This window comes from Bos grunniens, chromosome 2 (assembly GCF_055505025.1).
Source record: "Bos grunniens cultivar Pamir isolate PY7600 chromosome 2, Bosgru_T2T1.0, whole genome shotgun sequence".
Taxonomy (NCBI): Eukaryota; Metazoa; Chordata; class Mammalia; order Artiodactyla; family Bovidae; genus Bos; species Bos grunniens.
In genome coordinates, this window is record NC_141166.1 from 49,599,537 (window position 1) to 49,743,715 (window position 144,179).

A 144,179-nucleotide genomic window follows, 5' to 3' on the forward strand; every position below is an offset into this window, starting at 1 on the left:
GGCAAAACTCTATTAGCCTTTGCCCTGCTTCATTTCATACTCCAAAGCCAAATTTGCCTGTTACTCCAGGTGTTTCTTGACTTCATACTTTTACATTCCAGTCCCCTATGGTGAAAAGGACATCTTTTTTGGGTGTTAGTTCTAAAAGGTCTTGTAGGTCTTCATAGAACTATTCAACTTCAGCTTCTTCAGCATTACTGGTTGGGGCATAGACTTGGATTACCGTGATATTGAATGGTTTGCCTTGAAAACAAACAGATCATTCTGTCGTTTTTGAGATGCATCCAAAAACTGCATTTCGGGCTCTTTTGTTGACCATGGTGGCTACTCCATTTCTTCTGAGGGATTCCTGCCCACAGTAGTAGATATAATGGTCATCTGAGTTAAATTCACCCATTCCAGTCCATTTCAGTTCGCTGATTCCTAGAATGTCAACATTCACTCTTGCCATCTCTTGTTTGACCACTTCCAATTTGCCTTGATTCATGGACCTGACATTCCAGGGTCCTATGCTATATTGCTCTTTAGAGCATCGGACCTTGCTTCTATCACCAGTCACATCCACAACTGGGTATTGTTTTTGCTTTGGCTCCATCCCTTCATTCTCTCTGGAGTTATTTCTCCACTGATCTCCTCTGGCATATCGGGCACCTATTGACCTGGGGAGTTTCTCTTTCAGGATCCTATCATTTTGTCTTTTCATCCTGTTCATGGGGTTCTCAAGGCAAGAATACTGAAGTGGTTTGCCATTCCCTTCTCCAGTGGACCACATTCTGTCAGACCTCTCCACCATGACCCATCCATCTTGGGTGGCCCCACACAGCATGGCTTAGTTTCACTGAGTTAGACAGGCTGTGATCCATGTGATCATATTGGCTAGTTTTCTGTGATTATGGTTTCAGTGTGTCTGTCCTCTGATGCCCTCTCGCAACACCTACCATCTTACTTGGGTTTCTCTTACCTTGGATGTGGGGTATCTCTTCACAGCTGCTCCAGGGTATTTATGCCACCATAAGTACTCTATATATCCTCTATTACAATTTATTATAATTACTGTCCAATATTTTTCCTTGATCGATTACAAACTCTGTAGACATAGTAAGTGTGTGTCTGTCTTTTTTATTACTTTATCTTTAATGTTTGTCATGTGAACCTGGTTTGCAAAATAGATGTTAAATATTTGTTGGTAAATAGGTGATTGAATGAGAGAATGGATGAACAGCCTTTCTGAGATGCTAAGTTTCAGCTAGCATGTTTATTTTATTTTCAAAATATAGTTCAATTATTTCATGTCACCGTAATTTCATTTTAATCCTGGGCACATAAACCTGAATCTGAAAAATACTTCATTGCTGCAATAAAGGTCCTGTTTCTCAGATTTAAGTTGTCTCACTCCATCAGCTCTATTTATTAAACTGGGTGTGTGATCTATGGCAAATATATAGATAACCTCTGTCAACACAGCCCCACCTATCACGGAAGGGAGTTGATTATGATTCCACATGAAGTGAGATCTATAAAAGCTGCAAACACCCAAGACTCACCTCCACTTGTTGTAGAGAACATCCCTGAGATGATCTTGTCCTTGTTTTATCTCCATTAGCATTACACAGAGTGGCTGAGGTTACTTATAGGACAATCCTGTGTTCTGCATTTCATACGTTAGCCCATTATTGGAGTTGATGCCAGTTTGATAGTGATCAAAATTTACTCTCATCAAATGCCAACTCTTTGGACCTTCTGGAATTAGTTAGTGACCATAACTCATTTCTAGTGGAAAACACTATATGCAACAGCCAGCTGTCTTAGCAGGAAGGAAAATGATTTGCTTTTTTAAATTGGCTTTAAAAAGTGTATAGGCTGCCAGACGGCCTCTGGGCATGTGTATGAAACATCGAAAACAGACACAACAATACACACGAAAAAGAAACGAATTCCCAAAGCAGGCTCCCCATGAAGTAGCCAAGCGGGCTCTACTGATGGAACTGAATGAGACTTAGAAACATCACTCCTCTATAAATGGCTTTTCTCCATGAAAGATGAAATATATGGAGGAGGGGAGTGAGTATACACTGGAATCGTTCTGTGAATTAAGATTTAAAAAAAATCAATGCCACACCTACTCTGTTTTACTATTACTACCTAAACTGTCTTACTATTTTTAAGTGTTTTCTGTTTTAGAAAAACATTACATCTCAGAAATACTATCATTTATTTTTAAGGATCCACAAAGAGTAAAAATCTGCAAGCTCTCTAAAAATTTAGAGATGCTTATTTAACATTTAACTGTGGTAACTCTTTTGAAAAAGTCTTCAACTTGCTGGTTTCCTTATCCAAATAGTTTCTTATTTACTCTCTTGTTCATAAGGAAATCTAGAATTCACATTGAATGTTATGATTAATGATCATAAACAATGCTTTTAAGATTTCTTTTTTTAACCTGTGTATAATCAAGCCATCTAGTTACCAGTAACTGCAAATGTCACAGATTTCTATGGTCTCTTTGGGACTTTTAATCTGTTTGCTTTTATAAAGAAGGTGATTTTATTTTTACATTAAGGAAGCATTAACATCATTAAATGGGTTCCCACTTTATGATAACGGCAAATGTCACATTGATCCAGAAAGATAAGAAAATGTGCTCATCTTTGAAACAAATATCAAAGGCATGAGCAGGCAACCCACACTATTTGCATTAAAAAACAAATTGTATAAATGCAGAAGATTGATGTACCATCTGTTCATGTCCTTCACTTTTCTGGCTCTTCTGTGTTGAGATATTTTTATGGAATAGTTACGTTTATTATTTTGAAAATGAGCCACAGGTTAAAGAAGTTTACGATGGGTAATATAACTCAGAGCTACTGGTTTACTGTATTCCAGGTATTAAAGCTTGCATTATGTTACATTTCACGCTATTAAATGCATGACTCTATATTTATATTCTCTGATGTTCCGACCAAGATAAAATGTATACAAAACTATAAAGGGTGTTTAGGATCAAATCCAAAATATCTCACTAAGATGCCTCTTGGCAAGGAGAAGAAAAAAGTCCTTTAAAAATTAATGGCTTCAAAAGTCCCTAGCAATAAATATCAACTTGCTCCATCAATCCTAAGGAAAACAAAGGAGTAAAACAAAGTAAATACCTATCTCTTTGGGGGGAGGGTAGTACATTGGAGTTTTAATCATCTAATAAGGCACTATCTTCTTTTTTCAATTTGTCACATAAACATTACTAGCAAATCTACCAATAAGAAATTTCATTTTCCATCTTTATTCACTATCAACAATATTGACTTCCCTTTTGAAACTGAAAATGAACTTGCCATCAGAGTTATCCTGCATGAAGTCTAAAGTTCCTTATGAGTATGCTACATTTTTTGTTAACTGGACAACTAGGACCAAAAAAAAAAAATAAAAAGCAATAGTGTAGGATGAAGCTTTGGTACAATAATCGCCCTCTGGTGGCAACTGCCTTAGACACTCAAGACCAGATTTTCTCTATGGCAGTTTTCCAAATTGCCCGAGCCTCCTCTTTCTGCTGTGAAAACGCTACATTGTGTGCTGTATATGGTTAAATACCCTTGTGTGAGCAAATATCATGTTTGTGCACACCAATGGTTTGCAGAGGTTGATGCCCCCACAGAGCCTGACTTCAAACTCTTGTCATCCTTGATTCCTAATTAGAAAAGAATGACTAAAATTTTTTAAAAATAGAAGAAAATTTTAGGATTCCTGACAAATTTCTGGCACTAAAATCAAAAGCCTCAAAGAATTTTGCAGCATGTACTTTCCCCATGTGTTCCAAAAAAAATACCTGATTCCCTAATCCTACCCGCAAAGAGATTGCCGTGTTTGAAAAGGATTCATTCTTGTCTAATTGAACCTATAAAATATCTACACTGTAATGACTCACCACACTAGCAGTAATAAACTCTTCATATGAAATTAAATTTTTAGCATGTGTAACTTTATTATCCTTTTCCAAAAGAAATCCCTATTTTTTTTTTTTTAACATGTGATACAGTGACGTATATGAAAAAACAAAGTATTACCTGCTAAGAAACTCAGCCATATTACTTAGCCTGTCTAGGCTTAGGTGGACCAATCATCCATAGAAGCCCTTTTTGATTCATCTAGAGTCTGAAGAATTGAAGAAAGCTTCTAAATGAGAGAAGAGAGATCAAAAACAACAATTAGAAAGAATGAAGAAAATATACTGAATGTAGAGAAAAAGTCCTGGTAGGGATGTATTAGAAGAAAGGAAAAGAGTGTGAACATAGAAAAAGGCATTACACAATATTTTAGAATACCTAAAATAGCAAAAGCCTCAGCTTTCTTGATAATCAGATTGGAAAACAATTATTAAAATTTCACATACTCAAATATACATTAAAGAAAAAGAAAGAAATTCAAACACCTGATTTTTTTAATGTTAAAATTAAATCATTCTTTTAATCCTCATTTTCTTTAACTGCACTTTTTCTTAGAATTGTTTTCATTTAACCCTAGACAATGAATCAGTCCACCCAACGACTTCCAGACTACAAGGATAAAGCTAGAGATCAGTTTGGAAATGAGATATGGAAAACATTAGTAAAATAGAGCCCTCACTCATTACAGAACATAAGTGACCTTCATATTGTATATAGAAGAATAAAACACTGTAATATAATCTGCCATAGCATTTTATAAAGGTCAGAGAAAATTCTTGCAAATCCATATTTACTCATGAAAGGAATAGAACCCATTCCTAGAAGAAGCAATGTTTAAAACAATTTTGTAATTGCTAATATTGGAAACAGGCAGGAATATATATATATGTATGTATACATATGTATATATATACTGTTATATACATATTTTTCTCATTTAAAAATCTAAAGGAGTATTTTTATTTGAAACCATAAATTGATCAGTGAAAAAAGGCTGAAAGTGACTATTTTGGCTCATTCTTCCTTATCTACTTGCAAGATTTCAAAACAAAAATTCAGATTGCTTCTTTTTCTTACTGAAATTTTGTTTATAAAATAATCTCCAATTCATTCTCTCGGTGCATCCACAGTGTCTAGTCCAGAATTCTTCATGTTCACGTTAGAAGACACACACAGGACTTCAGGGACCTATAAGATAAAATGGATCTGGACACAGTTTTCTGAATATCCAGGAGCACATAATAATCTTGCCTAACCATTCTCTAAATCACAGTTGTGCATTTTTATTTTATGTCAAGCACACTAAAATCAAGCACACTAAAAATGTATGTATTGAACATACATTTTGTTCTCTATTTCTTTCAGAAAGTTCTATTTGGCTCTTTTCCCTCATATTTTATTTAAAAGTAATACTATACAGCTGCAAAATATAGCTGGTATCCAGTACACAACTGAATGTTATATCTTCTTTAGTTCACTGCTAAGACTTAGAAGAGGGTCTCACTGGTTACTGTATTTTCTTAATAGTACATTTAACTGTATACTATGTTTTCCCCACTATTTTCAAAGATCGATTTGCTGAGGATTTTGAGGAATTTCTATTTTGCTTAATGGAAAGGAACTAATCAAGAGTGTAGTCTAGTCAGTTTGTGTTGTGAGTTCTAAGGTTGCTTTGATCCACATAACTGTTGAAAGCTTAAATAAAATACAGTTAAGCTATGGTAGAACTGTTTGTTGTCTTGATTCCCTTCTTAGTGTAAAAGAGAATGGCCTTGAATCTATTAGAGAACTCTTTCTTTAAAACACTGTTGTACAATTCCTCTTTCGAACAACTGTCCAGTAATGTAGCTGGGTTTTACCAGCATACAAGTTCCAAAGGGGATGCTACAATATGTCTTCAGAAAAAAGAATCAGCAACTCTTCGTGTTTTCTGTGCTTTTTCCCAGTTGTTAGCTTAAGATCAGCTGAGATAATGCCAGGATCTCGTTTTCCTTTTCTAAAAATTCTTTTAAGAGAAACTATTTGTTTTAACCAAGATCTAAATCATGATATCTACTTTAAATATTAAAATCAGAAAAAAAATTTAAGCTTTTCTAAAAAGGGAAATCTTAGATGTTAAAATTACTCCTAAGCTTTTTCTCTGTTATTAGTGCCATGGACAGCATGTATATATTTGATATTTGATTTTTCAAAAGAAGGAAGTAGGGGAAAGAGAATGAATTGATATAACTTTAAGAAAGCACTAAAAATAAGTAGTAACAAGCTTGGTAAATCTTTTTAAATTGCTGCATCAGACTGTGAGAAGTTTGTCATTTTTCTTACCAGAAACTTTTAATACATGTGAACTACAGGCAGTAGGTAAGTGAAAAGACTGTAAGCTACGTCTAGCCACACTCCATCTTGGAGTTACTCTCTAAGACAGATCATTCTGATGTAGAATGCCTTTTAAAAAACATACACCTATGAACTCTCAAGACAGAACAGAGTGCTGTGATTTGGGAAAGGAATGGTATCACACCACTGAAAGCTAAGCAACTGGCTTCTCAATAAGAGCAGAAAACCCTCCCATATCAAGGTTCTAGGTACCAAGCCCTCTTCATAATGTCAAATAACCTCCTCCAACAACAAAGGGGCATAATTCATTTTAATTGACGACTAAAACAGAGACTTTAGAAATTTACACAGTGGCTACAAAATTAAGTGTGTGGGGAGATGGCAGGGCAAAAATCAGCCAACTGCCTGTTTCAGTTAAAAGGCCATAAGTAAGTCCTTTGGGTAAACATTTTTTAGCTGAATTGACTGATTTAACATCACACACTATAGAAGAAGTAACAACAGGGCCAAGGCATATTTTTTTCTTTCTTGGAGCAATAAGCTATGATACAAGAATTGTGTTTTAATATTTTTCCATTTTAGTCTTTTCACATGATTTTTAACTATACTGGACAAACTTATACAAAATTAAATAAAATTAAAGTCAAGATGTGAGTTTTTGCATACATGAGTGGTTAAGGAAAGAAAATAAATAGGTGAAAAATATGGATAGTAAAATAGAAATTTCTCTATTATACATACATAAATAGGCCTAATTTGTTTTTTTTCCACACACGTTATAAATGAGGCCATATTATTTTAAATACTAGAAATATAAAAACAAAAATGTTACAATATCTATGATTAATAGTATTTGCAGAATTCATGAAATAACATAAATTTTTTGAAAGAACAAGACAAATTCTTGGGGGAAAATAATGTTCAAACCAGCATGAAATTGCTTCCAAAATGAATTCCAATGAAAGTTAAAAATCGTTTTCAGTCTATTACTGAACTTTTGTACTGTTTTAGAATAAAAACGTAATAACTGTTTTTGAGTTTGGGAAAAAATATAAATTTTGACTTTTAATGATCAAAAAAACTTTCAGAATACAATCTTCTCATGTTGCACATAAAATATAGCTCTCTTATTTTGCATTTGGCTTTGCTCTTTTTTTTGCACCATTCTTCCACACTGTTCCTGCCTACAGAACCTCAGGTTATGTCCCCATATTCTTTTCATGCATTTCTCCTTTTGTAAGCACAAGGGGGTACCTCCTGCTCTTACTGATTAAGCACCAAAGTTATGCTCAGAATTATATAGAATATAAAATTAGATATTGTCCCTTCCCAGTGGGCTCACAGTATCTCCAAATTTGCTGTAAAATATGTCTACATATTGTATAACAGATGCACTTCAAGTGCTAAATGTCTGGAGATAAATCTATTATTGACTTCATCCTCTCAACCTTTCCAATTTCCTTTATCATTTGTCAGCTCTCTTTATGTACATGCCCAGGCAGATTGGTAATTGCAGTGCAAGTCCTTTATTTTTAAAGGAGTGTCACAGTTCAAATGGACCATGGCAGATTTGGGTCCTACGCACTGGGACAATGAGAACATTCTTGACCCCAACCCATGCGCATGTGTCTTCCTACACTTACAGCAATAATAAACATTCAAATATATTTCAAAATACCTTTGACATGCCATCAACATTTCTTCTACCATGTTGGAAAACTCAGGACTCCATTCATTTTCAAATAGCTTCTAACTTCTCTTGAAAAATGTCTCCTTTTCTTCTGGGCTAGAGGGAGAGCTATTGAATGAACAGTAAAAATACTAGAAAAGACACATGTGACTTTTAAACTATGTATTTCAGCACATATCTATAACATATATATTACATATTATATATATATATATATATTTGTATGAATGTATCTTTGCACTGGTATATTTATATTCTATATTTCAATACAGGCACATATTTGGTGAATGTGACTTACACATTTAAGCATATAAAAGCATTACTTTCTTAATACTTCAGTGCTATCATACTTCTACACGCTTTAGTCACAGAGCTATTACTTTTGCAGACACCTTGATAGAAATCTGTATGAAAGAAGTTTTATAATATTATAAATGTTAAAATCTCATCATCAAATCTCCTGCTAACTTCCTATCTATAGGTCAATAGCAACAACTAAAAATCCCTTCAGACTTTAGAATTAAAACATAAGTGTTCAGCCTACCTCAATATGACTTTGCCATTTTTTAATAAAAGAACAGCTTTATTTCTCCTTTTAAAAATAAAGAAAGAAAAAAATGTAAAATTAAAATGCCCCCTTCCTCCCTCCTTTTTTTGTTTATTTCTGAGTCTTTTCTTCATTTCAAATGAGTTTTTAAACACATTTGGCAGTCAGTACCCCTAATCATTCAGAGTTGTGTGACAAGGAGGGAGCTGGCTAGATCCCATCAGTTCTTTTAAAATGTATTAGTCTTTAGCCACCTGTCTTCCCCTTTAAAATTTAAAAAGAAAAAGATATATATTTTGGTGAAGAAATCAGTTTAATGATTCTATAATGGAGCTTTGGGATGCATATTTCAGCATATCGCATGACTTAAGACTTGTCAACATGATGGAAATGAGCTCATTTGTTCAAAGTTTGATGTCTTTTGGTAAAAATCATTCTTTTTACCACAATGGACCTACATTGGGTAAATGAAATCGATCATCAAGAATGAATCTTTTCTATTGCTGTCTTTATGGCCTACGGTAAAAGCTATATTTTGGTTTTCATGTTAGTGTTCTTTTTCTGTCCCAGGGGAAAGAACTGAATCTCATTGAGGTTACACTGCTGCCAATAATTTCTTCTGTGTTCATTGACTTTCCACCTCATCAAATGTGCTTTGTCCATCAAAATACTAGTACCTGGTTATCCATTTTACACATCCCTAGTCTGGTTATGCCCTGTCGATGTAAACACACACTGCAACTACTGACAATGGTTGTAACTGGAAGGATATCAGTAGAAGTCTGGGACCAATTCATTTAAGCCCAAAGACCATCTATATTCTGAAAGTCATTTGTTGCTTGCATAGACCTTAGTAACTTGATCAAGGTGATCTGCAGCTAGTTCATTTATGAAAGTACAGAGTTTTTCAAGAAACAAAAAACATTTTAATATAATGTTCGTCTGTCATTTTATTAGGATTGTAAAACCTCAAAACTGTTTTAGGGTGAAAGAGTTTTGTTTTCTCTTCCACAAACTTTGAACCTTCACTAGAGTTAGGAGAGAGGATTCTGATAGTGGAGTCCAGGTGAAAAATATGCCATAACAAGGCAGAAGGCCTAACACCTCAGCATTCCCTTGTCCATGGTCACATTCACAGGCTGGGGAAGGAATATGGAAAGCAGAGAGAAAACCACTAGCCTGAGGCACAGGGTACAATTTGCTGGTCTGAAACATTTAAGGCAGATAACACTTGGGAAATACAGAAGAGAAAAACCTAAAGGTAATAGCTGCTAAGTCACTTCAGTCGTATCCGACTCTGTGCGACCCCATAGATGGCAGCCCAGCAGGCTCCCCTGTCCCTGGGATTCTCCAGGCAAGAACACTGGAGTGGGTTGCCATTTCCTTCTCCAATGCATGAAAGTGAAAAGTCAAAGTGAAGTCGCTCAGTTGTGTCTGACCTTCAGCGACCCCATGGACTGCAGCCTTCCAGGCTCCTCCGTCCATGGGATTTTCCAGGCAAGAGTACTGGAGTGGGGTGCCATTGCCTTCTCTGAAAGGTAATAGAGTCATTACTAAATCATTGGTCATATTTTTTAAAAATCATAGAAGTAGTGTTGTGGCAATCAGATTTCATTCATTTAATAAATGTTTGCTAAGTGTCTACTATGCCTTGGACATAATATTAGGTGCTAGGGATGAAACACTGACTAAAAACCACATGTGATCTCTTGTGTAGCTTACAAGCTTATTCATCAAATAGTAACATAAGGGCAAGGGCAGGTAAAAATTCAAGACCTACAAAGGAAAGATATATGGTGCTATGAAGGGCTGATAACCAGCATCCGGCCTTGTTTTGGGAGCCCAGAAAGTTTTCAGTTGAAATGTGAAGAATAAATAGAAGTTACACTATCATTGCATCAATATTAAAGGGTAGAAATAATAAACACAATAATACAAATCTAAGCTTTGGGTTTATGTTTATAAGTTTAATGTAAGGAAATCAATATATCTGAAATTATTGGTAACTCATAACCTCATATGCTACTCAGATCTCACAATGTAACACTCACAGGCAGTAGTTTTACTATATATCTATAAACTTCGGTTTTCAGTTTAAAATCTCAGATGTTTCCATTTGCATTTAGCTAAAAATTGGCAAGAAGATCATCATCTCTGATCCAATTTTTTTAATGGAAAACTAATTTTGATTTATGGAGTGGCAAAAATATAAACATTTTAGATAAATCTTTTGCCAATTTCTAGATAAAAAGTGGTTTTAACTGTTAACTTTGGCCTTTTGAAGGATTATTTTTAACTGAACATGTCAATGTTTTTACCCTATAGTGTTTTTCTATATAAAATCACATAGTATTACCTTGTTCTGTTTCACAATATGTAACCCTTTAATGAGACATTGGCGCTTGTCTCCTCCTCAGTAATAGTCTCCATCTAATGAAGCCAGTTTTCATATCCTTACCATTTCTCAGGCAAGTGTGTGATAGTCATTAGCACATTATGTTAAATATGGAAACTCTTTTAAAATAATTTAATATTTTGCATGATTGCCTTTATAAAAAGAAACAAAGATACTAGTGAAAAGTATGCATGATTATCAGTATTATGGTCCATTTCTTGCTGGTCTAGAGATAATCAGTTAAAGAGATGTAGTAAAAAGGAAACATATCAAAAGAAAAAAAAATTATGTGCCGTGTCTTTATGAGAAGTCAGCTATAAGCAAGTTTAGACATCTAAGCTTTCTGAACTTTCCACAGGAAAACTAGTTTATTTCTAAACCCATACTTTATAACTTGTATAAAGTTATACAATTTTTTTCAACACTTATTTTTATTTTCAGTAAACATTAATATTGAAAATAATTTGCTATTTTTAAAAAATAAATAATTTAATTTTTCCAGACTCTTCCTAGTACTCTGATACTTCTCTTTCAAAACATTTATCAAATTTTATAATTTTGATCTCATTTGTTTTTTCCTTCTGTGTAAATACTTTAATAAGTACTATGAAAGCTACACTCTTGTCTGTTTTAGAAGTCAGTCTATAAAACCCATTCTAAAAGATTTTGCTACTCAATGAGGAAACCTATAAGGAACTCTTGATTATTCTCAAGAATAATATATTTTGAATTTATTGCTTACATTAAATTTAAAGGAGGACATTCTTCAAGACCTCCTAAACTCTAGTTTTAAATATCACTTTTTCAAAATGTGATATACATATGTACATATACATACATATGTATGTACATATGTATATACACTTATATATAATTTTAAGCAAATTAGAAATGTCTTAAATATGTACATGCATGTATATGTACACACTCATAGTTTTGTTTGTCATGTATGTTTTTTAAAACTGTATACTTGTATACTTGTATGTATATAGATAGATATATATGTATATATAAATTTAAAAAAATTAAAAATCCCAAATATTTTTTATTGAAAATAATATTAAAATTACAAAGTTTGTTGCAATTTTTGCCAGCCTTATTGAAATATAATTTCTTTACAATAAAATTCAATGATTTTAAATGTACATCTTTATACGTTTTGATAAATATATTGAATCTCAAGACCATCATGACCATTGGCATACAGAACATTTCCATCATCCAGACGATTTCTTTGTGCCCAATTGTAGTCAGTTCCTATCCTCTTCTTTCTATCACTGTAGTTTTGCCTTTCACAGGATTTTTATTTTGTTGACTGTTTTAACCATCTATCTTCCCTAAAATGGAGCCTCCTGGGTGGTTCACTAGTAAAGAATCTGCCTGACAAAGCAGGAGACACAGGAAGACTTGGGTTAAATCCCTGAGTCAGGAAGAATCCCTGGAGTAGGAAATGGAAACTTACTTCATGATTCTTGCCTGGGAGATCCCATGGACATAGGAGCCTGGTGGGCTATAGTCCATGAGGTTGCAAAGAGTCAGACACGACTGAGCAAGCGTGCAGTAACACAGAATCTTTCCTAAAAAAAATGTAAGGTCTCTGAGAGTGGGGAAATTCCCATACTATTAGTAAAGAATTTCATGGCTGACATAATCCCACTAATCTCACCCTCTCTGGCCCTTAAACTAATACAAAATAGTGAGATGACTTCATAGATCATTGAGCACATGACCAATTAGCATATCAGTGGGTCCTCTTTCTAATAAATCTGTTTGTGCTCACCTTGGATATATAAATAAGCGTAATTAAATTATTAAAACTCACTTTTAAAATGTAAAAAAAAAAAAAAAGACTGTAAGCTTTCTGAGATCAGGGACTAGGTGGGTTCAACAGGAACATGGATTTGAGAATTGAGAACACTCAGACACGTAGATTTGATGCAAATTCCACTTCACTGCATCAAGCTTTGGGAAAATAAACAAGGGCAGGAGGTAACAGCATATTGGATGAGTGTGATTTTTGGATCTTTCTCAGTTCCTTCCTGAGACACTCTGTGGGGTGTAATAATTAAGCTAATGAGGTGACAGTGTCATCACATTGCACAAAGAATATCATGGCTGTGTTAATCAACATTCCTATATTCCCTGCCATGCCATCCTGAAACAATTGTGTTTGCATCTAACCTCATATTCTTGAATCTAACCGTCCAGATTGGGTATAAATATAGTTTGTGTTACAGTATTTGTGAGTCAGCAAACAACCACTTGGTCATGTATGGATATGAGAGTTGGACTGTGAAGAAAGCTGAGAACCAAAGAATTGATGCTTTTGAACTATGGTTTTGGAGAAGACTCTTGAGAGTCCCTTGGACTGCAAGGAGATCCAACCAGTCCATTCTGAAGGAGATCAGCCCTGGGGTTTCTTTGAAAGGACTGATGCTAAAGCTGAAACTCCAATACTTTGGCCACCTCATGAGAAGAGTTGACTCATTGAAAAAGACTCTGATGCTGGGAGGGATTGGGAGCAGGAGGAGAAGGGGACGACAGAGGATGAGATGGCTGGATGGCATCACTGACTCAATGGACATGAGTTTGGGTAAACTCCAGGAGTTGGTGATGGACAGGGAGGCCTGGCGTGCTGTAATTCAAAGAATTGAACATGACTGAGCAACTGAACTGAACTGAAACAACCACTAAGCTTCATGCATCACAGGTGTACTTCAATGAGCCAACACTGACTTGTTCAGAGCCCTGTGCACTGCTTTATTTGCTTCATGACTTGGCCCTGGAGGAACCAAACAAGACAGGCCTGACCAAGCACTCTTTCAACCTGTTTGATTCGTCACCTGGATTCGGCACTCGGCACATGTCTTGTAAGATTGTAGTCATTCAATAAAAATATGTTGAATGAGTGTGAAGCCTCTGTTCATTTGTCTATAAAATGGCCCTAAATCACAGTGTCTACCTCTTAGGTGCAAATGTGTATAGAAAACTTACTATGATACCTGGCACGTATTTGGTAAATGCAGATACAATGCCTATTGCTGTGATTACTAGCATAGTTCTATAATTTGAAAGTCTAGATTAATTATCCAGATGATCCAAGATGTTGCCTGGATCTCAGTTTTTCTCAGATTCAGAGAACTCAGCTAATTGGCCGCATACATAACCCTCCATAAACACAGTTCCTGCTTCTCAGTTACTGAGTGACTAATTAGTGATATATTAGACTAAACAACTTTCTGAGTTTAACCTATTTTAATGAAATCTCCAAGCCAGTTTGTACTTCTGCCTATGGCACACATCCAGTAGATTTTCACTGTTGGTAAAGGCCTTGATGAATCACCATAAATGGTATTTGTGTGTATGTGTGCATACCTGCCCATGGACTGCCAATGCAACTATGCCTGAGAGTTTGGCATGGTGGGATGTTGTCTAATCTGTTTACAGGGGCATTCTTAATCTTGCTGTCCATTATTTACAGTGTAGTTGAGATTCGTTCTCTCTTGTTACCTTGCCCCTGGTTTACTCTTTTTATGCAGATTTAATAACTGCCCCTGTGTTAGGCACAGGAGAGGCAGAGTGCCCCTAACTTTGGAACGCTGATTTTCTTATGGAATTTAGGAATAGGAAGAACATGAAATATCATCCAGTCCAATCCCTTAATCATTCAGGTGGCAAGATTAGCAGATTCCCAAGTTAAGTCCCCTCCCTTTCTTTTCTTACTCTGCTGCTATTTCATGTTTTCTGGTCAACTGGTTAGGCATAGAACTCTCCCACATTTGAAAATTTATTTGTCTTCTATTTTTTTTTTTTTAACTAGAGGACTTTATTTAGGTCAATTAAAAATAGTCAACTTAGGGTACATACTTTATGCAACTCTTGTCACATGTATCAGCATCCTCTTATTACCTCGATCTATATCTTTGTATCTGGTAACATCGTCTGACTCAGGAAAATGAAAAAAGAAACTGAATTGGTGTGCACACTTTTCTCACAAATATTCAAATACAAATCCAATAAAAATGGAAACATGAGGGAGAAAAGAGATCCAGTATTAAATATTGAATTTCCTCACATTTATTCTCTGATTTCTTGCAGATAATTTTTATATGTGATCATTTTAAATATTAAAAAATTTAAAGCATCAAGTTTTCTGTAAAACAGTTCAGGTTCCCACTGAAATTTCATCTTTGAGTAAGCTATTGATTACTTTTTTTAGTGACATGGTAGCCTAGGTAATGCAGATTCATAACCAACTGACCTAAGCTCCAGCTAAGTAAGTTCTAGAAGGCATTTGGTCAGGAGTGCTTCCTAGAACATTTTCCTGGACAATTCAGATAACCCCAAACTGCATTAATAACACACAGGTAAAACCCTATACATACATCAGAAAGAAGTGTCCTGAAGTTGAAATAAACCATGGGGATGGAAGGTGGGAACTAAAAACACAGTGTCCACATGGAAATGCCAAACAAAACTGTTGAGAAATGAGATTGTCAAGTTAAAGCTCAGGAAAGAACACAGTGTAATTCACTGGAACTTGTGTTCATGGAGTTCAGTGCTATTATAAAAACATGAGTAACAGGCTGAGGTGATTTTAACAATGACAATATTAGAAATATTTATTATTTTCTCTTAATTTATATTTTTAATTGTCATAATGAGACACAAACTAGGTTAAAAGAAAAATGGTGCAAACAGATAAACTGCATAATGAAAAGTATGCCTCTACCCACCTCTACTCCTAATTCCACTCCCCAGAGACAGCCACTCGTATTTCCTCAGCCTACTTTTATCTGCCTCCTGAATGTTCTCCAGTGTCTACTGAGGGCATGTCATTAACGCTTGAGAAAATATTACAGTTCCAAAATGATGCCCAGGGAAGCAGACTGATGCCTGCAAGCCCTTTAAGGAAACCTATGCGTTTTTCACATTTCTAGGACATCGTTTCACAAACGTACATGAAAAAAATCATCCAAAATTGAACATATTGGAGGCAATCAGCCAAAAATCAAGACTACACCATGTTAAGCATTAAGAGCCAAGAAGAGTGACTGGATGTCATGTGAAGAGCTGTGAAAACCCAGCCCATCTTGACAAAAAATAGATTTACTGTATACCGTGTACTGTAAATGGCAGCATGTGGAGCGAGCAATCACATAAGCTAAAAGCAACTCTGTGACAAGCCACATGGCCAGCTCGCAGGGCTGAGAGGCAGATGAACTTTCTGGGACTGTGTCTCACAAACAGCCTTTGGGTACACTGAACTAGATCAGTTCATCAAGGTGCTCATTTTTCAACCCATGTCAGCTGTGCTATGACTCGGAGCAAACAGGTTTGGGTGAAGTGAAATTGTTTAGCTCATTCGAATCGCACTCTTCCTTGAGCAGGTGGCATGGTGCGTCTGGGTATGGGTCACACACAAAAGCACTTCACATTCCCAGGAATCAGCAACGTCAAAATGGAGTAAGCTGTTTTACTACTATTAGGTGGTAAATACTTAGAATATCAGTACTTCTGACACATTGATGCTCTCTTATTTCTGAAAGTGAAAAGAATTATTTATAAAGAGAAGACCTGGCTTTGGATCTCATACATTTCTAACCCATAGAAAAAGTTTGTAAGGAATTGATTCTGGGGAAGTTCAATACTTTTAGGCCATTCATTCTTTGTACAAAACCGAAAGGGATAAATATTAGTTGAAGCTATTTACCTTTCAGCCAGCCTAGATGTTTACTATAAAACCAAGAGCTCCTAGCACTCTGAAATGTTAGGGCACCTAAAATCCATCAGTGTACATTTCTTTCTTCTTTAATGAATGTACAATTTAAATAATATTTTCCACTTGATAATTAAGAAACACAGGATGACTCTACAAATAATTACTACTCTGGTAGGCTCTTGTCATAACAGTGTTATTAATATACTCTCAAAATATTCCCAGACTCTTATTATATAATATTAAATTGATGGTAATTTATAATTAATTATATGAGTTACCAAACATTTTACACCATATTATGTTATGTACTTTGCTATACATTATATATTATGCCATACGCATTATACAAATATTTTTATATTATGTTGTGTATACATATATTTTATATGCATATAATCCTGAAATCATAACAGTATATCCACCTCTTAAACCTATTGCTTTCATGTTCACAGATTCTTCCTTAAAATCAAAACACTTAAGCAGTATCAGAGGACTGCATCAATTAACAGTGACATTTCAATTTAAATATTTAACTTAATTATATGACAGCCTTCAATAAAAACTGTATTTATTGTAAAAGATGATGGCAATTTCAGTAGCTGTTTCCTTTTATTACTCAAAAAATATATTTTGCTAGATACATCTTAAATTTAGCTCACTTAAAAATGCTTTAACTCATTTTTTTATTGATGATCTTTATATTTAAAATAAATCCCCAATAAGCTATAATTCACTGGACATGCTAAACAGTGACTAATACATATCCTGTTTTAAAAGAAATATAACTACAAAGGTATGATGAATTATTTTTTAAAATGTAAAGTACTGAGATGGTATATGAAAAAAACATATTGCTCTTCATTTTATATGAAGACCAAAATAATGCTGGGATCCAGGTGTAGTTGGGAAGAAGAAACTTAACAGAAGTTCCTTTCCTGATTATTTATTATTATTATTATTTCCTGTATTATAATAAATTCAAAGAAAATGTCTGACACAGCATCTCCTAATAACAAGGCACTGACATTTCAGATCATTCCATAGTTAAAACCACAAATGTAAAATGGATAGACTTCATTTTATCAAGAGATTAAAATCCAAGTGTTCCTGTTCCTAGCTCCTGCAACAAAAAGCTCTTGGAGGTAAAAAGCCAAAGGCTACCTCTCTACCTCCCACTGAACAAGGGATTTGTCAAGGTTCGTCAGAGCTGTACCTTGAAGGTCCGTGGATATGGCATGTGCTTTGCAGAACTTGGACAAGTTATCATCATCTCTTTCCTATCTTAATCCATTTGGATGGGAACAAGAAATCTTTCTCTCCCACTGCCTCAAACGCCTTTAAAATAATTTGTTGTTCTGCTGTCATTTTATCATTTGCTAGGTAATGTGTTTGGGCCCCAATTAGCTATTTAGAGTTCAAATCTGTTATTATGCTAACACATTCTTTCATCCACTTACTCCTTTCCTAAATTAGGACACAGAGCCGTTTCTTTGGGGCAGAAGAACGCATCCTTCCATTTTTTGTTTTTGTTTATAAAGGCAGTCCTCTTTGTAAGAAATGCATCTGTCTCCCAAACTGTCACTCAGAAAACAAAGAAGCAACAGCCTAAACCGAGTACAAAGCAGTTGTAAGAAGTTCAATAGTAAGTAAGCGGCTATTTGATGGTTCATGGTGTGGACTAGAGGCGGGGGTGGGCGGGTCACTCTGAGATGCCAAGTAGTTCCAGTTTGCTCAGACAAAAGGCGAATCAGGCAGAGGACCTTCTCTGCTTTTGATTTCTTTCCTCCTTTTGGGATTTCTAGCATCCAAGCTTACAAGCATTTTTCACAGTTAGTTTGGGCTTAGCTCATGTTCCATCAGCATTTGTTTGTTTGCAATGTTCCACCTAAACACAAACAAAATTGCACAATTGTGGGGTTGAAAATTGGCACATGACACAGAGGCACTGTTTTCAATAGGTCCAAGTGCCCCCTCTGGTCAGCTTGGGACTATTAGGTTTCTTGACATGTCTTATTGTTAAAAATCTCATTTCTTCACAAGTGTGGCTCAGCAGTTTGGTTCCTTCTCCTGGTCCTTGATATTTCCTATGCATTATTCCCTAAATGTGTTTTTTCAGCTGGTCTGACCTGATACATCCAAGATTTGCCATTGCTGCAGTCTGAACAGAGGTTTGACTACATGAAGGAAGTTCAGTAACCTCGCCCAATACATTGAGCAGGTGACTAACAGGTCACTCTCTTTCACATTCTCCATACGTTATGGCATATCAATAATATTATCTTTATGACATAGATGTGGAGACTGAGGGGCAGAGAGGTGAAGTCATTTGCCTACTAAGTAGTTGCTCATGTCCTGGTTTTCCATAAACAGATCAAGCTCTTCTTTCATTTCCACCATCTTGGTTAGGAAACTGTGGTGTTAATTGAAAGAAAGAAAAACAGTTGATATTTATTTTAAAAAAATAAATATCACTGTGATATTGTGATTTATAATAAGAATGCATCCCCATCTTTGGCACAGAGCTCTTAAAATCCTTGAAATTTCCTAAGTAAATAGAGTAATAGTGGCATATTTGGTTATATTAATGAGGAAACTCTTGTACTGAGTCTAAGGATGGAGGAGGTAGGAGAAGCAACCAAGTGATTAGAGAGTTGGAACTTTTAGTCCTTCTCAGGAACTTTCTGGGATGGGAGAGGGGCTGGAGGTTGAATCAACTGCCAGTAGCCAATGATTTAACCAATCATGTCTGTATAATGAAGCCTCCATAAAAACTCACAGGGTTCAGAGAGTTTCTGGGTTGGTGAACAGGTGGAAATTTAGAGAGAATGACTGAGAAAGAGCATGAGTCTCCTGGTCCTTTCCCCACTCCCTGACCCATGCATCTCTTCCATCTGGCTGCTTTGAGTTATATCCTTTGATACTAAGCTGGTGATCTAGTACATGAAAAGTTTCTCTGAGTTCTGTGAGCCACTCCAGTAGATTAATCTAATCCAACAAGAAGGTCACTAAAACTTTTGAGCTATAGCAGGTTGGGCAGAATTACAGTAACAACCTGGAATTGCCAATGTCATCTGAAGTGGAATGGTGAGGAAGCAGTCCTATGAAACAGAGCTTTAACCTGTGGGATCTGTTGTTGTCTCCAGAGTTAGAACTGAGTGGACTTGTAGGTGTTGGAGGAGGCTTACTTGGTGTGTGTGGGGAAGGAATTGGGTGCAGAGCTTAATGATTCTTTACAAAGATTTTCAAGTTGCTTAGTTTGCTAAATTCTGTTAAATGGTAGCTATCCACCCTTTCTTAAACATCATTCGATTGTAAGTCATAGATGAGGCTACTGAGAAAAATGATGGAAAAAAATAATCTTTTGCAGTCAAAATTACATAAACATTGCAAGGAAAATACTTTCCTATCTCTCCCCTGATAGTCTCTAATGAGGGAGATTTTAAGCTTACTTCCTACTATATTGCCATATTCTAACCTCTCTTGCAATCAAGTTAAATTCCCTAGAGTTGAACCTCAATCCTTTAAAAATGCATCCTGGTTAGTGTTGACTAATTAAATGTGTGAACAATTCTCTACTGTGTTCTAAGGAGAATGAGTTGCCCCTGAAAATGATTTCAGATCCTGTGCCTTAGAATCAAGCCAAAGTTTTCTAAAATACAGATGACTCTGGAGTGATCTTTAAAATAGTATTTTTAAAATCTGTTACTATAATTTGAAGTTTAGCTACCATAAATTTTTATCATAATATTTAATCATGTTTTATATTCTTTTTGAGGAAATTAGAAAATACAGGGGAAAAAGCTTACCAATGCTTTTTTGGGGGAAAAAATGAATGCTTTAAGAAAAATGTGAACACTCACATTTTTCTTAAATGATTATATGCCTAGCATGGTTGTTGGTACATAATCAACACTTTAGCAAATGTTTATTGAATAAAAAAAATGAAGGAACAAAGAAAGGAAGAAAAGAAGAAAGGAAAGAGATGGGATTTGAAATTAAAACTAAATGGGATTAATAACACTAAATAATTACACTAAATTATAACACTAATTAATAACACTAAATGGGATTAATAACTTTCATAACATTGAAAGAATAAAACTCTTTCAAAACGTATTCCAAATGGTTCAAGTGATGTTTCTGATTATAAAATGACTTTTCTGCTGATAGACATTTCCTACTGTGTTTGTCAAATGGTAGGTTCATGGCTTAGTCAGGGACAAAGTTATTAAGGACATAAAACACCATCTGGATGGAGCTAATAAACATAAAACATAACCTTCAGATACACTGCTGCAGTGGCCAGACTGTGCCAGGCCAGATTACCCTTTGTTTGTGTTTAAATTTGAACCATGTTCTAAGCCTTCGCCTGTGCTAACTTCAGATGTTTCCCCTTGATTCAAATGCAAAAATTCCATGAAGTGAACACATTCCCTTTGTGCATTACAGCAAGTGTAAAGTCAATGTCTCCATGACCAATGTGTCATTTCAAAACTGTTCTGTTGCTTCCTTCAGAAATGTCCTATAAGAGTAACTATATCAACTTACAAAGTAAAAACTATAATATGATAGAGGTAAATACATCTCCATAGTATACAAACTTCCTTTTAGTGTAGTCCCCTTGCCCCCAAAAAAAGCATTACCAGGAAAACCTGACCATTAGTAAGTCTCTTGAAAACATCATCTCCAATCCAAAAAGATCATGCAAATACTAAGCTTTAGTGCCTAGGTTGACTGAGATAGAAAAATCAGTATATTTCTATATAAACTTGCAGTAATATAATCATCTTATTTCTCTCAGGTATGAGACAAATGACTGGAATTTCCAAAGATCCCTTTAAATTGCTTATAATTATGGAGTTAATTTTGATGATTAACAATACATTGAATTACCAGGCAATGAGGAAGAGATTCTTGAATATTCCATTGAAAGACCTTCTTATGAAAGTCAGCAGGTCATACTTGGTTAGGTGGTTAGGAACTTGGTTCCTTTGTCAGTAGTAGATACATGATGATTATGGCAGACACTGTGATGTTCCACCCAGGAATAAAGGATTTATTTTCCCAGCTGGTGAGAGGGTCTTTGGCAGACAATCCATAGCCATCAGCCATCTTCAAGGATTTCTTCCGCTGACTGCATTCCCTCTAGGGCATGCCACTTTCTGAATCATCCCCTACCCAGGATCAACCAATGCTGGGGGAAGGGAAGATATAAAAGCCCATCCTTCTTGCCATAACTTGGGTCAACTCTTAGGCACCGTCTCCTCTTCTGAATTCCCCTGAGAGTTAGTCTAGGTTTTCATGCAGACTGCATCGTAGTCCAGCTTCTCCCTCTGCCTAATCCTCCTTACTTCTCTTGCACATGTGTTAATCCTGCGAGCACTTACACAACAAACCTCCCAAATACTCTTTTCTGCCTCAGGACCTACTTCCTAGGGAGACCAGCCTACAGTAATAATCTTCCTAGAGGATGGACAGATGGAACTGCACCAGCTGGGATACCCTTTCCAAACTCCCTTGGCTCTTTCAGAGTGAGAGATATGTGTACTTGCTGTGCAGACGTGCCCCAGATGCTATTCAGCACTGGAAGAGTTAAATAGATTTAGTGACTAACAAGTAGAATTATTTTTAAAAGAAAAATCATAAAACACTATGAGCCATGCTATGCAAATTGCCCTGAAAGCGATGGCAGTAAAGGCTGACTACTCAGCAACATCAATCCATACCCACAGGCCTCTGCAATTAGTCTACCATGGTGAAATTGCAGCAACAGACACATGTTTCAATCTTCATGTCTGTGTAGCCTCAACATTGGAAAATTTCATCTCTTCCTAAGTAAGAAGCATTTCATTAGATCAGAATGACAGCTATATAGTAAGAATTTTAAAAGCAAAAATGCAGATTACAAGTGGGAATGCTATGCAAAATGGTGATTAAATTAATTATGAGGTCTTTAAAAATTTTCAAAGCCACATTATGTTAATATTCCTCAACAGATTAGAAATCTGAATGCTTTTCCTTCAAACACTAACAGCGTTAGGTAAGATCATGCTGGCATCTAATGCTATTTGGTCATTAATAGTTTTCTTACACTCATTTATTTTAGTAATCCTGCCTTTTGTTCATTGACTGAAGTTGATTTTATCCTCATGAAGACATACATTTATGCTAATGAGAGGCAAAGATTTCTAGAAGTGTACTTTGCCAGCCTACTGTGACCCTACCCTCTTATGAAAACATTTACCTTTAGGCACAGATCACAGGGAACCTGATGCCCCTCAGCACTTCTATTGTCCTCTATTGTTGCTTTTGGTATTTCTACACAGTGGTTCCATTTTGATTATCAGATTCTCTCTTTCAGGCCTTTTCAGGGCTGGGAGGCCTCATAGCACTTACCAAAATGGCTTAAATATGGGCAATGTTTAATAGATATCTATCATTAAAATGTCTTCCTATTTTAATGACAGACTACGTTATTTGTGACTAGCGTGGTTGAATGCAAAATGCAAAGCTATTGTCCCTGCCTTCCTTTAATAAAGAACCACTCTCATTACTAACAAATCTCATTTCTGTGAATTTTCAGGATGTTGAACTATCCTAGCTCATGTTCTGCCAAGTACCTCATATTTCCAGCTTCCCTTCCAATTCTTCACTTCCTCTCCTCTCTCACAACACAAGCCAAGCATTCTGCTAGGAATCTAGGATTCAACAATAGCCTTTAATCTTTATTATTAACAAGAGGAGAGTCTTACTCTACGAAAAAAGACTCTTCCATTTCCAACCTCTTATATTTGCATTGTACTCACTTAACAAGACATTTATTGAGCACTTCCAATGGAAGATCCCCAGGAGAAGGAAATGGCTACTCACTCCAGTATTCCTGCCCGGGAAATCCTATGAGCAGGAAAACCTGGCGGGTGACAGTCCACGGGATCGCAAAAAGTAGGACATGACTGAGCAACTTTCACTCCAACGTGTCACACCTTATTCTAAGACCAAAAGTGAAATGGAAAAAAATAAAAGTCTGCCCTCATAGAGCTTACATTTTGGGGGAAAGAATATGGAGAAAGATGGTACACTTAATAGATAAGTTAAATACAAGATACTTTAGACACTGGCAGAATAGCAAAACAGTAAATATCTGACTCTGAAGCTGGATTTTCTGTATTCAGACACAACTCCACTGCTTACCATCATTCCAGCTGCTCTGTGTTTAGTTCCCCCAACTGCAAAATGGGGAGGATGCTATTAATAGTGTTTCTTTCTTAGAGTTATCAGAGGATTAATTGAATCAGTATTTTTAAAGCCTCTGGAATAGTACTGGTATAATGAAGTGCATGTGGCACTTATTAAGGAAAAATAAAGAAAAAACTAAATAAGGAAAAAAGATAATTGTAATGAAGAAAATTAAAGTCAGATGGGGCACAGGGAGGCTGGAATATAAGATCACCAGGGAAGGCCTCAAAGAGAAGGTGACCCTGGAATAGAGCCTTAAAAGAAAGGGCACAAGGCTTGCAGATCCCTTCAGGGGGAGAGTTCCAGAATGAAGGAGCAGGTGGTGCAAAGGCTGAGAAGCAGGAGCATGTAGTAGGAGTGTGAAGCCGGAGTCCAGTGTGGCTTGGAAAAGTAAGAAAAGCACAGACTAGTAGAAGGTGGGTCACCTCTCTGGTGCCTCTACTTACTACTTGACTTTTTTTTTTTTTTTTGGACTTCTAGATTTTTAAACCAAATCACTTTTTTCTCTTTATCTCCAATATACATTTGAGTCAGTGTTGTTGTTATTGTTGTTTTAATTTCCTAGGGAACTTTTTCAGATTTATTGTCAGCATTTTCTAAAGATTTTCAACTCATTCATTCTTTGAAAACTATAATATTGTTGTCCATGTCCAGTCTTCAGGATCCTCTCTAATTCCCTACTGTTCCTCAAGGGTTATCAGCAGCAGGTAAGTGATCAACATTTTTGAGAATCTGGGGATGTAATTTTTCTCGATTTTGTGGCTTGATCTTGTTCAAAGTGGAATTTAAGTGAAGAAGCACTTAAGTGAAAGACCAGATGCATGTCTTTCTTGGGCCCTGTCTTTTGACTGTGTCGGTAGTGGCTTTTCCAGACCCTTCTCTCAGCATCAACAGATCCCTCAAGCAGTTAGGATATCCTTTCTATCTTCCTCTTATGCACAAAAGTCTCAATTTAGGGGATCCAGGAATCCTCTTAGCATCATTATCACAGTTGTATTTATTTGACTTTTCTATATTATTTCTGCCCTTACTTTTTTTCTTTTTAATCTTTGTCAAAGTATGAGTTGCTCAGTCATGTTTGACTCTGGGATCCCATGAACTGCAGCCCACCAGGCTCCTTTGTCCATGGGATTTCCCAGGCAAGAATACTGGAGTGGAAGGCCATTCCCTTCTTCAGGGTATCTTCCCAACCCAGGGATTGAACCCAGGTCTCCTGCATTGCAGGCAGTTTCTTTATCGCCTGAGCCACCAGGGAAGCTTTTTTTTTTTTTTTTTTTAATCTTTAAGATGAAGATAACCTTTTTTATTTTTAAAGAATTCTTTAAAATTGGGGTTATCAGACACTACTGGGTAACCTTTTAAATTTTCTTTTTTTTTTAATTTTTATTTATTTTTTTTAATTTTATTTTATTTTTAAACTTTACAATATTGTATTAATTTTGCCAAATATCGAAATGAATCCGCCACAGGTATACCTGTGTTCCCCATCCTGAACCCTCCTCCCTCCTTCCTCCCCACACCCTCCCTCTGGGTCGTCCCAGTGCACCAGCCCCAAGCATCCAGTATCGTGCATCAAACCTGGACTGGCGACTCGTTTCTTTATTTTTCTTTTCTTTATGCTCAGAGACTTCATTCGTTTTAAAGATCACAAGAGAATGCTTTGGCACCTTATATTCATTTAGGTTCTTCCCAAATTTCCTGACCATCTTCTTTCAAGGTGGTGTCGGGCATCAAGAAGAAATTTTGAATTATTAAAACAGCCTGTCTGGGCCTTTGGTGAACTGCAGAACTTTTCTGTTCTAGCTGATTTACTGAGGGTTGTCAAGCCTGGCTATTTTCAGAGAATCTGAAAACAGAAATTCTATATGAAATTTGCATTCATTTCCTAAGGCTGCTGATTTAGGTCAGTAGCATTAACAACAAATATTTATTGTCTCCCAGTTCTGGAGGCTGCTAGTCTGAGATTAAGGTGTCTGTAGGGATGGTTTCCGGAGAAGGCAATGGCACCCCACTCCAGTACTCTTGCCTGGAAAATCCCATGGACAGAGGAGCCTGGTGAGCTCCAGTCCATGGGATCGCTAAGAGTCGGACACGACTGAGCGACTTCACTTTCACTTTTCACTTTCATGCATTGGAGAAGGAAATGGCAACCCACTCCAGTGTTCTTGCCTGGAGAATCCCAGGGACTGGGGAGCCTGGTGGGCTGCCATCTATGGGGTCGCACAGAGTCGGACACGACTGAAGCAACTTAGCAGCAGCAGCAGGGAGAGTTTCCTCGGAGGTTGATGGGAAAGAATGTGTTCCATGCCTCTCCCCTAGCTTCTGGTGGTTTCCTGGCAAACATTATTCTTTGTTTTGTCAAAGTGTCACCCAACTCTGCCTTCATCTTCACATGATGATATCCCAGTGTGCACTTCTATGTCCGAATTTACCCTTTTTATAGTGGCACTCAGTTCAGTTCAGTTCAGTCGCTCAGCTGTGTCCGACTCTGCGACCCCATGAATCGCAGCATGCCAGGCCTCCCTGTCCATCACCAACTCCCGGAGTTCACTCAGATTCACGTCCATCGAGTCAGTGATGCCATCCAGCCATCTCATCCTCTGTCGTCCCCTTCTCCTCCTCCCCTCAATCCCTCCCAGCATCAGAGTCTTTTCCAATGAGTCAGCTCTTCACATCAGGTGGCCTAATGTACTGGAGTTTCAGCTTTAGCATCATTCCTTCCAAAGAAATCCCAGGGCTGATCTCCTTCAGAATGGACTGGTTGGATCTCCTTGCAGTCCAAGGGACTCTCAAGAGTCTTCTCCAAAACCACAGTTCAAAACCATCAATTCTTCGGTGCTCAGCTTTCTTCACAGTCCAACTCTCACATCCATAGTGGCACTAGTCATACTGTATTGGGGGCCCAGAATACTCCAGTATGCATACCTGCACTTCAGTCCTGTCTAACTCTTTGAAAATCCATGAGCTGTAGTCCATCATGCTCCTCTGTCCTTGGGATTCTCCAGGCAAGAATGCTGGCGTGTGTTGCCATGTCCTCCTCCAGGGGATCTTCCCAACCCAGCGATCTGTCTCCTGTGTCTCCTGAACCTCAGGTAGATTCTTTACTGCTGAGCCACCAGGGAAACTCACTCCAGTATGACATCATCTTAACTATTTATATTTGCAATGACATCTGTATCTATTTCCAGATAAGATCTTATTCTAAGGTGCTAGAGGTTGGGACTTCAACATCTGCATTTGGGAAGACAATTCAACTCCTAATACAAGGAGCTGTGGAAGATTTAAGTAAGCAGTGCTTTTCATTAAAAAAAAAAAAATTAAATACGTTTTAAAGGCAGTTTTAGGCTCACTGAAAAATTAATAAGGGACAGAGATTTTCCATATACCCTCTGCCCCCACACACGCATAGCCTCCCCCATTATTAACACCCCTCACCAGACTAGTGCATTTGTAATAGCCAATGATGATGAACCCACATGGACACGTTATAATCACTCAAAGTCCATAGTTTACATCAGGGTTTACTCTTGGTGGTGTACATTCTGAGTTTGAAAGAATGTATAATGACATGTATCCATCCATTATGGTACCATACATAGTATTTTCTTTGTCCAACTTATTTTTAATCCATGGGAAGTCCAGGTAAAACATATTTACAAGTTACATTAAGTTCATGAGTCACAAGTTTGTAACTCTATTTCAATCTCTATCCCTGAGATCTTAGCTGCTTCTGTTCTCAGGTGGTGTACTGTGCATTCAGGAAGGTTCAGTTCAGTTCAGTCGCTCAGTCATGTCTGATTCTTTGTGGCCCCATGGACTGCAGCATGCCAGGCTTCCCTGTCCATCAAGAACTCCTGAGGTTGCTAAAACTCATGCCCACTGAGTCGGTGGTACCATCCAACCATTTCATCCTCTGCAGTCCCCTTCTCCTCCTGCCTACAATCTTTCCCAGCATCAGAGTCTTTTTCAATGAGTCAGTTCTTTGCATCAAGTGGCCAAAGTATTGGAGTTTCAGTCTCAGCATCAGTCCCTCCAATGAATATTCAGGACTGATTTCCTTTAGGTTTGACTGGTTTGATGTCCCTGCAGTCCAAAAGACTCTCAAGAGTCTTCTCCAACACCATAGTGCAAAAGCATCAATTCTTTGGCACTCAGCTTTCTTTACAATCCAACTCTCACCTCCATACATGCCTACTAGAAAAACAATAGCTTTCTAGATGGATCTTTGTTGGCAAAGTAATGTCTCTGCTTTTTAATATGCTGTCTAGGTTGATCATACCTTTTCTTCCAAAAAGCAAGTGTCTTTTTAATTTCATGGCTGCAGTCACCATCTGCAGTGACTTTGAAGCCCCCCAAAATAAAGTCTCTCACTGTTTCCATTGTTTCTCAGACTATTTGCCATGAAGTGATGTTGCCAGATGTCATGATCTTAGTTTTCTGAATGTTGAGTTTTAAGCCAACTTTTTTCACTCTCCTCTTTCACTTTCATCAAGACATTCTTAGTTTCTCTTCACTTTCTGCCATAAGGGTGGTGTCATCTATGTAACTAAGGTTATTGATATTTCTCCCAGCAATCTTAATTCCAGCTTGTGCTTCATCCAGCCTGGCATTCTCATGATGTACTCTGCATATAAGATAAATAAGCAGGGTGACAATATACAACCTTAACATACTATCCCAATTTGGAACCAGTCTGTTGTTCCATGTCTGGTTCTAAATGTTGCTTCTTGACCTACATACAGATTTCTCAGGAGGCAGGTCAGGTGGTCTGGTATTCCCACCTCTTCAGAATTTTCCTCAGTTTGTTGTGATCCACACAGTCAAAGGCTTTGGCGTAGTCAATGAAGCAGAGTAGATGTTTTTCTAGAACTCTCTTGATTTTTTGATGATCCAAAGGATGTTGGAAATTAGATCTCTGGTTCCTCTGCCTTTTCTAAATTCAGCTTGAACATCTGCAAGTTCACAGTTCACATACTGTTGAAGCCTGGCTTTGGAATTTTGAACATTACTTTGCTAGTGTGTGAGGTGAATGAAATTATGTGGTAGTTTGAACATTCTTTGGAATTGCCTTCCTTTGAAATTGGAACGAAAACTGACCTTTTCCAGTCCTGTGGCCACTGCTGAGGGTTCCAAATTTGCTGGTGCAACACTTTCACAGCATCATTTTTTAGGATTTGAAATAGCTTAACTGGAGTTCTATCACATCCACTAGCTTTGTTAATAGGGATGCTTCCTAAGGCCCACTTGGCTTCTTATTCCAAAATATCTGGCTCTAGGTGAGTGATCACACCATCATGGTTATCTGGGTCATGAAGATCTTTTTTGTATAGTTCTTCTATGTGTTCTAGCCACCTCTTCTCAATATCTTCTGCTTCTGTCAAGTCCATACCATTTCTGTCCTCTATTGTGCCCATTTTTGCATGAAATGTTCCCTTCATATCTCTAATTTTTTTGAAGAGATCTCTAGTCTTTCTCATTCTGTTTTTGTCTCTATTTCTTTGCATTGATCAGTGAAGAAGTCTTATCTCTTCTTGCTATTCACGGAACTCTGCATACGAATGGGTATATCTTTCCTTTTTGCCTTTGTCTTTAGCTTCTCTTCTTTTCACTGCTATTTGTAAGGCCTCCTCAGACAACCATTTTGCCTTTTTTGCATTTCTTTTTCTTGGGGATGGTCTTGATCACTGCCTCCTGTACAATGTCACAAACCTCCATCCACAGTTTTTCAGGCACTCTGTCTATCAGATCTAATCCCTTGAATCTATTTCTCACTTCCACTGTATAATTGTAATGTATTTGATTTAGGTCATACCTGAATGGTCTAGTGGTTTTCCACACTTTTTTCAATTTTAGTCTGAATTTTGCAATAAGGAGTTCATGATCTAGTCAAGGCTATGGTTTTTCCAGTGGTCATGTGTGGATGTGAGAGTTGGACTGTAAAGAAAGCTGAGCACCGAAGAATTGATGCTTTCGAACTGTGGTGTTGGAGAAGACTCTTGAGAGTCCCTTGGACTACCAGGAGATGCAACCAGCCCATTCTGAAGGAGATCAGCCCTGGGATTTCTTTGGAAGGAATGATGTTAAAGCTGAAACTCCAGTACTTTGGCTACCTCATGCAAAGAGTTGACTGATTGGAAAAGACTGATGGTGGGAGGGATTGGGGGCAGGAGGAGAAGGGAACGACAGAGGATGAGATGGCTGGATGGCATCACCGACTCCATGACATGAATTTGAGTCAACTGCGGGGGATGGTGGTTGACAGGGAGGCCTGGCATGCTGCGATTCATGGGGTCGCAAAGAGTCGGACACGACTGATCAACTGAACTGAACTGAACTGATCCAAGCCACAGTCAGCTCCTGGTCTTGTTTTTGCTGACTGTATAGAGCTTCTCCGTCTTTGGCTGCAAAGAATATAATCAATTTGATTTCTGTATTGACCATCTGATGATGTCCATGAGTATAGTCTTCTCTTGTGTTGTTGGAAGAGTGTGTTTGCTATGACCAGTGAGTTCTCTTGGCAAAACTCTGTTAGCCTTTGACCTGCTTCATTCTGTTTTCCAAGTCAAATTTGCCTGTTACAACATATATCTCTTGAGTTCCTACTTTTGCATTCCAGTCCCCTATAATGAAAAGGACATCTTTTTTTGGGGGTGTTAGTTCTAGAAGGTCTCGTAGGCCTTCATGGAACCTTTCAACTTCAGCTTCTTCAGCATTACTGGTTGGTGCATAGACTTGGATTACTGTGATATTGAATGGTTTGCCTTGGAAATGAACAGAGATCATTCTGTCATTTTTGAAATTACACCCAAGCACTGCATTTCAGACTTTTTTGTTGGCTCTGAAGGCTACTCCATTTCTTCTAAGGGATTCTTGCCCACAGTAGTAGATATAATGGCCATCTTAGTTAAATTCTCCCATTCCAGTCCATTTTAGTTCACTAAAATCACTAAAATTTCGTTTATTTTGGTTCACTAAAATGCTGATTCCTAAAATGTCAGTGTTCACTCTTTCCAAGTGTTTGACCAATTCCAATTTACCTTGATTCATGGACCTGACATTCCAGATTCCTATGCAATATTGTTCTTTATAGCATTGGACTTTACTTCCATTACCAGTCACATCCACAGCTGGACATTGTTTTTGCTTTGGCTCTTCTCTTCATTCTTTCTGGTGTTATTTCTCCACTCTTCTCCAGTAGCATATTGGGCACCTACTGACCTGGGGAGTTCATCTTTCAGTGTCCTATCTTTTTGCCTTTTCATACTGTTCATGGGGTTCTCAAGGCAAGAATACTGACGTGGTTTGCCATTGCCTTCTCTAGTGGACCACATTTTGTCAGAACTCTCCACCATGACCTGTCCATTTTGGGTGCATGGCTCATAGTTTCATTGAGTTAGACAAGGCTGTGGTCCATGTGATCAGTTTAATTAGTTTTCTGTGTTTGTAGTTTTCATTCTGTCTGCCTCTGAGGGATAAGGATAAAAGCCTAATGGAAGCTTCCTGATAGGAGAGGGTTAAGCCACTTGTTTGACGACTTCCAGGATTACTCACTGTTATAAATGATAGAAAAAATCATTTGTAAAAATGGATAACATACCATCAAGCTCCTATTGTGCCTGTTTCCTCACCTGGTGTGCACAGACACTTAAAATATATTAATACTGTGGATAAAGAAGCCCTCAAGGTTACTTATCACAATGCAGGCTTTTGTGGGGGCCTCTGAGTACTGAAATCATTTAACTGTAATGAATATTTTTCTGTGCTTAATTTTTTTGAAAAGTGTTAGCAAATGAACCCAGATATTCCCAAACTGTGAATATTTAGTCAAACTTCATTCATACCCATCTTATTCTGCATGCTGCATTATAAATTATTAAGATAGAGATAAAATTATAAAATATTCAGGATGATTTTTGCTTACAAAATATCAATCTTTTAGCCTTCCACTGAATATATAAATATGATGATGAGGTGTACATTTGTAAAAAAGGTAATAAAATAAAATTTCACTAGAAATTAGAAAAAAATGTTCAATTGAGTATTATAGGGTAAGAGATTAAAGACATATTTTTTTATTAGTTTGAAAATCTGTCCCTTTCATGAATTGAGAGATGAAAGAAAGTTTTCAGAGTGGCTAATTATAACAATTAAAATTGCATGAAGAGTTTTTGTATTATCTATAAAAATTCAGCTTGCAGATTTTCACAACTATCTCTAGAGTGAATAAAACTATGAATAGGAAATTGTCCCTCAGTTCCTCTCTTTTGGAAGTTTGTTGACTATTTTCACAACAGGTTATGCTTTGCTCTAGGTGAAAATTCCAATTATCTACAAAACATTACCCCCCTGCTTTGTTTAGGGTCTTATATTTATGAAAGATGATGTTTGGTTGTATAGTTATTTGCCAGTTTTTGCTTTTACAGAATCAATAAATCAAACCTGTTCTTTTGGAAAGTCATGGTTATAACTAACTCATAAATTCTATTATCAAAGTGTGTCTTCTTATGCAATTCAGGTTTATATGTAGGACTTCTTCACAAAGGTAAAACTCATGTTCATTTTTACAAAGAAGAGCTAAGGAAAGCAAGGCTTTGGAAAGAACTCATGATGAGAAAACTGAAACATTCCTTTTTCAATAATATAAATGATTGGGGAAGCCCCGATGTCACAGGCATTGTCACATCAGGCACTCTGGCTACAAACCGAGAACCTACATTCATGGTCATTTGCTCTTGTTGGCTAAATTGGTCAAACATTTACCCTTTTCTACTGTTCTTTAGGCCCTGGACTTAGTGCTAGTAACAGCATTCTCAGCTGCAAACAGCAGATATTAACTTTGGTTTGTGGCTACACTAAGTCACTTCAGTTGTGTCAGACTCTTGTGACTCCGTGGACCATAGCCTGCCAGGCCCCTCTGTCCATGGGGTTCTCCAGTCAAGAATACTGGAGTAGGTTGCCATTTCCTACTCCATAACTCTTGGAGTTATGCATAAGTAGTTTTTACTTATGCAGAAAAAATAATTCCTAGAAGAACATCAGGGAGCTTCCTGAGTCAGTAAGATTATTGGGGAACAGGGTGAAGAAACACGGAGAGCCAGGGAAACTAGGCAGCAAGAACATAGTTCATCTAACCATTGAGACTGTATAGTTGGGATGATGTAATAGGAATTGGAACCACTGAAGCACTCACTGGTGACGTCACTGACACTACAGGTAGACTCCTCTGTCATGCTACTGATCCCTTAAATTCTGTGAATGTAGACCCCAGATTGGATAAGTTTAGGTCAAATCCATGCCCTGACTCAGAAAAAGTAGAAACAACTGACTTTAGTTTCCAAAAAGAAATGTGGAGCTTTCCCTCCCGCTGATTTTGGAATTTCCTCAAAAGGAAAATGTATTTCATTTCTGGGTAGCCAAAGCTGAACAAACTCCACTAAGCTCCAGCCCTTTAGTTCTCCAATATTTATCACTTTCTTAAACTTGTAGCTCCAAAACATATAATGCAACTACTCCTTCATAGAATCCATATACTCCTCCCCCTCATAAACACACACACACTTCCTCTTCAAATTTTATCAGATGGTTCCTCAAGCACAGGACTTTGGAATGATATCCATTCTCTAGTTTTGTCAAAATCCTGAATGGATAGTCTGGTATCTATGCATTAACTTTTAGTTTTCTGTCACCACAACCTTGACATTCAATAACGGGAGTTAGGAAGACGAATGGAAAGGAAAAATAGTTAAAATATATACATGACACAGCAAGGGGCTTCCCTGATAGCTCAGTTGGTAAAGAATCTGTCTTCAATTCAGGAGACCTGGGTTCAATCCCTGGGTTGGGGAGATCCCCTGGAGAAGGGAAAGGCTACCCATTCCAGTATTCTAACTTAGAGAAATCCACGGACTACAGTCCATGGAGTCATAGAGTCGAACACGACTGAGCGACTTTCACTTTCACTTTCATGACACAGCAAGAAGGGAAGAGCAAAAAAAATGCTACAGCAGTTGTTTTGATAGCTAGTCACAACAATATAACTTTTCTCCTTTTCATTTTACCTTCAACCTGTGCTTCAGCAAGTTGAAGTTCTTTATTCAATGACATAATATAAACCTTTATTTTTGAGAAATCTGTATCTTGACATTGTTAATAACATGGCATTCCGCTGAATTTAAACACTGGACCTAGCTGTACAAAGAAGTATCACAGGGATTACTTGGTTTGTTATTGTTGAGAGTATTTGTTTGTTTGTTTTTAGCATCTCTACCCTTCCAATTTTTCCTGACATGGAGATTCCAAAAAGGCTAGGTAGAAGTATCCACTCAATAAAAACCATTTCTCTTGATGGAAGCGTTAGTTCTTTAGATGGTAAAATCTCTAAAAAGCAGAGTGAAGAATTATAGAACAGAGGTGCAAACATTTTATCAGTGGGTAATTTTATTTATGAAAGGTGCCACCTCAGTGCCATTCCTTTGGAATTTGAGAAGAAACAACAACGTATATTGGTTTAAAATATACATTAGTTCAAAAGATTCATAGATCCTTGTAGGAGAGCATTTCTATTTGACAGAGTGATTGTCCATCTGACACATTACCAGAGTCTTAAATGGCCATTTTACTATTCTATAAGTGAAACTGAGCAAGGTTCTGTGGGGCTTTCCCAGGGACAGACACCCCCTATCCTCCCTACCATGACCCTTGTTTCTTGTTTATAGAAAAGTTTTAGCCTTCTAGGCCTTCTCCAAATTTCAAAGACCAAACTTAATCAGAGAAGTAAGGAAATGCAGAAACAAAGGAAAACAAGCAAGCCAAAACAATACTAGTTTAGCTATAAAACAAAGTCAGGGAACTTTAGTTCCTCCTCAAGGGATATCTTGAGCCCTGTCCATGAGTTGTTTTGCAGATACTAAAACCTCCACCAGGTAGAAGTTAACTGCATGCTGACCACCCATAGGTAGACTCTAGACAGGTTGGAACCAATTTTGATGATTCAAATTCACAGAACATCACCCTGTTACTTCACCATCAACCAATCAGAGAATTGTTCATGAGCTGATCATACACATTGTGACCCTCCACTGTCTTTAAAACCTTTCCCTGAAAGCCACTGGGGACTTCGAGTCTTTTGAGCATGAGCTGCCTGTTCTGGCTTGGTCCAGTGAGCAGGCCCAAGTTTGGTTTGCTAATAATGTTAGGCCACCTGTTTTGGAAGATGGGGTACATAAATGAAATAAAACCCAATGGAAATTAATCAGATACCTTAATTTTTTATTGGAAAGCAAGTAGAAGTATTTATGTGTGAAATATCTTCATTGTGTTTAAACATTCAGTCAGTCTATGGAAGATGGGGATGAGACAAACATGATAAGCAAGAAAATCAAAACTGCCAATTCAGAAGACACAGGAGACATGGGTTTGATCCCTGGGTTGGGAAAATCTCCTAGAATAGGAAATATTTCAGGGTTCTCCTGAAATAGGAACCCATTCCAGCATTCTTGAGTGGGAATTTCCAAGGACATAGGATCCTGGCAGGCTACAGTCCATAGAGTTCCAAAGAGTCAGACGCAACTGAGCCACTGAGCATGCACACGTAAGAAAATAGTATCTCTGGAAAGCCCTGTTGGTCCAGTGGATAGGAATCCACCTGCCAATGCAGGAGACATGGGCTTGATCCTTGGTCTGGAATGATGCCACATGCCATGAAGCAGCTAGGCTAAGCCAGGCCCTGCACCACAACTCCTGAGCCCTCATTCTAGAACCAATGAGCCACAACTACTGAGCCCACACACTCTGGAGACTGTGCTCTGCAACAAGACAAGCCACAATGAGAAGCCTGCATACCACAACTAGAGAGTAGCCTCCAATCTCTATAACTAGAGAAAGTCCCCGGGCAGCAACAAAGACCCAGAGCAACCAAAAAGAAAATGAAAATAATATCTCAGTTTTCCAGGTAATTGTCTCATTCTTGGAAGATTCAATTGATTGGTATTACTATGTCTATGTCTGCTTTATTGACTATGCCAAAGCCTTTGACTGTGTGGATCACAATAAACTGGAAAATTCTGAAAGAGATGGGAATACCAGACCACCTGACCTGCCTCTTGAGAAACCTGTATGCAAGTCAGGAAGCAACAGTTAGAACTGGACATGGAACAACAGACTGGTTCCAAATAGGAAAAGGACTACGTCAAGGCTGTATATTGTCACCCTTCTTGTTTGCAGAGTACATCATGAGAAACGCTGGGCTGGAGGAAGCACAAGCTGAAATCAAGATTGCTGGGAGAAATATCATTAAGCTCAGATACACAGAGGACACCACCCTTATGCCAGAAAGGGAAGAAGAACTAAAGAGCCTCTTAATGGAAGTGAAAGAGGAGAGTGAAAAAGTTGGCTTAAAGTTCAACATTCAGAAAACTAAGATCAAGTCATCTGGTCCCATCCTTTCATGGCAAATAGATGAGGAAACAGTGGAAACAGTGGCTGACTTCATTTTGGGGGGCTCCAAAATCACTGCAGATGGTGACTGCAGCCATGAAATTAAAAGATGCTTACTCCTTGGAAGGAAAGTTATGACCAACCTAGACAGCATATTAAAAAGCAGAGACATTACTTTGCCAACAAAGGTCCATCTAGTCAAGGCTAAGGTTTTTCCATTGGTCATGTATGGATGTCAGAGTTGGACTATGAAGAAAGCTGAGTGCAGAATATTGATAATTTTGAACTGTGGTGTTGAAGAAGACTCTTGAGAGTCCTTTGGACTGCAAGGAGATCCAACCAGTCCATCCTAAAGGAGATCAGTCCTGGGTGTTCATGGGAAGGACTGATGTTAAACCTGAAACTCCAATACTTTGGCCACCTGACGCAAAGAGCTGACTCATATGAAAAGACCCTGATGCTGGAAAAGATTGAGGGCAGGAGGAGAAGGGGCTGACAGAGGATGAGATGGTTGGATGGCATCACTGACTCAAGGGACATGGGTTTGGGTGGACTCCTGGAGTTGGTGATGAACAGTGAGGCCTGGCATGCTGTGATTCATGGGGTTGCAGAGTCGAACACGACTGAGTGACTGAACTGAACTGACTATGTCTATAGGTAAATTGGGAACTCAGGAAAGAAAGAATCCTTAGCTTTCTGCAGGCAGTGCATCTGTGTAAAGAAGCCCTGCTTTCTCAGATCAGGAATGCCCTGCAAAGAGCTGATGCTGAAGACTGGAATATGAAAGCCAGGGTATCCCTGCTTTGCATACTAAGTCGCTTCAGTCATGTTCGACTCTTTGTGACCCCCATGGCCCACCAGGTTTCTCTGTCCACAGGATTCTACAGGCAAGAATACTTGAGTAGGTTGCCATTTCTTTCTCCAGGGGATCTTCCTGACCCAGGGATAAACCCACATCTCCCACATTGTAGATGGAGTCTTTACCACTGAGCCACCAGAAGCCCAGAATCAGGCATACACTTCAACTAAATATGACATTAAAGCAGTGGATTGAGGGGGAGAAATGATATATATTTAGTTTTATAACATATTCAGCTTTGTTTCTTTAAAAAGTTTACCTGGAAAAAGGTCAGAGAACCTCTGAACCCCAATGAACACCATCAACAGTTTAGTCTGATTGGATTCAGAGAACTGTGGTCTTATTAGAATTCTTCTAAATTCCACTGATGTTTTGCTGTCACATGTGAAAATTGAGATTTTCAGTCCCACGTATCCTCCTTACAATTCTAAACTATTTTTTCCTACATCATTCAAGAGTCAAGAACTTCTAGGAAACAATGTGATGGGAAGTAAGGGTGGGGACAAAATAATGCCATTCTGTCAGTAGTAGTCACAAGTGTGTGTGTGTGTTAGTTGCTCAGTAATGTCCAACTCTTTGCAAACACAAGGTCTGTAGCCTGTCAAATTCCTCTGTCCCTGTAAGCTCCTAGACAAGAATACTGGAGAGGATTGCCATTTCATTCTCCAAGGGATTTTTCTGACCCAAGGATTAAACCTTGGTTTCCTGCATTGTAGGGAGATACTTTACAGTCTAAGCCACCAAAGAAGCCCCCCAAAATGAAAGTGTTGATCACTCAATCTTGTCTGAATCTTTGTTACCCCATGGACTGTCAGCCATCAGGCTCCTCTGTCTATGGAATTCTCCAGGCAAGAATATTGAAGTGGATACTCATTCCCTTCTCCAAGGGATCTTCCTGACCCAGGGATCAAACCCAAGTCTCTTGCATTGCAGGGAGATTCTTTACCAGCTGAGCCACCAAGGGAAGGTTCAGTAATCAGAGGAGGGATCTCATCTATCCCATATTTTTAGAACTGTGACTTTTGATGTACTCTACTGGTTCAAGGTCTTGGAGAACCAGGGCAGGAGAGGAGAAGAACATCCCGCCTCACTTATCAGAATCGTGAAAGAATTCCCAATAGATACCCAAATTTGTACTATTATCAGAGTACAGCAGCCTTCTTTCCAGCTGGTCATCCAAGTGGACAGTGAGCTGTACAAGAGATAGCTATGGATTCAATATCAAGATGCATCTGGCCAAGACACACCTCATTTGCATATTCATACAGAGGAAAGACTGTATTGTATGGGAAAAAAAGGCTGTGAACAGGATAAAGAAAACATAATTCTGAAGACTTTGAGTATGAGGAGATGTTTGGAAAATAGGAAAATAGTATATAGTCAGGTTAATTCATTCAACAAAGATTTATTATGTGCCTAATATATCCAGGCATTGTTTGTCTCTGGTAGAGTTAATAAAAAAAAGATATACATAATTCTTACCCTCATAAAACTTCAGTCTAGATGGAGATATCATCAAATAAACAGGCATTTATAATATCATGAAGTAAGTTTGGGGGTTTCCCTGATGACTCAAGTGGTAAAGAATCTGCCTGCAATGCAGGAGACCCAGGTTCAATCCCTGGGTTGGGAAGATCCCTTGGAGGTGGAAATGGCAACCCACTCCAGTTTTCTTGCCTGCGACATCCCATGGACAGAGGTGCCTGGCAGGCTATAGTTCTTGGGGTTGCAAAGACTTGGACAAAACTGAGCATGCATGAGCATGCAGTAAGTTTTACAAAATTGTGTAAACTGCTACTGAAACATACAAAAAGAACACAATCCAAATTGGGGAAGTTTGAAGACTTGGTCAGTGATGAGGTCTTAGATAAAATAGCATCTAAATTAAAACCTAATGAATAAGTAGGGGTTAACTTGGTGAACTGAACTGAACTGAACTGAACTTGGTAAATGGCCAAAGAGGATTGATGTATAAGAAGATAATGATTGGATGGAGGAAAACAAGGGAAACCAGGAATGGAGCGTGAGTAGACAGAGATGGGGTTGGTGAAATGACTGGACAAGTCAGGGGTAGAGGAGTCAAGGTAAATGTGAGAGAACATGAGAAGCCTCAAGACACATTAAAGAGCACAAACTTTATCTTGAGCTCAATATAAAGCCTTAAATACTTGTTTTAGAGAGCAGCATGATCATTTGGGGGCTTGAAACCACTGTTTTGAGGCAGTGTAGAGATTTATCTAGAGGTAGGTAAGTGGAAACAATGCGAATAAGAGGAGATTGTCATCATCAGGAATGATCATGGCCTGAAATGAAGTCTAAAGAATACTGACATGGAAAGAAATGCGTAGAATTTACCGAAGATTACAAAGTGCAAGCAAAAATATTTGGCAGTTTTCTGATATGCATGATGAGAAAGACAAACAAATCTAGGACAACCTAGGCTTCTCTGACTTGGGTTACTTAGTGATGGAGATTCCGTCTGCCATAAGAGAGAACAAATATAGACCAGATGAGTGCTGAGGGGATGCCCAGTTAAATTTATGATATATTGAATTGGAATTTTCTGTGACATATTTGAATGGAAATGTCTAAAAGGTAGTTGGAGATAGGAATCTGAAGTCTGGAGAGATGACCGGGCAAGGGCTCTAAATTCATAGTTGCTGACATACAGACTGTCGGTGAGGGCACTGTGCTGTCTGAGATCAGGTAGGAAGAATGTACAGACTGAGAAGGGATGAAAGGCGCATCTTCACCTGGGAGGATGGAAAACCCTTCGGCTGTAAAGATGGGAAGAGGCAGAGATGAGAGCAGACGCAAGTCAGGGTGTTGTATGTAAGTCAGAAATTAGATTATATTTTGTGAGAACTGGGAGGCCAGGTCATGACTGGGAATGTTCATCAAGGGGAATATAAGAGAGAGGAGCAACCAGAAAACAGGATTGTGAGAGGCTTGATGTCTGGGAATTTATAGCCAGTTCACACAATAGGTCGGAGGAAGCCCTTTCTCTCTTTCCCAGTCAGAATTCTCAGCAGCCCTGGTTGTAGACTCAGAGGGAACACCCAGGAAAGGATTGAGTGATGAAAAGGGATGACAGAAATTGTGATGCACACAAGCCAATTTTCAGAGCAAAGAACAAATGGAAACAGGACTACGTGTTTCACTAGACAAAAAGTATCCTGCCCTCTCCATTCTTTTGGAAATACTTTCTCAAAAGACAGATTACTTATATTGCAAGACAGATCAGGATAGTATTGTGTTATTGTTATTATTGTTGTTTTTTTAAACCGAAGTTTAGGATACACTCATCCAGAAAGATGAAAAAAGCAAAGCAAAACAAAACAATAAAATCAGGTTATTTTTGGACTTTTCTGTAACACTAAACAAAAGAAAATAGAGTTTGAGGGGGGAAAAAGTGACTAAAGGTAATTGTATGCATTTGTCAATATTTTGTATTTATTGTTTTTAAAAAATACTTTGTTACTCACAACATCCAATTGAGGATATATAAAGCTTGAACAAACCATCCCCAATCAGAGCAGCTTCAGCAACTCTTAACATCTTTGCAGTTCAACAAGGATCGTTCCACTTGTCTGTTCATCTGCCTAGGAATCTGGAGAGGTGGTTGCTTTTGGTGGAGACAGAGGGGGGAGGCTCCATCTTTTCTTAGTATTTGTCTTCAGGGTTCTGTAGGTAGCAAATGTCAGGAGGACTTGTTCCAGCATTATCTGACTATAGAAATAGTCTTCCAAATTGATTTGCTCTTTTGGTTCCTTCAAAATACCCAACACCTTTTCTCAGCTACTGTTTGTGCTGAGAAAGTTCTAGTTAAGGATCCCTTGATTCTCTCTGCTTTAATATCCAACCAGTAACTCTGGTACTGGCCTATGCGGGAATTTCCAGGTGGCTCAATGGTAAAACATCCACTTGTCAATGGAGGAGACACAGGAGATAGATGTTCGATCCCTGGGTCAGGAAGATCCCCTGGAGGAGGAAATGGCAACCAACTTCAGAATTCTTGCCTGGAAAATTCCATGGACAGAGGAGCCTGTCTGGCTGTAGTCCACAGGGTGGCAAGTCAGATAAGACTGAGCCCACGCGCACACACAGTAACTCTCACGCAGAAACTTTTCTAATTGTTTCTTAGTACATGTGAAGTTTTTGTTTGTATAGTTTTCAGGGAGAGCCACTGGGAACAATATCCTCTAAATTCTTATGGGTTCATAACTCTTGTGACTTTTATTACTGAAGGTCAGTTTGGCTCTGTGGAAAAACTTTGGCTTGCATTTTTCTTAGCATAAAATATTTTAACACAGATTCAGATCAATCTAACTTTCTTTCGTCTTTTTATCTGAATATTCATAGGTCCCTCACCCTTTGTTATGGAGTTGCAAAGAGATGAGCACAACTTAGTGACTGAACAGCAACAACAACTCTCTTTGTTATTAAAATACAATAGATATATTGGAATATTCCTTGGTGCTAACAATATTGGGTAAACTTTTCAGGCTGTCCTTTCGATAAGTAGGATTGTTTTCTCTCAGGAAATTTTCTTGAATGATAGTCTTTAGTATTTGTTCTTTTCTATTGCTTTGCTTTTCTTCTTTTGGGCTACTTTCATAGATGTGCTGAATTATTCTTACCTTGCCTCTCTCCTATTTTCCCTCTTAAATACTTGTCTCCTTTTTTGTTTGTTTTCTGTTTATGTCCTTTGAATCTCCAATTTTCTTGTACTTTCTATGTTGTCTATTTTTACTTGATAGTGAAGTATTTCTAAAATGTTTACTTAAAAAATCCTCTCCAATTCTGTCAGCTGTCTTTGCATTTGTATTTATTTGGAATTAAAAGTTTATATTTAATCTGTGGAAACAAAATAAAGATAATCTTAAATAATGTTCAGGCTTAAAAAATAAAATTGAAGATCTATTCAACAGACTTTGAGGTAAAGAAAACAAAAAGTTTGAGAATATAGTATTCTTGAAAGATTCCATAGACACTGAAGCCAGTTAAACAGAGACATAAATAAAAATAATTGTAAATAATTGTAAACCTAACAAAATTCTAAATGCAAATGTTGTTATGTAATATTTTTGAGTAAATCAGAAAATACAACTTGTACACTTAATTCATTCAATGTGTACATGAGCATAAAGAAACAAAATGTTAACCATTAAAATATTAGGAAAAGTACAAAATTTGCTGCAAGAAGGTTTACCATTGATATGTATTTTTATAAATGTATTATGGCCATGTAACCATAGAGCTTGGGCTTCCCACGTGAGTTACTGTTACTGGATGCATGCTATGGTGTCTGATACTTTGGGACGTCATGGACTGTAGCCCGCCATTTTCCTCTGTCAATGGGATTCTCCAGGCAAGAATACTGGAGTGGGTTACCATTTCCTCCTCCAGGGTATCTTCTTGACCCAGGGACTGAGCCACCTGGGAAGCCCCCAGAGGTAAAGAATCTGCTTACCAATGCAAGAGATACAAGGGACACAGGTTCAGTCCCTGGGTCAGGAAGATATCCTGGGGGAAGAAATGGCAATCCACTCCAGTATTCTTACCTGGAAAATCCCATGAAAAAGGAGCCTGGCAGGCTACAGTTCACGGGGTTGCAAAGAGTCATACACAACTGGGAACAGGCACACAGCCATAGAGCCTGACATTTGATTAATAGAAATTTCCAAAACTTATTTAAAGACAGCAGATTTTGAAATAACATAATAATTATAGAAAATATATAATTATAAAAAAATTCTTATTAAATACAATGTTAACAAGTCTAGTAATTTTTACATAAGACAAATTTCTATACTGTTTAAATATTGCAAAATTTGTAAGCATCTTAATTGACAAAGTCAGTGCAGTCGTGTATCAAAAACCTGACAAGGATACCACACACACACACACACACACCACAGACCAGTTTCATTTGTAAGTAAAGAAACCTATTCTTTAGACATTCTATACTAAAATATATAATATATACTATAACATATACTACTATTCTAGTATATGCTATATTAGCAAATCTTTCAAAATATTTTCTTAATTTTTTCCAATTCCAAAAGTAATACATGCCATAACAACTAAAATAACCTAAGAATAAAATTCTAATGACTAGTATCCCAAGGACTGTTAAGAAAATGATATTCCAAGAGCAAGTAAGTTTTATTCCCATGACATAAAAATGTTTTAATATTAGAAATTAATTAGTGTCCATGGAGGTCTTCATTATCTTAGAATAATAGGAACTTATCTTTAAGTTAATTCAGTTAAAATAAACTGTATATTCATAGTTCAGTTCAGTTCAGTTCAGTCGCTCAGTCGTATCCGACTCTTTGCAACCCCATGAAACGCAGCACGCCAGGCCTCCCTGTCCATCACCAACTCCCGGAGTTCACTCAGACTCACCTCCATCGAGTCAGTGATGCCATCCAGCCATCTCATCCTCTGTCGTCCCCTTCTCCTCCTGCCCCCAATCCCTCCCAGCATCAGAGTCTTTTCCAATGAGTCAACTCTTCACATGAGGTGGCCAAAGTACTGGAGTTTCAGCTTTAGCATCATTCCTTCCAAAGAAATCCCAGGACTAATCTCCTTCAGAATGGACTGGTTGGATCTCCTTGCAGTCCAAGGGACTCTCAAGAGTCTTCTCCAACACCACAGTTCAAAAGCATTAATTCTTCGGCACTCAGCCTTCTTCACAGTCCAACTCTCACATACATTCATGACCACTGGAAAAACCATAGCCTTCACTAGACAGACCTTTGTTGGCAAAGTAATGTCTCTGCTTTTCAATATGCTATCTAGGTTGGTCATAACTTTTCTTCCAAGGAGTAAGCATCTTTTAATTTCATGGCTGCAGTCACCATCTGCAGTGATTTTGGAGCCCAGAAAAATAAAGTCTGACACTGTTTCCCCATCTATTTGCCATGAAGCGATGGGACCAGATGCCATGATCTTCATTTTCTGAATAGGTAGTTTCAAAAAAAATTTTTTTTAAGTATTGGGACTTTATCTAAAACAGAAATACATTTATGAAATGTGTTCATTTATATCTAACAAAATATAGCTTGGGATTAAAATATGAACTAATTTCCAGTCTAAAATAAAAATAAATGTAAAGAATTTTAAAGTATTTCTCCAATAAAATTATATGGAAACATTTTCCTAATTATCCTAGAAAAGTCCTTCTGGCAAAATTTCTGGAGAACTACAATTAGTTTCCAAGGAATTGTTGATTCCCTTAGAGTCAAAGCATTTTCTCTCAAAAGCATTAATGTCATTAACCTTTTTGATGTTTTCTTCTTTACAGACTGTATGGCTTAAATCTCTCAGAACCTCGTGTGTCACTGGATTTCAGCATGACTTTAGGAGTTGCTCAACTTTTTTTTCAATTTCATTAAATGATATATATTTTCTAATATTCACTATCTTGTTCTACAATTCATTGAATTGTGTAATAATGTCTAAAATCAATATAACACATAAAATTAATATTATTACAATGAGATAAGTTCAAAGAAAAGGACTAAATTTAAAAATGTTCAATTATCAGTGAATATTTTTGGATACTGATGACACTGTGCCCTTATGTAATCTTAGGAGCTCAAGGAACTTAATAAATAATGTATCAGTGAGACCATGTATTTTCCCCTCCCTCCTACCTCATGTACATCATAAATCTTTATTTCATCATACGAAAGGGGGGAAATGTGATATGTATCTCAAAAGTTTCATATAAAAGCATTCAGAAAAAAACAAATACTTCATTATGAAAAAAAATCAAATGCACTAGATACATAATTCTTCAGCAAGAGCTTTTAAAATCTTAAATTAATACTTGTTTGGCTAATGGGGAAGCACAAAGCATTATCATCAAAAAACTGGTCTAAAAATAAAGTTGATTTCTAGCACCACAGCTATTTAACATAATTTTGGAAGTTCTGATCAAATCAATAAGATAGGAGAAATGAATGAGGCAAATTTCTTGGAAATGGATAAAATTATTAATGTTTAAAATGAAATGATTGTATAATTAGAAAAACTAAGAGGATAAACTAAAATATTACTGAAACAACAGGGAAATTGCTCTTCTTTAAGCAGCAAAAATCAGGTCAAAAAGTACTTAGGAGTTATTCTAATCATAATAGCAGAAAAATACATAAAATATTTAGCCAAATGATAAACAGAACCCACATGAAGAAAGGTATACAACTTTCAGTTCAATTCAGTCACTCAGTTGTGTCCAACTCTTTGCGACTCCATGAGCCGCAGCACACCAGGCCCTTCTGTCCATCACCAACTCCCGGAGTCCACCCAAACTTATGTCCACTGAGTCAGTTATGCCAGGCAACCATCTCATCCTCTGTCATCCCCTTCTCCTCCTGCCCTCAATCTTTCCCAGCATCAGGGTCTTTTCATATGAGTCAGCTCTTTGCATCAGGTGGCCAAAGTATTGGAGTTTCAGCTTCAACATCAGTCCTTCCAATGAACACCCAGGACTGATCTCCTTTAGGATGGACTGGGTGGATCTCCTTGCAGTCCAAGGGACTCTCAAGAGTCTTCTCCAACACCACAGTTCAAAAGCATCAATTCTTCGGCGCTCAGCTTTCTTCATAGTCCAACTCTCACATCCATACATGACCACTGGAAAAACTATAGCCTTGACTAGACGGACCTTTGTTGGCAAAGTAATGTCTCTGCTTTTTAATATGCTGTCTAGGTTGATCATAATTTTCCTTCCAAGGAGTAAACATATTTTAAATTCATGGCTTCAATCATCATCTGCAGTGATTTTGGAGCCCCCCAAAATAAAGTCAGCCACTGTTTCCACTGTTTACCCATCTATTTGCCAAGAAGTGATGGGACTGGATGCCATACAACTTTACTGAAGAACATAAAGAAGACAAATAAATGTAGAAATAAATATGTTACTGGAAGGAAAGATTGATATTGTCAAGATGTTATTTGCCTTCATATAATTTATACAAGTAATACAATCATAATCCCTTCATGAGAAACCTCATAAAATAATTCTAATTTTCATCTGGAATAATACACTGATGAAATCAGCCAAGAAGAAGAAATGAAAAAGCAAGTAGTGAAGGAAACTTGCATTATCAGAAATAAAAATATAACATTACCATAGTGAGACATACAAAGGTATTTGCTCAGGACATGACACATCACTGGTACAGAATGGAAACTCTAGAAAAACGATGTTTACACACACTCACAGTATAACGAGATACCATATAAATTATAATGGTGACACATAAAATCAGTAAGAAAGTAATTAGCAAATAATCCTGGAACACTTTTAATTGGAAAGCTATAATTATTAGAATCAGAGCCACTCAACAGGTAAATAAAATTGGATCTGTTTTTGGAAACTGGGACAATAGGAACCTCTAGGTACCTATTTTTTGAAAGTCATTCAGGGTTGAAATTGTACAAAAGGAGGTATGAATGCAAAAATGATTAAAAAATGAACGGGTAGAAACTTTGACGAATTAATATGCTTATAGACAGAAAAGGAAAGAGCCTGTGAAGGATATAGAAAGCGAACAGTAGCAGGAAAGAAGTATTATAAGAAATTTTATTTAGAAATAATTGCACCTCAATAAACCTCACTGACTATTATACTTCCCCTGTACAAGGTTGTGCACGCATGCTCATTTGCTCAATTGTGTCCAAATTTTGCCTCATATGGACTGTAGCCCATCAGGTGCCTCTGTCTATGGAATTTTCCATAGAGAACTGTAGCAGGTAGCCACTTCCTATTCAGGGGATCTTCCTGACCCAGGAATCAAACCCAAATCTCCTGAGTCTTCTGCACTGGGAGGCAGATTCTTTACCACTCAGTCACCTGGGAAGCCCGCATACTACTGTAAGAAACTAAATACATTAAAGAGCTTGAAGAAAACAGTGGATTTGACAACAGATTAGTCACTGGTATTTTGTGAGAGAGCAAAAATTTACAAGTAAAGGATAAAGTAGTAAAGAATTGAATTCAAAGGTAGATTTTGTATTTAAATTATTTGGCTTTGAAACAGAGTCGAGGTGACAAAAGTATGTTTATAGACCAACATGATAGGCACTTCCAAGTTTTTTAATCTTTATTTTTGCATTTAACCTTATAACACATTATCTTTGGTGTTAGGGGGGTGGGTTTTTACTGACATGGTTTACATGGCGCAGGTCATTCGAACAGTGGTATAACCAACACCACAATCAAGATTATAGGATATTTTTATCACCCTCAAAATTCCTGTCTCTTTACAGTAAGTCCTCACCCTACCCTGAACCTCTGGCACCCACTGATTCGTTTTCAGTCCCTACAGCTTTGCCTTTTCTAGAGTGTAATATAAACAAATAGTATACAGCTTCTTGAGTCTGACTTAGCATAATACTATTGAGATTCATCCATACTATGCATGTACCTTCTTTATTGCTGAGAATAGTCTATTTTACAAGTCTGACATGATTTCATTGCCACTAAAGTAATCCTTATAACTAACTATCGAGGGAAATGCCATTATTTCCATTTTATTGGAAAGCAAACTCTGGATTGATGATGCCAATCAGCTTCCTGAGATCCAGGGTAATAGGAGCTAGACCTGGAATTTATACCCAGGCCTGTCTAAATTCAAGACACAGGGACAGCCCACACCTTAGAGACTTTAAAAAAAAAAAAAAAAGGAGGGAATGATAGCAGGTCCAGAAGATGGAGCAGATGATTTTTTAAAATTTTATTAAAATGCATCTTTCATTGAAAACAAAATGTTTCTGATAAAACAAACTTGTGCTTTTTCAAGTTTCACATCTCCGCTATCTTCTTTTGTCTATTTCAATATTTTCAAAGGTACTATAAAAATTTGGGGTGTTCAGTCCACTTTGCACCCCTGGAACACTTTAAAGAGCTTCAAGCAAATTGAACTTGTTTTGGATCCGTTCCTGGGGGACATTTGCCACAGCCACATGCTTCCATCAAATGTACAGTACATGATCAGAAGGATTCCTGCTATAGATAGAAAAAGGACAAACTGCATTTGAATCTGTTCATTTCTAAATTTAACAGTTCATTTTTGTGTTTATGTAGAGCAGCATCAAAGCTATGCTTTGCCAATACTGGATTTTATTTAATTTTTAGATGTATACTAATTCATCCATTGCCTGACTTCTGAATATCTCATCTCCTCATGGGAATAATTTTGTGCAAATTTAGAAAACAAGTTGATCAGAATTCCCACTGTCTTTGGTCCCACAGCAAATACCCCTCCTTTTTTTGCAAATAATACAGGCACCCTGCAAGGGCCACCACCAGGGAATGTGTTTCACATCACAACACAGATGGCTTGTTTACACCATTTCCCCTGCTCAGGGAAATTTTTAGGGATGAAATCAAATTTTACTTTCCGTGGCATGATGTGTCTTATAATCCCATTCTAGTCAAAACCTGGTTTTGCCCTTGAAGTACAGTAGGAAGCTTTCTGCTTTCTGCTTTCTGCATTCTGCTTTCATTTATTTCAACATGTGAAGATACACAAGAGGTGGAAAAAATAGTTGCCCACTCCCAACTGCTTGCCAACTTTTAAAGAATTCTTTCAGTAATCATTCTAAAACTCAGCATTCACCTTAATGCTCACAAAGTGATACCTAAACCATCCCTCTTGAATTTGGAGCATTTAACTCATTAATATAGGAGGGTTTCAGATCAGCCTTTTAAACTTTTATGTATTTATTTAATTTGGCCTTGTGGCATGTGGGACCTTAGTTCCCCAACCAGGGACAAGCCCCCTGCATTGGAAGCTCAGAGTCTTAACCCCTGGACTGCCAGGGAAGTCCAGGTCAACCCTTTTAAAGGGGAAGCCTTTTTGATAAAAGCTAGAACGGTTCCCAGACTTTATTATGACTTAGAATCAGTCTAGGAGCTTTTACAATATAGTGATGCCTGGACCCCAGCACCACAATTTTTCATATAATCTTTTAATCATATAAAGTCTGAGCATCAGAATTTATAAAGTTTCCTCAGGAGATTTTAATGAGTAGCCCAGATGAAATACTTTTTTTTAAAACTAGTCTAGAATCTCTAATAAAACATTCAGTAAGATGCCAGTATAGAAATGTATTTGCTTTTTTTCTCACCATTCTTATAAAATATATGCTTGCCATTTAAGGTTATAGGAGTTCATGGATGTGGGAAGGTTTCCATAGTGATGAATATTTATGGAGAAAGTGGCAGCTCTCCTATAGTACACCCAACAGGTTGATGAGCATGCTTGTTAACCTTCTGTAGGAATACGATTTGTATCTAGTGCCTGGAGCAATTTTTGTTCAAGTGTCTTACCCTGAAGGGTGTTCAGGAAGCTCTGTTCCTCAAGTTAAAGAGGGGTCCATTCTCTGATGCTGAAGGACCCACCAAGAAAATTACACTCCTTTTAGAAATTCTAAGCCCAAGTGTCCCAACCTTAGCACTACTTACATCTAGGCCAGATGATTCTTTGACATGGGGCTGTCTATGCATGTAGGATCCTTTTTTTAATTTGTTTTATTGTGGTAAAAGTCACATAATATAAAACATACTATTTTAACCATATTTAACTGTGCAGCTCAGTGGCACTAAGTACATTCACATTGCTGTGCAATTCTCACCATCATCTATCTCATGAATTTTTTACCTTCCTAAACTGAAAATCTTTAAAAGTATCCTTGGCCCCTACTGATTAGATGACAGCTTTCCGGTGTGTAAATAGAAATATCTCCAGACATTGCTAAATACCTTCTGTAGAGTCAGAACTGCCCCAAGTTAAGAAACACTGCCCAATGCATATAAATATAATTTTATATCTAGATAGAATTATTGAAGCAGGATCATCAATATTGGAGCATTGTGGTATGCCCACATCTTTGTGATGCTCATTTTTCCACTAAATATAAGTTCTCAAAACCATGACAAAATGTTCTTTTCAAATTGGGATATACACTGTTACATCAATATTATTATGAACTTTTTAAACAACTATCACGAAGGAGTCTCTGCTCTTAGTGTTAGTAGTCTTAGTTTCTGCTCTTAGCTCTAGTATTAGGTAGTATGGGGGACAGAAAATGGAAGGAAAAAATAATAGCATCACTAAGTGGTATTGCTAATGTTAGGCACCCCTTTCCAAATGTTCTGGCCCTTTAGAATCCTGGAATTATTTGCAAGTAAACAGGACTAAACTTGACAGAGTCATAGGAAATTCAATTGAGTTTTTGAATTGAATTTTCTTTTCTTTAATATCACTTCAGACTTTTACAACCTTTGTTCTAAGAATTTGGATAACCTTGTAAGAAAGGTATAAGAAATTAATTTGTCACTAAAATTTTATCTTTATCTTGGAGATCATCTACCTTGTGAACTCTTGACATTTTGCAAGATTCTACCAAAAAGTAGTTATGAATAATAACTTGACTGGAGAATTGGGTCCCAGGGGTATTACTTTGGTTCTTACATTTTTTGTCAGTAAAATTCAATCAATATGACAATAGTTGAAATTACATTCATCTTACATCAACGAGGAAAATGGTAAGGCAGAACAACCTAAACAAATGGACTTAATAAAGAAAAAACACTGAAAAAACTTGAGGACAATGGGGAAGATATAGGAATGAGACAGTTTCCACATGGACTCCTGGAGATTAGGTGAAGAGTCTCAAACACTTTCCAATTCTAAGTGACGATCTCATTAATGAGCAATTTTGTCTACATGCTAAGTGAAAGGTATATCCCATAGTTTGTACTAGAGTTCAGTGGAGACTATCATGAAAGGTAAAGGAGATGTCACAGAAGATCTGGGAATAATCCTGGATTTTGTAGGAAAATTAAATTTTATACAAGTATAGAGAGATGAGAAAAGTGAAAGTCGCTCAGTCATGTCCAACTTTTTGTGAACCCATGGACTGTAACCCACCAGGCCTCTCTGTCCATGGAATTCTCCAGGCAAGAATATTGGAGTGGGTAGCCATGCCCTTCTCCAGGGGATCTTCCCAACCCAAGGATTGAACCCAGGTCTCTTGCATTGCAGGAGGAAACTTTACTGTCTGAGCCACCAGGGAAGCCCAGAGAGATGAAAAAGACAGTCAAATGGTAACAGCAGAGTGGATAATGTCAAAGGAGAAGGAGGAAAGGATAAAGAGAGAAAGGAAGAGGGAGGAGAGAGAAAGAATGTGGGTAAATCAATGTTTTAGAGTAATTTTCTGACAGTTTGAATATGTATAGATCATATTAGTTGGGAAGAGAACTTCTGGGTTAAACCAAGTTTAAAACTATAGAAGGAGGCAAATGAAAAATAACAGTAGAGGAGCAGTATTCAAAGTTTGTAAGTATGTGGGTCAAAAATAGCAAGTGTTTCTGCATCATGGAAAGGGGCTAGGGCTTCTAGGCATGTGTGTTTTATTTGTGTGTGTGTGTGTGTGTGTGTATGTGTGGTCACAGAAGACTCAATTGTTTTTATTTGGATGAGATAATTTCAGGATATGTGATGTGATTCATTCTCTTCCATATAGTTAGTAGGAACGTTGCTGGGGCTTCAGGATTCCATTCAACAACGCAACAATTAAGAACCTCTGACACACACATGCACCACAGAACTGGCCTGATTTTTCAAGTCTTAAGACATCTAAGAAGCATCTATGATTGCCTGATAGCATGGAGAATTCTCTTTAAATCTTGTATTGAAACAAGATAATACAATAAAAAAATACAAATACAAATTACACATGCTATTCATTTCTAGATATGTATATGGAAGTAAGTGTGGAAATAGACACACACACATGTATATTCTAGTTTCATATACTAGAAGGTAATGCAGCATTGCTATATCAGAATATTTGAATTATGAGTGATGGGCATATTTTAATTTTCCTCTTTATATATATGCATTTCTCAACATTTATCATTATTTAATTAGAAAGAGTATATCATTATTAATTGACATTTATGAACACTTCATCTGAGCCATGCACTATGCTGAATATTTTACATAGCCTATCTCATTAAATTCTTAGAATGTGGGAGATTTTACATTATCCTCATAGTGCAGAGGAGGAAACTGAGATAGGAAAAGTTGAAAATATTCAGGTTCTACAGTTTATAAGTGGGAAAACTAAGACTGAACCCTAGTCATTGTAACTCAAGAGCCTTCACTTTTCACTGTAGAGTGCACTGATTCCCTTAATAAAAATTAGAGGATGGAAATTTGAGAATGTATGGTTAAACCTCAGAAGTATATAAATTCCTCTAAAAACTCTCATAATTCTCTCCATTTTTCTCAATGTATGCCAAATTTTACTTTTTTTTTAATTCAATGGGAATTTTATCTATAGGTGTGTGTATGTGTGTGTGTGTTTGTGTGTGTGTGTGTTTCTGTTTTGTAAGTGGCTCTTGACCATTCTTGAGACACCTACATCCAAGGCAGAGTTCACAAGATGCTGTCTCTTTCTAAAAATCAACTGAAATGTACTTTTTAACAGCTTATTTTATTTTCAGACTACAAAGACAAGGTTAAGAAACTTTTTTATATGTAGTAACTACATACTCTTGAAGAGATCAGTTATATATTAGTCTAAATCTTACTTTTTATGAATTTCAGGAACAGCATGTAACTAAGTCAAACTAATAATAAAGCTAAAGCTATATATTTCCTTTAAGACATATTTTAAGCAAAAGTACACTATTTTTCATTTTATAAAAATAACCTGAATGTTTTCCATTTCATTTCCAGTGTTGCCTCAAAGTAAAATCTGACTCATATTTTACATGCAGTAAGATTTCTGGGAGAGTCTTTATTTAAACAATTAAAACACGATAGTACAAGAATTGTAAAAGATGTGAGATTGGTGTTTTTATAGTCTATGGTATCTAAAAGGGTATTTAAAGGATACAAAATCAAATTCTTTCTTCTATAAAATTACTATTTAGGTAATGTTAATCAGAATCAAAACAACAAACTTTCAACTATTGATTTTTTTTAAGAAAAAGCACACTATTTGAACAGTGAGAGAAGACTCTAGAATGATTCACTACCCTTCTGAAATTCTTGCCTTGCCTGTTCCAGACAAACACTTTATTATAGAGAAAAGAAGATTTTCCTTCCTCTCTCCACTTTCTCTCCATCCCCTTGCAGAATAGTCAATTTAAATGAAAAGAAAATTAAAAACAACTATGGTGCCAGGAAGACTGTGTTGAACATAGTTCAAAGTAGTTACAGAAGCAACATGTTCTAATAATTTCTATTTGAATTCTTTATTACATATCACAGGGATATAACAAAAACTTTGAGGATCACAAGCTAGCCGCTAGATCATATGACCAATGTAATTGAAGCTAAAATTCAATGAAATTTAAGACTACAGTCTTTAAGACAACTCAGCCCTTCGTATCTGTAATCTTTAGCTATAGAATAAAGAAAATTTTTTGAATTTTTTTGCACATGATTCAGATTCAAAGATATAGTTATTTTGATATCAAGCAGATCTAAAATCAGTATATACATATATATGTATGTAAATTGGCAGAAAATTTGAAAAGAAAACTTAAAATTGTTTACAATTTAACGTGTGTATCAACTTTGCAACAAAGCATTCTGTAGATTTTTTAAATCTTTTTTCTAAAATGATATGTCTCTCATTGATATTGTACACAAAAACCTGTAGATTTCAGAACATGCTGCAAATGAAAGGTTATCTTACCAAGATGAAAAGCTTAGCTCTGTTAATTTTCAAGTGTAGAATATGTTATCTACTATGGCTTGTTTGATTTTAGCTGACAAATAGAAAACAGATTCAACTTTTGGCTTAGAGTAGATTATATTAATGGACAAGAACGTCTGTTGTCATTTTCCATATTTAGATAAATGACACTCATTGTCCCATTAGGACTGCAACATATTCTTCTTGATTGCTGTTTAGTTTCTTGTAAAACTTGGAACAATTTTGTCATTCAATGAAAGTTTTTAACCCAAAATACCACTAACTGAATGCTTTTCCAACACTTTTAAACCTTTTAACTTTGAGAAACAAAGGTAAAACTTAATAAGTGTTTAATGCAGTGGTATTTATATATTTTCACTGTAGCTTACAATAAGATGTATATATGTCCTTCTGCCCTCCAGTACAAACATATGTTTGTGTGTATGTCAGGACAACATATATTCTAAAAGTAAACCTTTGGAAAATACCAATAACCCTCACTCACTGCAATTCAATCTAATAGTTTCAGGTTTACAATGTTCTGTATTACTGTATTGTGTTTCATTTTTTTTAAAATTATTTATGACTTATTCGATTGATTTTAAGACCCGTAGTGGGTTGCCACTATTATTTTTAAAATATCAACTTCTCTTTTTAAATAGCTAGTTTTAACAATGATCAGAGATGATTTCTATTAGTTATAAAACTTTGGGAAAACTTGAATCCATACTAACCAAAAATACCTTCATAATTGATTCAGGCTTTACTTTTCATCTTTGTCCTATTACCATTGACTGAGAAAGTGAAAGTGAAGTTGCCCAGTCGTGTCCGGACTCTTTGCGACCCTGTGGACTGTAGCCTACCAGGCTCCTCTGTCCATGGGATTCTCCAGGCAAGAGTACTGGAGTGGGTTGCCATTTCCTTCTCCAGGGCATCTTCCCGATCCAGGGATCGAACCCTGGTCTCCTTAATTGCAGGCAGATTCTTTACCATTTGAACTACAGGGAAGTCCTCTTTAAACACAAACAACAAATCTCTAAATAAATTGTTGTCTAATAATCCTTAAGGGCTTCCCAGGTGGCTCAATGGTAAATAACTCGTCTGCCAATGCAGGAGATGCAGGAGACGCGGGTTTGATCCCTGGGTCAGGAAGATCCCCTGGAGGAGGGCATGGCCACCCACTTCAGTATTCTTGCTGGAAGAATCACGTGGACAGAGGAGCCTGGCGGGCTACAATCCATGGGGTCGTGAAGAGTTAGACATTAGTGAAGCTACTTAGCATGCACACACGCACAATCCCTAAACCCATTTTCTTCAAAAAAATGCATACCTGTGATAGTAGTATTTCTTAATGGAAATGGTGAGGTAGGAGAAGGAGAAGGCATGAGAAGTAAGAGAGAATAAGAAAAGAGTAGAATACTCCCAGCAGCTTGAATTTAATTTATAGCGGTATAAGATTGTTGGAGAGCTTGTTAAAGGTAATTAATTACTGGCTATTGATTGGTGAGCCCTGGCTCTTACCAAGGACAACAGAAAATCTTTTATTAAGTAAATGTAAGCCCCTGAAAATGAAATGAGTTCAAAACAGCTCCCTACTCATTGTTCATAACCAGATGGTGTAGCTGAGAAGTAGTTGCTCTTGGTTGCTATAGACAATCCCATTTTAACCAGTAAACTTTAGCCAGAGACGGACTCAAATAATCTTGTACTTTGCCTATGTATTGATGTCTGAACTGTGTCAAAATTTTAATATGGATATGTGAACTTAAAAAATGATGAAATATAAACCATTGTCTTAGATATTACCCCTACCTAAGATCTATAGTCTTTTCAGACTCTATTTATAATTTTTAATAAAACATATTCCTAATCCAGTTTAAATCCTCACAGCAATAAAATTTCTAATTATCCCTGATTAGGTAAGAATGTTGAGAACAAAGTACTAATTTAATGTCATGCTTCTAGATAGCCATCATAATTCATGTTCAATGTTTTCACTATTATTATTGTGAATGGGTCTAATTTCATAAAAGTATAGAGACAACAAGTTTAAAACCAGAGACAAAGTCTATGTCATTGATAGAATTTTGAAGTGAAATACATTCTTAAAGCCAAATACCTTTAGTCTAATTGTAAAATCAAAACCAAAATAACTGGACTTTACTGCTTCCAAATGTTCTTGAGGAACACGTTAGTCAGTGCTTACTTTTATGCCATCAAATCTTAGCCCTTTGTTATTTGGCCATGAAGATCTCACAATCATAAATCAAGAAATTTTTATGAGAGAGGAAAAGAGCCAGTCCCCAAACCACTGTGAATATTAACAGCAAGGACTTTGGGGAAAAAATATAGCCAGATCCAAAGCTACTGGTTTTCATTTAGAAGACAAGTCTATTTCATAAAACTTCATCTTTCAAGTAAGATCCCAGCAGGATGCATCTATTTGTAACTGTGGTAATTAACAGTTTCTATTTTCTATTTGAAAATTGTGAGGAATATGGTTATGATCACAATGATTATTTATTCAGGTTATTTCTGCCATGTTCTTAGGTCTCTCAATTGTCTCTACAGTATGCTGTGTTCTTTGCAAAGGGAAAACCAAAATTACTTTATTAAGTGACCCTTGAAAATTTCCCCAAATCCCCATTTGGTTTGGATTTCCCTTAATCTATTCTAGGATGATAACATAGCAGAGGAAAGCATATGGTCCTAATAGATATTCAGACCAGATGCTAAGTTGTCTAATACATACATATCCTATTCCTGAATGGCTGAGCAGAGGAGTCCATAAGAGAAGATGGAGAAGTCGTTAAGTAGAGACCTTGTGCATTCCACTATTCTCACCAGTTTACAAAAGTTAAGAGTTCCAGATTGCAGTACCTCCGGATGTGTCACTTTGAATTTCTGGTCAATGTTAACAGCATTAAATGTGTTGCATACATACATGGAGTGGGGAGGGGGAAAGACACACCTGAGTTCAGCTCCCAGGCACACACTGAAAATAGGAGGGCTGAGGACAGGGTTTACTGTTTACCTATGCTTCTGCAGTCTGCAGCCAGGAATACAAACACCTGCTCTAGAAGTGAAGTCTTCCTTCCATCTGCACTCCAAATTAAGGTATATCCCAGGGATTACAGATCTTAATCTTTGTCTCAGTTCCTAGGACCTAACACAGAGCTTGGTACACACTAGGAGCACAAAGGTTATTAACTGAATAAATAAATAAATGTGAATTCATGCTGGCATATTTGAAGACCAGTGCTCTGAAGGAAATTAGACAGCTTGAGTTTGAGCAAAGTCAGTGCAATTAAAATGTTGCATTATGTATACTTCCTCAAATAATGACATCATTTATGGATTTGTTATTAAAGTGATCATATCTCTTTTGTTTCTGGAAATGATAATGAATGCTTTCACTGCAGTGACTATAGTTTAACTCATAAGATGAAAATTGTGCTTTTTAATGCCCATATTTAAAATGTTGTTTGAAAAATAAGTCACAGGAAAATGTCTAGACCAGTAATCACTGTAGGGGTGGAATAGTAAAATATGATAACCAAGTATTAGATCTGTAGATTAGGAGTGTGCATAATTTTTTTCAGTTGTTGAGTACTACAAAAAAAAAAAAAACAACATAAGCATGAAATGAAGCATTTTACACATGGGTAATTATGAAGAGAGACACAAATATGGTGCAAAATTGAAAGCCTTCTCTTTCCATGTAGAGAAAAGACAACATTGCCCTTTATAGGCCAATTGGAAAGACTTTTTAATGAGAAGTATGGTTTGGAGGATAAATACTGTATGTTATTGTTTTAATCCTTAAAATCTGTTTTCACTAATTGATAATCACTGGCAAGTAAGGACTGTTAGTGATAAATATAGTTAACGATGCTTCCGTCTTCATTTGCAATGAAAATCTGCTTTAAAAAAAAAACAATTTTTAATCAACACGAGCTAGAAAGAGAGAATTGAGGTCATGCACTGCCTACAAATTGTGTACACAATTCTAAAACTGAAAACCCTGGCATTTTCATGAGGGCTCACGTGAACTCCTCTTGAATGATGACCTTTCCACTAATCACAAAAGAACTTGAATCCTTGTGTTTAACACCAATGAGGAAAAAAGAATAAATCAAAGTATAACATACCAGTCCTCCTGGGTGTAATCAACAGAAACTGACTGTGGTTTTGTTGGAAGACTCTCTAGGGAGTCACAGCACTGACAGAAACCTGGAGGGCCTTGCTTGGAAAAAGTAATAGCAGGGGAATTCTGCATGTCCAAAAAGGGAAATGCAATAGCCATTCAGGAGTTGAAAGCAACCAAGTCAGGAGACATCTGCTGGGATAAAGGACTAAAGGTTCCCAATTCTCACCTCTCTCTTGTAAGAGTTAAAGTCCCTGCAGAAAAGTTAGAGTGGCTGAGTTGAGGTTAACTGCCTGTTCTGATATTATCAGAAGGTAGAAAGTAAAATGATCTGGCTTTCTCAGCTTACTCAGTGATTTGTGAGAATCTGGAATTACCCTCTCACCAAAACTACACATAATGGGTGACAGAAATTTTTCTGAACAGGTAGAGTGACATAAGGAAGGAGAATGGATGCTGGTAACCAAATACCAAACAGTGTCTAATACCAAATAAAGTATTTATAATCCAACATGCATGCTAAGTTGCTTCAGTTGTGTCTGACCCTTTATGACCCCATGGAATATAGCCCACCAGGCTCCTCTGTCCATGAGATTTCCCAGACAAGAACATTGGAGTGGGTTGCCATTTCCTGCTCCAGGAGATCTTCCCAACCCAAGTCTCTTGCTTCTCCTGCATTGGTAGGTGGGTTCTTTATCACTGCATCACCTGGGAATTAGAGGCCCAGCAACTTTAAGTACTTGACAAAGATCCATATAGTCAAAGCTATGGTTTTTCCAGTAGTCATATATGGATGTGAACGTTGGACCATAAAGAAGGCTGAATGCCGGAGGATTGATGCTTTCGAACTGTGCTGTTGGAGAAGACTCTTGAGAATCCCTCGGACAGCAAGGAGATAAAACCAGTCAATCCTGAAGGAAATCAACCCTGAATATTCACTGAAAGTACTGATGTTGAACTTGGAGCTCCACCAATCTGGCCACCTGATGCAAAGAGCTGACTCATAGAAAAGACCGTGATGCTGGGAAAGATTGAAGGCAGGCAGAGAAGGGGATGAGATGGTAGGATGGCATCACCAACTCAATGGACATGAGTTTGAACAAGCTCCAGTAGAGGGTGAAGGACAGGGAAACCTGGTGTGTTTCAGTCCATGGGGTCACAAAGAGTCAGACATGACTGAGTGACTGAACAACAAACTTTAAGTAAAATGAATTTGTACATATCCAGGTACTAACTGCCCAGCTTAATAAATAAAGCATTGCTAACATGAGACTTTTCACTTTTCACTTTCATGCATTGGAGAAGGAAATGGCAACCCACTCCAGTGTCCTTGCCTGCAGAATCCCAGGGACAGGGCAGCCTGGTGGGCTGCCGTCTATGGGGTCGCACAGAGTCGGACACAACAGAAGCGACTTAGCAGCAGAAGCAGCAATATACATAATGTCCCCATGTACCATCTCAGATCTTAACTCCCGACCTTTTTTCTTGGATGTAACTAATTTTTTTTTTATTTCTAATAAGTCTATAGATTTTTTTCACCATTTATACATTTGCTTAGATCCTTCAGCAATGTACAGTTTTGTTGCTTTTATATCTAAGTAAATATCATAATATATTTACTGTAACTTGCTTTTCATTCATCCCCAGTGTTAATTACTGAGCTTATTTGTGAGATTCCTTATTTGTAAAATACATTCATGCTGATAGGCATATCTTTAGTTTATTCATTTATTACAACTCTGCAAGTATCTACATGATTTTATCAAAATTTATTTATCTCTTCTTTTCACTGGCATTTAGATTATTTCCAGTAACTCCATATTTTTATTAGTTATTATGGTTTCTTCTTATGCAAGTTCATATCTTGTGATCACATTTTTTTATTGGATTTTCTTTCTTTTTTCCTTTCTTCTGTTCTTTTTTCCCCTCCCTCCTTCCTTCCTTTTTTCCTTCCTTCCTTCTTTTCTTTTATTCCTAAAATACCTTTATCTGTGATATGTATTATAAGATATCTCCCATTGGTTTTTGACTCATTTTTAATTTTTAATATTTTCTTTAAGTGCACAAAATTTTTAAATCTTGATGCATTCAAATTAATCAATATGCTAATTTATGGCTTAAGATTTTTATGAATATTAAGAAATAGTACCTTGTAAATACAAATATATTCTTTTCAAAATTTAGAATTTGCTTTTCATATTTAGGTCTTCTGTCCAGTTGGAATTTATTTTTGTGTATGATGTGACACATAGATTCAATTACATTTTCCCCCATGGGTAACTAATTGTTCCAGGACCATTTAGCAAACAGTTCTAGTTTCCCACTGGTCTGTAATGCCATCTTTGCCTGAAAATCAAGTTTCCACATGTGTGTGTGTTCCTCTATTCTATTTGTCTATCCTCATGCAAACACCTTACTGTCTGAATTACTACAGCTTCATAATAAATATCAATTGTTGGTAAGCTATTACCTTGTTCTTCTTTCCACTAATATTTTTTACATCTCTTGTTTGCTCTTCCATTACAGGTTATAATTAAAATTGTAATTACAAATTCAAGTTGCATTGAATTTATAGATTAGCTTCAGAGAGAATTAACACCTTTAAGTATGGTATAGCTCTCAATTTTTTTACTCATTGAAGTCTCTTAATACAATTTTATTTTTTTTTCATAAAAGTCATTCAAAGAATCTTATGATTTTAAAAACTACAACACTATATACGTCTTGAAGTTGAATTGACTAACTTTGGCTTCTGATGTAGAAGTATACCATCAATTTTATAAATTGAGAGCATGTGTAAGAATCTTGTAGAACTCTTGTTAATTCTAACAATTGTTAATAGAGTCTATTGGATTTATCTAGAATTTTAATTTCCAAAATCAGTTTAAAAAATAGAATTTAATGCCAAGCCCAATGGAATTTGGCAAATTCCTTCTTCATCTGCCACTGTCATGCTTTTCATTATTTATTTTAGAAGGGGGGGAAATGAGGTTTAAATTTTCCAAAGCTGACTGATGAACCACAAATTTATCTTAATTCATTCTAATTTTGATAAATGTGTCAAATGCTTTACCAGAATTGCAATATATATCTTTTTTTCTCTTTTGTCTTTATCATATCAAGAGTAACATCATGTTCAGACTTGACTGACATAATTGTCTCTACAAAACTTTCTACTGTTCTTTACTTTGCAGCTTATTTCACAATTTATTTATTTTTTCAGTTTTTTTTTTTTTTTTTACTGCTACTGAGGCCGTACAGTCTCAGTGAGGGAGGATGGTATAGCATAAGATGATTAAAGAGTTTCAGAGTTAGCAAGATCTCAATACAGAGGTCTCTAAAGTTGTCTTGTAGATATTTCCCATCTGTCTGTGTTGCATATTCACTATTATATGAATATTCACTATTATATCCATATCCACTATTATAGTGAATTCGTTTTCAGTATTATATTCACTATTATATGAATCCTGCAATATTGAGGTTACTTTTACAAACTCTTTGGGGGAAGATTATGGTTTTTTAAATTTTGATTCGGCAAATCTAATGAAACATCTCACACATACTCAGGGCTCAAGAAATATTTAATCAACTTGTGTTTCTTTCGCCCCATGGAGGAACCACGGATGCTCTCTGAGTAGGTCTTTTATATCTTCAGGATATTCTAACTGAGATTTTTGAAGTCATTACCTCTGCTCAAACCTAGTCAGGGGCAACCTCCAAGCAGCTAGAAATTGAACTCCAGTTGTTCACACATATCTGTTTTCACAATTCTCCCAATACCCCTGGAACCACACCTTTTGTGTTAGAGTTTAAGTGCCTCCTCTGGCCCTCTCTGCTGCCACTGTCACTCCTGCTGCCATCACAGCTGCATGATTTCCTAGAGTCTGGGTCACAAGTGAACGGAATAAAGGAAACAAAAATAAAACACAGATTTCTTTTTTTTACCTAAGTTTTAGAGTTCTCCTATTCTTTCAGCTTGAGTCAGAACTACAGCAGTTTTCTGGGTGACTTCTCTAGTGCCCATATCTGTTTCAGGCTGCCCCAAACCAGACCTGGAAATATCAGAAAAAAAAAAAAAAAAAGGAGACTTACTGCTAGGGTTTTGGTACATAAAGTCTGGTCTTCTGTCCCATTTTTTTCCTTTTTTTACCTGGCCACTTTTAAGATTTTCTCTTTATTTTTTGTTTTCAACAATTTTATTATGTTGTTTCAGATGTAGATCTTATTGTACTGATACTGTTTGGAATCATAAGACTTGTGAAATGCATTGCTTTATATCTGTTATCTCAGTTACTATCTCTTCAAATAATATTTCTTCCTCCTTTTCTTGCTGTTCTAATTCTGGGACTCCAGTTACACATATGCTATACCTTTTATATGATGTCACATATGGCTGTTGTGATCTTCCTAAAATGAGCATATTTTCCTCTATATGATTCAATCTGATATTTCTAACTGGCCTATCTTTTAGTGCAGTAAGCTTTCCTTTGGATTATTTGATCTACTATTAAAGACATCTATAGAGTTCATAATTTCAATTATTTTATGGTTTGGGCCTGGAAAATCCATTTTTTACTTTTTATAATAAAACAATTGGGAAAAATTTACATTGATACTAGCTGCTTTTACAGGAGAGAGTGTACAAAGTATGACATTGTACAGGAGGCTCTGATCAAGACCATCCCCAGAAAAAGAAATGCAAAAAAGGCAAAATGGTCCTTTGAGGAGGCCTTACAAATAGCTAAGAAAAGAAGCTAAAGGCAAAGCAAAAAGGAAAGGTAAGCCCATTTAAATGCAGAGTTCAAAAGAATAGCAAGGAGAGATAAGAAAGCCTTCCTCATATCAATGCAAACAAATAGAGGAAAACAACAGAATGGGAAAGACTAGAGATCTCCTCAAGAAAATTAGAGATACCAAGGGAACATTTCATGCAAGATAGAATCAGTCGCTCAGTCGTGTCTGACTCTTTGCAACCCCGTGAATCATAGCACACCAGGCCTCCCTGTCCATCACCAACTCCCGGAGTTCACTCAGACTCACAGCCATCGAGTCAGTGATGCCATCCAGCCATCTCATCCTCTGTCATACCCTTCTCCTCCTGCCCCCAATCCCTCCCAGCATCAGAGTCTTTTCCAATGAGTCAACCCTTGGCATGCGGTGGCCACAGTACTGGTGTTTCAGCTTTAGCATCATTCCTTCCAAAGAAATCCCAGGGCTGATCTCCTTCAGAATGGACTGGCTGGATCTCCTTGCACTCCAAGGGACTCTCAAGAGTCTTCTCCAACACCACAGTTCAAAAGCATCAATTCTTCAGTGCTCAGCCTTCTTCACAGTCCAACTCTCACATCCATACATGACCACAGGAAAAACCATAGCCTTGACTAGACAAACCTTTGTTGGCAAAGTAATGTCTCTGCTTTTGAATATGCTATCTAGGTTGGTCATAACTTTCCTTCCAAGGAGTAAGTGTCTTTTAATTTCATGGCTGCAGTCACCATCTGCAGTGATTTTGGAGCCCCCAAAAATAAAGTCTGACACTGTTTCCACTATTTCCCCATCTATTTCCCATGAAGTGATGGGACCAGATACCATGATCTTCGTTTTCTGAATGTTCAGTTTTAAGCCAACTTTTTCACTCTCCTCTTTCACTTTCCTCAAGAGGCTTTTTAGTTCCTCTTCACTTTCTGCCATAAGGGTGGTGTCATCTGCATATCTGAGGTTATTGATATTTCTTCCAGCAAAGATGGGCTCAATAAAGGACAGAAATAGTATGGACCTAACAGAAGCAAAAGATATTAAGAAGAGGTGGCAAGAATACACAGAAGAACTGTACAAAAAAGATCTTCATGATCCAAATAACCACAATCATTTGATCACTCACCTAGAACCAGACATCCTGGAAAGTGAAGTCAAGTGGGTCTTAGAAAGCATCACTATGAACAAAGCTAGTGGAGGTGATGGAATTCCAGTTGAGCTATTTCAAATCCTAAAAGATGATGCTGTGAAAGTGCTGTGTTCAATATGCCAGCAATTTGGAACCCTCAGCAGTGGCCATAGGACTGGAAAAGGTCAGTCATCATTCCAATCCCAAAGAAAGGCAATGCCAAAGAATGTTCAAACTACCACATAATTGCACTCATCTCACATGCTAGCAAAGTAATGCTCAAAATTCTCCAAGCCAGGCTTCAACAGTACATGAACCGTGAACTTCCAGATGTTCATGCTGGGTTTAGAAAAGGCAGAGGAACCAGAGATCAAATTGCCAACATCCTCTGGATCCTTGAAAAAGAAAGAGAGTTCCAGAAAAAATCTACTTCTGCTTTATTGACTATGCCAAAGCCTTTGACTGTGTGGATCACAACAAACTGTGGAAAATTCTGAAAGAGATGGGAATACCAGACCACCTGACCTGCCTCCTGCAGAATTTGCATGCAGGTCAGGAAGCAACAGTTAGAACTGGACATGGAAAACAGACTGTTTTCAAATAGGGAAAGGAGTACATCAAGGCTGTATATTGTCACCCAGTTTATTTAACTTATATACAAAGCACATCAGGTGAAATGCCGGGCTAGACGAAGCACAAGCTGGAATCAAGATTGCCGGGAGAAATATCAATAAACTCAGATACACAGAGGACACCACCCTTATGCCAGAAAGTGAAGAAGAACTAAAGAGCCTCTTGATGAAAGTGAAAGAGGAGAATGAAAAAGTTGGCTTAAAGCTCAACATTCAGAAAACTAAGATCAAGGCATCTGGTCCCATCACTTCATGGCAAATAGATGGCAAAACAATGCAAACAGTGAGAGACTTTATTTTTCTGGGCTCCAAAATCACTGCAGATGGTAACTGCAGCCATGAAATTAAAAGACACTTCCTCTTTGGGAGAAAAGCTATGATCAACCTAGACAGCATATTAAAAAGCAGAGACATTACTTTGCCAACAAAGGTCCATCTAGTCAAAGCTATGGTTTTTCCAGTAGTCATGTATGGATATGAGAGTTGGGCTGTAAAGAAAGCTGAATGCTAAAGAATTGATGCTTTTGAACTATGGTGTTGGAAAAGACTCTTGAGAGTCCCTTTGACTGCAAGGAGATCCAACTAGTCCATCCTAAAGGAAATCAGTCCTGAATATGCATTGGAAGGATTCATGCTGAAGTTGAAACTCCAATACTTGGCCACTGAGGTGAAGAACTGACTCACTGGAAAGGATCCTGAGCCTGGGAAAGATTGAAGGCAGGAGGAGAAGGGGACAACAGAGGATGAGATGGTTGGATGGCATTACCGACTCAATGGACATGAGTTTGAGCAAGCTCTGATTGATGGTGATGGAAGGGGAAGCCTGGTGTGCTGCAGTTCATGGGGTCTCAAAGAGCTGGGCATGACTGAGCAACTGAACTGAACTGACTAGTTGCTGTAATTCTAGTTATTTCAATATATGTGTTTAGTATCTTCACTATCTTGATTTCTACTAGATTGTTTTTATTTTCTGTATTTCTTTTAATTTCTTGTCATTTAATCTTATCTCTTGGTATGCTTTGTTTTTTGATAGCAGGATATTTTGTATCAAAAATCATAGAGATTATTTAAGAGTCTGGGATACGTGATCTATCTTCAAGGGAATTGACTTACTTCTGACAGATCACTTTAATTCAGTCTGGGATTTATAGATATATATATGTATATATATATGCTTTCTTTTTCAGTTTCTTTACCATTATAGATTATTACAAGATACTGAATATAGTTTCCTGTGCCATATATCCAAGTTAAATAGGCAAAATTTTTGTATATAGTAATGTATATCTGTTAATCCCAAATTTATAATTTACCCTGACCCCCACTTTCCTCTTTGGTAGCTATAAATTGGTTCTCTATGTGTGAGTCTACTTCTCTTTTGCAAATAAGTTCATTTGTATCATATTTTAGGTTCCCATATATAAGCAATATCATGTGATATTTGTCTTTATCTGACTTACTTCTCTTAGTATGGTAATCTCTATGTCCATTGTCTCTTAAGTCTTGATGCCTCGTAACTTTTGTAAAGGTATTTTCTATAATCTTCAGTTTAGTTCAGTTGCTCAGTCATGTCCAACTCTTTACCACCCCATGAACTGCAGCACGCCAGGTGGGAGTACTATTCTGATGCAATCTAATAACTTACCTTGAAAACAAAAGTCTAGGTTTCACTTTACACCTGTATTTTATGGAAAGAATAAATATTACAATGCTAAATTCAAATAAATAAGTTAGAGAAATCTTCATTATTACAGTATGAAAATAATACCTTCATGCATTATAACCTTTTCTATTACAAATGCATTGCATTTGCCAACCAAGAGTTTTGTCCTATTAGGCATAACAGATACAGAATTATTTAAAAGACGACAGCAATATTTTCCATAATAATTAGGATAAGTTTTATGTTGACAAATCCTATGATGATACTTATATGATTATTGCTATTATTTACAATAAAATAATGTTTCCTGAGCCTTTACTACATATCCGGAGCTACATAAGTTGCATGATCAATACGTAATTTAGTAAAATCATCTATAAAAGAAGTTTCTATTGAAATTATATCAGTGGCCAGTTAACCAGAATGAATTTTCCAAATAAATGTTTCATGTCCCTCTTGACTATTTCAGAACTAAAATGATTTAGAAAAGATTATAACTTTCTTCTACATTTCCTGATTAGTAATCCAGCTACGAAATCACAAACACATTTTCCCTAGCTATTCAATCTGCATATTGTTGGTTCAATAGCCTAAGTCAGCTGCTTTACATGTGGTGAAGAGTAATTGACACTGCCCTATTCTATTCATGGGGAAGGCAATGGCACCCCACTCCAGTACTCCTGCTTGGAAGATCCCATGGGCAGAGGAGCCTGGTGGGCTGCAGTCCATGGGGTCGCTGAGAGTCAGACACGGCTGAGCAACTTCACTTTCACTTTTCACTTTCATGCATTGGAGAAGGAAATGGCAACCCACTCCAGTGTTCTTGCCTGGAGAATCCCAGGGACAGGGGAGGCTGGTGGGCTGCCATTTATGGGGTCTCACAGAGTTGGATACGACTGAAGTGACTTAGTAGCAGTAGCAGTATTCTATTCACTGCCTTACATGGCTTGAAAATTCCGAGTTAGAATTCCAGAGAGCATTTGTGTTTGGTTCAGCTGTGTACAACTTACCAAAGTCCTCTGGCATCCTGGGCAAAAGTTCCAGGCTGAGAAATTTGTTATTGCTGTTGTTCAGTCACTAAGTTATGTCTGACTCTTTGCAGCCCTATGGACTGCAGCACACCAGCCTTCCCCATCCTTCACTATCTCCCAGAGTTTGCTCAAATTCATGTCTATTAAGTTAGTGATGCTATCTAACCATCTCATCCTTGCCACCGCCTTCTCCTTTTACCTTCAGTCTTTCCCAGCATCAGGATCTTTTTCAGTTAGTCAGTGCATCAGGTGGCCAAAGTGTTGGAGCTTCAGCTTCAGCATGAGTCCCTCCAATGAATATTCAGGATTGATTTCCTTAAGGATGGACTGGTTGGATCTCCTTGCAGTCCAAGGGACTCTCAAGAGTCTTCTCCAACACCACAGTCCAAAAGCATCAATTCTTTGGCACTCAGCCTTTTTTATTGTCCAGCTCTCATGAACAAGTATTAGGCAGATTCTAATATAGAGACCATGTCCTCCTAGACATTGACCCACTGGGAAGTACATCAGCTATCTTACAAATGACAGTCTCTAGGGTGAGTGTGGGAATGAGGGGAATACCCATCATTGTCACCTCTGTACTGTTCTTTCCTTCTACTTAGCCTTTTCATCCAAACATACACTTGCACGTACAGCTAGTGTCAACACTTGGAGCTACGATAAAAGAAAGAGGACTGATGATTAGATACTTTTCGTATTTGATAGTTTATCTCCCCTTCTTTAGGACAGGAAGCTGTAAACTAAATCTTTCTTCACCTTCTGGCTCTTAAGTAAATACAATGAAAATAAAATGATCTTCAACTCAAATCACACTCTTTCACTTCTTTCAGATAAGGTCAAGGTATTTATGACTGCCACTCACATAGAAGCGCTCTTGACTTCTGGAAACTCAGTCCATGATTCATCTGAAAATGCTGTAGCATTAAACAGCAAATTTAGAAAGCATCTAAATAGCCAATCTATTTTTTATTTGTAGTTTTCCTAAACTCTTTGGGAGATTTTTTTCAATTACATTATGTAATTAAAGTTTACTATATTTCAACAATCATTAGAACTACTTGAGATATTTCCTAATATTTTACAGAGAAACTTTCTAAAAGTCCTTTTGAATGGTGAGTAAAACAGTCTGAGTGTCAGGAGACTAAATTATTCTGAGAAAGAACTATTAGTATATTAAAAATAAGCAGAGTTTGGGGAGGAAAATGCATAGGGTGTAACATTTTTCATATGGCTACAATGAAGTAAGGGATTTGAAGGCAAAAACAAATCTGGCAAATTATAAGTTAGGGTAGTAATTCAAGGAAGTCATAAAATAGAAGACTTTTATTGCACCATGGAGACAGTTTGGTGCTATTAGTGGATTAAAAAGCATGTGGGACCGTGAGACTGGAAAAGATGGAAGCTTGAAAGAGTTGTTGGGTTAAATATTAACAAAGAAAAGATGTTTACTGACAGTTTCTGCAAACACACTCTAATAAATAAGATCCTCCAAGCACTCAAAAATAGAACTGTGCAAAGCCACAAAAATTCATGCTATTGATCTTCCCACCAAACTTGGTCTCAAGCTATCCATGGCTTCACTGTCATCAGAATTTGTGTAAGTGCATGTCCTTTTGAAGAACATTGCCAGAATAAGTCAAAAGCTAGTAAAAATAGTAAAAAAAAAAAAAAAAATAGACAACGATTTTGCACTTGTCTTTAAAAACTGGCTACAGTGCACTGAAAGCAAGAAAGTGTGGTAGAAATGTGTGAACGTGAGCTTCAAACAGACCTGAGCTTAAGTTCTCAAGTTGTACAATTTTGTTTCTCTGAGCCTAGATTCCTTATCTGTAGAACTGAGATCATCATACACTACACACTTCTTAAGATTGCTTTTTAGCTCTTCTTAAAGTTTACTGTGTATTAGTCTCTCAGTTGTGTCTGACTCCTTGCGACCCCACTGACTGTAGCCCGCCAGGCTTCTCTATCCATGGAATTCTCCAGGCAAGAATACTGGAGTGGATTGCCACTCCCTTCTCCAGAAGAACTTCCCAACCCAGGGATCAAACTCTGGTCTCCTGCCTCATAGGCAGATTTTTTACTGTTTGAGCTACAGGGAAGTCTCTCTTAAAGTTTAGGTGCATATTAATATCTCGGGAATCTTACTAAAATGAAAATTCAATTAAATAATCTGGAGTGGAGCTCCAATTCTGAGTTTCTTAGCAAGCTCCCATTTGATGCTTCTGTGTCTGGTCCCAGAAGCCATCTTTGAGTGTGAGGCTTTTGAAATCTCAAAGCATTTAGTATACAATCAGCTAAACTTACACTTAATTACAACAATATTTTGGGTTTTTTCCGCATTATTTTTCCCCCAAATATATTACTCTACTGTTTTCAAGCTTATAAAATAGCCATTTTTAAAAAGATATTTGATATGTCCATTTCAAGAGGAGGCCCAGATGCACAATGATGAATGGATATGTCTAGGGTTTCAAGCAGAGGAGAGCACTGGTCCTGTAAGAGTGAATCATGAGTCTTCGATACACCAAACCAGAATTTCTTGATTTATTCAACTTTTTGGCTGCTTATGTAGTCCTTAATTAGGTAGAAGAATGGAAACCAAAAGCCTGGTTCATAAATGCATTATAAAAAACTGAAGTTTTAAAAATTTTATAAAAAGTCTAATTTTGTACTAACCGCATTTCTAGACATCAGGAAGAGCTTCAGTTCAGTTCAGTTCCAGTCGCTCAGTCGTGTCCGACTTTTTGCGACCCCATGAATCGAAGCACGCCAGGCCTCCCTGTCCATCACCAACTCCCGGAGTTCACCCAGACTCACGTCCATCGAGTCAGTGATGCCATCCAGCCATCTCATCCTCTGTCGTCCCCTTCTCCTCCTGCCCCTAATCCCTCCCAGCATCAGAGTCTTTTCCAATGAGTCAACTCTTTGCATGAGGTGGCCAAAGTACTGGAGTTTCAGCTTTAGCATCATTCCTTCCAAAGAAATCCCAGGGCTGATCTCCTTCAGAATGGACTGGTTGGATCTCCTTGCAGTCCAAGGGACTCTCAAGAGTCTTCTCCAACACCACAGCTCAAAAGCATCAATTCTTCGGCCCTCAGCCTTCCTCACAGTCCAACTTTCACATCCATACATGACCACAGGAAAAACCACAGCCTTGACTAGATGAACCTTTGCTTAGGAAAATACATTTCAAGTTCTGCTTGCCACATATAAATGGACTCTTTCAAATGAACTCAAGAGTCATGGCAAAGTTTAAAACAAGTTAACATTAAGTGATGCTGAGGTCAAAAAGAAAAATCTTCTGGGATAGTCCTCTAAGAAGAGATAAACTCTCCTTATAATGACTTAGCAATTATCTGAACTGTGAAAGTGAAGGGCTTCCCATGTGGCGCCTGTGGTGAAGAATCTGCCTGTCAGTGCAGGAAACATAAATGAAAGTGACAGTCACTCAGTTGTGTCCAACTCTTATGACCCCATGGACTGTAGCTCATCAGGCTCCTCTGCCCATGGAATTCTCCAGGCAAGATATTGGAATGGATAGTCATTCCCTTCTCCAGGGGATCTTCCTGACCCAGGGATCAAACCAGGGTCTCTTGTATTGCAAGCAGATTCTTTACTGTCTGAGCCCCCAGGACTCGGATGGCTGTATCTTCTAGTCTAATGGTCTGGCCAAAGAAAAGGGTCTATCAGATATTTATTTTACAATCACAGTCTAGCATCTTTTCATGAATTCTTTTTATCCTATTAGTTTTGTTAACACATTTTAGTTCTAAGATTAAGCAGATGTTGCATAAAATGTCCTTTGCATTTTTCATTTCACCTTTTTTAACTCACATTTTGAGAACTAGGCAAGGATAATAAATAATTAAATTTTAATTATATTATAGTTTCATATAGTTATTCAAATCAATATACTGAATAATTAGATCTTGTTTTCTCTAGTATGCTAATAAAATTATAAAGTATACACTGGTTTCTTACAAAAGAATGAAGAGCTAAATAACCAGTAATGCAAAAAACTTGGATACAGGTCACAATGTCTAGGGTGACAATCCCCTTATACCTGGGGTACTGTTTTTTTGTTGTTTTTTTTTTTTTGCTAAAATCAATAAGATATAAACTCCGAAAGATTCTCTCTCTTTGTAAGACTGCAAATAATAGCCTTCTTTCCATCAAAAATTATAAATGTTATTGTTGGGGAAAGTTATGCTTTTGAAAGCATCATTTAAAAGCTGTTTTTCAGGTGGCAAGACCATACCCTATCTATTTTTACTTCCTCTAAAATGGTTGGTGAAGCAAGGCAGGAAATTAGACTGTTTATATACACCAGAATCCTATTCATACCTGGGAAGGGAACAATGCTATTACCATAGTCATAGTATTTTGGTAAACCTGAAGAATCTGTAGGTCACATGGGCAGAAATAAGCTACCATCTGCTTCTACCAGCAGGTGGATGAGAAAACATACAGTCTTTTTCACTAATTACCTACAACAGCATCTAACTCTAAATATTTTGCATGTAGAGATTTCCGTTCTATGTTTATAAATACACATATATGACAAAGAAACACTTATTTTAAAGATCTTAATATCTTGTTTGTTAAGCAATTAGTATTTAGGAGAGGGGGTATGTTGACAGCTCGGCAAACAGAAATTTCTGATTCATCTGCTAAAGAGGTGCTCACATACCTTGGCAGACTTCCTTAGTCTGCTTTGTTTAATGGTTTATCCATATTCCACATAAAACCACCTTGTTTTTCTCAAACCGTAATGGAGATTCATCTTAATAATTGATCTGTTACGTATCAAAGTAGAAAATATGATCTGTTTATTCCTTGAATCTTGGGAAATGGCAATGTAATGTTAAATTTTTTATTTTATTTTACTTTCCTCCTGGAGGCACCTGTGCCATTCAATCACATCCACAAATAATTACAGATGAAGCAAAAATCCAATTGTTATGAATTCCAGAAAAATCAAATATTCTCAAGCATTATCCAGGCAGTTTGTTCTGTACTTCTTTAGCGTAGCCATGCCTCACTTGAAGCACTGTGTGTATGACCACAAATTCTAGCTACTCATTGAAATCCATCTACTCCTCTTCTTCCTGGGGAGAGCTGGGTTACCATTTACAGACACTCTTGCAGTTAGACATGGCTATGTGATTGAATGCCAACTAACCAAGTATGAACAGACATGATATGTATCACTTTCAGGCTCTATTTTCTAGAAAATTTCATGCATGTTCTTCCCGGCTTTACTCCCTTTTCTGGCTGACTGGGATGGAGGTAATCATGGTGGCTGTAAACTATAGGTGTGGAACAAAACCCCAAATATTGAGTTGCCTAAAAGGCTTGACTTTTTATCCACTCAGGATTGTTACACTACAAAGCAATAAAATTCTATTGTTTTTGAGACATTATACATTTGGAGATCCATTTCTCCTAGCAGGTGGTATTTTTCTATATAATTCAGACAAGTATTCCTAAAACCCCTGAAAATCAGACCATTATTTTTCTGAATGGCATACTTAGTTGATCCCAGAGCTTGACTATTCTATTTTCAACACATCAGGAATCTCTATAAAGATTTCCTGAAAAATTCGTATTAATGATTTATAGCCATTCATTCATTGACAAATAATATATTGACACTAAGAAATGGGAGTTCTAGAGATAATTTTACTGATCATGGAAGCAAAAAAGAAGAAACTGGTGTTTAGGTTGTAGAAACAGAGGAAACAGATTTAGCAAATAAAAATAGAGGATTTCCAGTTAAATTTGAATTTCAGATAAATGAAAAAAATTTTAATTAAGTATGTCCCACTTTACAACTTACACCATTTTGGCCAATTTATACTAAAAAAAGTAGTCAGAGTTTATCTGAAATTCAAATTTAACTGGGTGTTCTATATTTTATCTGGCAAGTCTAATCAGGATGAGTATAGTCTAAATATAAATTATTGTCCTGAAAAATCAAGTTGAAATTGAAGGCACTTGATAAAAATAAAGGGAACAAAAATTTTTAAATAAACTTAAATGATATAGAAAACGGAAGTAAAAAATTGTCAACAAACAGATAATAGGACACTGAGAAGAAAATAATAATCAAAAAGGATAAATATATTTGAATAAGTGATAATTGAAACATCACATAAAAGATAAAAGAAAAACTCCAGAAGAAAAGGGATCATAGATTAGTAAAGACGTGTTGGAGCAAAACTGAAGAACATCAAAGAGAAAGATAAGAGTTAAAACCTATGAGTAATTTAAAAAAAACTCGAAAGAAATTCAAAAAGGTCCTATAGTCAGGGGTGGAGGTGGAGTAGATCATGCATAAGTGTGAAAGAATCAGATTTCTAAAAGACAACTGGGGCAAGATGCGTGTGTGCGTGCTAAGTCACTTCAGTCGTGTCCGACTCTTTGCGAGTCTATGGACTGCAGCCCACCAGGCTCTTTTGTCTATGGAATTCTCCAGGCATGAATACTGGAGTGGGTTGCCATGCCTTCTTCCAGGGAATTTTCCCATCCAGGGATCAAATCCACAACTTTTAGGTCTCCTACATTAGGAGAAGAGTTCTTCACCACTAGCACCACCTGGGAACCCCTTGAGGCAAGATAAACCAACATAACCCTTAAAATTGGTACAAGTCATTGGCTTCATCAACAGAATGATACCACCAGTTAGCTTGTTATGCCCTCATTAATTAGCAAAATAGCCTTCATTCAAGAATTCATTCATTTATTCAACAAAATTTACAAAATATCTTATGCTAGCCACTGATCTTCCTAAAGGCTCAGAATTTAGACACAAAAGGTTTGCTTAAATCCCAGTGTATTAAATGTATTAGAAGGCTAACCCAGCATTTCCTGCAGATTATAACAGAACACCTGGTGTTCCACAGGTGTGCAATAGGTTTGTTCATTTTTTTATGGCAAAAATATGTAGGGAGATGGAATATCTTCTTGTAGACTGACATTGCATGTTGCACAGAAAAGACCAAAAAGTCTAAGAAATCTAACTTTGCTTAACCTCACATTTCTTACTGAAACGCTTGACCACAGAACACATTTCCCCCCCCAAGAATTCGAAGTGACCTTTCAAGGAATCCTAGTGATCTGGGGAACCCAATTTAGGAAGGTTATTGTTTTCAGAAAACACTTTTTTTTTTTTTTTCTGAAATGTTTCATACCAATCACTTATTGAATGGAGTACATAAATTACATCAGCTATGATATTTAACTGTATAGAGAAAGATGTCCTGTCTCTCTTCTTCTAATTGTCATTTGTTTAAGCATTTCTCTTCTTTCCACAGCTATTGGCTGTGCTTCTGCAAGAGCAGCCACAAGAAAAGAAAAAAAAAAAAAAAAGCAGTGAAGCAACAGCAACTAAAGTTGGTACTTAAATTTATACCCAACAGGACTTAACAGCAGAAGTATTAAAATTACTATGGTACACATGGGGACTCATTGGCCCAGGATTTACTATCATTGAAATCACCCCTGAGTAGCTGAGCACATTACAAACACAACACTATAAAGGAGCCTGCAATATGGGAACAATGTGCTGGGAAAGCGTTTCAGTAAATAAAGACTCAGTAGACTTTATGGCTTTTGGTAATACTTGTCACTTAATACAGTTTATAAAGATTTGCTTATTAAATTTTGTAGGGCAAAATAACACATCTTCCCGTTTCTAGCAGTGATGTTGACATAGGTTTCAAAAAGCTGCAGCTGCAGTCTTCCTGGACCTCCCTCCCGCCCTCCCCACCCCCCACTTTATTACAAAACGTGTTGTTCTGAAATTTTCAATTCAGCTATAAACAATCTACTTTATCAACAACATGCTTTTGCACTTTTTGAAATGGTGCTTTGAGGCAGATAAATGAAAATAAGTATGGCAGAGTGCCAGTAAAAATTCTGCAAACTGCATCTCCAGTGGAGTACAGATGAAGGCAGCACCATAGTTTATTTACTGATGATTCTGAAATCCATTTCTACTCTTACAATAGGCGCTGTATTCTGTTGGCTGTCTGTTTTGATTTTGGCTGACACTTTTAGATAGCAGTGGCTCATACACTTTTAATCAATACGAAAAGAGGTGTTTTTTTGGAAATCTGGCATCTTTTCAATTGCTATATGTGTCTAATAGGGTAAATAGAAGTTGAATTCTGAAGTTTAGGATATAGCAAAAGTAATATTATTGCCCCAAACTCAGCCCATTTGAATGTATAGGGCCCCAGATTCTAAACTGAGGTCTTTCAGCTCTAAAGCATTTTAATGTAAAAGTAGTTACATACAATATATATTTAATATATAATAAACTATATTCCTGTTGTTGCCTATTTTTAACCTGGTAGCTCTTTTAATAGTTTTGCTTAATGATCTTTCTTCATGATTTTAGGATTCTTCCACAAACTTTGCTTTAAAAAGAACTGCTAAATGGAATAACAATGAAAAATACAGCACATTATATGTTGTAACAGAAAAGAGACTGTGAAATTGAATTTCTCAGCTTCATATTGGTTTGGGTTATGAGAACTTCAAATTCCAGTTTAATTCTCTGTAAGTAAATTTTAATTTTATGCGCACTAATTAAAGATTTGCTATTTAATATTAGTTTGGAAATATCCAATTACAAAGTACATTTGAACTTCATGGGCTTTCAATTCTAAAAGGAAGTCCTTGGGGATCCCTTCTTAGTAATTAATAATTTTATTGAGTTTGGGGTCAGATCAAATATGGCCATAATCCAGAATCCTCCACAAACCCAGCAAAATTTTATTTATTTTTTTCAATTATAATTAAAGTGACTTGTTTAATAAGCTAAAAGGAAAAATTAAAGTCGAGGCAGGTCATGAAGATTTAACATTAAAAAAATTTTTAATGGATTCAATATAAATGTTTGTATACAATAAAAAATACTAAATTCTGCTTTATCTGTGTTTGCCTTTAGTTTATATTACACAAAAAAATGAAGAATGTTCATTCCAAATTAGCAATCTAAAATTTACCAGTCAACTAATTTTAGTTACAAATTAACCCCAAAATTATTTGCTATTTTATGGTATAGCTAAATTTATTTGAAATTAAATATGAAAAATAAGTCTTTAGCATATTTTCTCTGTCTCTATTAGCAAGAAATAAATGGTCTCCTCATGGGGAATTTCTAGAAATTAAAATATTCTTGAGTATTGATTTAACAGTTATAATAGTTTTATGTAGTCTTCTGCAATATATATTTTTAAATATGTTTAGAAATTATTACATATTACAGTATATGGCTCCAGGGATCATATATTAATAAAGTTGATATATCAGCACATTTTACATTAGAACTCACAAATTAAGAAATAGAATCATAAAACACTCCTATGTAGGAAGATGAATACCAGTGATGAATAATTCTAAGAAGCATATTCACGACATTTCAAAAATAAAGTAAATTTGGGCATGTTGCTGTGACATCTACACTCCCATCATACTTGGCTTCCAAATCAGAATTGGAGTAGAGCCACTCTACTTTGTACTTGAACACAAAGAGCAAATAAGAGAGTTCTGGGAAAGCACAAACAGTGAGCTGGATTTCTCAACCACATTAGGAGTAGAATTAAGGTTCATTTCCACCCACCCACACACACACAACTAAAGGATTAACTAAAGGAAATAAAAATTGATTTTTTGTGGATAACAATTGGCAAAGTTATCTCCAGACTGTCCCATAGTCTGTCTACATCAGCCGTCACTCTTTAAATTCATCCACCCTCGCTACCCAGTGCTTACCTCCGAAGCATTCACCAAGAGCATCAGCACTTGGTTTGTGTTCTTCCCCCTCTCCCCGTCTTCCACAACCACCACAGTTTGCAATGCAGCAATCACTCATCCAAGTCAAAGAATTTTATAGATTTTTAGTATGTGTCCAGTTGGTAAAGAATCCGCCTGCAATGCAGGAGATCCCAGTTCAATTCCTGGATTGGGAAGATCTGCTGAAGAAGGGATAGGCTACCCACTCCGGTATTCATACACAACTGAGCGACTATCACTTCACTTCACTTCACTTCAGCATATGAATTATAGAAACGGTCTAATAGGCTAAAACCTCTGTGTACCCAAATCCAACCACATAGCACCTCTCACCATTTCCTGCATATGCTTTGGCTGTTTCATGATTCTACTCTATGCATATTGTTCTACTTTGATTATCTTGAATGACCTTACCTTAGACTCAATTTGTGTAAAACTCCTGCTTATTCAAGGCTCAGGTGCTCTTGCTTCTCATTGAAGATTTCCCTAGCTCCAGGAGGCAGAATGACTGCACTCCACACAGTTCTATAATTATTTGTCTATGTAGATAATAACTCCCTCAACTCTGAAACAGGTGTGTGTGTGTGTGTGTGTGTTAGTCATGTCTGACTCTTTGTGATCCCATGGACTGTAGCCCACCAGGCTCCTCTGTCCATGGAATGCTCCAGGCAAGAATACTAGCATGGAACCATGCTTTACTCAGAACAGGAACCATGTTTTATTTGTCTTTCAGCAATATGGTTTACTGAATATTGTTGAATGAGTAAAAGTATAAAAATGAGGATTCAGTTACAACTCAGCAACTCTCTATTAAACACATACCTAACACAAAAAAAGACATTGTGTTAGGGCTTTGGGAGATACAAGCTAAACAAGACATGAAACTAGTCCTACAAGAACTTACAGGAAGGAGCTTCCTTCTGTAAGAAAGAGGCAGGGCAGATCACCAAACTGATCCACCTAGATCCACCAAGTACTTGTCACAGAATTTATGTGCAGAGTATGTAAAGGATTTTATATCAGGCACAGAGAAAAGCACAAACCTTCATCATCATTATCATCATCACTGCTATTTTATTGATAATTTACACTACTAAATACATTAAAAAATTCATTTTATCATACTAGTGAAGTAAGGCAGACAGAAAGACAAATACCATATGATATTACTTATATATGTAATCTAAAATATGAAAAAAATGAACCTATCTATGAAACAGGAACAGACCTACAGACACAGAGAGTTTGTGTCTGTGTGATTGCCGAGGAGGAAGGGGGTGAGTCAGGGAAAGATTGAGAGTTTGAGATTGGTAGATTCAAACTATTATATATAGAATAGATAACCGACAAGGTCCTACTGTATCCCAAAGGGAACTATATTCCATATCCTGTGATAAACCATAGTGGGCAAGAATATAAAAAAGAATGTACACATATGTATAATCACATCACCTTGCTGTACTGCAGAAACTAACACAGTATTATTAATCAACCACATTTCTATAAAAAAGATTTTTAGTCATCAGAAAACAGCATACTGTAGAGAATATTGTACTCCCCATTTTATATATGACTGAGAGGGAATAAGCTACTTGTTTGTCTATACCCTGCAAATTACATACTTAGGATTTGAGCATAGACTCTGAATCCCACACTCTTTCTTAATCTTTCCAAGATCAAAGCACTCCATACAAATCACACTTTGTCCTAAAGATATTTTCTAATGTATTTCTTCATAGGAAACTCTTTGGCACAACTTTTGTCTGAACTATACTCAGTCTTTCAGGTCAACTCTGGGCCAAACAGGTTAATTAACAAATTCAAGATGGTGACACCTCAGCACAAATGTCCACAGAGTACAGTCCCTCTTTGAGGGTTTGACCACATTCTGTTTAAATACCCTAACTAGCATTTTGCACATCTGGTGTATTTATTGACTCTCTCAGCATTTTAGCATCAGATCCTAACACAGTAATTATCAGTTCCTACTTCCTCAACCTTATGCGTTTTAAAACTGAGAAACGAACGCCATATCCTGAAAAATACACCCTGTAAATATACAAAACTGGCTCCTTTGCTAGAAGTAGCAGGAGTAGTGGCACTATCACACAGATGTGCACATTTGCTTAAACTTTCAGAAAAGCTAAAACACAATTGCCTTTAAACACAGGCCCCTTGCGAGAGAGAAAACTGCCTGGATGTGTGTTGTTTAATATGGAATTGGATTTGCTATGTTATGTACACATGGGTAATATCATTTGAGAGATAAAAGTCATGGGCAAGCAGAGCCATAAGTTGAGGGGTAGGTATAATTGACGTTTGAACATACAAAAAAACGTTTAAATATGTGAAATGTGACTTTGGTAAGAATGAGAAGGTCAGAGACACTAGAGGCAGCATCCTTACTCCTCAGCTCTGATGGAAGGAAGGAAGAAGGGAAGGAAGGGCTTACTCTGAAGGGGAGAATCAGTCCAGAATACTTACCAGGACCCATTCCTTGCCCTGGGTTTCCTCTACATTCCAGTCTGGGTCTCTTCCCTCTTATGCTGCACATCTACCTTTTTCATTTCTGTGTGATCTCTCTCTCCTGGACACAGAGAACATACTCTAGGAGCAAGAGAAAAGCAAGCCTGAACTTTGCAGCATGTAAACGAGCTCACTATGAAGGAGCTGTTTAATGCAAACGACCAAATCAGCCAGGCTCAGGAAAGCAGAGCAGAATGGAGCCTGAGAGGCCTCCTCTCTCCACCCGCACGTGGCACGCCCATCGGCACTAATAGGGTTTAAGCTATTCATACCGAGGGGTTGCAAACCCCTGGGCAGAGACCGGCAGTATACACCCTAGACATGGAAAATGTATGAGGAAAAAAAGATTAACTGACAAAAAGTTAATTAAAACTGCTCCGATTATGAGGTAGAATTTAACAATTACTTTAAAAGATGCAGTGTGACACAGTGCAGCGCTGCAGCTGAATTAATCATGAATGAGGAGAGCGATGTTTAATTTTTGTGTGCATGACAAAAACACTCGACAGATTTGACAATTAGAGCAGGGCAACAGCATTGCATGGCACAAGGCAAGGCGGGTTTTCCCAGTGGTTTTCTGGGAAGAAGCTAAGCAGATGTGCTCAAATATTTACAAATGCACAATATTCTCATGCTCTTCAGCTGCCCGCCCTACTGATTTCGCGAGAAGTCTCGCCTTCAATCTATAGTCCACTACTGGAACTACACATACTGGGTCTCCCCGCTTAGGAGTGGCTCAGACAAGGTCCCCCTGCCTCCAGTCTGCGCATCCAAAGAGCAAAGTGGGCCAGCAGGTGACAAGGGGGCAGAGCTCTTTCAAACACTCAGCTTCCAGGATTCACTTTGCCCCACAAAGTGCATGGCACACACAATCACCATGGGTAAGGCAGGTGCTGCACTGAGATCGCCCCAACCTCCTGGCTGTTGAGTAACTACTCTCAATGAGCATTTCCCAAACCCAACCCAGCTCTGTAACAGGAGCCTCACCCATAACTGTGAAGTAGCCTTGAAGGAGCACGAAACACCTGCCAGCAAGACCCTAGATGAATGCTTTACTTCTTCAATTCCAGGCTATCAGTCTAGATATTTATCATTGAGAAGACTTACAATTTATTAGTACTATTATTACTATTAGTAGGCTTCTTATTACTATGGTCTCTTTTCCTTTCACATTTTTATTGATATAATTCACATACCAAACAATTCGCTCATTGACAGTGTGGAGTTTTTAGTATATCCACAGCACTGTACAACCATCACCATGATCAATTTTAGAAACCCCATATCCTATAGCTGTCATCAGTTCTCCTATTCCTGCCAGTCTGAGTCAAACACTAATCTTTCTATAGGTTTCTATAGGTTCATCTATTCTGGATATTTCATAAATGGAATCATATAATAAGTGATCTTTTATGTCTGGCTTCTTTCACTTAGCATACTGTTTTCAAGGCTCATTGATTGTCTTAGAATGTTTGAGCTGCTATAAATACCAGCTAATATATTTATATTAAATATAAATATAAAAAACACATTAGGTAGCTTATAAACAACAGACATTTATTTCTTATAGTTCAGGAAGCTGGAAATCTCAGATCAAGGTACCAGCAAGTATGAGTGAAGACCTTTTTGAGGGTTGCAGACTTCTCACTTATCCTTACTTGCTGAAAAGGGCTAGGGAGCTTTGAGGGATCTCTTTTATAAGAGCACTAATCCCATTCATGAGGCTTCACCCTCATGATCTAATCACCACCTACTCATATCATCATTTTGGAACTTAGAATTTCAACATATCAGTTTTAAGGGGACACAAATATTCATTAAGACTATTGCATTCATGCTGTAGTATATATCAGTATTTTGTTTATTTTTATGCCTGAAAAATATTCCATTATATGGGTATACCATATTTTGTTTATCCATGGTGACTGTTTCTACATTTTGGTCATTATGAATAATGCTGCTTTGGACATTCATGTACAAGTTTTCATGTGGACATATGTTTTCATTTCTCTGGGGTATATATCTAGAAGTAGAATTGCTGGGTCAAACAGTGACTCTCTGTTTAGCTTTTGAGGGACTGCCAAATAATTTACCATAGGAGTTTTGCTATTTTACATTCCCACCAGCAGAATATGAGTTTCTGATTTCCACATCCTCACTAATAATTATTTTTTTTATTAAAGCCATCCTGCTGCTGCTGCTGCTAAGTCGCTTCAGTCGTGTCCGACTCTGTGCGACCCCATAGACGGCAGCCCAGCAGGCTCCCCCGTCCCTGGGATTCTCCAGGCAAGAATACTGGAGTGGGTTGCCATTTCCTTCTCCAATGCATGACAGTGAAAAGGGAAAGTGAAGTCGCTCAGTCGTGTCCGACTCTTAGCGACCCCATGGACTGCAGCCTACCAGGCTCCTCCGTCCATGGGAGTTTCCAGGCAAGAGCACTGGAGTGGGGTGCCATTGCAGCAAGTGCATAATGTTATCTCATAGTGGTTTGGATTTGTGACCAGTGCTGCTGAGCATCTTTCCATGTGCTTAGTGGGCATTTTTATATCTTCTTTAGAAAAATGTTCTTCCAGATCCTTTTCCCATTTCATAATTGCTATTTATAATTTGTGTGTGTCTTTTCATTATTGACTTGTGTTTTTTGTGTATTCTAACAAGTCCCTTATCAGATATGTAATTTTCAAATACTTTCCCCATTCTTTGGGTTGTGTTTAGACTTTCTTTTTTTTGGCCATGTTACAAGGCATGAGAGATAAGAGATTTTAGCTCCTGGACCAGGGATCGAACCTGCACCCCTGCATTGGAAGTGTGGAGTCCTAATCACTGGACCACCAGGGAAGTCCCTGTTTTCACTTTCTTGAGACTGTCCTTTGAAACTTAAATGATTTTAAGTTTGATGAAGTCCAGTTTATCTATTTTTAGTTCTATTCCTTGTGTTTTTGATGTCATATCCAAGAAACTGTTGCCAAATTCAAAGATTTACTCTTATATTTTCTTCTAAGAGTTTTTTCATCTCCTCTTGCATGTTCATCAAGAGACTCTTTAGTTCCTCTTTGCTTTCTGCCATTAGGGTGGCGTCATCTGCGTATCTAAGGGTTTTACAGTTTTAGTGCTTACATTAGTTCTTTAATCATTTTGAGTTATTTTTTAAATATGCTGTGCAGTAGGGGATTAACTTGTTGAAAGATCATTAACATTTAAAAAATAACCTTTAATATCTCCTCTAATTCAAGTCTTCATCACTTCATAGCAGTCTTTTTTTTTGAGGGGAATATTGGGGGGGTGTCACAGAAGGACTCTAAGTGGTCTGTAGTAACCAGTATGTGCCCACCTCACTTTAACCTGCTACAATGTCACATTCCACCTGCCACATTCTTTCCACGTGTCCCATAACTCTCCAAAAACAAGCTATAGAGCCACAGGCTTGGATTTATTTTGAGCTATAGCAGTTATTAGTCATGTCAATTAGAGCCTTATTCCACCCTTCTAGCTTTCCTATCCCTCTTTACTAAGTGTAGGTACTGATGTTGAAATGAACATTGTTGGTGTTCTGCACAGATTCCCTCGGGTTTCTTTCACAGGTAGGGTAGCCATCCTCCAGCTCTTATGTCTTGGCTTGAAATAGTCTGCATCAGAAATTCTCTTCAGAAGGCAGCCCTTGAGCCACTGGAACATTCTGCCTACCTAGACGGATAGCTGGAAGTGCCTTGGAGTCTACATAAGCCTGAGGGTAACTCTTACACTAGGTGTATGAAAGCCTTTGCCTTAAAGGTGGCAATGCCCCGGCTGTCATTTGCCCTCCAGAATTCCCCTGAAGGAGCAGGCTAAGGCTGTAAGTTCCCTTCAAGTTGCAACCTGTGTGATTTCTTATCTCCTTTCATCCTGCTTCCATCACTCCCTCACTGTCTTCTCATGCAGTGAGCAGTCCCTTAATGAAATGTTTGAATGTCATCTCAAGGTCTGCTCTGGGAAGCCTGGCACAAAACAAATATCTACCTCCTACAACTGCTGTTTGAATAAATGAGACTTTATATTCTGCATGCAAAAGAATGAAGTCAGACCCTCACTTCATTCCATATACAAACAACTCAAAATGGATTAAAGACCTAAACATAGACCTATAACTATGAATTCCTAGAAGAAAACATGAAAGTACTATGTAGGACAATATCTAGAAAATAGGAGGCACTCAATAAATGTCAAGGTCATTGTATAAATGGGTATTTACCACACCATGCTAGCAAAGTAATGCTCAAAACCCTCCAAGCTAGTCTTCAACAGCATGTGAACCAAGAACTTCCAGGTGTTCAAGCTGGATTTAGAAAAGGTAAAGGAACCAGAGATCAAATTGCCAACATCTCTTGGATCATAGAAAAAGCAAGAAAATTCCAGAAAGCATCTACTTCTGCTTCATTGACTTTGCTAAAGCCTCTGACTGTGTGGATCACAACAAACTGTGGAAAATACTTAAAGAGATGGGAATACCAGACCACCTTACCTACCTCCTGTATGTAGGTCAAGAAGCAACAGTGAGAACCAGACATGGAACAATGAACTGGCTTATAACTGGGAGAGGAGTACGTCAGGCTGTATATTGTCATACTGCATATCTAACTTATATGCAGAGTGCATCATGCAAAATGCCAGACTGGATGAAGCACAAACTGGAATCAAAATTACCAGGAAAAATATCAACAACCTCAGATATGTAGATGACACCACCCTTGTGGCAGAAAGCAAAAAGGAACTAAACAGCCTCTTGATTAAGGTGCAAGAAGAGAGTGAAATAGCTGGTCTAAAACTTGGCATTCAAAAAATGAAAATTATGACATCCAGTCCCATCACTTCATGGCAAATAGTTGGGGAAACAATGACAGACATTTTCTTGGGCTCCAAAATCACTGTAGACAGTGACTGCAGCCATGAAATTAAAAGATCCTTGCTCCTTGGAAGAAAAGTTATGACCAACCTAGACAGCATATTAAAAAGCATAAACATTACTTTACCAACAAAGGTCCATCTAGTCAAAGCTATGGTTATTCCAGTAGTCATGCATAGATGTGAGAGTTGGACTATAAAGAAAGCTGAGTGCTGAAGAATTGATGCTTTTGAACTGTGGTGTTGGAGAAGACACTTGAGAGTCTGTTGAACAGCAAGAAATTACCAGTCCATCCTAAAGGAAATCAGTCCTGAATATTCACTGGAAGGATTGACGCTGAAACTGAAGCTACAATTCTTTGGCCACCTGATGCTAAAGAACCAGCTCAATGGAAGAGTCTCTGATGCTGGGAAAGATTGAAGGAGGAGGAGAAGGGGATGACAGAGGATGAGATAGTTGGATGGCATCAGCAACTCAATGGACATGAATTTGAGCAACTCCAAGAGAGGCTAATGGACAGGGAACCCTGGCCTAAGGACAGGGAAGCCTGGCCCATTGCAGTCCTTGGGATCGCAAAGAGTCAGACACAACTCAGCAACTGAAAAACAACGCAGCACTGTTTATAATAGCCAGGACATGGAAGCAACCTAGATGTCCATCAGCAGATGAATGGATAAGAAAGCTATGGTACATATACACAATGGAGTATTACTCAGCCATTAAAAAGAATACATTTGAATCAGTTCTAATGAGGTGGATGAAACTGGAGCCTATTATACAGAGTGAAGTAAGCCAGAAAGAAAAACACCAATACAGTATACTAACGCAGATATATGGAATTTAGAAAGATGGTAACAATAACCCTGTGTACGAGACAGCAAAAGAGACACTGATGTATAGAACAGTCTTATGGACTCTGTTGGAGAGGGAGAGGGTGGGAAGATTTGGGAGAATGGCATTGAAACATGTATAATATCATGTATGAAACGAGTTGCCAGTCCAGGTTTGATGCACGATACTGGATGCTTGGGGCTGGTGCACTGTGACGACCCAGACGGATGGTATGGGGAGGGAGGAAGGAGGAGGGTTCAGGATGGGGAACACATGTATACCTGTGGTGGATTCATTTCTATATTTGGCAAAACTAATACAATATTGTAAAGTTTAAAAATAAAATAAAATTAAAAAATAAAAAATAAAAATGAAAAAAAAAAAGAAAAAGAAAAACAATCACACCAAATTTCTAGGGTTGACCAACAGGCATACAACAGTCAATCTATGAGTGTTTTGTATTGAATTTAAAATTTTTTTTAAAAAATTGTTGTTTCCATGCATGTTTCCCTGTTTTAACAGGTCTTTTGTGAAGAGTTTGGAGTTTAAGACTCATTCTGCTTCTTATAGTGTAACATTCTAAAATGACCCAGTTTGAGTCAGTGGTTCTGATCATCTACTAAACAAACAAATCTGAACTTGTGGTAATCAATTAATGTGCCTTTTTATGGCCAGATATTATCAAAATGTATCTCAGAGGAGGATAATATATAACATCTCTGAATAACTATATCCCTTGGTTCAGACCAAATGTCCCATGCCCTAAAAGGAAAATTTTCATTGAATGGAAATATATTTGGCTCTTATTTGTTGTTGCTTTATTGTCAACAAGGTAATGAAAAAGAAGATTTAATTCTATTAATTATTGTTAGGAAAGCACAACAATTGTTTGTGTGTCATACACAGTCTATGGGTTTCTCAAGGTCAAAAATAAATCTATTCTCTTCTTCAAATTCCCTTTGATAAATTCTATATAGTAGGGTGTTTTTAATTTGTTTGTTTACTTGTTTTGCATTCACTATGATAAGAACAAGTGCTGTTCCAAAGGATTTTATGTACTTTCATACTATGCTATGACAAAATATTCAAAATATTCAATAATGCAAAGCATGCCTGCATTACAGTGAAATGCATCAGTAATAGCTAACTAGTTATAATATATATATCAACAATTGTGTAATAAAGATATATATAGGATTTATTAGAAATAATGTGCAATTGTCTAGTGACATGAGTATTAAATTACAAAGAGTTTCATGCATTGCATGATTTTATCATCACAGTAGATGTTCAGGCTGTTTATTATTTATCCCATTTTAACCTAAACTTAACCTAAAATGTTAAGGTTAAGTAACTGTTGTGTTAGAGATGAACACTCCTCCAAATATTGGGGCTTCACTTTCCATAGTGTGTAGTCCTTGCTAAAAACAATGGTTTCCCAGTCAAAGACCACATTTCTCAGGCTTCTATGCCTTCAGTTATTGACAAGAGTCTAGGTTCTGACAACAAACTGTGGCTAGAAATGACAACTGTCACTTCCAGGCAAGGATTTTTAAGAAGTCTATATTCTTTATTATCTTTCTCTCTATCTAGCATCTGAATAGTCTGAGACTCCCTTGGATACATAGATTACAAGGTGGGGAGAAACCTTGAAACCTAAATCCTTGTATCTCTGCAGAAAGGAAATCCACCCAGCAGGATGCTCCACATTGAACTGACCTCAAAACTCATGCTTCTAATTCTTGTATAAATCTATAATGGTTCTCCAGCATCCCCACATTTAAGTTACAATAGAGGCTGTTACACATGCAGATTCTGACTCTAACCAAGACAGTACACTTCCCATAGGTCAGTTTGAATTTGTGCCTTGGGTACTTACCTTCTGTAACTTCATCATGTTGCAGAAATAAGTTAAGGTGGACACAGCTCTTCTCATCACCTTCTCCACCCCATTCCCATTAGACTGGAGAAATGACTTGCCTCTCTTCTAAAGAGTAAGTTTTAAATATTTTTAAAGTTTGATTTTTCTTATGAATATACAATTATTATGAGGGAAACAGAAACTAGGAGAAAAAATTGCCTGTACCCATATTTCAGGCTCCCAAATACAAACCAAGTTTGGAGCATCTCATGGCTGACTTGCATTGTATGTCTAGGTTACTGTGGACTGCATTCTGAAGAAGAGAGGTAGTTACAGTGGAAATCTAGATACTGTTTCCAAGAGGATATATAGGTAAGGAAACCAAAACATGCCACAACTCCACTTTTACTCCCAATTAATCACAGAAATAATATAAGGCAGAGAGATTCACTTTCCAGGACTTAAATAAGCTCACATTATTCTTAAAATACTAGTCCAAAGTTGAAATAAATTTAGCACTATTATGGAGTTAATTAATACCTAATGATCTATATTCACTCTTCCTGGCTCAGGGAAATACCAAGAATACTGATATATTCAATAATTCTGATTAGAACTTCAGAGAAATATCCAGAATTAGGAAGGGGTTGGTGTGATGTCAGAGACATGAGTGTACTGACAAATGTTGCAGAGGAATTCCAAAATTTCAAAGGCTTAAAGGGAAAATCTTCAAACTGCTTCTGTCTCTGCCAAAGAACACATGGAAATCTGGAAGGATATGCTGAAAATATTGGTAATCATTAGAAGAGCCAGATCAATTTGTCTGTGGCACTGATTGGAAAAGAAGCTCGGTTGCAGGTTGTTGTCAAGATTCCCCAACCTAACAATTGTCAAAAATCACTGGAATGCACAAGGCATTTCCAGGATGTTTTTCACCATTTCAGCAAGTGGTTGAATCCCTAAGGTTTTTTCTAGACTGTATTTTAACACTGGTGAAACTTTATTGACAAGTTTATGTTCCTAATTTACTTCAGGACTACATATATGATTTTCAGTTTATGTTTTCGGTTCTTACATTCTGAATCTAACTAGTGCAGACAAATGAGTTGTTTCCTTTTTACTGAATTTGTTCACTCTTAGACATAAGATCAAGTAGCACGTCCTCGCTATCATCAAGTTTACATCTGTTCTTCTCAGTGTTTCCTTTGGTTTCATTTTCATCGGTCCAGAAGCACTATACACATTTCTGAGTGTGTGTGTACAAATACATGCATGTGTGCGTGTGCTGTTTGAGAATGTGTATGGTGTGTGTATGTATCAGGGTGTATGACTATGTATGACTATGTATGACTATGTGTGTAAGTATGTGTGTTTGTGTGTTCTTAAAGAGAATCACATAAAATAAATCAGTGTAAAACCAGTTAGATATCAAGGCAAATATTATAATATTGGATGTCAAATTTATATAAAATCAAAACAGGACCTATTACTTTTATGGATACAATTTATTTTTTTAGAAGTGGTTTAAAGTAATTTTTGGTCTGATATTAGTTATAAATTAACAAAGTAACAATCATTAATTACTTAGTAACATTTTTACATTAGTATTACTTTTTTTACCTTTGTTACTATGGCAAATACTCTTACATGAAATTATGTCTTAGAGTTGATCTGTGGAGCCAGCAAATACATTTCTTCTTTTGTCAGCATTTACAAATATTTTCCTGTTTTCATGGTCATTATCATCACAATGAGTGTATGTTGCAGCAAAAGACTGAAATGTTCTAAAAAATTTAGCTGTTCTCACATTTGATTTATTCTTTTTTGTTATGATATTTAAAATTTTAAAAAGCAACAGGTTGTTTTAGTAGTGTTGGATAACAAATTTCTTGAAGATTTCCAGAAAACAAAAGTTCTATCAAAATGAGAAAAAATAACTAAGCAAAACTCCAAAACACTTTACTTCAAGCACTAGCTCGAGCTGGCTTAGCAGTGTCTACAAAGTGCCAAACCAACCTGGTAGAGACGGAAAAATATGATTAACTTGCCTGGTTGCTTTGGCTACGTATAACAAATTTCACTTTTTCAATGAAGTGCCTAGAATTAGAGTGAAAAATATACATTGTAGGTTGAAGAGCTAAAGAGGCTTGCTTTGTTAAATCAGGTAGATTTTTAAAAAATATAATTTGAAGAATTAAACTTTTCATAAAATGTGGTTAAAGGTGGAATTAGTAGCGCAAACAATGCCATTTTCCTTTACATCAGACACTTCCCTGATATACTGAGATATTACTTTTCTCTTTGAAACTTGCTTATTTAATAGTAAGATTTGTCTTTTTTTTTTTTTTTTTAAATTCCAGGGCCCGAAGGAGAAGTCCTAGTGGCTACTCTGGAAGCCGTGGATCATCATGGCCGCGGCAAGGCCAGCGTGGGCCACACGGAACAGGTTGGAGCACCGGCGGCAGCGGTAGCGGCGGCAGATACCGGTCCCTCTTCCTCCCTCCAGCCCAGCAGCCTAGCGGTTACCATCAGATTTGTCATTTTTTCTTAAGCATACATTCTCTTTCCAAAGTGAAATGTCTCTGTACATCAAAAGAAAGAATAAAATAAAATTTGATCAATTTTTGAAAAAAAAAATCACGTTCCACAAACTAGTAGGCTTTTTCAATATTGACTTTAGAATCTGCAAAAGGAGAGGAAGTTTTGAGTTATACTTGGCTTTATGTTATGATTCTATCATTTTACTAAATATGTAAAACATGCCTGATTTTGATAACATTTCAAATTAAAAAAAATAAAGTTTATGATAGCTCATTGCAAATAAAATGGTCCATTTAAAAGATTTAAACTTATTGGAAATTAGAAAATAAAAGACTTGATACTATGTTTGATATTTTTGAAATTCATTTTATACTCTATTACAATTTTAATTATTATTAATGTACAATATAGATGTCTGTATTGGTGGCTTCAGTTAAGTAGGTGATAATTTTACTTACTATATAAAAAAATTATGTTTTAAATTAAGGCAGTGGAACATGGCTATTATTTTTGCTTTATGTGATAGGACAAATGTATTAGTGCTTATTTTACCTTAATGAGCACTAATCATTAATAAAGAAATAATATCTATTCAAAAATTACAATTCAACATTTCTTCTTGAATCCACATTGAATGCTTCTAAAGATTCAAGAATCAAGCAACATAATGTGATTATTTGCCATTTTTAGAATTTTAGTTCAACCCCTGGACAGATCATTTTCAATTCACCATCTTTTGTTTGTGTTGCAACATTCTGCATCTCTTGACACTTCTGCAGAATACCTGTTACAATGTTTGTCTCTTCACCTCTTCCATACCCTAGTGTTCACACCTCCAGGAATTATCATGTTACAAGTAAACAAATATGTTCTATCTACCAGTTTGCAAAAGTGGGCAAAACAAGTTTTTTTTACCACTACTCAACATACACTGCAAATACATCTCATGCATGCTTATTAAGTTTTAATTGAAATGTTAGATCTGAGGCTAAATTACTATTGAATGATACCACCTCTGTTAATTCTTTGTTGGCAAGCAAATCTGCAATTGCTTTTTGTATATGAGCGGTATTGGTGGCTCACAAAAAGATCTAGAGACTTTATCTGCCTAGAAAAAAGAAGAAAATAAGAAGAATATAAAATGTTTTCCATTTGATTTTAAGAGAACCAAATGTGCTTAGCTGCTCAATAGTGTCTGACTCTTTGTGACCCCATGGACGGTAGTCTGCCAGGGTCCTCTGTCCATTGGGATTCTCCAGACAAGAATACTGGAGTGAGTTGCCATGCCCTCCTCCAGGGGATCTTCCCAACCCAGGGATCAAACCCAGGTCTCCTGCACTGCAGGTGGATTCTTTACTGACTGAACCAAATATATTCTCAAAAAATGTCATCTTTTGAAATACGATGTTATATTTCTTTGTAAAAAGTTGAGAAATCTACCCTGGAATTGGATTCCAGGCATACAGTAACTAGATACGGTTTTCTCCCAATGCTGGAATCTCATTCAAGAGAGTTGATGAGGCTGTCCATTACTAATTTTCAATTTAATTTATAGAATCTATATTTTCAGAGAAAAGTAAATGATTCATAGGAACACGACTCTGGCAGTGAGTACAAATGGAACAACTGCTGGAAGGATTTTGGGGGGTTAAATAGAACAGTGAGTCAAGCTGGAACACATTTATTAGTCTAAAAACATACAGCCCTTCTGTACATACATACATACATACATATACACATATATATATATATATATATCAGATCAGATCAGTCGCTCAGTCGTGTCTGACTCTTTGTGACCCCATGAATTGCAGCACGCCAGGCCTTCCTGTCCATCACCAACTCCCGGAGTTCACTCAGACTCACATCCATTGAGTCAGTGATGCCATTCAGCCATCTCATCCTCTGTCGTCCCCTTCTCCTCCTGCCCCCAATCCCTCCCAGCATCAGAGTCTTTTCCAATGAGTCAACTCTTTGCATGAGGTGGCCAAAGTACTGGAGTTTCAGCTTTAGCATTATTCCTTCCAAAGAAATCCCAGGGCTGATCTCCTTCAGAATGGACTGGTTGGATCTCCTTGCAGTCCAAGGGACTCTCAAGAGTCTTCTCCAACACCACAGTTCAAAAGCATCAATTCCTCAATGCTCAGCCTTCTTCACAGTTCAACTCTCACATCCATACATGACCACTGGAAAAACCATAGCCTTGACTAGATGAACCTTTGTTGGCAAAGTAATGTCTCTGCTTTTGAATATGCTATCTAGGTTGGTCATAACTTTCCTTCCAAGGAGTAAGTGTCTTTTAATTTCATGGCTGCAGTCACCATCTGCAGTGATTTTGGAGCCCCCCAAAAAAAGTCTGACACTGTTTCCACTGTTTCTCCATCTATTTCCCATGAAGTGATGGGACCAGATGCCATGATCTTCGTTTTCTGAATGTTGAGCTTTTAAGCCAACTTTTTCACTCTCCTCTTTCACTTTCATCAAGAGGCTTTTTAGTTCCTCTTCACTTTCTGCCATAAGGGTGGTGTCATCTGCATATCTGAGGTTATTGATATTTCTCCCAGCAATCTTGATTCTAACTTGTGTTTCTTCCAGCCCAGCGTTTCTCATGATGTACTCTGCATATAAGTTAAATAAACAGGGTGACAATAAACAGCCTTGACGAACTCCTTTTCCTATTTGAAACCAGTCTGTTGTTCCATGTCCAGGTCTAACTGTTGCTTCCTGACCTGCATACAGATTTCTCAAGAGGCAGATCAGGTGGTCTGGTATTCCCATCTCTTTCAAAATTTTCTACATTTTCTTGTGATCCACACAGTCAAAGGCTTTGCCATAGTCAATAAAGCAGAAATAGATGCTTTCCTGGAACTCTCTTGCTTTTTCCATGATCCAGCAGCTGTTGGCAATTTGATCTCTGGTTCCTCTGCCTTTTCTAAAACCAGCTTGAACATCAGGAAGTTCACGGTTCACATATTGCTGAAGCCTGGCTTGGAGAATTTTGAGCATGTCTTTACTAGCATGTGAGATGAGTGCAATTGTGCGGTAATCTGAGCATTCTTTGGCATATATGTATATGCATACATACATATATACATACATGTGTGTGTACATATATGTACACATACATGCATATACATACATATGTGTGTGTGTGTATATATAAACACACACACACACAGTCTGTCAGTGAACACTTAGGTTGCTTCCATGTCTTGGCTATTGTAAAATAATACTTCTATAAGCATTGGGGTATATGTATTTTCTTCAGATTAGAGTTTTCTCTGGATCAATACCCAGAAGTAGGGTTGTTGGATCATAAGATAAAAGAATAAAATAATGTCATTTGGAGCAACATGAATGGACCTAGTGGGCTTTTATGGTGGTGCTGTCCCACTCCAGTACTCTTGCCTGGAAAATCCCATGGACGGAGGAGCCTGGTGGGCTGCAGTCCATGAGGTCGCTAAGAGTCAGACACATCTGAGCGACTTCCCTTTCACTTTTCACTTTCATGCATTGGAGAAGGAAATGGCAACCCACTCCAGTGTTCTTGCCTGGAGAATCCCAGGGATGAGGGAGCCTGGTGGGCTTCCGTCTATGGGATCGCACAGAGTCGGACACAACTGAAATGACTTAGCAGCAGGAGCAGCAGCAGTGGTAAAAAACCCAACTGCTGATTCAGGAGATGTAAGAGATGCTTATTCAATTCCTGGGTTGGGAAGATCCCTTGCAGGAAGCCATGGCAACCCACTCCCACATCCTTGACTAGAGAATCCCATGGACAGAGGAGCCTGACCAGATACCAACCATAGGGTTGCAAAGAGTCAGACCCTGAAGTGATTTAGCATTGATGTACCTAGAGATTATCATACTAAATGAAGTTAAGTCAGACAAAGACAAATATCACACAATATCTGGTATATGTGAAATCTTAAAAAAAATGATACAAAGTAATTAGCCTCCAATTAAAATAATTAAATTTAAATTTAAAAAATAAAATAAAAAATAAAATTCAGTTTTATTTTTTAAAAAATGATACAAAGGAACTTATTTATAGAACAGAAACAGACTCACACATAAAAAACAAAATTATGGTTACCAAAGGGAAAAGTAGGTTGAGTGAAGAGATAAATTAGGAGTTTGGGGTTAGTAGATACAAACTACTATATTCAAAATAGGTAAACAACAAGGTCCTACTGTATAGCACAGGAAACTATATTCAATATCTTGTAATAAACTATAATGGAAAAGAATCTGAAAAAGAATACACACACACATACATATATGCATATATAACTGAATCACTTTGCTGTACACCAAAAACTAACACAACTTTGTAAATCAACTGTTCTTCAATTAAAGAAAAGTACAATCCTAAAAATAGGTTTCCAGGTTTACTTAGAATTATTTCCACAGAGCAATAATCATGAGGTGTGGTATCTGCAGTAAGCAATTTCATATTGTACTTCAACTGCTAAAGGCAATGAGGAGGCAGAAAATTGTATGAATGGAAAACTTGTCATATAATGTCAATAAATGTTATAAGTTACACCCCTGCTTCCTAGGCTGGCTAAAATTTTTAATCATTTTGTTAAGCAAGGAAAAGTACAAACAGACACATTTTCTCTGTTTTATTAATGCACTACAGAAAAGGCAGAGGAACCAGAGATCAAACTGCCAACATCCGCTGGATCATGGAAAAAGCAAGAGAGTTCCAGAAAAGCATCTATTTCTGCTTTATTGACTATGCCAAAGCCTTTGACTGTGTGGATCACAATAAACTGTGGAAAATTCTGAAAGAGATGGGAATACCAGACCACCTGATCTGCTTCTTGAGAAATCTATATGCAGGTCAGGAAGCAACAGTTAGAACTGGACATGGAACAACAGACTGGTTCTAAACAGGAAAAGGAGTACGTCAAGGCTGTATATTGTCATCCTGCTTTATTTAACTTATATGCAGAGTACATCATGAGAAACGCTGGGCTGGAAGAAACACAAGTTAGAATCAAGATTGCCGGGAGAAATATCAATAACCTCAGATATGCAGATGACACCACCCTTATGGCAGAAAGTGAAGAGGAACTAAAAAGCCTCTTGATGAAAGTGAAAGAGGAGAGTGAAAAAGTTGGCTTAAAAGCTCAACATTCAGAAAACGAAGATCATGGCATCTGGTCCCATCACTTCATGGGAAATAGATGGAGAAACAGTGGAAACAGTGTCAGACTTTATTTTGGGGGGCTCCAAAATCACTGCAGATGGTGACTGCAGCCATGAAATTAAAAGACGCTTACTCCTTGGAAGGAAAGTTATGACCAACCTAGATAGCTTATTCAAAAGCAGAGACATTACTTTTGCCAACAAAGGTCCGTCGAGTCAAGGCTATAGTTTTTCCTGTGGTCATGTATGGATGTAAGAGTTGGACTGTGAAGAAGGCTGAGTGATGAAGAATTGATGCTTTTGAACTGTGGTGTTGGAGAAGACTCTTGAGAGTCCCTTGGACTGCAAGGAGATCCAACCAGTCCATTCTGAAGGAGATCAGCCCTGGGATTTCTTTGGAAGGAATAATGCTAAAGCTGAAACTCCAGTACTTTGGCCACCTCATGCGAAGACTTGACTTATTGGAAAAGACTCTGATGCTGGGAGGGATTGGGGGCAGGAAGAGAAGGGGACGACAGAGGATGAGATGGCTGGATGGCATCACTGACTCGATGGACGTGAGTCTGAGTGAACTCCGGGAGTTGGTGATGGACAGGGAGGCCTGGCGTGCTGTGATTCATGGGGTCACAAAGAATCAGACACGACTGAGTGACTGAACTGAACTGAACTGAACATGTGAATAGTCACCATTTTATTGAATGACATGTGGCAGGTATCATTCTAGGATCTAATTTACTTTGTATTATTATAAATTGGGCTTCCCTGGTGTCTCAGAGGTTAAAGCTTTGGCCTGGAATGCGGGAGACTGGGGTTGGATCCCTGGGTCAGGAAGATCCCCTGGAGAAGGAAATGGCAACCCACTCCAGTACTCTTGCCTGGAGAATCCCATGGAGGGAGGAGCCTGGTAGGCTACAGTCCACGGGGTCACAAAGAGTAGGACACAACTGAGCGACTTCACTCACTCATATTTACATGTAGTAGATTATACTTGCCAAACATAAATATATGCCTGCGTGCATATATGTATGTGACAGATAATGGGGAAAAGGCATTTAGGATAGTTTTAAGTTTAAAATAGGAAGTGTTTAAGCAACAAGGACCTATTGTATAGCACAGGGAACTCTGCTCAATATTATGTGGCAACCTGGATGGGAGGGGAGTTTGGGGGAGAAATATGTATATGTTTGGCTGAGTCCCTTTGCTGTTCACCTGAAACTATCACATTGTTAATTGGCTATACTCAAATACATAACAAATATTTTTAAAAATAAGATAAAATAAGAAGTGTTCAGAAACATTACATCATATAAAAGTTTCTATTTGGGGATAGATGCATTTTTCCATAAAACAAATAGAGGATCAGAGTTAAATTTTTACATTATCTTAATTTTCTCTCAGGGGTATAAAAACTTCAAAAAATGTCTGAAAATTTGAAGGAATGGTGTTGTTCTTTTTCTGTTGCTATGTGTGTGTATATATATATATATATATATCTTTATAAATTAATAGGAATGTGATTATGCATCATTAAAATTTGGCAGGAATTAAAATGTATTAAGGCTATTTTGTATTATTAGATGTGGTGTGCAATAAGTATTCCATCTTCTTAAAAACCTGAAGGACAGTTATGCAAGCATTTGCCTTCAAGAAGAGGTGTTAAGTGGTCTTATGAACTACCTGTTTTCCTGAACACTGTTTAGAAAGACTTCAGGTTCTACTGAAAGACTGTTCTCACACTATATCTGGTCGAATGTTGGTGTGAAGGTCTTCCTAGGCAGCTAACAGTTCAAGTCTATCAGCTAAAAAAGAATTAACAGAAGAGAGGGTTTCCATGTCGGCTGGTGTTTTGCTAGCTTAAAATCATAATTCCTATCTTGAATAAAATTACCTACCATGAAGAATAAATTGTTTCCCATAGGTAGTTAAATGTCCTTGAAAAAAATCTTCATAGTATTGAAAAAAATCTTGCTAATTGACAATAGTGTTTTACACACACTGTTCACTCACTAGGTCCCTATAAGAAAAAATTTCCCATGAGTACTAGCAATGGGCAACACATAGCCTACCCACCACGGAACACCCAATTCCCTTTAAACTCCCAGCATCCTTCCCCATGTTCAAGCCACAGAAGGCTCCCAGCCAATTAAAACATGCTTCAATATGTGGTTAAGCATGACCAGAGCCTCCCAACCGCAACAGAGGAACCTGTAAAGCTGAATGTAGTAGGAGGAAAGATAATTACCATCAATATGCCTCCCACATGGGAAATGGTTAAACTTATCATTCCTCTCAATGGTACGTTTGATGTAATATATTCATTTTTGTGCTTATTCTTATGTTTCAGGATGTTGTCTAGGAAAAGGTGTCTAGACAGAATGGAAAGAGCCTTTTCAGCATGCCTCTTAATGATTGTAAAATGAGTGACAAAATAAGAGATCTGGTCATTCTATGGTGGAAACTTCTAGAAGAACTGTTTTATGTAGAAGGGTATTTTGAAATTTTCTAAAATAGATCATGACACAGAACATTCCTATAAAATCTGAGTCTCCCAAAATCTTTTGGCAAATTCATTCTTGCTATGTAGGATACCCTGAGAACTATACTGGACAAAAACAAAACAACCAAAAAAGAATCAATTTTGATTTTAGAGAAATTAGATGCTTAATAGCTATTCAAAACTTAAGAATATGACCACTGGGCACTATGAGGATTAATCAGAACTGTGAATCCCTCTATGGCCATACCATCCTGAACGTGCCAAATTTTATCTCATCTCTGAAGCCAGGCAGGGCTGGGCTTAGTTAGTACTTGGAGAAATGTGAATCCACTGACCAGAGATACAATATTGTGCTTTTCATGAACTATTCATTGTACGTGTCTGGGTAACATGGGACTGTTGTTACAAATAATAATAACCAACATCGACTGAAGATTTAGCAGGCATTGTATTCAATATGTCATATAGGTTATATAATTTAATCATCCTTACAAACTTTGGGAACATATTAGGTTATGAGAAAGCAATGTATATAAAGATATAATCTGTGATAATTATATATCTATATGTACTCAGTATCTACTGAATGCCAGGCGTTAACATTTATTACCTAGTGTAATCTTTATATACTCATTAGAAGAGTACCATTTTCACCATGGTTACGTTTGAGGAGAAAAGGCTAAGATACTTTCATTAATTTGCCCAAAGTCACACAGAAGATCTAGGACTCAAGAACTCATGTTCCACTACCAAAACTGTGTTCTTTCCAAAATACAAAAGACATTAAGTTTTCTGTTTTCACAAGGAATTTTTTTAGGGGTTCAATGTGTCTGAAGTGCTTTAAATATTGGTGGTAGACACAGGCATTAAATTCATCTTCTTGAATTTGAAAACACATTTTAATTATATGGCTTTTATTATATAGTTTATAATTCAAACCTCTATTACTCAAAATTGTCTACAGATTATGATAAGAACTCAGCTCAAATAAACTAAACATTGGGTGTTCTAATTTGTCCCAACTGGCACATATAGATTCTTTTAAAGCTAGTCGTTGCTGTTGTCCAGTCACCCAGTGATGTCCGATTCTTTGTGACCCCCATGGACTGCAGCATGCCAGACCTCCCTGTCCCACACTATCTCCTAAAATTTGCCCAAGGCCACGTCCATTGCATCGGTGATGCCATCCAGCCATCTCATCCTCTGACACCCTCTTCTCTTTCTGCTCTTCTGCCTTCTTCCCCCAGCATCAAGGGACTTTTCCAATAAGTCAGCTGTTTGCATCAGATGACCAAAATACTAGAGTTTCAGCTTCAGCATCAGTCCTTCCAATGAGTATTCATGGTTAATTTCCCTTAAAATTGACTGGTTTGATCACCTTCATGTCCAAGGAATTCTCAAGAGTCTTCTCCAGCACTATAGTTCAAAGGCATCAATTTTTCAGCATTCCGTCTTCTTTACAGTCCAGCTCTTACAACTGTACATGACCACTGGGAAGACCATCGCCTTGACTATACGGACCTTTGTCAGCAGAGTAATGTCTCTGCTTTTCAACACACTGTCTAGGTTTGTCACACCTTTCCTGCCAAGAAGGAAATGTCTTCTAATTTCATGGCTTACAGTCACCACCTGCAGTGATTTTAGAGCCCAAGAAGAGGAAATCTGTCACGACTTTCACCTTTTCTGCCTCTATTTGCCAGGAAGTAATGGGGCCAGATGCCATGATTTTCATTTAATATTTAGTTTTAAGCCAGCCCTTTCACTCTCCCCCTCACCCTCATCAAGAGGCTCTTTAGTTTCTCTTTGCCTTCTGCCATTAGAGTGGTATTGTCCACATATCTGAGATTGACAAATTTTCTCCCACCTATCTTGATTCTAACTTGTAACTCATCCAGCTTGGCATTTCTCATGATGTGCTCAGCAGATAGGTTAAACAAACAGGGTGACAGCACGCAGCCCTGTTGTACTCCTTTCTCAATCTTGAACCAATCAGTTGCTACATACAGTGTTCTAACTTTTGCTTCTTAACCTGTATGCAGGTTTCTCAGGAGACAGAAAAGAGGATGAGATGCTTAGACAACATCACTGACTCAATGGACAGGAATGTGACCAAACTTTGGGAGACAGTGAAGGACAGGGCAGCCTGGTGTGCTGCAGTTCGTGGGGTCGTGAAGAGTGCAGTTCGTGAAAAGTCAGACACGACTTAGTGACTGAACAACAATAATTTTACACATCAAGAAACTGAAATAGGAAGAAAAGAAGCCCAAAGTTAACAAAATGCAGGAAATAATATGGATCAGAAAAGACATACAGAAAATAAAAACAATATAAAAAGTTTTAAAATTGAGTTGAAGTTTTTAAAAAATTAACAAAATTGACAATCCTTTAGTTAGATTAAAAAAAAAAAAAAGTATAGACTCAAACAAAAAAGTTAGAGCAGTACAGCAGTTACAAAATATTTATAGCAGCCCACAGACTGGGCCAAATTTGATTTGTAGTTGTTTTACTCGGCTAGCAAAATGTTTAAAAATATTGAGTCAATATTTTAAAAACCAAGATATTTCACATAAAAACCTGGATTTGAAATCCTTTTTAAACATTCAGAAGTCTCTAGCAATACTGTACCCATATATTCACAGATCAGTACATGGAAGAAGCAAGGCAGCATTCATCCCTCTTAGATTGCCTGTGTTCTCTTTGTCATGGCTTGCAATGCTTCCTGAGGTTGTAGATTGCCTTTGGAAAATCATGTTTATCCTATTGTCTCTAATATCATGTCACCACCAAAAGTTATAAATAAGAAATGGATTTTGAGGACTGTTTTATATGAGCCTAGAAAGCATATTTCTTTGTGAAAATGAAAAAACAAGCCCACACATTTAATATAAAACACCTAGTACCCTTCTCTAACTTATTTGTTTGAGTCTGTGCTGTTTTTTTTTTTTTACTAATCTAGCTAAAGGATTGTCAATTTTGTTAATTTTTTAAAAGTTTAACTTAATTTTAAAACTTTTTCTATGACTTTTCTTTTCTCTATGTTTTTTCTGATCCGTATTATTTTCTCATTCTGTTAACTATGGGCTTATTTTCTTCCTATTTCAGTCCTTGATGTGTGAAATTGTCATTCAGTTGCTAAGTCATGACCTACTCTTCACAACCCATGAACTGCAGCACACCAGGCTTTCCTGTCCTTCATATCTCCCAGAGTTTGGTCAAATTCATGTCCATTGAGTTGATGATGCTATCTAAGCATCTCATCCTCTGCTTCCCCCTTCTCTCCTTGCCATCAATCTTTTCCAGCATCAGAGTCTTTTCCAGAGAGTTGGTTCCTCGCATCAGGTGGCCAAAGTATTGGAACTTCAGCTTTAGCATCAGTCCCTCCAATGAATATTCAGGGTTGATTTCCTTTAGGATTGACAGGTTTGATCACAGCAAACTATGGGAAATTCTTAAAAAGAAGGGAATAACAGACAACTTTGCCTGTCTCCTGAGAAGTGTGTATGTGTGACAAGAAGCAACAGTTAGAAAGAGACATGGAACAACGGACTGGTTCAAAATTGGGAAAGAAATATGTCAAGGCTGTGTATTGTCATTGTCACTCTGCTTATTTAACTTATATGCACAATACATTATACGAAATGTCAGGCTGGATGACTCACAAGCTAGAACCAAGATTGCTGGGAGAAATGTCAATAACCTCAGATATGTGTGAAGTTAAGTTGTTTATTTGAGATCTTTCTTCTGTCTTAGTGTAGATATTTTCAATACTCCCAGTGGATGTCTGAAACGATGGTAGTACCAATCCCTATATACATCTACAGTATGCTTTTTCTATACTAATGGGCTGGTACTGTATACAGCATGGATTTGCTGAACAAAAGGATACTTCATATTCTAGGCAGGCCAGAGAAGATGGCATAAGATTTCGCCTAGCTACTCAGAATAGTGTGCAACTTAAGATTTATGAATTTTTGGACTTCCCTGGTGGTCCAATGGTTAAGAATTCGCCTGACAATGGAGGCAAAATGAATTCAATCCCTTGTCAGGGAAGACCCCCCATGCCACAGAGCAACTAAGCCTATGCACCGCAACCACTGAGCCCACACACCTAGAGCCTGTGTTCCACAGCAGGAGAAGCTACCACAGTGAGAGCCTCGTGGATTACAGCTAGAGAGCAGCCCCTGCTCACCACAGCTAGAGAAAACCTGCTCAGAGCAACAAACAATTCTCTAGAATTTTGCACTTAGTAGTTTCAAACTATGATAGACTGTGGGCGACTGAAACAGTAAAAAGCAAAACCAGGGATAAGCTGGGACTACTATTCTTAGGCATTCTGATGTTGAGTGCACATATATTTGCAATTGTTATATCTTCCTGCTGAGTGAACATTTGTATCATTATGTAATGACCTTCTTTGTCTCTAGAGACAGTTTTTTACTTAAAATCTACCTTATCAGATATTAGTGTAGCCACTGCAGCATTTTGGGGGTTACTATTTGGATATAATATCTTGTTTATCCTTTATTTTCAGTCTATGTGTATCCTTGAATCTAAAGTGAGCTCTACTATTCAGCATACAATTATTCAGTCACTCAGTGCCTTTTTACTAGGGAGTTTAGTCCATTTACATTTAACATGGTTAATGATAGAGAAGGACTTACTATTGCTATTTTGTTAACTTTTCCTGTTTGTAGTTATTTTGTCCCTCTCTCTTCTCTTGCTGTCTTCTTTTGTGTTTCTTCTTTTTTTTTTTTTCTTGGTATTGTTAGTTTTTGATTTCTATGTCTTTTTTAGTGTGTGTGAGTTCTATAGGTACTTTTTATAGTTATCAAAGGGTTTATATAAAATATCATAAAATTATAAGTCTATTTAAGCTAATAAAAAATAAACTTTCCTTGCAAATTCTTTGTTTTTATCTTTCTTCCCCTTACATTATACACTACCAATGACACAAATTCCATCTATTTCCATTTTGTATCCATTAACATCATTTAGTTATAGTTGTTTTTAATACTTTTTTATTTTAACTCAGATAACAGAATTAAAACAATTTATCCACTACCATTATAACAATACAGTAATCTGCTTTTCCTTCCCTGACTTGTTTACTTGGCTGTCTGCTGTAAGTGTTTTAGTCTCAATGCCTGTACAAGTGCTATACTCTTTCAAGCATTCTCTCTGAAATCCTGAGAAGGGTTCCTGCAGCTAGGAGTGTAGCTGACTGGGAGGAAGCAGAAGCAAGAACACTGCCAGCCCTCCATTCTAGTCAGCCTCATCTTTCCTATGGATGATACCACTCTAATGACAAAAAGTGAAGAGGAACTAGAGCCTCTTGATGAGGGTGAAATAGGAGAGTGAAAAAACTGGCTTAAGAGTCAACATTCAAAAAACTAAGATTATGGCATCAAGTCCCATTACTTGATGGCAAATAGAACTGAGGAAGAGGGGACAGGACAGATTTTATTTTCTTGTCCTCCAAAATCACTGTGGACAGTAACTTCAGCCATGAAATTAAAAGACACTTGCTCCTTGAAAGGAAAGATATGAGAAACCTAGACAGCATACTAGGAAGCAAAGGCATCACTCTCCTGAAAAAGGTTTTTCAGGAGAAAAACCAGTACTGGTTTTTCCAGTCAGTTCAGTTCACTTCAGTAGCTCAGAGGTGTCTGACTCTTTGTGACCCCATGAATCGCAGCACACCGGGCCTCCCTGTCAATCACCAACTCCTGGAGTTTACTCAAACTCATGTCCATCGAGTTGGTGATGCCATCCAGCCATCTCATCCTCTGTCATCCACTTCTCCTCCTGCCCCCAATCCCTCCCAGCATCAGAGTCTTTTCCAAGGAGTCAATTCTTCACATGAGGTGGCCAAAGTATTGGAGCTTCAGCATTAGCATCAGTCCTTCCAATGAACACCCAGTACTGATTTCCTTTAGAATGGACTGGTTGGATCTCCTTGCAGTCCAAGGGACTCTCAAGAGTCTTCTCCAACACCACAGTTCAAAAGCATCAATTCTTCGGAACTCAGCTTTCTTCACAGTCCAACTCTCATATCCATACATGACCACTGGAAAAACCATAGCCTGGACTAGACGGACCTTTGTTGGCAAGTAATGTCTCTGCTTTTTAATATGCTATTTAGGTTGGTCATAACTTTCTTTCCAAGGAGTAAGCATCTTTTAATTTCATGGCTGCAGTCACCATCTGCAGTGATTTTGGAGCCCCCAAAAATAAAGTCTGACACTGTTTCCACTGTTTCCCCATCTATTTCCCATGCAGTAATGGGACCAGATGCCATGATCTTCGTTTTCTGAATGTTGAGCTTTAAGCCAACTTTTTCACTCTCCTCTTTCACTTTCATCAAGAGGCTTTTTAGTTCCTCTTCACTTTCTGCCATAGGACTGGTGTCATATGCTTATCTCAGGTTATTGATATTTCTCCCGGCAATCCTGATTCCAGCTTGTGCTTCTTCCAGCCCAGCGTTTCTCATGATGTACTCTGCATAGAAGTTAAATAAACAGGGTGACAATATACAGCCTTGACGAACTCCTTTTCCTATTTGGAACCAGGCTGTTGTTCCATGTCCAGTTCTAACTGTTGCTTCCTGACCTGCATATAGATTTCTCAAGAGGCAGGTCAGGTGTTCTGGTATTCCCACCTCTTTCAGAATTTTCCACAGTTTATTGTGATCCACACAGTCAAAGGCTTTAGCATAGTCAATAAAGCAGAAATAGAGATGTTTTTCTGGAACTCTCTTGCTTTATTGATGATCCAGCAGATGTTGGCAATTTGATCTCTGGTTCCTCTCCCTTTTCTAAATCCAGCTTGAACATCTGGAAATTCATGGTTCACATATTGCTAAAGCCAGGCTTGGAGAATTTTGAGCATTACTTTACTAGCGTGTGAGATGAGTGCATTTGTGCGGTAGTTTGGGCATTCTTTGGCATTGCCTTTCTTTGGGATTGGAATGAAAACTGACCTTTTCCAGTCCTGTGGCCACTGCTGAGTTTTCCAAATTTGTTGGCATATTGAGTGCAGCACTTTCACAGCATCATCTTTCAGGATTTGAAATAGCTCCACTGGAATTCCATCACTTGCACTGGCTTTGTTCGTAGTGATGCTTTCTAAGGTCCACTTGACTTCACATTCCAGGATGTCTGGCCCTAGGTGAGTGATCACACCATCGTGATTATCTGGGTCGTCAAGCTTTTTTTTGTACAGTTCTTCTGTGTATTCTTGCCATCTCTTCTTAATATCTTCTGCTTCTGTTAGGTCCATACCATTTCTGTCCTTTATCGAGCCCATCTTTGCATCAAATGTTCCCTTGGTCTCTAATTTTCTTGAAGAGATCTCTAGTCTTTCCCATTCTGTTGTTTTCCTCTATTTCTTGCATTGATCGCTGAAGAAGGCTTTCTTATCTCTTCTTGCTATTCTTTGGAACTCTGCATTCAGATGCTTATATCTTTCCTTTTCTCCTTTGCTTTTCACTTCTCTTATTTTCACAGCTATTTGTAAGGCCTCCTCAGACAGCCATTTTGCTTTTTTTGCATTTCTTTTCCATGGAAATGGTCTTGATCCCTGTCTCCTGTACAATGTCATGAACCTCTGTCCATAGTTCATCAGGCACTCTATCTATCAGATCTAGTTCCTTAAATGTATTTCTCACTTCCACTGTATAATCATAAGGGATTTGATTTTGGTCATACCTGAATGGTCTAGTGGTTTTCCCTACTTTCTTCAATTTCAGTCTGAATTTGGCAATAAGGAGTTCACGATTTAAGCCACAGTCAGCTCCTGGTCTTGTTTTTGCTGACTGTATAGAGCTTCTCCATATTTGGCTGCAAAGAATATAATCAATCAGTATTGACCACCTGGTGATCTCCATGTGTAGAGCCTTCTTTTGTGTTGCTGAAAGAGGGTGTTTGCTATAACCAGTGCATTTTCTTGGCAAAACTCTATTAGCCTTTGCCCTGCTTCATTCCGTATTCCAAGGCCAAATTTGCCTGTTACTCCAGGTATTTCTTGACTTCCTACTTTTGCATTCCAGTCAGTGGCACCCCACTCCAGTACTCTTGCCTAGAGAATCCCATGGATGGAGGAGCCTGGTAGGCTGCAGTCCATGAGGTCGCTAATAGTCGGACATGAATGAGCGACTTCACTTTCACTTTTCACTTTCATGCATTGGAGAAGGAAATGGCAACCCACTCCACTGTTCTTGCCTGGAGAATCCCAGGGATGGGGGAGCCTGGTGGGCTGCTGTCTATGGGGTCACACAGAGTCGGACACGACTGAAATGACTTAGCAACAGCAGCCCCTACAATGAAAAGGACATCTTTGGGGGTGTTAGTTCTAAAAGGTCTTGTAAGTCTTCATAGAACCGTTCAACTTCAGCTTCTTCAGCATAACTAGTTGGTACATAAGCTTGGATTACTGTGATATTGAATGGTTTGCCTTGGAAATGAATAGAGATGATTCTCTCGTTTTTGAGATTGCATCCAAGTACTGCATTTCAGATTCTTTTGTTGACCATGATGGCTACTCCATTTTTTCTAAGGGATTCCTGCCCACAGTAGTAGATATAATGGTCATCTGAGTTAAATTCACCCATTCCAGTCCATTTTAGTTTGCTGATTCTTAGAATGTTGACGTTCACTCTTGTCATGTCTGACCACTCCCAATTTGCCTTGATTCATGGACCTAACATTCCAGGTTCCTATGCAATATTTCTCTTTACAGCATCGGACCTTGCTTCACAGTAGTCATGTACAGGTGTTAGATTTGGACCATAAAGTAGGCTGAGTGCCAAAGAACTGATGCTTTCAAATTGTGGTTCTGGAGAAGACTCTTGAGAGTCCCTTGGACTGCAAGGAGATCAAATCAGTGAATCCTAAAAGGAAATCAGTCCTTAATATTTTTTGGAAGGACTGATGCTGAATCTGAAGCTCCAAAAATTGACCACCAGATGCTTACAGATGACTCATTAGAAAAACACCCTAATACTGGGAAAGATTGAAAGCAAAAGAGAAGAGGGTAGCTTAGGATGAGATGGTTGGATAGCATTACTGACTCAATGGACACGAACTTGAGCAAGCTCTAGGAGATAGTGAAGGACAGAGAAACCTGGCATGCTGTAACAGTCCATGGGTTGCAAAGAGTCAGACATGACCAAGCAACTGACTGAACAACAAAAAATGTTTTGTTTATGTATCTGCAAACAATTTTTGCTGAAATACAGATTGCTGTTGTTAAAAATAATTTCAGAAGTTACCCTTGCTTACTATAATGAATGTTAGAATTTCTATATGTACTTTCACACTAAAATATATGACTAAGTGAGCCGTATTAGCCCCTCAAATCTCAGACAACTTAAACCCTGAAGCTCCATAGAAGAAGAGTTAGAATTAAACAACAAAAATGTAATCTGTAACAGAGATGTAAGAGACACCTAGAGAACTCTTCTTTCAATTTTTTTGTAAGGGATTATATTTATTCCACTTCATAGAATGTTTACTTGCTAATGCTTCTCAACTTGGGATCGTGGTTTCCTAGTCATTAATTTTCCTGCAATTAGAAGTGGTAGCAAGTCAGTTGGGATGATGAGTTCTTGGGCCAGATTACACCAGTCTGATTCCTAGCTCCTCTGTTTACTAACTGCATGCTTCTGTACAAGGTTTTTAAACCTCTGTGGCCCTCAATATCTTCATAGGATAAGGAAAATAATAGTAGCTCCTACCTCACAAGACTGTTTGAGGACTAACAAGTTATTACATAGAAATAAAATAGTTGGTGACACAGTAATTTCTCAATAAACGTTAGTTATTAATGCTTCCTCTAGAATGGAATGGAGGCAATGGGATTATTTCTCCCAAAGGTTATAAACTTAACTTGTTCGCAATTGATCCTTGGTTTTGTTGCAAACTTGATCCTCCCAGGTCGCTCTCCTCTCAGTAAATTATAATCTAGAATTGTATTGGCCATAAATTTGAATATGCCCACTTTCTCCCATCCTCAGTAAACTGATAATCAGTATTAATGTTTTCTTTCATTCCAAAATCTTTCTTGAATACAACTTTTTCTCTCCTTTCATACTCTCATCTCTCCTAGTCCAAGACACTATTATATCTCATTTGGTCTCCTGCTTTCTTAATGGTCTTCCAGATTTTACTCTTGTTTCTATCCAATCTGTTTTCCAGGCAGCACCAGAGTGAGCATGGTAAAACAAAAACAAATATTTGGATCCTGTCATATCCTGCTTAACCCCTTCAATGGCTGCTCATTGCACTTGGAATAAAGTCTAAATTTCTTAACAAATTGAGCTGGTTCCCAAATCTAGCTTCGTTTCTTATCACTCTCATACTTGGCTCCAGACAACTTAGCCTCTTTTTGGTTCCATGAACACAGGAAAGCCTTTCTTGCCTGTAACTTTCATACATACAGTCTCCCCTGCTTAGGCTGCCCACTCTCCCTTACATGATCAGCTCTTCTCTCATTCTATGTATTGGGATTATGTCAAGCCTTCAAAGACTTGATTTTATAATTACCTAATAGGGAGATTTCTCTGCCCATACTTTTCTGTTGCTGTACTTGACTGTCTCCTTTATGATTTGTAATTTGTAATTGTTGTTGTTATACCCAGCAATTACATAAATGGATGAATGAGTAAGAATGAATAAATGAATATATGTGTATGTATATGCACACACTGTGTGTTTGCTTCCTCAGTTATCATTTACTTTGTTTACTGTATTATAAACCTCACAACTGAAGGGACCACATTTGTTTTATTATCACCAAATCATCCCCACTGACTACAGAAGACTGCACTGACCATTTGTGGAATCAATGCATGAGTAAAAAGTTTCCCAGACTAAAACCATGAAAATGTTCAGAAAGGATTAAATATTCATGAAGCATAAAAAATTAAGGATGATTAAAAGTTATTGCCAAAGAACATTCTGACTTCCCACAAGTCAAGCCCTGCACTACAGAGAAGAAACGTGTCACCAGTAAAGGTACATCACTATTTGGCATTAATGACACGAAGCAAACCTCTGTGCTCCCACAAAATACCTCATGATGTCACCATAAGAGAATCATTGTTTGAACATCATGTTGGTCAGATCAGGTAGTAACAGTTATTAAATGATCACAATAACAGTAACTAAATTGGAAGCAAAATCTCAACTCTTAAAGAGTATCAACATAAATCATACTGTAATTCTAGGATTGTTCTTGCTATTTATCAAATATATTAGTGAATTTGAGGGGGGGTATAATTTCACTGTAAGGTAAAGATATGATTATTTCATTTTATTTTTACTGACTAATAAAAAGTATAATACCATCTCTTATGCTCTAATGTACTCAAATATTAATACCAATACTCCTACCCTCTATGAGCTTGGAGTATCAGTAATCATATAAAGAAGGAGAAATCGGTCATCTCTATGATACTAACATAGTCTGGCAATATAACATAATCCAAAAGGCAGTTATAAATGCTGTCTTTGCAGAGAATTTTTTACCTTGTGAAATAAGAATATTCACTATGTAGAGGAACTAACTGTTTCACCATTTCAAAGAAGCCTTCATGAATAGGTCACTAACTCCAATCACTGTTCACCTGGATTGTCACAATGGTTACAAAGGCCATGCTTCTAAGCAGGCTATGAGGATTATATCTGAGAGCTACTTTGCATAAAAACACAGCATGCAGGGACTTTCCTGGCTGTCCAGTGGTTAAGACTTCATGTATCCAATGTAGGGGAGTGGGGGGCACATTTTCCATCCCTGGTGGGGGAACTAAGATCTCACATACCCCTTGGCAAAGCCAAAAAATTATTTCAAAAAATAACAAAAAGCAGAGCATGTCTCTCATGAATCTACTTTCCAATTTGTATATCAGTACTTTAAAGAAAACCAATGGATACTCTTCTAAAGGAAGCTGTCACACACCTCGCAAGGGTATATTCCTGGCTGCTCCATCTATGGGCTTTTTCAGGGAGCCCTCAGTTTTCCCTGGACACTGAGGCAACCCTCAGAAACAGGTTATCAAGAAGGCAAATCCAAGGCTTCTCCAACTCATACTTTCTAAGAAGAGGCAATTTGGTGTCAGTGTTTTAGGACATAACATGAAGCAGGTTTTCTCTTGAACAGTTAAGGCCTGACAAGTGCCTCCTCTTAGCCCTGGCACCTTGTTCCTATATATGTTTGCTAGTTTAGCTGCACAAAGAAACACATTTTGGAGAAGAAAAAAAAAAGATAAATAGATTTTGCCAGGTTGGCTCTGAACCTATCTTTCACACCACTGTGAAGTGCGCTGCCAGGACGTGCGATATGTAGTTAGAAGCAGCAGATGGAAAAGCATTTTTGAGGGGCTTTTTGATGGTTCTGAATCTATGCAGCATTTACACACCAAAGCATGCTTGTTCATCTGTTATATATTTAGGGATATTTAAACTGTGAACATTTGTCTTCCTTAAAGACTACAAAAGTATCTGGAGACTGACTGACTTACTAAATAGATGTAGTAAATTGATCAATAATTGGTTTGACATCCCTTATCCCCCTGCCCCCTCACTCCCGTACGACTCCTGGCCCCAATTCTGTATTGCCTGGCAGTAACCTTATGTGGGGCTGTGAGCATCCTATGTAGTTGAAAAATGTCACAGCATCAAAGGAAAAGTACCCTCCACATGCTCCCTGTGTGTATGTGTGTGTGTGTGTGTGTGTGTGTGCAGATTGAGAAAGAGAGGGGAGCACTTTTAAGAACACTTTTTTAAAATGTAGGGACATCAGATGATATCTAATATTGCCCTCTAATTCAGCAAAAGGCAGACGTTTCCATAGGCAGGGACTTATGCTGAGAACTTTCTCTTACTGTTTCTGAACATGATAGTGAACATGAGTGCCACCAAAACAATAAAGGTTTGAATGAGTGGTAGGTTATTCCTTTCTTCCCCAATTCCATGTATCTTCCCCTAAGGAGACCAATGAAAATAAATCAAAATCTTTGAAATTTAATCCTAGTGCTATGGACTGAATACGTGCTGTCACTGCAAAACTTGTATGTTGAATCCCTAATCTCCAAAGTGATGAGATAAAACCTTTCAAAGGTAATTAGGATTAGATCATGAGGGTGGGTTCTCATGATGCAACTAGCACTCTTAGAAGAATTTTAAAAGAACGTTTGCTTTCCCTTTCCTCTCTACAAGGAAATGGAGAGCATGCTACAAGGAGGCTATCTGCAAATCAGTTTAAGAGGGTTTTCACCAGACAGCAAATCTGCCAGAAGCTTGATCCTGGACTCCCAATTTCTGGTTCTGTGAAACATAAATGTCTGTTGTTTTAACCCACCCAGTCTATGGTATTTGTTATAGCAGCCTGAACTAAGATATCTGGGATAAATTAATAGCCACTTTTCAGAACTAGCACCCAAATGAACCCTAAATCCATATTATTTAAATTAAACGACTGGTATTCTGTGAATCAGCCATCTGTGTTTATTATATATCCTCCCACCCACTCCTAACATTAGGTGCTCAACCTGGCAATTTCAGAAGAAGAAGCTATGGCAAGAACAGGTAAGCAGCTATTTATGGTCAACAAAGGCAATGTTTAAGCATGATTTCTGGCAGGAAGATAGAATTATTAACTCTGGATTGCTCTGTGAATTCTGAAGTCCCAAGATTATTTAAGAACTTATCAAAGCTAGCCTCACTTTTCATGAGACATCACACCATTAAGTGCTATAGGGGATGTAAAAGAAAAGAAGGACGTTTGGCAGAACTCAAAAAGCAGGCAAACTCAAATTCAATGAAATCTCCACAAATCTAACCACAGGTTTTTTTTGTTTTGTTTTGTTTTGTTTGGAAAAGGTGTATATCAATTTTTGATCTTCAAAGGAAAATTATTTTCTGACTAGTCCTCACTTGTGTTCACCATAATTAATAATCATAGAGAAACAATCAGTAAACTTAAAAATGAACTGTTTGAAACCCAAGGATCTCCCATGTTTTGGTTGCTCCATGTCAGAGGGCAGATGTCGCTGACCATCTACCTCATAACCTAAACTCTAAAACTGCTAAATTAATTAACATGTGCAAAGTACTGTGCTCAGCATGAATCCCAGAAGAGGCAATCCATAGGTATCAGTCTCCATCCCCCTTACAGGGTTATTTCAAGGAATCCTAAGCAAATATTGCAAATAAGCCCCTAATATAATAAATATCCCCATTTACTATATTAGGACTTAATAAATGTTAATTTCTTTCTTTCCAGGTTGAACTTATACAAAAACAAAAGCCATGACATTTTAAAATGTGAAACTGATAAATTTGAAAGAACATTCTGTGGACCCGAGAATTAAAAAAAAAAAAAAAAAAGATATCTTCTAACTAAAAATAATGTTTGCAAAACTGATTTGCATTTCAAATTTTGGCAGTACACCTATGAAGGGTGTCTCTGGCTCAGAATTCTGGCAAGAGGTGATGAGGACTTGAACTAAGGTGGTGGCAGGAGATTGGAGACAAATGGTTATAAGAGGCAGATAGCAGAATTGTCAGGACTTGAGTGCTGTCGACAGACAACCTGATTCCATCTCGGCACCAACTCATACTAACTGTGCAATTCAAGGACTTGTCTAACTTTCCCATCTATGAAATAAAGAGGAAAATAATCTTAACTTCACAGATAGATGTGAGGATTAAATGAGACAATACATGTAAGGCACATTTCCTGACATGTTTTTACAATAAATATTGGCCGTTATTAATAGATATCATTTATTTCTGTGTGCACATTCACAATTAAAATATGTGTTCTAATATTTTGTCCTCAATTGGTCCCTGGTCATATTAAGACCTTGACTGATGTTGAACATCTTTTCACATATTCAGGGAAATGCAAATTAAAACTACAATGAGATATCACCTCACCCCTGTCTGAATGGCAACAAATCAAAGACAACAAATGTTGTGAGAATGTGGGTGGAGAAAATAACCCTTGTCTTGGTGGGAATGTAAACTGTCTCAGCAACATACAAAAAAGTAGGGAGGGTCCTCAAAAAAAATAAAAATACATTTACCATTTGACCCAGCAATACCCTCTTCTGGGTATTTACCAAAGGGAATGAAAGCCAGATATCAAAGAGATATCTGCATTGCATGTTTTTTACAGCACTATTCACAACAGCCAAAATACGAAACAACCTAAGTGTCCATTGACAGCTGAATAGATAAAGAAGATGTGGCATATGTACAATGGAATATTATTCATTTATTTTAAAAAATGAACTCTTGCCATATACAATGACGTGGATGAACCTAGAGGATATTATGCTAAGTGAAATAAGTCAAAGAAAGACAATTAGCATATGATTTCACATATACTGTATGTGGAATCTGAAAAACAAAACAAACAAAACAAAAGAGAAACAAACTCACAGATACAGAAAACAAATTGATGGTTTCCAGAGGGGAAAGGAATTGGATCGGGAAGCTAAATAGGTAAAGGGAATTAAAAGGTATAAATTTCCAGCTATATAATAGATAAATCATAGAGTATAATGTACAGTATAAGGAATATATTCATAATACTGTAGTAATTTTGTATGGTGACGTGGTATATAAACATCATGGTGATCATTTCAAAACATATAAATGTCAAATCACTATTATGTACACCTGAAAATAATATGATATGGTATGTGGATTATACTTTAATAAAAAAGAAAAAACTTTTCACTGAAAAAAAAATCCCCCCCATGTAGAAAGATTGTTTATTCTGTGGAAAAATAATAATAATCAAAATCTTTAATACAGTAGTCATAATAGAAAATCAACTTGGGACTTGAAAATCTGGCAATCAGATTCTGAGTCCTGTTTCAACACCAAATTCCTGTTTCCTGACAACACCAAATTTTGGTGTCCCAGGCATTGGTCAATGAACTCAGATTTGAATTGAATTCTATTCAATTTCTGATATCCAGTTGAAACACATTTAAGAAACAGTCTAAGATAGAGTATAGCTACCCATTCCCCCAAATATCCTAAAAGTTAGTTTCCAATTCACTATAAAAGCAGTGGCCCAGACTAGTTATCTTTCTGCTGAAATATCTGGCTACATTTATCTCTTGTGGTTCAGACAGCAGAATTTGCCTGTTATGCAGGAAACTTGGCTTCAATATCTGGATCAGCAAGATCCCCTGGAGAAAGGAAAGACTATGCATTTAAGTGGGCTTCCCGGGTGGCACAAGTATTCTTGCCTGGAGAATTCCATGGACAGAGGATTCTGATGGGGCTACAGTCCAGGGGTCTTCAAGAGTTGGACACGACTGAGTGACCAACACTTTCACTTTTCTCATCTTTTAATTCAGAGTCAATTAAAAACTTACCTGTATGAAAAACTTTGTATTGCTAGGAAAACTAGAGACATCACCTGTAAGCTATTTAATTATCACTATGTAGAACTCCATATAAATATTTCTTGTAGACATTCATCTTATGAAACATCACTCTTAAAGAAATAATACTTGTGAATTTATTTTTTTGTTTTTAATCAATACTACAGTGTTTGGTTGTGGCTTCCAAGGATCTCAGGATTAAATTTTGTGCTCAGTACAATACAATTTATAATAAAAGTTAATAATATTGGTGGGATTATGTCCCATCTATTTCCACCATTATTTGACCATAATTATGGAAGGATGTAGCTAAAATCCTAATAAGGAATTGGTAGATAACAGAGGGTCGACAGATAAATTTCAGTGTTTTTCATTCTGATCCATTGGCTTGCCTTATATCCTCATGACAACATCAAACAGATTTTATTATGATATTCAGTAATTTTGAAAATAATTATTTACCTATTCAACAAATATTTATTGCAGATTATCAAAGAGCAAAGGGCTTCCCTTGTGGCTCAGCTGGTAAAGAATCTGCCTACAATGCGGGAGACCTGGGTTCGATCCCTAGGTCAGGAAGATCCCCTGGAGAAGGGAAAGGCTACCCACTCCAGTATTCTAGCCTGGAGAATTCCATGGACTGTATAGTCTATGGGGTCACAAAGAGTCGGACACAACTGAGAGACTCTCACTTAACTACCAAACAGCAAACGGCTTTCCAGGTGGCACTGCTGCCGCTGATGCTGCTGCTAAGTCACTTCAGTCGTGTTCGACTCTGTGTGACCACATAGACAGCCTCCCACCAGGCTCCCCCGACCCTGGGATTCTCCAGGCAAGAACACTGGAGTGGGTTGCCATTTCCTTCTCCAATGCGTGAAAGTGAAAAGTGAAAGTGAAGTCGCTCAGTCATGTCCGACTATTAGCGACCTCATGGACTGCAGCCTTCCAGGCTCCTCCATCCATGGGATTTTCCAGGCAAGAGTACTGGAGTAGGGTGCCATCGCCTTCTCCATCCAGGTGGCACTAGTAGTAAAGAATCCGGCCGCCAGTGCAGGAGACATGGGTTCAATCCCTGGGTTGGGAAGATACTCTAGAGGAGGGCAAGGAAACCCACTGCAGTATTCCTGCCTGGAGAAGCCCAGGGACAGAGGAGCCTGGCGGGCCACAGTCCGTGGTGTTGCATAGAGTTGGCCACGACTGAAGTGACTTAGCAAGCGTGGACAATGAGCAAGAGAATCATGACTATTGCCACTATAAGGCTTGCAGTTTAATGGAGAAGATGGAGAATAATAATTTCACAAGTAAATTTATACTCACAAAGTAGGGTATGTGCTGAGAAGGGGAGATTCAGGGTGTCATGTGTACATTAACTCTGTGGTGTAAGTTCAGTTCATTTCAGTAGCTCACTCGTGTCTGACTCTTTGCAACCCCATGGACTGCAGCACTCCAGACTTCCCTGTCCATAACCAACTCCCAGAGATTACCCAAACTCATGTCCATTGAGTCGGTGATGCCATCCCACCATCTCATCCTCTGTCATCCCCTTCCCCTGCCCTCAATCTTTCCCAGCATCAGGATCTTTTCATATGAGTCAGCTCTTTACATCAGGTGGACAAAGTATTGGAGTTTCAGCTTCATCAATCCTTCCAATGAACACCTAGGACTGATGTCCTTTAGGATGGACTGGTTAGATCTCCTTGCAGCCAAGGGACTCTCAAGGGTAATTTCTAACACCACAGTTCAAAGCATAAATTCTTCGGTGCTCAGCTTTCTTTATAGTCCTCTCTCACATCCACACGTGACCACTGGAAAAACCATAACACTCACTAGACAGACTTTTGTTGGCAAAGTAATGTCTCTGCTTTTGAATATGCTATCTAGGTTGGTCATAACTTTCTTTCCAAGGAGTAAGCGTCTTTTAATTTCATGGCTGCAGTCACCATCTGCAGTGATTTTGGAGTGCAGAAAAATAAAGTCAGCCACTGTTTCCACTGTTTCCCCATCTATTTGCCATGAAGTGATGGGACCAGATGCCATGATCTTCGTTTTCTGAATGTTGAGCTTTAAGCCAACTTATTCACTCTCCTCTTTCACTTTCATCATGAGGCTCTTTAGTTCTTCTTCACTTTCTGCCATAAGGGTGGTGTCATCTGCATATCTGAGATTGTTGATATTTCTCCTGGCAATCTTGATTCCAGCTTGTGCTTCATCCAGCTCAGCGTTTCTCATGATGTACTCTGCATATAAGTTAAATAAGCAGGGTGACAATAAACAGCCTTGACATACTCCTTTTCCTATTGGGAACGAGTCTGTTGTTCTGTGTCCAGTTCTAACTGTTGCTTCCTGACCTGCATATAGGTTTCTCAAGAGGTAGGTCAGGTGGTCTGGTATTCCCATCTCTTTCAGATTTTTCCACAGTTTCTTGTGATCCACACAGTCAAAGGCTTTGGCATAGTCAATAAAGCAGAAATAGATTTTTTTTTTTTAATTCTCTTCTTTTTCGATGATCCAGCAGATGTTGGCAATTTGATCTCTGGTTTCTTTGCCTTTTCTAAAACCAGCTTGAACATCTGGAAGTTCACCATTTACGTATTGCTGAAGCCTGGCTTGGAGAATTTTGAGCATTACTTTACCAGCGTCTGAGATGAGTGCAATTGTGCGGTAGTTTGAACATTCTTTGGCATTGCCTTTCTTTGGGATTGGAATGAAAACTGACCTTTTCCAATCCTGTGGCCACTGCTGAGTTTTCCAAATTTTCTGGCATTGTTGGGTGCAACACTTTAGGATTTGAAATAGTTCCAGTGGAATTCCATCACCTCCACTAGCTTTCTTTGTAGTGATGCTTCCTAAGGCCCACTTGACTTCACATTCCAGGATGTCTGGCTCTAGGTGAGTGATCACACCACTGTGATTATCTGGGTCATGAAGATCTGTTTTGTACAGTTCTTCTGTGTATTCTTGCCACCTCTTCTTAATATCTTCTGCTTCTGTTCAGTCCCTCCCATTTCTATCTGGTCCCTGCCATTTCTGTCTTTATTGAGCACATCTTTGCATGAAATGTTTGCTTGGTATCTCTAATTTTCTTGAAGAGATCTCTAGTCTTTCCCATTATATTATTTTCCTCTATTTCTTTGCACTGATCATTGAGGAAGGCTTTCTTAGCTCTCCTTGCTATTCTTTGGAACTCTGCATTCAAATGGGTATATCTTTCCTTTTCTCCTTTGCTTTTCACTTCTCTTCTTTTCACAGCTATTTGTAGGGCCTCCTCAGACAGCCGTTTTGCTTTTTTGCATTTTTTTTCTTGGGGATGGTCTTGATCCCTGTCTCCTGTAGAATATCATGAACCTCCATCCATAGTTCATCAGGCACTCTGTCTATCAGATCTAGTCCAATTTGCCTTGATTCATGAACCTAACATTCCAGGTTCCTATGCAATATTGCTCTCTATCGCATCAGACCTTGCTTCTATCACCAGTCACATCCACAGCTGGGTATTGTTTTTGCTTTGGCTCTGTCCCTTCATTCTTTCTGGACTTATTTATCCACTGATCTCCAGTAGCATATTGGGCACCTACCAACCTGGAGAGTTCATCTTTCAGTGTCCCATCTTCTGCCTTTTCATACTGTTCATGGGTTCTCAAGACAAGAACACTGAAGTGGTTATCAGAACTCTCCACCATGACCCATCTGTCTTGGATGGCCCTACAGAGCATGGTTTAGTTTCACTGAGTTAGACAAGGCTGTGGTCCATGTGATTAGACTGGTTAGTTTTCTGTGATTGTGGTTTCAGTGTGTCTGCCCTCTGATGACCTCTCTCAGCACCTACTGTCTTAGTGGGTTTTCTCTTACCTTGGACGTGAAGTATCTCTTCACGGCTGCTCCAGCAATGTGCAGCTGCTGCTCCTTACCTTGGACATGGGTTATCTCCTCACGGCCACCACTCCTGGCCTTGGACATGTGGTATAAAGAGGCTTAATTGATTCCAATTCATATTTTCTTTCAGAATTTTCTTAATGACATTCTACAAATATCAGATATATTTTCAAGTTTTTAAAATAAATTTCACTTAGGTTTTGATCAGGCTTAAATCAAATTTATAGTTGATTGTCAGAAGATTGTATATGTTTATACTATTTAAATTTTATATCTAAGAATAAGGTATGTTTTGATTTAACTATGTCTTTCTTGAAAAGCCCTTTAGTAAATTATAAGTTCTGGATAAAACTTGGACATTTCTTAACAAATTTGAAACTTGACATTTAGCTCTTTTAACTATCACAATTAATGGGAGTCTTGGCTATATCACTTTTCTGAAGGTAATGATGGGCATACAAGATAGCTATATAGTTTGGGAGGTTTATTAGATGATCTACTATATTTCTATAATATATTGTCCTATTATTTTAATTTTTTAAACTTGAAGTATAGTTGATTTACAAAATTGTGTTGGTTTCAGGTTTTACCTGATTTTAAATGCATTTCTTCTAGTGATTCCCTTGTGAGTCAGACTGCAAAGACTGTATTCCTTCCCTTGTGGGTCAGCCTGCAATGCAGGAGACCCAGATTCAATCCCTGGGTCGGGAAGATCACCTGAGAAGGAAATAACAACCCACTCCAGTATTCCTGCCTGGAGAATTTCAGGGACAGAGGAAGCCAACTACAGCTCTTAGGGTTGCAAAAAGTCAGACATGACTGTGTGACTAACACTTTCTTCTAATGTTACACCAACAAGTGTGATGCTGAATGTTGACTACCTATAAAGTTTATTTATCTTGTTAGAAAACAATCCTAAAAATTTTAGTATACTAAAAGTGGTTTTTACTAACTATAATATAGATGTTCTTCAATATTACCAAATATATTAATAGCAACTAAGACAGTGATTGTGATTTTTTTTCCTCTTTATCCTAGAGGTATGATAACTCAGCTAATAAATTTCCTAACATTGAGCTTTCTTTGAATCAGTAGCTGAATTCTATCTCTGATAATTCACTAAAGAGTTTTGTACTATAATTTAAGTGAGTTTAAACCATACTTATTTTTTTCTGTTCTTCTTATATCTTTTATTGATTATATTTTCTGAAGATGAGATCTCTGCTATCAGAATTTCCAGAATTTCTTACATTTGGAAAGCTTTTTATTTTCTTTTACCTTTTATCCTATAAAAGTTGTTGAGTGATTTAATAATTTTCTGTCAAGCTTTTCTGAAAGAAATTCTCCATGAAATTCTGTGAGCCTAGTAATTTTAACAAAGGGAAATTTCTTTGATAATTTTCTTAGCATTTGCTATGGTTACTAACATATTCAGGTTTTGTTATAGCTTTTAATAATATTTACAAGTTAAATTCATAAAGTCATGCCCAACTCTTTGAGACCCCATGGACTGCAGCACACCAGGATCCTCCGTTTTTCATTATCTCCCAAGTTTTTTCAAATTCATGTCCATTGAGTCGGTGAGGCTGACTCATCTTCTACTGGCTTCTTCTCCTTTTGTCTTCAACCTTTCCCAGCATCAGGGTCTTTACCAATGAGTCAACTCTAAGCATCAGGTGGCCAAACTATTGGAGCTTCAGCATCAGTCCTTCCAATGAATATTTGGGGTTGAATTTCCTCTTTGATTGACTGATTTGATTTCTTTGCAGTCCAAGGGACTCTCAAAGTTTTCTCCAGTACCAAAATTTGAAAGCATCAATTCTTCAGTGCTCAGGCTTCTTTATGGTCCAACTCTCACAAATGTACATGACTACTAGAAAAATCATAGCTTTGACTATATGCATCTTTGTTGGCTTCCAAGGTGGGACTAGTGGTAAAAAACCTGCTTGCCAGTGCAGGAGACTTGAGAGACAGGGTTTCAATCCCTGGGTCAGGAAGAGCCCCTGGAGGAAGCTATGGCAACCAGTTCTAGTATCCTTGCCTGTGAAATCATGGACAGCCTTGGATTGGGGTTGCAAAGAGTAAGACAGGACTGAAGCCACTTAGCATGTATGCACCTTTGCTGGCAAAGTAATGTCTCTGCTTTTAATAAGCTGTCTAGGTTTATCATAGCTTTCCTTCCAAAAAGCAAGCGTCTTTTAATTTCATCAAGAGATCTGTAGTCTTTCCCATTCCATTATTTTCCTCTATTTCTTTGCATTATTCATTTAAGGAGGCCCTCATTTCTCCTTGTTATTCTCTGGAATTCTGCATTCAGTTGGATATATCTTTCCCTTTCTTCCTTGCCTGTTGCTTCTCTTCTTTCCTCAGCTATTTGTAAAGCCCCCTCAGACAACTACTTTCCTTTCCTGCATTTCTTTTCCTTTGGGATGATTTTGGTCACTGCCTCCTGTACAATGTTATGAACCTCTGTCCATAGCTCTTAAGGCATTCTGTCTACCAGATCAAATCCCTTAACTCTATTCATCACCTCCACTGTATAATCATAAGGGGCTTGATTTAGGTCGTATCTGAATGGCCAAGTAGTTTTCCCTACTTTCTTCAATTTAAGCCAGAATTTTGCAAGAAGGAGCTGATGATCTGAGCCACAGTCAGCTCCAGGTCTTGTTTTTGCTGTTGTATAGAGCTTCTCCATATTTGGTTGCAAAGAATGTAATCAATCTGATTTTGGTATTGACCATCTGATGATGTCCATGTGTAGAGTCATCTCTTCTGTTGTTGAAAAGAGTGTTTGCTATGACCAGTGTGTTCTCTTGACAAAACTCTGTTAGCTTTTGTCCTGCTTCATTTTGTACTCCAAGGCCAAACTTGCCTGTTACTCCAGATATCTCTTGACTGCCTACTTTTGCATTCCAATCCCCTATGATAAAAAGGACATCTTTTTTAGTGTCAATTCCATGTAGATCTTCATAAAATCACTCAACTTCAGCATCTTTGGCATCTTAGTGGTTGGGTCATAGACTTGGATTATTGTGATGTTGAAATCTTTGCCCTGGAAGTGAACCAAGATCATTCTTGGTTCATCATTCTTGGTCATCTTTGAGATTGCACCCAAGTACTGCATTTTGGGGAGAAGGAAATGGCAACCCATTTCTACCATTTTCCAGGTACTCTTGCCTAGAAAATCCCATGGATGGAGGAGCCTGGTAGCCTACAGTCCCTGGGGTCGCAAAGAGTCAGACACAACTGAGCGACTTCACTTCACTCACTTCATACTTTATCACTGGAGAAGGAAATGGCAACCCACTCAGATATTCTTGCCTGGAGAATCCCATGGACAGAGGAGCCTGACGGGCCATGGTCCATGGGGTTGCAGAGAGTCGGACACAACTGAAGTGACTGAGTACACATGTGCACACTCATTTTGGACTCTTTTGTTGACTGTGGGGGGTACTCCATTGTTTTCTAAGGGATTCTTGCCCACAGTAGTAGATAAAATGGTCACCTGAATTAAATTCACTCATTCCCACCCATTTTAGTTCACTGATTTCTAAAATGTTGATATTCACTCTTGCCATCTCCTGCTTGATGACATCCAATTTACCTTGATTCATGGACCTAACATTTCAGGTTCCTGTGCAATAGTGTTCTTTAAGCATCAGACTACTTTCACCACCAGACACATACACAACTGAGCATCATTTCTGATTTGGCCCAGCTACTTAATTCTTTCTTAAGCTATTAATATTTTGTCCTCTGTTCTTCCCCAGTAATATATTGGACACGATCCTGACCTGCGGAGCTCATCTTCTGGAGTCATATCTTTTTGCTTTTTCATACTTTGCATGGGGTTCTCACAGCATGAAAACTGGAATGGGTTGCTACTTCCTCCTCCAGTGGACCATGTTTTGTCAGAACTCTTCACCTTGACCATCCATTTTGGGTTGCCTTGCACGGCATGGCTCATACTTCCATTGAGTTACACAAGCCCTTTTGCCATGATAAGGCTGTAATCCATGAAGGGGATTCATGAATATTATCAGTTTATTATTTACTATTATCTGAAGTGCGGCCAAGAGGAGCTACCCCATGCCCAAGGTCAGGGGAGGCGACTAAGAGCCGCCAGACTGCAATGGCACAGGAGCGACCACAGGAGCTACACCTCACCCAAGGTCAGGGGGGGCTGCCAAGAGGAGCAACCCCACGTCCAAGGAGCCGTGGCTGTGCAGGCACAGGAGGGCAGAGAGGAGCTACTCCATGTTCAAGGTCAGGAGGCGCAAATTTGTTCAAGGTAAGGAGTAACAGCTGCACTTTGCTTGAACAACCATGAAGAGATACTCAACGTCCAAGGGAAGAGAAACCCAAATAAGATGGTAGGTGTTGTGAGAGGGCATCAGAGGGCAGACACACTGAAACCATAATCAGAGAAAACTAGCCAATCTGATCACGCAGACCACAGACTTCTCTAACTCAATGAACCTAAGCCATTCCATGTGGAGCCACCCAACACGGACGGGATGAGGTCTGACAGAATATGGTCCACTGGAGAAGGGAATGGCAAACCACTTCAGTATTCTTGCCTTGAGAACCCCATGAACAATATGAAAAGGCAAAATGATAGGATATTGAAAGAGGAACTCCCCAGGTCGGTAAGTGCCCAATATGCTACTGGAGATCAGTGGAGAAATAACTCCAGAAAGAATGAAGGAATGGAGCCAAAGAAAAAACAATACCCAGGTGTGGATATGACTGGTGATAGAAGCAAGGTCCGATGCTATAGAGAGCAATATTGCATAGTACCTGGAATGTTAGGTCCATGAATCAAGGCAAATTGGAAGTGGTAAAATAGGAGATGGCAAGAGTGATCATCAACATTCTAGGAATCAACAAACTAAAATAAACTGGAATGGGTGAATTTAACTCAGATGACTATTATATCTACTACTGTGGGCAGGAATCCTTAGAAGAAATGGATTAGCCAGCATGGTCAACAAAAGAGTCTGAAATGCAGTACTTGGATGCAATCTCAAAAACGATGGAATGATCTCTGTTCATTTCGAAGGCAAACCATTCAATATTATGGTGATCCAAGCCTATGCCCCACCAGTAACACTAAAGAAGCTGAAGTTGAACGGTTCTATGAAGACATACAAGACATTATAGAAATGACACCAGAAAAAGATGTCCTTTTCATTATAGGGGACTGGAATGCAAAAGTAGAAAGTCAAGAAACACCTGGAGTAACAGGCAAATTTGGCCTTGGAGTACAGACTGAAGCAGGGCAAAGGCTAATAGAGTTTTGCCAAGAGAATGCACTGGTCAAAGCAAACACCCTCTTCCAACAACACAAAAGGCGACTCTACACATGGACAGCACCAGATGGTCAACACTAAAATCAATTTGATTATATCCTTACAGCCAAAGATGGAGAAGCTCTATACAGTCAGGAAAAGCCAGACCAGGAGCTGACTGTGGCTCAGATCATGAACTCCTTATTGCCAAATTCAGATTGAAATTGAACAAAGTAGGGAAAACCACTGGACCATACAGGTATGATCTAAATCAACTCCCTTAAGATTATACAGTGGAAGCGAGAAATAGATTTAAGGGACTAGATCTGATAGAGTGCCTGATGAACTATGGATGAAGGTTCATAACATTGTACAGGAGACGGGGATAAAAACCATCACCATGGGAAAAAAATGCAAAAAAACAAAATGGCTGTCTGAGGAGGCCCTACAAATAGCTGTGAAAAGAAAAGAAGTGAAAACCAAAAGAGAAAAGGAAACATATGCCCATTTGAATGCAGAGTTCCAAAGAATAGCAAGGAGAGCTAAGAAAGCCTTCCTCAGGGATCAGTGCAAAGAAATAGAGGAAAACAACAGAATGGGAAAGACTAGAGTCTCTTCAAGAAAATTAGAGATACCAAGTAAGCATTTCATGCAAAGATGGTCTAGATAAAGGACAGAAGTGGTATGGACCTAACAGAAGCAGAAGATATTAAGAAGAGGTGGCAAGAATACACAGAAGAACTGTACAAAAAAGATCTTCACGACCCAGATAATCACGATGGTGTGATCACTGCCCTAGAGCCAGACATCCTGAAATGTGAAGTCAAGTGGGCCTTAGAAAGTATGATAAGGAAGAAAGCTAGTGGAGGTGATGTAATTTTAGTGGAGGTATTTCAAATCCTGAAAGATGATGCTGTGAAAGTGCTGCACTCAATATGCTAGCAAATTTGGAAAACTCAGCAGTGGCCACAGGACTGGAATAGGCCAGTTTCATTCTAATCCCAAAGAAAGGCAATGCCAAAGAATACTCCAACTACCACACAATTGCACTCATCTCACATGCTAGTAAAGTAATGCTCAAAATTCTCCAAGCCAGGCTTCAGCAATATGTGAACCGTGAACTTCCTGATGTTCAAGCTGGTTTTAGAAAAGGCAGAGGAACCAGAGATCAAGTTGCCAACATCCGCTGGATCAACAATAAAGCAAGACAGTTCGAGAAAAAACATCTATTTCTGCTTTATTGACTATGCCAAAGCCTTTGACTGTGGATCACAAGAAACTGTGGAAAATTCTGAAAGAGGTGGGAATACGAGAACATCTGACCTGCCTCTTGAGAAACCTGTATGCAGGTCAGGAAGCAACAGTTAGAACTGGACAAGGAACAGACTGATTCCAAAAAGGAAAAGGAGTACGTCAAGGTTGTATATTGTCAGTCTGCTTATTTAACTTATATAGAGTATATCATGAGAAACGCTTGGCTGGAGGAAGCACAAGCTGGAATCAAGATTGCCTGGAGAAATATCAATCACCTGAGATATGCAGATGACACCACTCTTATGGTAGGAAGTGAAGAGGAACTAAAAAGCCTCTTGATGAAAGTGAAAGAGGAGAGTGAAATGGTTGGCTTAAAGCTCAACATTCAGAAAATGAAGATCATGGCATCTGGTCCCATCACTTCATGTCAAATAGATGGGGAAACAGTGAAAACAATGTCAGACTTTATGTTTGGGGCTCCAAAATCACTGCAGAAGGTGACTGCAGCCATGAATTTAAAATACGCTTACTCCTTGGAAGGAAAGTTATGATCAAACTAGATAGTATGTTAAAAAACAGAGACATTGCTTTGCCAACAAAGGTCCGTCTAGTCCAGATCCTGATGCTGGAGGGATTGTAGGCAGGAGGAGAAGTGAACGACAGAGGATGATATGGCTGGATAGCATCACCAACTTGATGGACATGGATTTGGTTAAACCAGGAGTTGGTAATGGACATGGAGGCCTTGCGTGCTGTGATTCATGGCGCCGCAAAGAGTAGGACATGACTAAACGACTGTACTTAACTGAATTTGTTACTTTATTTTCTTTTTTATTAATTCCTTTTCAAGCTTTCTTTTGTTTCCTGCTTTTTTTCAAATTCTACCAGTGGAATCAGTTAAGTCACTTTTCTTCCTGTTTGGTTTCTTGCTTAATGATGTTTCTTTTGATTTCTGCTTAATAATGAAAAACCTTTCAGTTAAAGAATCTTCTCTTAGAATCAGATCAGATCAGATCAGGCGCTCAGTCGTGTCGGACTCTTTGCAACCCCATGAATCGCAGCACGCCAGGCCTCCCTGTCCATCACCAACTCCCGGAGTTCACTCAGACTCACGTCCATTGAGTCAGTGATGCTATCCAGCCATCTCATCCTCTGTCGTCCCCTTCTCCTCCTGCCCACAATCCCTCCCAGCATCAGAGTCTTTTCCAATGAGTCAACTCTTCGCATGAGGTGGCCAAAGTACTGGAGTTTCAGCTTTAGCATCAGTCCTTCCAAAGAAATCCCAGGGCTGATCTCCTTCAGAATGGACTGGTTGGATCTCCTTGCAGTCCAAGGGAATCTCAAGAGTCTTCTCCAGCACCACAGTTCAAAAGCATCAAGTCTTCGGCGTTCCGCCTTCTTCACAGTCCAACTCTCACATCCATACATGACCACTGGAAAAACCATAGCCTTGACTAGACGGACCTTTGCTGGCAAAGTAATGTCTCTGCTTTTGAATATGCTATCTAGGTTGGTCATAACTTTCCTTCCAAGGAGTAAGCGTCTTTTAATTTCATGGCTGAGTCACCATCTGCAGTGATTTCGGAGCCGCAAAAAATAAAGTCTGACACTGTTTCCCCATCTATTTCTCATGAAGTGATGGGACCAGATGCCATGATCTTCGTTTTCTGAATGTTGAGCTTTAAGCCAACTTTTTCACTCTCCACTTTCACTTTCATCGAGAGCCATTTTAGTTCCTCTTCACTCTCTGCCATAACGGTGGTGTCATCTGCATATCTGAGGTTATTGATATTTCTCCTGGCAATCTTGATTCCAGCTTGTGCTTCTTCCAGTCCAGCGTTTCTCATGATGTACTCTGTATATAAGTTAAATAAGCAGGGTGACAATATACAGCCTTGACGAATTCCTTTTCCTATTTGGAACCAGTCTGTTGTTCCATGTCCAGTTCTAACTATTGCTTCCTGACCTGCATACAGATTTCTCAAGAGGCAGATCAGGTGGTCTGGTATTCCCATCTCTTTCATAATTTTCTACAGTTTATTGTGATCCACACAGTCAAAGGCTTTGGCATTGTCTTTCTGGAACTCTCTTGCTTTTTCAATGATCCAGCGGATGTTGGCAATTTAATCTCTGGTTCCTCTGCCGTTTTTTTTTTTTTTTTTTGAATCCTCTGCCTTTTTTAAACCAGCTTTAACATCAGGAAGTTCATGATTCACATATTGCTGAAGCCTGGCTTGGAGAATTTTGAGCATTACTTTACTAGCGTGTGAGATGAGTGCAATTGTGTGGGAGTTTGAGCATTCTTTGGCCTTGCCTTTTTTTGGGATTGGAATGAAAACGGACCTTTTCCAATCCTGTGGCCACTGCTGAGTTTTCCAAATTTTCTGGCATATTCAGTGCAGCACTTTCACAGCATCATCTTTCAGGATTTGGAATAGCTCAACTGGAAATCCATCACTTCCACTAGCTTTGTCCGTAGTGATGCTTTCTAAGGTCCACTCGACTTCACATTCCAGGATGTCTGGCCCTAGGTGAGTGATCACACCATCGTGATTATCTGGGTCGTGAAGATCTTTTTTGTACAGTTCTTCTGTGTATTCTTGCCATCTCTTCTTAATATCTTCTGCTTCTGTTAGGTCCATACCATTTCTGTCCTTTATCGAGCCCATCTTTGCATGAAATGTTCCTTTGGTGTCTCTGATTTTCTTGAAGAGATCCCTAGTCTTTCCCATTCTGTTTTTTCCTCTATTTCTTTGCAGTGATCGCTGACGAAGGCTTTCTTATCTCTTCTTGCTATTCTTTGGAACTCTGCATTCAGATGCTTATATCTTTCCTTTTCTCCTTTGCTTTTCACTTCTCTTATTTTCACAGCTATTTGTAAGGCCTCCCCAGACAGCCATTTCGCTTTTTTGCATTTCTTTTCCATGGGAATGGTCTTGATCCCTGTCTCCTGTACAATGTCACGAACCTCATTCCATAGCTCATCAGGCACTCTGTCAGATCTAGGCCCTTAAATCTATTTCTCACATCCACTGTATAATCATAAGGGATTTGATTTAGGTCATACCTGAATGGTCTAGTGGTTTCCCCTACTTTCTTCAATTTCAGTCTGAATTTGGCAATAAGGAGTTCATGGTCTGAGCCACAGTCAGCTCCTGGTCTTGTTTTTGCTGACTGTATAGAGCTTCTCCATCTTTGCCTGCAAAGAGTATAATCAATCTGATTTCGGTGTTGACCATCTGGTGATGTCCATGTGTAGAGTCTTCTCTTGTGTTGTTGGAAGAGGGTGTTTGTTATGACCAGTGCATTTTCTTGGCAAAACTCTATTAGCCTTTGCCCTGCTTCATTCTGTATTCCAAGGCCAAATTTGCCTGTTACTCCAGGTGTTTCTTGACTTTCTACTTTTGCATTCCAATCCCCTATAATGAAAAGGACATCTTTTTTGGGTGTTAGTTCTAAAAGGTCTTGTAGGTCTTCATAGAACCATTCAACTTCAGCTTCTTCAGCATTACTGGTTGGGGCATAGACTTGGATTACTGTGATATTGAATGGTTTGCCTTGGAAACGAACATAGATCATTCTGTCGTTTTTGAGATTGCATCCAAGTACTGCATTTCGTACTCTTCTGTTGACCATGATGGCCATTCCATTTCTTCTGAAGGATTCCTGCCTGCAGTAGTACATATAATGGTCATCTGAGTTAAATTCACCCATTCCAGTCCATTTCAGTTCACTGATTCCTGGAATGTCGACATTCACTCTTGCCATCTCTTGTTTGACCACTTCCAATTTGCCTTGATTCATGGACCTGACATTCCAGGGTCCTATGCTATATTGCTCTTTACAGCATCGGACCTTGCTTCTATCACCAGTCACACCCACAGCTGGGTATTCTTTTTGCTTTGGCTCCATCCCTTCATTCTTTCTGGAGTTATTTCTCCACTGATCTCCAGTAGCATATTGGGCACCTACTGACCTGGGGAGTTTCTCTTTCAGTATCCTATCATTTTGCCTTTTCATTCTGTTCATGGGGTTCTCAAGGCAAGAATACTGAAGTGGTTTGCCATTCCCTTCTCCAGTGGACCACATTCTGTCAGATCTCTCCACCATGACCCGCCCATCTTGGGTTGCCCCAGGGGCATGGCTTAATTTCATTGAGTTAGAGAAGGCTGTGGTCCTAGTGTGATTAGATTGACTAGTTTTCTGTGAGTATGGTTTCAGTGTGTTTTCCCTCTGATGCCCTCTTGCAGCATCTACCATCTTACTTGGGTTTCTCTTACCTTTGTGTGGGGTATCTCTTCACAGCTGCTCCAGCAAAGCGCAGCCATTGCTCCTTACCTTGGGTGAGGGGTATCTCCTCACCGCTGCCCTTCCTGACCTTCAACGTGGGATAGCCCCTCTAGGCCCTTCTGCGCCTACGCAGCCACGGCTCCTCAGGTGTGGGGTTGCTCCTCCCAGCCACTGCCCCTGGCCTCGGACGCGGGGTAAGTCCTCTCGTCGCTGCCCCTGACCTCGGACGCTGGGTATCTCCTCTCGGCCACCCCCCCTGACCTCGGACGTGGGGCAGCTCCTCTCCGCCGTTCCTGCGCCGTCGCAGTCCAGCACTCTCGGCCGCTGCCCCGACCTCGGACGTGCAGTAACTCCTCTTGGCCGCCGCCCTTTGGGCATGGGGTCCTCCCGGCTTCTGCCCCTGACCTCGGACGTGGGGTAGCTCCTCTCAGCCACACTTTTAGCACGCCCGTCACAGCCACCTGCGCTTTTTTTTAGTGTTAGTTTATATCTCACGTATCTTGACACCAAGAGCTTCAAATTATTTTTTATTTTGTAAATAATTTATAATTGCATTTGTGATTTATTTTTTAATTAATACACATACATGTATGTATTTATATGTACTATGTGTGTATAAATATGGATATATATACTTAATATCCAAGTTGAAGTAATTTTCATACATCTGTTACTAATTTCTAGTTTTGTTGTTATTAGACAATCAGTTTAATGTTGAAATTTATTGAGGTTTTCCATTTTTGCAAATGGTGGATGCTTGAAAATAAAGCATATCTCCAGTTTATCTGCATATCTCCAGAATCCCAAATGCTTTTTTTAATTGAAGTATCAGTTCAGTTCAGTTCAGTTGCTCAGTCATGTCCGACTCTTTGCGACCCCATGAACTGCAGCAGACCAGGCCTCCCTGTCCATCACCAACTCCCAGAGTTCACCCAAACCCATGTCCATCAAGTTGGTGATACCATCCAACCATCTCATCCTCTGTAATCCCCTCCTCCTCCTGCCCTCAATCTTTCCCAGCATCAGGGTCTTTTCCAGCTCTTTGAATCAGGTGGCCAAAGTATTTGAGTTTCAGCTTCAACATCAGTCCTTCCAATGAACACCAGGACTGATCTCCTTTAAGATGGACTGCTTGGATCTCCTTGCAGTCCAAGAGACTCTCAAGAGTCTTCTCCAACACCATAGTTCAAAAGCATCAATTCTGTGGCGCTCAGCTTTCTTTATAGTCCAACTCTCACATCCATACATGACCACTGGAAAAACCATAGCCTTGATTAGACGGACCTTTGTTGGTAAAGTAATGTCTCTGCTTTTTAATATGCTGTCTACGTTGGTCATAACTTTCCTTCTAAGGAGTAAGCATCTTCTAATCTCATGGCTTCATTTGAAGTATAGGTGATTTACAATGTTGTGTTAGTCTTAGGCATACAGAAAGTGATTTAGGTTTTTATTATTATTATAGGTTATTACAAGATACTGAATATAATTCCCTGTACTATACAGTAGGTTTTTGTTGCTTATCTATTTTATATATAAACTAGTGCATTAATCCCAAACTCATAATCTCTCCCCTTCCCCTTTCCCTTTTGGTAAGCATAATTTTGTTTTCAATGTCTGTCAGTCTATATCTGTTTTATAAATAGGTTCATTTGTATCATTTTTTTAAAGGTTCCACATATAAGTGATATCATATGATAGTTGCCTTCCTCTAACTTACTTCACTCAGTATGATAATCTCGAGCTCTATCCATGTTGCTCCAAATGGCATTGGCATTATTTCATATGTTTTTATGGCTGTGTAATATATATGTGTTGCAGTCCTTTAATGGACCAGAACCTGATGGTCCAGAGTCAATGATAAGAAAGTGAAAGAAGGAAAGAGGCTAATATTCCCTAGGTTATGCAGAGAACCAATAAAGCCCTAGGACAGGACTTGTACCACTCACGTAGGCACAGGGCATCCTCTCCAAGAGGTCTTGAAATCCTGGGCAGGAAAGTGAGCTCGGCAGGCTTCCATGCTCCAGAGAATTAGCCAGAGGGAGGGAGGGAGAGAGAGAGAGCGAGAGAAAGATAGAAGGACCTACGACCCAGGTTCTGATGGAACAAGGGTGCTTTACTGAACTCTTTGTGAGTATATATACTGTTTTATAAGGTAGCTTCTTCAGATAAAGACCAAAAGACCAGATTTTACAAGTTACGAAGGAAACAAGGAGTAATAGAGGTCATAAAACCAGAAGACAATCCATATCAAAAAAAGAGGATCATAAATAATCACTTTCACCATATGGAAAAGCTAATGAAGGAAATCCTATGCATGCATTCCATCTCATGACCTTAGTCCCGGGAGCAGTGTGCCACTCCACTAGCTTCTGTTACCCAGAACTAATAAGAAACAGAGGGCTCATGAGAGACAGGAAACAGCACACAGGAATCCTACTGGTAAACTTTCCCTGACATATATGTATGCATAATTATATATATATATATATATATATATATATATATATATATATATATTCATAAACAGAGGAATGGACATTTAGGTTGCTTCCATGTCTTGATTATTGTAAATAGTGCTGAGGTGACCATTGGGGTGCATGTATCTTTTTGAGCTAGAGTTTTTGTGTTTTCCACAGATATACCCTGAAGTGGGGCTGCTGGATTATATAGTAACTCTATTTTTATTTTAAGGAACCTCCATATATTCTCCATAGTGGTTGTAACAATGTACATTTCCATCAACTGTTTGGGAGGGTTGCTTTTCTCCACACCCTCTCCAGCATTTATTATTTTTAGGCTTTTTGATGAGGGTCATTCTCACCAGTGTAAGGTACCTCAGAAACAAATTGTAGTTTTGATTTGCATATCTCTGATAAGAATTAGCAGTGTTGAACATCTTTTCATGTGCCTGTTAGCCATGTGTATGTCTTCTTTGGAGAAACATCTATTGTCTGGAAATCTCAAATTCTTGACCATTTACTGGCTGGTCAGTTTGATAGGGTGAAACAAGGAAATTAATAGATGGTTTCCTCCAAAACTAACTCCTCCACATGGCTTCACATTTATTCATTTCAAACACCTTAAGGCTTCTTCTTGACTCTGTTTTGCCCTGGAGATATTTCTGCTGATTCACAGTCAACATTTCATGTAAAGCATTCTTTCTTCTACCTTTTGTCCCTTGAAAGCCTTATCTCATTAACCCATATTCTCTTTCAGTGTGCTCCCTAAGGCTATGAATGGCAAACACCATTGGCTGTCTCCTCAACAGTGATTTCCTCATAATTGCTAACAGAGCTCTGCTTTCTTTCCTTATTCTTCTTCTTCATTTTTTTTTTCCTGAAAATATGTCCAGACCCAAAGTAATGTATCATAAATGGGTTAGGTCAATTATGGTTACCTTGGGATCTCCCATTTCAGATTACCTTGCAACTAAGCATGTCATGTAACTCAGGATAAAAACATTATTTGCATTTTTAATGGATGTTGGAAAACATTTGGAAAAGTCTGCCAGAGAGTGTAGGTTCTGGGAAAGATTTAGCTTGCCTAAACATTTGCACTGCCTCTCCTAATATTTTCCTGATTTAAAGGAAGAGATGATGGACTGCCTATTAGGAAGATGTTGAGAAACTTGCAAAAATATTGGCAATAGTCAGTATTCTAACTCTAACAGTAAACTAACCCTAAACTCCCTATGTGAGAAATTCAATCCCTGTTTTGAAAAAAAAAAACAAAAAACTATAGTGCAGGTCTTTTGTAATTTGCAGCCAATGCATTTCTAACTGATTCACTTTATTTCTTCTGTGTCTTTAATTATCCTATTAATATATTGTTTTGCATATGTTTAACTGCTATAACTAGAATGAATTGACTAATATTAAGGAAAATTATTTATATAAATAAGGTAGTCTGAACTCAGCACATGGTCAGCAGTTAATTATGCATTTTGTAGCACAGCTAAATTTTATTAAGCATTTTCTAAATATTTATCATACAGTCTTCTAGTTGCTTTATATAAATTCCCTATTCTCTAAAACCAGTTGATATGGAAGCTACTGTTATTTTATTTTCATTCTCATAAGGTCACATATGTTTAAGTACAAAGCTAAGTCTGGGCCCAAAGTCTGAGCTTTTAATAATCATGCTACACTATCATTTGATGAAGATTTCAATTTTCCAATTTGGAAATGGTTTTTTACACACACATATATACCTGGCAAACTTGCCCACTTTCACTACTCAATACAACAGCAACAAAAAAATCTCTTTACTACACATGATAATCAGTTTAACAAATGGTCATTCTTTGCCAGGAAGTCCCTGTTTTGGTAGCTGTGGTACATTGTTGAGTCCCCTTTCCACTGAAAAGATTAATTTCAGCATTTCTTCTCAAAGGATAGCTAAAACCAGAAACTACCACAATTGTAACTACTAGATTGCTTTAAAACAAACCAGTCATTTTATATAAAATAAGATTTGACCTGAATCTTGACCCTATTTGGACTGAAACCAAACCTCAGCTTTTCCAGAGCTTTGAAAATGCACTTTGGGTTGGCTTCCTCTCCTTTGTTTTTCTACACCTCTTCACTTTGGGTTTATCCAGGCTGAAAAACTGAAATACCAAAATACCAGAGGGAAGATGCCTTCCAAAACCAGCAGAATCAATAATGGAAACCTAAGAAGAAAACCTGTTGGCTTTTTGAAAATTGTTTTCTAGTGTTGTTTCTAAAATCATTATTATTTAAATAGAAAATCAGATGTTTCTTTGCCTAATAAAACATAACATTATTTTCTTACAATAAAATAAAATTCTGGACTATCTCACTAGCAAACTGATAGTAGAGTGCTTAGAGTCCTTCCAAACAGTAGGTGCCCAATAGGCTATTGGAGATCAGTGGAGAAATAACTCCAGAAAGAATGAAGAGATGGAGCCAAAGCAAAAACAATACCCAGTTGTGGATATGACTGGTGATAGAAGCAAGGTTCGATACTATAGAGAGTAACATTGCATAGGAACCTGGAATGTTAGGTCCATGAATCAAGGCAAATTGGAAGTTGTCAAACAGGAGATGACAAGAGTGAACATCAACATTCTAGGAATCAGCAAATTAAGATGGACTGGAATGAGTGAATTTAACTCACATGACCATTATATCAACTACTGTGGGCAGGAATCCCTTAGAAGAAATGGAGTAGCCATCATAGTCAACAAGAGTCAAAATGTAGTACTTGGATGCAATCTCAAAAGTGACAAAGTCATCTCTGTTTGTTTCCAAGGCAAATCATTCAATATCAAGTCTATGCCCTGATCAGTAAAACTGAAGAAGCTGAAATTGAACAGTTCTGTGAAGACCTACAACACCTTCTAGAACTTACACCCAAAAAAGATGTCCTTTTCATTATAGGGGACTGGAATGCAAAAGTAGAAAGTCAAGAAACACCTTGAGGAACAGGCAGATTAGGCCTTAGAGTACAGAATGAAGCAGGGCAAAGGCTAATAGAGTTTTGCCAAGAGAACGCACTGGTCATAGCAAACACCCTCTTCCAACAACACAAGAGAAGACTCTACACATGGACATCACCAGATGGTCAACACCAAAATCAGATTGATTACATTCTTTGCAGCCAAAGATGGAGAAGCTCTATACAGTCAGCAAAAACAAGACCAGGAGCTGACTGTGGCTCAGACCATGAACTCCTTAATGCCAAATTCAGACTGAAATTGAAGAAAGTGGATAAAACCACTAGACCATTCAGGTATGACCTAAATCAAATTCCTTATGATTATACAGTGGAAGTGAAAATAGATTTAAGGTACTAGATCTGATAGATAGAGTGCCTGATGAACTATGGATGGAGGTTTGTGACATTGTACAAGAGACAGGTATCAAGACCATCCCCAAGAAAAAGAAAGCAAGAAAGCAAAATGGCTGTCTGGGGAGGCCTTACAAATAGCTGTGAAAAAAATAAGTGAAAAGTAAAGGAGAAAAGGAAAGATATCCCCATTTGAATGCAGAGTTCCAAAGAATAGCAAGGAGAGCTAAGAAAGCCTTCCTCAGGGATCAATGCAAAGAAATAGAGGAAAACAACAGAATGGGAAAGACTAGAGTCTCTTCAAGAAAATTAGAGCTACCAAGGGAACATTTCATGCAAAGATGGGCTCAATAAAAGACAGAAATGATATGAACCTAACAGAAGCAGAAGATATTGAGAAGAGGTGGCAAGAATACACAGAAGAAATGTACCAAAAAGATCTTCATGACCCAGATAATCACGATGGTGTGATCACTGACTTAGAGCCAGACATCCGAGAATGTGAAGTCAATTGGGCCTTAAGAAGCATCACTATGAACAAAGCTAGTGGAGGTGATGGAATTTTAGTGGAGCTATTTCAAATCCTGAAAGATGATGCTGTGAAAGTGCTGCACTCAACATGCCAGCAAATTTGAAAAACTCAGCAGTGGCCACAGGACTGGAAAAGGTCAGTTTTCATTCCAATCCCCAAAAAAGGCAAGGGCAAAGAATGCTCAAACTACTGCGCAATTGCACTCATCCTACATGCTAGTAAAGTGATGCTCAAAATTCTCCAAGCCAAGCTTCAGCAATGAGTGAACCATGAACTTCCAGATATTCAAGCTGGAATTAGAAAAGGCAGAGGAACCAGAGATCAAATTGCCAATTGCTGGATCATTGAAAAGGCAAGAGAGCTTCAGAAAAACATCTATTTCTGCTTTATTGACTATGCCAAAACCTTTGATTGTGTGGATCACAAGAAAATGTGGAAAATTCTGAAAGAGATGGGAATACCAGACCACCTGACCTGCCTCTTGAGAAACCTGTATGCAGGTCAGGAAGCAACAGTTAGAACTGGACATGGAACAACAGACTGGTTCCAAATAGGAAAAGGAGTACATCAAGGCTGTATATTGTCACCCTGCTTATTTAACTTCTATGTAGAGTACATTATGAGAAACGCTGGGCTAGAAGAAGCACAAGCTGGAATCAAGATTGCCGGGAGAAATATCAATAACCTCAGATATGCAGATGACACCACCCTTATGGCAGAAAGTGAAGAAGAACTAAAGAGCCTCAGTATGAAAGGGAAAGAGGAGAGTGAAAAAGTTGACTTAAAGCTCAACATTCATAAAACTAAGATCATGGCATCTGGTCCCATCACTTCATGGCAAATAGATAGAGAAACAGTGGAAATAGTGGCTGACTTTATTTTGGGGGGGTGGGGGGGCTCCAAAATCACTACAGATGGTGATTGCAGCAATGAAATTAAAAGACACCTACTCCTTGGAAGGAAAGTTATGACCAACCTAGATAGCATATTAAAAAGCAGAGACGTTACTTTGTCAACAAAAGTCTGTCTAGTCAAGGCTATGGTTTTTCCAGTGATCATGTATGGATGTGAGAGTTGGACTATAAAGAAAGCTGAGTGCCAAAGTACTGATGCTTTTAAACTGTAGTGTTGTAGAAGACTCTTGAGAATTGCCTGGACTGCCAGGAGATCCAACCAGTCCATCCTAAAAGAGATCAGTCCTGGGTGTTTATTGGAAAGACTGATGTTGAAGCTGAAACTGAAAAGCTTTGGCCACCTAATGTGAAGAGCTGACTCACTGGAAAAGACTCATGGAAATGACCGTTTCAATGGGAAAGAGCTGACTCATTGGAAAAGACTCATGGATAATGACCCTTTCAATGGGAAAGACTGAAGGCAGGACAAGAAGGGGACAACAGAGGATAAGATGGTTGGATGGCATCACCGACTCAATGAACATGGGTTTGAGTGGACCCCGGGAGTTGGTGATGAACAGGGATGCCTGGCATGCTGCAGTTCATGGTATCACAAAGAGTCAGACCCGACTGAGCGACTGAATTGAACTGAAATAGGAGAAGCTTTACCTAGGCAAGATCAACTAGTCATCTAAGATGAGACCAATCATGGTACCTACAACTAGGGCTGACAGAGTTTTCTATAAGTTCATGCTTGTAAAACAGCATTCATCATTATCTTCATGGCAGCAGCTAACACATAGTTCTACTGTATGTCAGGCTGTATTCTGTGTGTTTTTTGTGTATTAGTTTGCCTAGTCCTTATAACAATGCTATGAGATAGTTACTATTGTCATTATTTTAGGAGCAAATTTGAGAAGACCGATTAAATAACCTACTCAAATTCATTGTTCATGTGATAGAGGGGATTCAAACCAGACAACCTGACTTCCAAGTTCATGCTTTTTTAACCATGACACTGCCCCATGCTTTCAGAAACAATCTTTCTTAAGGTCTTCAAAATAATACGTAAATAACTTTTCAAAATAAATAAAATATCAAGTCAAGTTTAATATGTTCAACATAAACAATACATGGACAAGTGTTTACGTATTTCATTTTGCTGAAATAAAAGTGTGTAGTCCGAAAAGAATTTAGGCAGGTCATCTATGCAGAAGCATGTAGATATGCATATATCCATCTTTCTAAAGGTGGAATTCCCTGGTAGTTTAGTCAGTAAAGAATCTGCCTGCAGGCGAGGGCAGCCCGAGCCATAAGGGAGCAATTGTGGCCCCAGAGAAGCATCATCTACCAAACTGCAAGCAGGCTTCATTGTTAACCAAGACTTCTTGGGATTCTCGACAGTTGACATCTGCCTGAGAAGGTGCACTGGTAGTACACCCAGAAAACCGGGCAGCAGGGATGGGGGAGGCAATAAGTCACAGCTACCACGCTCGCCAAACACCTGGTCACCTGAGTGGCTCAGACCTGGGAAGGGCACAAAACACAGGCCAAATGGAGTCTGCGCCTTTGAGGAGTACCTGAGTACCTGAACCTGAGTGGCTTAGACCTGGGAAGTGCGTGCAACCCAGGGCCTGCCTCAGACAGTTCCTGGCAGAGAAACCTAGAGCCTGAGCAGTGTAGACTGGGAAAGCACACATGCTGTGAGCGGGGGGAAACCCAGTGTGACCGAGACATTGCGAGCACACACCAATGTTATTTGTTTGCAGTGTTCCTCCCTCCCCACAGCATGACTGAACAAGTGAGCCTAAAAAAATGACCACCTTTGCCCCCTTGGGTCAGGGTGGAAATTAGACACTGAAGAGACCAGCAAATAGAAGAAGCTAAAACAGAAGGAACCACCCTGGAAGTGACAGATGCGGTAGATTAAAACCCTGTAGTTAGCACTGACTACATAGGAAGGGTCCCATAGATCTTGAGAAGTATAAGCCAGATCAAGGAACTATCTGAAAATGAACTGGCCCCACACTGTCCACAACAACACCAGAGAAAGTCCTAGATATATTTTTACTATTATCATTCTTTTAATTTTTTTTTCAATTCCTCTATTACTCCTTTCAGAGAAGGCAATGGCACCCCACTCCAGTACTCTTGCCTGGAAAATCCAATGGACAGAGGAACCTGGTAGGCTGCAGTCCATGGGGTCGCTAAGAGTCAGATATGACTGAATGACTTCACTTTCACTTTTGACTTTCATGCATTGGGGAAGGAAATGGCAACCCACTCCAGTGTTCTTGCCTGGAGAATCCCAGGGACAGGGGAGCCTGGTGGGCTTCCATCTATGGGGTTGCACAGAGTTAGACACGACTGAAGCGACTTAGTAGTAGCAGCATTACTCCTTTAACTTTCATTTTTATAATCTACTATTACTATAGAAAATTCTGAAAGAGATGGGAATACCAGACCACCTGATCTGCCTCTTGAGAAATTTGTATGCAGGTCAGGAAGCAACAGTTAGAACTGGACATGGAACAACAGACTGGTTCCAAATAGGAAAAAGAGTTCGCCAAGGCTGTATATTGTCACCCTGTTTATTTAACTTATATGAAGAGTACATCATGAAAAACGCTGGACTGGAAGAAACACAAGCTGGAATCAAGACTGCTGGGAGAAATATCAATAACCTCAGATATGCAGATGACACCACCCTTATGGCAGAAAGTGAAGAGGAACTAAAAAGCCTCTTGATGAAAGTGAAAGTGGAGAGTGTAAAAGTTGGCTTAAAGCTCAACATTCAGAAAATGAAGATGATGGCATCCGGTCCCATCACTTCATGGGAAATAGATGGGGAAACAGTGGAAACAGTGTCAGACTATTTTGGGGGGCTCCAAAATCACTGCAGATGGTGACTGCAGCCATGAAATTAAAAGATGCTTACTCCTTGGAAGGAAAGTTATGACCAACCTAGATAGAATATTCAAAAGCAGAGATATTACTTTGCCAACAAAGGTTCGTCTAGTCAAGGCTATGGTTTTTCCAGTGGTCATGTATGGATGTGAGAGTTGGACTGTGAAGAAGGCTGAGTGCCAAAAATTAATGCTTTTGAACTGTGGTGTTGGAGAAGACTCTTGAGAATCCCTTGGACTGCAAGGAGATCCAACCAGTCCATTGTGAAGGAGATCAGCCCTGGGATTTCTTTGGAAGGAATGATGCTAGGGCTGAAACTCCAATACTTTGGCCACCTCATTCGAAGAGTTGACTCATTGGAAAAGACTCTGATGCTGGGAGGGATTGGGGGCAAGAGGAGAAGGGGACGACAGAGGATGAGATGGCTGGATGGCATCACTGACTCGATGGACATGAGTCTGGGTGAACTCCGGGAGTTGGTGATGGACAGGGAGGCCTGGCGTGCTGCGATTCATGGGGTCGCAAAGAGTTGGACACAACTAAGCGACTGATCTGATCTGACCTGATCTGATTACTTTGCAAAAAAAAAAACCCTATTTTTTAAAGCAAACTTCATATATATATATATATATTTTATAAATTTTGTGACTTTGTTTTTTTTTTCTTTAATATTGCATTTTTGAGAATCCAACCTCTACTCTAGATTTTTAATAATTGCTTTTTGGTATTTGTTATCAATTTTGTACTTTTAAGAACCCAATCTTCAGTACCCATTTTTACTTGGGAGTGAGATTACTGGCTTGACTGCTCTCTCCCCCTTTGGACTCTCCTTTTTCTCCACCAGGTCCCCTCTATCTCCCCCCTCCCCCTTTTCTTGTCTACCCAACTCTGTGAATCTCTTTGTGTGTTCTGGATGGCGGAGAACACTTAGGGAACTGATTACTGGCTGGATCTGTCTCTCTCTTTTTGATTCCCCACTTTATCCTCCTGGCCACCTCTGTCTCCTTCTTCCCTCTTCTCTTCTCTGTGTAAATCCGTGAACATCTCTGAGGGATCCAGACTGTGGAGAGCACATAAGGAATTGATTACTGGCTAGCTTGCTCTCTCATCTTTTGATTCCCCCTCTTCTCCTCCTTGTAACCTCTATCCCCCTCCTCCCTCTTATCTTCTCCATGTAACTCTGTGTACCTCTCCAAGTGTCCCTCACTGTGGATAAACTTTTCATCATTAACCTAGATGTTTTATCATCAGTGCTGTATAGATGGAGAAGTCTTGAGGCTACTGTAAGAATAAGACTGAAAACCAGAGGCAGGAGGCTTAAGGCAAAATCTTGGGAACATCAGAGAACTCCTGACTCCAAGGAACATTAATTGATAGGAGCTCATCAAACGCCTCCATACCTACACTGAAACCAAGCACCACCCAAGGGCCAACAAGTTCCAGAGCAAGCCATACCATGCAAATTCTCCAGCAACATAGGAACATAGCCCTGAGCTTCAATATACAGGCTGCCCAAAGTCACTCCAAACCCACTGACATCTTATAACTCATTACTGGACACTTCATTGCACTCCAGAGAGAAGAAATCCAGCTCCACCCACCAGAACACCCACACAAGCTTCCCTAACCAGGAAACCTAGACAAGCCACCCGTCCAACCCCACCCACAGTGAGGAAACTCCACAAATAAAGAGAACTCCACAAACTGCCAGAATATGGAAAGACGACCCCAAACACAGCAATATAAACAAGATGAAGAGGCAGAGAAATACCCAGCCGGTAAAGGAACAGGATAAATGCCCACCAAACCAAACAAAAGAGGAAGACATAGGGAATCCACCTGATAAAGAATTCTGAATAGTGATAGTGAAAATGATCCAAAATCTTGAAAACAAAATGGAGTTACAGATTAATAGCCTGGAGACAAGGATTGAGAAGATGCAAGAAAGGTTTAACAAGGACCTAGAAGAAATAAAAAAGAGCCAATATATAATGAATAATGTAATAAATGAGATCAAAATCACTCTGGAGGGAACCAACAGTTGAACAATGGAGGCAGAAGATAGGATAAGTGAGGTAGAAGATAGAATGGTAGAAATAAATGAAACAGAGAGGAAAAAAGAAAAACGAATTAAAAGACATGAGGACAATCTCAGAGACCTCTGGGACAATGTTAAACACCCCAACGTTTGAATCATAGGAGTCCCAGAAGAAGACAAAAAGAAAGACCATAAGAAAATACTTGAGGAGATAATAGTTGAAAACTTCCCTAAAATGGGGAAGGAAATAACCACCCAAGTCCAAGAAACCCAGAGAGTCCCAAACAGGATAAACTCAAGGCGAAACACCCCAAGACATATATTAATGAAATTAACAAAGATCAAACACAAAGAACAAATATCAAAAGCAGCAAGGGAAAAACAACAAATAACACACAAGGGGATTCCCATAAGGATAACAGCTGATCTTTCCATAGAAACTCTTCAGGCCAGGAGGGAATGGCAGGACATACTTAAAGTGATGAAAGAAAATAACCTACAGCCCAGATTACTGTACCCAGCAAGGATCTCATTCAAATATGAAGAAGAAATCAGAAGCTTTACAGAAAAGCAAACGCTGAGAGAATTCAGCACCACCACATCAGCTCTCCAACAAATGCTAAAGGATCTTCTCTAGACAGAAAACACAGAAAGAGTGTATAAACTCCAACCCAAAACAACAAAGTAAATGACAATGGGATCATACTTATGAATAATTACCTTAAATGTAAATGGGTTGAATGCCCCAACCAAAAGACAAAGACTGGCTGAATGGATACAAAAACAAGACCCCTATATATGTTGTCTACAAGAGACCACCTCAGAATAAGGGACACATACAGAATGAAAGTGAAGGGCTGGAAAAGATATTCCATGCAAATAGAGACCAAAAGAAAGCAGGAGTAGCAATACTCATATAAAATAAAATAGACTTTAAAACAAAGGCTGTGAAAAGAGACAAAGAAGGATACTACATACTGATCAAAGGATCAATTCAAGAAGAAGATATAACAATTATAAATATATATGCACCCAACATAGGAGCACCGCAATATGTAAGACAAATGCTAACTAGTATGAAAAGGGAAATTAACAATAACACAATAATAGTGGGAGACTTTAATACCCCACTCACACCTATGGATAAACAGAAAATTAAAAAGGAAACACAAACTTTAAATGATACAATAGACCAGTTAGACCTAATTGATATCTATAGGACATTTCACCCCAAAACAATAAATTTCACCTTTTTCTCAAGCACACACAGAACCTTCTCCAGGATAGATCACATCCTGGGCCATAAATCTAGCCTTGGTAAATTCAAAAAAACTGAAATCATTCCAAGCATCTTTTCTGACCACAATGTAGTAAGATTAGATCCAAGAAAAAAGTCAAATAAATAATCTAACTGTACACCTAAAGCAACTAGAAAAGGAAGAAATGAAGAACCCCAGGGTTAGTAAAAGGAAAGAAATCTTAAAAATTAGGGCAGAAATAAATGCAAAAGAGACCATAGCAAAAATCAACAAAGCCAAAAGCTAGTACTTTGAGAGGATAAATAAAATAGACAAACCATTAGCCAGACTCATCAAGAACAAAGGGAGAAAAATCAAATCAATAGAATTAGAAAGGAAAATGGAGAGGTCACAACAGACAACCCAGAAATACAAAGGATCGTATGATACTGCTGCTGCTTCAGTCGTGTCTGACTCTGTGAGACCCCATAAATGGCAGCTCATCAGGCTCCCCCGTCCCTGGGATTCTCCAGACAAGAACACTGGAGTGGGTTGCCATTTTCTTCTCCAACTCATGAAAGTGAAAAGTGAAAGTGAAGTCGCTCAGTCATGTCTGACTGTTAGCGACCCCATGGACTTCAGCATACCAGGCTTCTCCATCCATGGGATTTTCCAGGCAAGAGTACTGGAGTGGGGTGCCATTGCCTTCTCCATCATAAAAGACTACTATCAGCAATTATATGCCAGTAAAATGGACAATTTGGAAGAAATGGACAAATTCTTAGAAAAGTACAACTTTCCAAAGCTGAACCAGGAAGAAATAGAAAATCTTAACAGACCCATCACAAGCACGGAAATTGAAACTGTAATCAAAAATCTTCCAGCAAACAAAAGCCCAGGTCCAAACGGCTTCACAGATGAATTCTTCCAAAAATTTAGAGAAGAGCTAACACCTATCCTACCCAAACTCTTCCAGAAAATTGCAGAGAAAGGTAAACTTCCAAATTCATTCTATGAGGCCACCATCACCCTAATACCCAAACCTGACAAAGATGCCACACACACACACACACACACACAAACTACAGGCCAATATCACTGATGAACATAGATTCAAAAATCCTTAACAAAATTCTAGCAATCAGAATCCAACAACACATTAAAAAGATCATACATCATGACCAAGTGGGCTTTATCCCAGGGATGCAAGGATTCTTCAATATCCACAAATCAATCAATGTAATACACCACATTAACAAATTGAAAAATAAAAGCCATATGATTATCTCAATAGATGCAGAGAAAGCCTTTGACAAAATTAAACATCCATTTATAATAAAAACCCTCCAGAAAGCAGGAATAGAAGGAACATACCTCAACATAATAAAAGCTATATATGACAAACCCACAGCAAACAATATCCTCAATGGTGAAAAATTGAAAGCATTTCCCCTAAAGTCAGGAACAAGACAAGGGTGCCCACTCTCACCACTACTATTCAACATAGTTTTGGCCACACCATTCAGAGCAGAAAAAGAAATAAAAGGAATCCAAATTGGAAAAGAAGAAGCAAAACTCTCACTGTTTGAAGATGACATGATCCTCTACATAGAAAACCCTAAAGACTCCACCAGAAAATTACTAGAGCTAATCAATGAATATAGTAAAGTTGCAGGATATAAAATCAACACACAGAAATCCCTTGCATTCCTATACACTAATAATGAGAAAACAGAAAGAGAAATTAAGGAAACAATTCCATTCACCATAGCAACGGAAAGAATAAAATACTTAGGAATATATCTACCTAAAGAAACTAAAGACCTATATATAGAAAACTATAAACCACTGGTGAAAGAAATCAAAGAGGACACTAATAGATGGAGAAATATACCATGTACTTTTTTTTAAAAGACTTAATTTCCAAGACCTCACACCAATAAACTTTCATTGTAATAACACCATATATCTGCCAGTTTTCATTGTCTTTTCTAAATGAAGGAAGCATTATCTGAAAATGTCAAAAAGAAGTTCATCTATCCATAATAGAAGGAACCTAGATTACTAAAGAGCTTGCAAAGAAGGATTAAGCCTCATATAGAATAGGACCAACAAATCCACACACAATGCACACACAACTTCTGTTAGAAGATAACACCTTATTTGTGGGAGCTGGAGCCCTGCTGGGTTTATTGCTTTATAATAATTACCATTACTGATTCTTGTAGTGGTATTTTACTCTCATTTATGAAACATTAATAAGCTTGCATGATTCTTATAATAGAAAACAATACTTTTAAA